The following is a 137466-nucleotide window of genomic DNA, read 5'->3' on the forward strand; positions in this document are numbered from 1 at the left end:
GATTTATCCTCGGGAAACACCGGGCAATACAGCTAGTAAGTAAATAGTATAGACCTTATACTTGGGGTTAAGTATAAGGTCTAATGTACATGGTATATATAGTATTTTTTTTAAAAATACACTCCGCTGCGTTAATATAACACATGTACTGATGTTTATAGTTATATACCTACAGCAGTCCTACTCTCGATCAATAACTTCACCCCTTGCGGCCGACAACATCTCCACTAATATACCCCTACGCTATCTGTACGGTTAAAGACACCCTCAGCAAGTATAGTTCACGACAATACAACAGTCCCTGCGCCCTCGATCAATAACTTCACCCCTCGCAGCCGACAACATCTCCACTAATATACCCCCACGCCGCTCTATCTGTACGGTTAAAGACACCCTCAGCAAGTATAGTTCACGACAATACAACAGTCCCTGCACCCTCGATCAATAACTTCACCCCTCGCGGCCGACAACATCTCCAATCACCCCCTCCACCCCCCCCCCCCCCTATTATCCGTATAAACTGCTACAATGAGAGCATTGTGGTGATGCGGGGAATAGTCGACGTTCAATAAATACGGTCACCACGCCATCGGGGGGGTACATTACTTTTTACTTGTACAAGCTGCCACATTTTGCTTCATTCTAGTTTTCATTATTATAACATAATTTTTACTACTTTTTACTACTCATTTCTACTAACATGAATGAGACTAGGCAATTATGAAATTAATTATTTTGAATGTATACAGGTATGCTAAGATTTTTAAAAATATGAATTTTGACTATTTATGATGATCGATGGCTGATATGATGCTGTTTCGAAAATGTTAATATAAAAGGGCACATTTTTCATACAATTTTACTAATTGGATATAAATTAATTATCAATCAAATTAATTTTCACATGGCAAACTATACTGTGGCATTTTGAGTAACATATCTTATTTCTACCATAATAACGGGGCTGCTATTATTTTATTAGTCTTAAGTTTTATTTTACAATAAATTAAATTTTCGAAATCCCAGTAGTCCAGTAATACTATCTATAATCCCATTGCTTCTCGAAGAGTTATCTTCTATTGTACTAAATAGATTTTATAATATATTGTAAACATAGGCGCGCGCAAGGGGCAAGCCAGTCTAGTACAGACCCCATATAATTGGAAGACTATAAAAATACAATAGTATAATAATTGCATGAAAACGTATATTATAAAACTTACTATTTAACAATGCACTTACGATAGCGTTAAAATTTTACATAATTCCTAGGTAATATTTATAACGATAACAATATTTGTTCCTAATAAACTTTAATAAACTATGGCTCAGAATCTCAAATGAAGGATAGAAATTGAAGCGTCAGATTGCTGTCATCAGTGTCGCCGTATTGGTTTTAATAGTTACGTTTAATATTGTGTCCTGAGTGGGGGTTTGTAGAGTCCGCGCAAAACGTACTGGTGGTTGGTGACTCCCCCCCCTGATGCCACTATGCAATCGAAAGATTATAGTTTAGGTGATGTTCACACAAAAAACCTGATTACTTTAGTTATAGGTATAGCGTGCCAAATAAATGTGTGGTACCAGGTGTTGAACGCCTCGTGGTAGGCGGAGTCACCAACCCCCAATACGCGGACTCTAGTATTGATCCGTCGTTCGGGGTAATATAATAAATTCGGTGGCGGTGAATAGCAGCCAAACCCTAAATCAAGTACGAGCTGCGCCCGGGTTTATTAGAGCCTAGAGGGACGTATGAATTACGGCCCAGGCTATGAGAGGGACGTATAAATTGCGGCCACATAATAATTACCACTTTATATCTCTCAAAAATATGTTTTTTTGCCGATGAGTTGACCGTAATTTTGTTTAATTTTTTAATTTTAGAATATTAGTTTGGAAAAACCTTAATACTTACCTAATGGCTTAACAAAATTAAACTACCCTATTTCTTTTTGTATTAGCTTTTTCATATATTTTCTAATAAAAACTTAATTTTCACACATTTTCTTTGTTTTGAATCCTTTATTTCCAAATTTTATGTAAGTCTCAGATTGAACTCCAAGTAACACATAAACAAAGTTATAGATGTTAGGATGGCTATTGTAGAACGAAATATTTTGTTGTAAACTGACCCAACTGTTAGTGGAACAGATGTAGCTAGTAGTAAACTGTGCCTAAATGCTAGGGGTAGGTACATGGAAACATGGGGTCCGGTGAATTATATTTTTCTGGTCGTAACTCACCTACAGCTAAAATGTTATTGGGTCAGAATTAAACGGTCTCTGACATCGTAAACATCTTATCGGACCGCAACTCACCCACAGCCAATAAATTAATGTGCATGTGTATTACTGGAATGTACTATAGGTGTAAATCGGTGCACAATACCTATTGGATGCTGCCGCTGCTGGTTTTACGTGAGGTACTGGTTTATGGGGTGGGACTGTGGGAGGGGGAATCAACTGTGGTGATGACAATTCTAACAATAAACTAATAATGGGAATCATTTTATACAGTTAATTCAATTTGTATTTAGTTAGGTATAATCCAGTCAATAGGACTCCGAAAAAAGCGTTGCCTTGCAAAAAATACTAAAGTTTTAAAACTTGGCGATAAGTTTCATTTTGGGGCCCTGGTTGACCATAAAAAATGCTCCATCCCTCTGAAGTCCACAACCGTCCACCATCTTGGATTTTAGGTGACATATTTCACTTTTTTATGGTTTTTTTACAATATCTCTAAAATTATTAACTTTACAATAAAAATAACTTATATAAAAAATTGAAGATTGTAAAATTTGTAACAAGAAAATTCTATACATGTATATTATACGAGTAATAGATTAGCGACAAAGTCCATCCGCCCTTCATAGAATGTGGCGCCGCGCGCTATAATGACGTATATATACGTATTTGCACGTAGTTTGCAAACAGAACGAACGTAGAATAGGTATATAATATATGTTTAGTTTCGTGTTATTATACTGTAAATAGTATTGCTGAAATATTTTATTATTAATAACTTACCTCATTTTGTAATTTTTATAACATTGAATATTGAGAATATAACCTTTTATACTTTTTATTTTTTTTCAATCCGTGGTAACATAGGCCATTGTGTAGTGATCATGTGGCGCCGTGTTGCTGTACCCTCCGTAAAACCAGGCCATTGTTGCCAAGGATACCTGGGGGGCGCAAGTAAACTCCGTCACGAGAAACTTTTTTAGTGTAAACTCCGCCAGTAAAATAAAACCGGTATAATTGGGTTCATGTAAACTCCGCCAGTGACAAAAATCAAGTAAAATTGAGTTCATGTAAACTCCGCCAGTGATAAAAATCAAGTAACAGTTTTTACTATACAATTAATATAATATACAGTCATACAGATTAAACAAAAAATCATAATTTTATAATAATAATTATTCTTATTAAATAAGTTAGGCCAAAAAATATAAAAATAAAAAATAAAAATAATAATTGTACAATTAACAAATTATACAAATTGCAATGGCCAGTATTATGTTAAAAAATAATGATAGACAATTGTAATAAGTAATAACTAATAATCAAAAAATATGTAGGTACCTATATTATAATATTATGACATTTTATGTTATAATACTTATAATTTGAACTGTGAACTAAAATTGTGAGATACAATTTGTAGATATTCAAATCATTAAGACTAATATAAATTCATTATGATAACGATTTAGTATTTATAGCTTTCTCTAACACATTAATTATTTTTCCGTTTTTGAGTTTACTTAGGAGATAATTATCATTTTATTTTTACATAAATAAGGCCTTTCCATATACCCATTCCAGGTAAGAAAAAAAAACGGGCGGAGTTTACAATCGCCCATACATGGGTATAGCGTCCCTGGTTCATTGTTAATGTTAGCACCTGCTCATCGGAATAACGGGTGACTGTAAGTTGCGTCCCAATGTACCTTATTGATGTAAATTGCGTCCCGAGTATTTTTTGGGTATATGTAAATTGCGTCCCGGGTATTTTTTGTGTATGTGTAAATTGTAAATTGTGTAAAATGTTGGTATGGTTAAAAATATTGGTAATTAATTATTTACATTATTATTATTTATTAATATTAATTATTATATTTATTTATTATTATTTAAAATTGTATATTTGTATCGATACTAAGCTGTTGAATTTTTCTGTGCCAACTTTGTCCTTTATCAATTATTAACTTATTCAGTATAACTTATTTAAGTCTATATAGAAGTATGTAAAAATTTGAATGACAATTGCCTCACAATTCAATTTGAGTAATTTTTTTAGTTTCTAATTCTTCCATTTTTTTTTTAAATATATTCTTCTTTTTCAATTGTTACTATATTTTTTGAGCCCTGACTTCGTAACGCTATATAAGTATCAATTTGTATATTTTTTAAAATATCTATAAAATTAAAAATATTAGGATGAGAAGAATTAAACAAACTATTTAATTTTCTATGGAAAGATTCGCAATTGTTAGTCGTGCGTAATGTCGATGATAAATATTCTAACCATATTTCTGGTGGATAGTCAGCGTCATTTTTTATATATGAATCTAATATATAGTCTGTGAATTCTAATACTCGAGCATCTTGTGATTGTATTGCCATAATGTCTTCAGTAAAACAGTTTTCAACATCTTGTGGATTTAAGAAAGGAAGTCCAAAAAAGAGTTTTAAAAAATTACTTATTTCTGTATTTTTTATAATCGGTACTAAGCTCCAACTGTTGAATCTTTCTGTGCCAACTTTGTCCTAGGTAGAATCTACACCCCTTTACTTGAATAGAAGGCCAGACAACATTTGCAGCAGTATGTATAGCCGGGTGTGAAGTACCTTTTCAAAATCGACATACATTTGAACTGGGTTGAATTGCATGTCATTTTTTCTACATTCTTCAACTAAATACTGAAATGCATCGGTATGACAATTAGTTGACTTTGATGGCAGTAAAAAATAAACAAGTGGGATATAATTATTATTTAACACACCATGAATCGTGAAGAGTTGATAAAATAATTTCGGGGAACTTTTGAAAGTACCGTCTACAAATATCGTGTTCAAACTACACAAGGCTTGTAAATTAGGAACTGTCGAGAAACCTAATATATTTGTTTCATTATTATTCACTAACAAAAAGTGTTCACCTTTAATTGTCTTAAATTCCATATTTTTGAAAGTCTCATGAATTTGTGTTAATGTAGTTGGTAATTTGGGTAGCTTTGAATATCGAGCATTATGTATATTTCTTTTTATTAATAAAACATCTCCAGAAGTTATGTTTTCAATATCATCATTTTTCAGTTCAGAATGTAAAATTTTTGATCGTCTAATAAACATTTCATCAACTGATTTCCGTTTTAAATTGTTACTAATTTTTTGTCTAGTTAAAATATTTTCTGGTAATGGCTTATGTTTATGTTCATTAAAAATCTCAATTTCAGTATTAATAAGACTATTTACTTTTGCAAATCACCTACACGTTTTGACGGTGCAACACCAACGTTCAACATAATTTATTAAAAACTTGTGAAAACGAAACTTTTGACCAGCAATCACTTTTAATGGTTTATTTTTTTCACTTAGCATTGTATTAAAATTGATCACATTCATTTTCAAAAATCTCCACGTGCACTCGTATAGAACGGTTATCGGTGAACTAATATGTGTTCATCGTATGAAATGTTACTACAGTAAAATTTTGCAGATAGAGAACAGGATATACTCTTGATAATACCATCATAAATACCATCGATAAAAACATTATAAATTTTCCGTCGGATGCAATTAACGTATACATGACAGATGACAGAAACACAGGCCGCAACTTACGTATGTACCAGAGAAATACCGGGCCGCAACTTACGTATATTGTTATCGGAACCTTTTTTTTGGGACGCAACTTACATTTACCGGGAATAACACACGAGACTAAACATATATAGGTACTTATATGCAGGGTGATCCATTTAACGAAATACACTTATTATACGAAAAGTAGATAGTTTAACGATAAAGTGTCTTACGTAAATTGGATCACTCTGTATATATGCATATATTCTACGTTTTTTGGTCCATTTGCCACTACGTACATTCATATAGGAAAAGGAAGGTATGTTCGTGATATATATAGATAATTTCGTGAAATTTCTTTCGTCATTTGTTACAAACATAATCCGATTAGCCGAAAAGTCTAAATAGGGTAAAATGGTACATTAGGTACATAGGTATGTTCGTTGCAAATGATGAAAGAAATATCACGAAATTACAATTATACATCACGAACATTCTATGATGAGCGGATGGACTTTGTCGTTTATTTATTACTCTTACGCTAAAAATGTATAGCATATTTCTTGTCAAAAATTTTACGATCTTTATACTTTAAAGAATTTATTTTTATCGTAAAGTTAATAACTGTAGAGATATTGTTAAAAAAACCGTAAAAAACTTTAAAATTTCTCCTAAAATCCAAGATGGCGAACGGTTGTGGACTTCGGAGGGATGGCGCATTTTTTTTGGTCAATCAGGAACCCAAGACAAAACTTTAGTATTTTTTGCAAGTCAAAACCCCCCATTTACTGGATTATTATGATATTAAGAAAATAATTAAAATATTTTCAATGTATGAGAGACTAAAATTATGCGACTGTTGTACAACGTAGGTACTTATATTTACTAATTTAAATATTTAAATATTAAATATTTTTTAAAATCGTTTAGTTAAAAAAAAACCATGTTATATTGGAGGGACTTTTATATAAGGTATTTTATTCATGTGATCAGTAGACAGTAGTACACTTGTAGCAACTTTATTTAGTCACGTCAGAAATTCCGTTTACACGCATGTTAATTACTATACATGACATCAACCTATTCATAGTTATTACTATATTATAATGTGTAATGTGCAATTAAAATTCACTGTTGTTTTAATAATTTAATATTTGTTTGTTTTCAGTGCATTTATAAACATAACTTGGGCATACAAGACAAAATGATAAACAGTGACACTCAAAATTCAAACAAGACTCGGGTTATTAAAGTCATGACAGACTATAATAACAAATATTTTGTCGATATATGGAAGGAAACCATTCTATAAGGACAATTACGTTAAGTTAATTGACAGCCATTGGTTAAAATGCATCGTTCTACGTTCTACGTTTGAAGAATTATATACTTATGCCATTATGGTGTTCGGATCAAGTTAGTATATCCGACACTCTATATTTTAAAAATGTTCACAATTAAAATGATAAACATCACAAAAAAATAATTATAAAGTTGGAATCACGATTCTGTTTACATTGTTTGGTTTTATGTGGACTTTAAAATATATATTTGCCTACTTTCAGGGTTTTAAAAAACAATAAATTAGTGCTTCTTTAAAATTATATTGTCCGAGTTGATTAAGAAAATATTGGTAAGGTCTTTGGTATAGATTATAATATATTGTCGATAAAGTAAGCGAAAAGTCAAAAACCTTTAGTTAATTTAGTCCTGCAAACATCGTATTCGTCAGTCACTGAAAGGTTCCAGAGACGCAATTTAATACGAAAGTCTGTTTTATGCTTTCGGACCTCTGCAGTTGATACTTGATGTACAACTGGTATTGGTTTCATGTACCTTTTGATAAATATTCCGAATTGTCTGTCATGTCATAGGTTTATTTTATAAATTTACATATTTTAGTTTCTGGCATATGAATTTTGTATGACACGGTTCTTTATAGTAGGAACCTTTAAGATTTTGAGCGGAGCGATGAATATATTGATTTGATATAATATGATGATATACAAAAAATATTAATTCAACTAACTGGCTACCATCATATTAATATAAATATAATATAAAATAGCCTAGGCTTACAAACCACCTCCGTTTAGAATCGTTATTTGTACACAATGGTATTATATCATTGAATTCAAATTTAACACCATCCATTACAGTGACCCACTTGTAACCTACTGTACAGCATAGTGACATCCATTTACCTGCTTTTTTCTTTTTTCTCCCCCATGATATCAAACTTCGACAACACCGCCATCAAATCAACAATTTATAACAACAATTTACATATTAACAATTTCCAATACTCTCAGGAAGCCAGAGACTACTTTCCTTAGATATCGCTAGTATGTATGTTGTAGTAGGTACAAGTAATAGTATTAACTGTAGCTTTTTGGAAGTTATTGAATAATTTATTGTTACCGACTTATCTACTCCCGTATTAGATGCAACCATTCGCTTAACAGCTTGAAGTAATTTTTATATTTTATAAGCCTAGTACAGGGATACTATCGTATCCCACCGCTACTACCAATAATGTTTTGGATTTATTCACAACACTAAATAAAGTACGAACATTATAATTTACTATTGAGTAGGTAAAGAAATATAATTTATTAGCTACTTATGGTTAGTTAATGTACCTATATGTTGAATACTTGAGAAGAATGAGAACTAATCTTAGTTTTTGAATATTCTAAAATAATTAATTGAGCACTAACATTTGAAGGGGTAGTGGGAATTAGTGTTTTTCATGTCTAAGCTAAATTAAAACCAGCGGGAAGAAAACCCGGGTTTGGTTGGAGCACTAATTTATGTTTTAGTACCCTGAACGCATTCATAATTGAGCTGCACTAAAACTTGGAAGTATTACGGAAATTAGTACTTTCCATGCTCCCGTTAACATTAAGTATTCCGCAAATTAATAAATTATAATTTAACAATATTATATTGTTTTTTAGGGCGTAACAACGTATTCGAAAGAAAAAAATGAAATCGTTTACACCAACGAAACAAGAAATGATTATAACCTGTGTTATTAACATCAACAGTTCCTGTGGATCTTATTTAATATTTTAATATGGTAATGAATTCACTTATTGTTATTTGATTTTAAGTAGATGAATATGATTAAAACAATTGTAAGTTATTTCAAAGTGTAGGTACCTAATGTTGGCACTTTTGCCTATTTGGGCTCAAACTATTATGAAATATCAATCATATAATTATAAATTAAACGTTTTTCTTCACAACACAAGTAAAAGGGGAAAAGCTCAAACTTTTTTGGACACAGAACACAAAACCCATCATATTTAAGCCTTTTTCACTTTCTAATTTTTAAGAAAAACCATAGATTCTTAAACAATTGTTTATTTTTATCAATGAAGTGCATCTATCCAATCGTAGTTTTTACTATAGGTACGCAAACAATAATGATTACCAATAATTGTATTAAATATTTTAAATAATATTAATGACTAGGAAAGACTATTCCATTTTATTTGTTAAACATACACTTAAACAAAAAAATCGAATACTCAGTAGTCAGTGATTTATATTAGACGTTAAAAATAAATTTACTATCAAATTTGATGATCTCGAACTTTTTAAACTCAAAATCGTCAATACCTCATACTTTTTCCCTGACCCCTTACTCTTAAGTATACATTTCAGTGCTCCGTTATGTTTCAACAAGTAAAAGAGTAATTTTGATCGTGTTTTTATGTTTAAATGTTCGTTCGTAATGTCGACATTAAAACGCATGCAAAAGAATTTCGTATTCCACTTAATACTTTGTCAACTTATCTTAAAAATAAAGAAAACATTTTAAGAAAGTTGTCTACATCCTGTAAAAAGGACAAAACAAGGGCTAGGGAATCGAAAAATCCTGATGTTGATGAATGTGTGTTTAAATAAACAAGTGAAAAAAAAATTCCACTGAGCGGAAAAGCTCAAAAAAGCAAAAACAATTTTAAAGCAAGCAGTGGATAGCTCGATGGTTTCAAACAAAGAAATGGCATTTGTCTTAAAACCATAATTGGTGAAAGTGGTGATGGTTGGAAAATAAAACTGCAACAAATGATAAGAGAAAAAAACTCCAAAGACATTTTTACAGACGAAACAGGTTTATTTTAAATATGTCGATGTTTATTAATTGATTGCATTCAAGCGAAATATAGTCGATTGGGTCGTTATAGTCATAATCCATATGGTATATGGTTTTATGTGTTTTTTTTTATGAGAATAAGTAGGGCAGGAACGAGACATTTATTGAGGAACATGAAATTGTACTAGTTCCAGAAGCTCAGGACTAGATATAGTTCAGTTTACAAATTTAATCATGAAGTGAATATCATTGCGTTGTTGTCTGTTGTCCAGACATTCAAAGCGGAGGCTGTTTTGAATCATATTTCTTGGTATAGATAAGAAAGGAGAGAGGTCACCAGTATTACGTTGTCGTTTGTAGCTAATATATCGTAAAAATTTCCTCTGAACACGCTCGAGTGATTCAGTCAAACCTATTTGCGTCGGATTCCATAAAATTTAACAATATTCAAGTATTGATCCAACATTTGAGACATGTAGTGTTTTTAGTGTATAGGGGTGTAGTGCATACCATTAATTGTATTTCTATACTGTTAAATAAAAATATCGATGGCAGATTTTGATCATTTTGAAGTACCCAATAGGAAGGTTGGCCAGGAAACAGAAATGTAAAAGACGAACAATAGATTTGGAATTATTGTTAGATTGGCGATTGTGCTATAAACATGATCATGGGCCCCATATACCGCGGTGGCAATGCTTGGAATATTTGAACACAAGAAAATTATATTTTTAGACTAAAATTTGATTATTTATACATGTTTATATAAATTTAATAGACGTTATAAATGTTATAATAATTATTGACGATTTTTTTCGACAAAATGTCCTAATGATTACCTTTTTATCCCCGATGAAACTTTAAAAGATTTGATGCAATGTTAATAACATAGTTATGACTGTCGTGGTCCACAGCAGGTGCAAGTGCTTAGTAGCAGCTAGGGACTAAAATGAAGGCAATATCTGTGAGCCAATAATGTGACGCAAGCCAGAAAATGTTACAAAAATCGAATGATTTTAACGCCATATAATATGTACATGACCGATAAAAAAAACTATTGAAATCAATTGATATAAAATTTAAAATAAGAAAAATAATAATTAGGTAATATTTGGTAATTTGTAGATAATTCATTAATAGTTTATAAATAATAATCTAAAAATCATAATATTTAAAAAATAATACTACTAGGGTGAACTCACTGGGTTTAACTTTTATATGTGGCACAGCATTTGATACGTATCCCCCCCCCCCCCCAACACCACCAGACTGTTCGATGTCAGTCCATTATAATATAATAATATCTTAGATATTAGATATTATCTTAGTCCCTGGTAGAAGCACTGCTGTGTACCGCCCATGATCGCTCTTTCCAACTGCGAAAATGGGGCACAAACACCATGACTTTTGCTATATATATTTTTTTCTATTTTTAAAGCGAAGCTTCTTAACGCTTGTTCTACGTAGTGAAATGGGAAAAAAGGTTACCAAAAAAAGACCCGCGTGACGCTCTCTCTTAACACGGGACCGACCGCATCGCGTTCAGCGACTCATGCGCGCCGCGCCGGGGTCCGAGTCTGCACGCCGGCCGGCGCTCTGTTTCTGACTCAGCTGTCACCCGACCTGGTGTCTCTTAATGGAAACAAACAAATACCGTTACAAGATATCAGTTTCCATTAATTCCTGCGATGGCTATAACCATACACAAGTCACAAAGTGCATCATTTGATGAAATAGTTTACGAATATGACAAAAATCATTACCTACAATTAGTGTACGTCGCTTTATCTCGTGTCACTAGTATTGGTCCTAGGCGTTTTACCTTTTTATTTTTAAAAAAATTAATCAAAATTTCCTATTATTAAAATTTAAAATTATAAATTAATTTAATCAATAAAACGAAAAGAATCCGAGTAAATAAGCTTATAAATCAAGTAACTAATAACTAATAACCTGTTAATAATATAATGAATAATAAGCCATGACCATTAAAATATATTAAACGTTTCCAAAATATAAACTTTTAATCCTAATAAGTAATATTACTCTTAAAATTATAATTTACCGTAAAATCGACATGATATTTTATTCTTTACAAAAAAAAAAAAAAAATTAAAACGCATGAAATAAATTACCTGTACACTTTAGATTATTATAGTTATGATAATATATTTATCGAATAGTATATAAGGATTCTAGAGATAAACAATGCGTTCCATTTATACATATAATATTAGATTTTTATTATAATTTATAATATATTTTAGAGATTAGATTTTGAATGATGACGTTAGTCTGAAAATATATATTTATAATCGTAATTCCAGATTTCAGAGTTTCAAAAGCGTAAATTAAAAGGCCAACTCGTTAATGTTGGTTTCGTATGAGGTGCTAAACATAGTACTCTATAAGGATTATAATAAGTGGTAGTGAGTTAATAAATTGAGTGAAGTAAATGTGCGATTTAATTCATATCTATAATGGAATATAAAAGACTGGAAAATACGTGTATAATGGAAAAAAAGATGGAACTTAAAACCATTATAATTTAGACTAGACTAAAATAATTATTATACCTAGTTATAAAATAAAAGAATAATATTATTTTTTACGTTATGTTGAGACATTAGGAGTACCTACCTACATATATGACGATAGTGGCACTATTTTTAAAATAATGGATTATATTAAATTACATTAAAATATTATATTCACATACCTACTATATTAATGATACTTATATTATGAAAAATGTAGCTATTGGTTCCATAGTATTTACCTCTAAAATTGATTTATGAATATTTTTAAAAAGCATATAAAGAAATTATAAAAAAACGAATTTGCATCTTTGTGATTAGTAATTATATAAAAAAAGATTCACTGTTACCTGGTACAGGGTTATATTATGTAATGCTTTGACCAGATATAGTATCGATTCGGCACAGCTTTTTTCGTCCTAGAGATCCGGAGCCCGGTTTTTTTGATTAATTTTGAATGTTAAAAATAAAAATCATAGACAATACCATGACATTTGTGTTAAATAAAAAGTTAAGAATCTCAAACCTTTGAAAAAACGAAAGTGGGCCACGGTTTGCGGCCGTCGGAAATGAGAAAAAATCCAACCACGTTGTAGAACAAAATATTTTGAAAATTCAACTGTCGCTAAAAAAAAACAATTTTATCGAAATAATCACATGCCGATCGAACAGAATATCAGTATAATCAATTTTGCAGGGAAATTATTGTTTCGTCAAAGCATAAACCATTCCTCGTCCACTTATTATAATAACGTACTTAATAAATTACAGTACGAAATCGGTTTATCATAGGTATTTTTAATATTATGTAATAGACTGATAGAATATGAATATAATATACTGTAATAATGTAATATATAATATAGTTAACACTTCGCAAAACACGTTTTTAAATCTATCATAATAATTAATAATTTTATAATTACATTATCTTATCGTTTAAACAATTTATTCATTTTTCAAACAAAACAAATTTGAAACTAGGTATATAGATGATAATAATATTATAATATAGTTATCATAATATATATTATATAATCAGGTGAATATATTATTAATACCTTATAGAAGCTAATTATGCAGGTATTGTTTTGAACTGTATTGTTTTATTCTTGACAGAAGGATTTAAAAAAAAAAAAAACATTTTAACATTTTGAGATATAACGTGATGTTTTCTGGCTAACATCCTGGTTTCGTATTGGTTCGTTTGTGTATTATGTTTTTCTCTTTCTTCTTCATTTGATTTGCATTCTGTCATCAGACGTTTTACTGGAAGGATAACTCCGCATGAGGTGAATCCCGTTGGTGATTGGTTTTTCATGAGGTTTCCATGTGTGAGGTGAGTGTGTCCTATTCTCAGTCTCTTTATTATTATTTCTGTTTTTCTTGAATTTTTAGACAAAATCAAAATTCTAGGCGTTAAAATTAAATTAAATTAAAATCTCAAACGACAAGAATCATAAAAATACTAGCACACAAAACTTGTTGTTCTAAAAACAAACTACTAATAAAATTACATAAAGCACTTATCCCGTCAAAATTTGAATACGTCGCAGAAATATGCCTCCAAAAATGGAGTTTTAAAAACATTAGACCCAATAAATTCAGCCCAGTTGAAAGTATCTACATTATAGCTATTGAACCCCCCTCTGAATCCAAAGAATACAAATAGCATTACACTTTTCCGCAAGAATAACTAGAAACAACATCGAAAAACTAATACCTGACCACATCAAACAGATTATCACCAAATGCAAATGAGATTTTTTCAAATATGAAAGAAACACAATTATACAACCCCCTCATGGTCTATTAAATTCAACATAAACACAGAATTTGCAGCAAACAAAAAAAAGAAACTGCTCCAGAAATTTTCAAAACGTCTCCTTACGTCTCCTTACGTACGTTTCCCCAGCCCCCCACATATCAATTTTCGTGAATTTTCTTTTGCCTATATTTAGTACGTTATTTGTTTGGATTTGTTTGACCTGAATCAGAATATTTGTTTGACATCAGGTACCCCGGAAAATTCAATTTTCCCGTGGGGGCCGAGGAAACGTTTCCCCAACCCCCCTCATAATTAAATAATGGACTTTCTAGGATTTTTTTTTTGCCAAAATTTAGTATGTTATTTGTTTGAATTTGTTTGGATCTAATCAGAATTTGTTTGACATCAGGTACCCCGGAAAACTCAATTTTCCCGTGGGGGGCCGAGGAAACGTATCCCCGGCCACTCTCATAAGTAAATAATGGACTTTCCAGGATTTTTCTTTTGCCAATATTTAGTATGTTATTTGTTTGAATTTGTTTGGACTGAATCAGAATTTGTTCAACATTGGGTACCCCCAAAAATTAAATTTCCCTGTGGGGCTTATAATTTGTTTAAATTGTATGTTAAATAAATTCAAATTCAATTCAATTTGACCTTTCAGGGCAGGAGTCACTCAGAATTGGATTTACATCTAATACTTAGTACATAATTAGTTTGTCAGCATGATATATTTTTTTTTTATTACTCAATACATATTATTTTTTTTAAACATGAATTTTCAACAAATTTAGAATATGGATTTTTTTACCAAATAAATTTCTTATATTAAGATTTAATTCAAATTGTTTTTATTAAATAGAGATTATTTATCAAAATTGATTTTTTTTTATCAAATAAGGATCAAATGAATAACTGGAAAAAAATATCTGTTACACACTCCTATGTTATGGTATTTTTAATTATAGTTCCCTAGTATATTTAACAAAATTATATTTATTAGTATTTTTATACCACTTATAGGTTACATGGATAGGTTATAAGGATAAAATTGAATGGAATTTCTAAAAAAAACTTTAATTAAAAATATCTTTTATTAAAAAAATCAAATTGTATAAAAAAAATTATCAAAAGTGATTTTTTTTTATCAAATAAGGATCAAATGAATATTTGATAAAAAATCTAATGAATAAAAAAATTTTCTAAATGGAATAAAAAACTTTAAAATAAGGAATTTATTTGGTAAAAAAATGTATATTTAATAAAAAAAACTAAAATTTTTTTATAAAAAATGTAAATTGAAAAAAAATCTTACTAAAAATTCTGTTTAATAAATATCAACAAAAAAATCTGTTATAAAATCTTTTTAGTTTGATAAAAAATCAATATTTACATAATAAATATATTTAATAAAAAAAATGCATATATTATGTAATAAAATAATCTAAATAGAATAAAGAATCTTAATGTAAGGAATTATATCCTTTTAACCCATCCATGTAACCTAAAAGTAGTTAAAAATACTAATAAACACAATTTTGTTAAATATACTAGGTAACTATAACTAAAAATACCATAACATAGAATCTTTATTTAATAAAAAACAATTTGAATAGAATCTTAAAATAAGAAATTTTTTTGGTAAAAAATCCATAGTTTTAAAAAAAACTTTAATAAAAAATGATTTATTAAAAAAATCAAATTTTATAAAAAAAATTATCAAAATTGATTTTTTTTTATCAAATAAGGATGAAATGAATATTTGATAAAAAAAATCTATTGAATAAAAAAAATTATCAAACTGGAATAAAAAACTTTAAAATAAGGAATTTATTTTGAAAAAAATCTTACTAAAAATTCTGTTTAATAAATATCAATTTATATCAACAAAAAAATTTGTAATAAAATCTTTTTAGTTTGATAAAAAATCAATATTTACATAATAAATATATTTAATAAAAAAAATGCATATATTATGTAATAAAATAATCTAAATAGAATAAAGAATCTTAATGTAAGGAATTATATCCTTTTAACCCATCCATGTAACCTAAAAGTAGTTAAATACTAATAAACACAATTTTGTTAAATATACTAGGTAACTATAACTAAAAATACCATAACATAGAATCTTTATTTAATAAAAAACAATTTGAATAGAATCTTAAAATAAGAAATTTTTTTGGTAAAAAGTCCATAATTTTAAAAAAAACTTTAATAAAAAATAATTTATTAAAAAAATCAAATTTTATAAAAAAAATTATCAAAATGGAATAAAAAACTTTAAAATAAGGAATTTATTTTGAAAAAAATCTTACTAAAAATTCTGTTTAATAAATATCAATTTATATCAACAAAAAAATCTGTTAAAAATTTTTTTAGTTTGTTAAAAAATCAATATTTACATAATAAATATATTTAATAAAAAAAATGCATATATTATGTAATAAAAGAATCTAAATATATACTAGGTAACTATAACTAGAAATACCATAACATAGAATCTTTATTTAATAAAAAACAATTTGAATAGAATCTTAAAATAAGAAAATTTTTTGTTAAAAAATCCATAATTTTAAAAAAATTTTTTTATCAAACTGAAAAATTTTATAACAGATTTTTTTATTGATTTTTATCGAACAGAATTTTTCGTAAGATTTTTATTCAATTTACATTTTTAAAAAAAAAGATTATTTATCAAAATTGATTTTTTTTTATCAAATAAGGATGAAATGAATATTTGATAAAAAAAATCAATTGAATAAAAAAAATTATCAAAATGGAATAAAAAACTTTAAAATAAGGAATGTATTTTGAAAAAAATCTTACTAAAATTTCTGTTTAATAAATATCAACAAAAAAATCTGTTAAAAATTTTTTTAGTTTGATAAAAAATCAATATTTACATAATAAATATATTTTATAAAAAAATGCATATATTATGTAATAAAAGAATCTAAATAGAATAAAGAATCTTAATGTACATGGATAGGTTATAAGGATAAAATCACATACATAAAGATTTTTATTCCTTTTAGATTCTTTTTATTACATAAAAATGCAATTTTATGTAATAAAATATTGATTTTTTACCAAACTGAAAAATTTTATAACAGATTTTTTTATTGATTTTTATCGAACAGAATTTTTCGTAAGATTTTTATTCAATTTACATTTTTGAAAAAAAAAGATTATTTATCAAAATTGATTTTTTTTTTATCAAATAAGGATGAAATGAATATTTGATAAAAAAAATCAATTGAATAAAAAAAATTATCAAAATGGAATAAAAAACTTTAAAATAAGAAATTCATTTGGTAAAAAATGTATATTTAATAAAAAAAACTAAAAATTTTTTTTAAAAAATGTAATTTGAAAAAAATCTTACTAAAAATTCTGTTTAATAAATATCAACAAAAAAATCTGTTATAAAATTTTTTTAGTTTGATAAAAAGTCAATATTTACATAATAAATATATTTAATAAAAAAAATGCATATATTATGTAATAAAAAGAATCTAAATAGAATAAAGAATCTTAATGTACGAGGATAGGTTATAAGGATAAAATTCCATACATTAAGATTTTTATTCCTTTTAGATTCTTTTTATTACATAAAAATGCAATTTTATGTAATAAAATATTGATTTTTTATCAAACTGAAAAATTTTATAACAGATTTTTTATTGATTTTTATCGAACAGAATTTTTCGTAAGATTTTTATTCAATTTACATTTTTTAAAAAAAAGATTATTTATCAAAATTGATTTTTTTTTATCAAATAAGGATGAAATGAATATTTGATAAAAAAAATCAATTGAATAAAAAAAATTATCAAAATGGAATAAAAAACTTTAAAATAAGGAATGCATTTTGAAAAAAATCTTACTAAAATTTCTGTTTAATAAATATCAACAAAAAAATCTGTTAAAAATTTTTTTAGTTTGATAAAAAATCAATGTTTATATAATAAATATATTTAATAAAAAAAATGCATATATTATGTAATAAAAAGAATCTAAATAGAATAAAGAATCTTAATGTACATGGATAGGTTAAAAGGATAAAATCCCATACATTAAGATTTTTATTCCTTTTAGATTCTTTTTATTACATAAAAATGCAATTTTATGTAATAAAATATTGATTTTTTATCAAACTGAAAAATTTTATAACAGATTTTTTTATTGATTTTTATCGAACAGAATTTTTCGTAAGATTTTTATTCAATTTACATTTTTGAAAAAAAAAGATTATTTATCAAAATTGATTTTTTTTTATCAAATAAGGATGAAATGAATATTTGATAAAAAAAATCAATTGAATAAAAAAAATTATCAAAATGGAATAAAAAACTTTAAAATAAGGAATGCATTTTGAAAAAAATCTTACTAAAATTTCTGTTTAATAAATATCAACAAAAAAATTTGTTAAAAATTTTTTTAGTTTGATAAAAAATCAATGTTTATATAATAAATATATTTAATAAAAAAAATGCATATATTATGTAATAAAAAGAATCTAAATAGAATAAAGAATCTTAATGTACATGGATAGGTTATAAGGATAAAATCCCATACATTAAAATTTTTATTCCTTTTAGATTCTTTTTATTACATAAAAATGCAATTTTATGTAATAAAATATTGATTTTTTATCAAACTGAAAAATTTTATAACAGATTTTTTTATTGATTTTTATCGAACAGAATTTTTCGTAAGATTTTTATTCAATTTACATTTTTAAAAAAAAAGATTATTTATCAAAATTGATTTTTTTTTATCAAATAAGGATGAAATGAATATTTGATAAAAAAAATCAATTGAATAAAAAAAATTATCAAAATGGAATAAAAAACTTTAAAATAAGGAATGTATTTTGAAAAAAATCTTACTAAAATTTCTGTTTAATAAATATCAACAAAAAAATCTGTTAAAAATTTTTTTAGTTTGATAAAAAATCAATGTTTATATAATAAATATATTTAATAAAAAAAATGCATATATTATGTAATAAAAAGAATCTAAATAGAATAAAGAATCTTAATGTACATGGATAGGTTATAAGGATAAAATCCCATACATAAAGATTTTTATTCCTTTTAGATTCTTTTTATTACATAAAAATGCAATTTTATGTAATAAAATATTGATTTTTTACCAAACTGAAAAATTTTATAACAGATTTTTTTATTGATTTTTATCGAACAGAATTTTTCGTAAGATTTTTATTCAATTTACATTTTTGAAAAAAAAAGATTATTTATCAAAATTGATTTTTTTTTATCAAATAAGGATGAAATGAATATTTGATAAAAAAAATCTATTGAATAAAAAAAATTATCAAAATGGAATAAAAAACTTTAAAATAAGAAATTCATTTGGTAAAAAATGTATATTTAATAAAAAAAACTAAAAATTTTTTTTAAAAAATGTAATTTGAAAAAAATCTTACTAAAAATTCTGTTTAATAAATATCAACAAAAAAATCTGTTATAAAATTTTTTTAGTTTGATAAAAAGTCAATATTTACATAATAAATATATTTAATAAAAAAAATGCATATATTATGTAATAAAAAGAATCTAAATAGAATAAAGAATCTTAATGTACGAGGATAGGTTATAAGGATAAAATTCCATACATTAAGATTTTTATTCCTTTTAGATTCTTTTTCTTTATCAAACTGAAAAATTTTATAACAGATTTTTTTATTGATTTTTATCGAACAGAATTTTTCGTAAGATTTTTATTCAATTTACATTTTTTAAAAAAAAGATTATTTATCAAAATTGATTTTTTATTATCAAATAAGGATGAAATGAATATTTGATAAAAAAAATCAATTGAATAAAAAAAATTATCAAAATGGAATAAAAAACTTTAAAATAAGGAATGCATTTTGAAAAAAATCTTACTAAAATTTCTGTTTAATAAATATCAACAAAAAAATCTGTTAAAAATTTTTTTAGTTTGATAAAAAATCAATGTTTATATAATAAATATATTTAATAAAAAAAATGCATATATTATGTAATAAAAAGAATCTAAATAGAATAAAGAATCTTAATGTACATGGATAGGTTATAAGGATAAAATCCCATACATTAAAATTTTTATTCCTTTTAGATTCTTTTTATTACATAAAAATGCAATTTTATGTAATAAAATATTGATTTTTTATCAAACTGAAAAATTTTATAACAGATTTTTTTATTGATTTTTATCGAACAGAATTTTTCGTAAGATTTTTATTCAATTTACATTTTTAAAAAAAAAGATTATTTATCAAAATTGATTTTTTTTTATCAAATAAGGATGAAATGAATATTTGATAAAAAAAATCAATTGAATAAAAAAAATTATCAAAATGGAATAAAAAACTTTAAAATAAGGAATGTATTTTGAAAAAAATCTTACTAAAATTTCTGTTTAATAAATATCAACAAAAAAATCTGTTAAAAATTTTTTTAGTTTGATAAAAAATCAATGTTTATATAATAAATATATTTAATAAAAAAAATGCATATATTATGTAATAAAAAGAATCTAAATAGAATAAAGAATCTTAATGTACATGGATAGGTTATAAGGATAAAATCCCATACATTAAAATTTTTATTCCTTTTAGATTCTTTTTATTACATAAAAATGCAATTTTATGTAATAAAATATTGATTTTTTATCAAACTGAAAAATTTTATAACAGATTTTTTTATTGATTTTTATCGAACAGAATTTTTCGTAAGATTTTTATTCAATTTACATTTTTGAAAAAAAAAGATTATTTATCAAAATTGATTTTTTTTTATCAAATAAGGATGAAATGAATATTTGATAAAAAAAATCTATTGAATAAAAAAAATTATCAAAATGGAATAAAAAACTTTAAAATAAGAAATTCATTTGGTAAAAAATGTATATTTAATAAAAAAAACTAAAAATTTTTTTTAAAAAATGTAATTTGAAAAAAATCTTACTAAAAATTCTGTTTAATAAATATCAACAAAAAAATCTGTTATAAAATTTTTTTAGTTTGATAAAAAGTCAATATTTACATAATAAATATATTTAATAAAAAAAATGCATATATTATGTAATAAAAAGAATCTAAATAGAATAAAGAATCTTAATGTATGAGGATAGGTTATAAGGATAAAATTCCATACATTAAGATTTTTATTCCTTTTAGATTCTTTTTCTTTATCAAACTGAAAAATTTTATAACAGATTTTTTTATTGATTTTTATCGAACAGAATTTTTCGTAAGATTTTTATTCAATTTACATTTTTTAAAAAAAAGATTATTTATCAAAATTGATTTTTTATTATCAAATAAGGATGAAATGAATATTTGATAAAAAAAATCAATTGAATAAAAAAAATTATCAAAATGGAATAAAAAACTTTAAAATAAGGAATGCATTTTGAAAAAAATCTTACTAAAATTTCTGTTTAATAAATATCAACAAAAAAATCTGTTAAAAATTTTTTTAGTTTGATAAAAAATCAATGTTTATATAATAAATATATTTAATAAAAAAAATGCATATATTATGTAATAAAAAGAATCTAAATAGAATAAAGAATCTTAATGTACATGGATAGGTTATAAGGATAAAATCCCATACATTAAGATTTTTATTCCTTTTAGATTCTTTTTATTACATAAAAATGCAATTTTATGTAATAAAATATTGATTTTTTATCAAACTGAAAAATTTTATAACAGATTTTTTTATTGATTTTTATCGAACAGAATTTTTCGTAAGATTTTTATTCAATTTACATTTTTGAAAAAAAAAGATTATTTATCAAATGAATATTTCATAAAAAAATCTATTGAATAAAAAAAATTATCAAAATGGAATAAAAAACTTTAAAATAAGGAATTTATTTGGTAAAAAATGTATATTTAATAAAAAATGTAATTTGAAAAAAATCTTACTAAAAATTCTGTTTAATAAATATCAACAAAAAAATCTGTTATAAAATCTTTTTAGTTTGATAAAAAATCAATATTTTACATAATAAATATATTTTTAAAAAAAATGCATATATTATGTAATAAAAAGAATCTAAATATTCTATAATTCTAAAGAATCTTAATGTAAGGAATTATATCCTTTTAACCCATCCATGTAACCTAAAAGTAGTTTAAAATACCAATAAACACAATTTTGTTAAATATACTAGGTAACTATAACTAAAAATACCATAACATAGAATCTTTATTTAATAAAAAACAATTTGAATAGAATCTTAAAATAAGAAATTTTTTTGCAAAAAATCCATAATTTTAAAAAAAACTTTAATAAAAAATGTTTTATTAAAAAAATCATATTTTATAAAAAAAATTAAATATAAAGACGATTGTTAACAAATATTCTAAATTTGTTAAAAATTCAGGTTTAATAAAAATAATATGTATTGAATAATAAAAAAAAATGTACCATGCTGACAAACTAATTACGTACTAAGTACTAGATGTAAATCCAATTCTGAGTGACGCCTGCCCTAAAAGGTCAAATTGAATTAAATTTGAATTTATTTAACATACAATTTAAACAAATTATAAGTCCCACAGAGAAATTGAATTTTCGGGGGTACCCGATGTTAAACAAATTCTGATTAGGGTCAAACAAATTTAAACAAATAACATACTAAATATTGACAAATGAAAATCCTGAAAATTCCATTATTTAATTATGAGGAGGGCTGGGGAAACGTTTTCTCGGCCCCCCCACGGGAAAATTGAGTTTTCCGGGGTACCTGATGTCAAACAAATTCTGATTCGGGTCAAACAAATTTAAACAAACAACATACTAAATATTAGCAAAAGAAAAATCCTGTAAAGTCCATTATTTAATTATTAGGGGGGTTGGGGAAACGTTTCCTCAGCCCCCCACGGGAAAATTGAATTTTCCGGGGTACCTGATGTCAAATAAATTCTGATTCGGGTCAAACGAATCCAAACTAATAACGTACTAAATATTGGCAAAAGAAAATTCACGAAAATTGATATGTGGGGGGCTGGGGAAACGTACGTAACAAGGAGTAGGAATAGCAAATATAATTGACAAAGAAATAATAACATATAAACTGCAAAAGAAATAATCTATGTCTACTGCCGAAGCCATCGCCATAATATCAGCTCCTACATATTGAAAATTAGCCACACAAAAACTACGATATATTCACCGACTTTCTAGCACCATTAACAGCATCCAAAATATATTCCAAACCAACGACATTGCCACCAACATTATAAATCAAATCGGAAATTTAAAAAATAAAAACAAGAATGTCCAATTTATTTGGACACCAGGACATTGCAAAATATATGGAAACGATTTAGCCGACCAACACGCAAGAAATTCAACAGTATCCGAAGCCCCCAAACAAAAATACAGCACAATATCAGACACAAAAAAACCACATTAAAATAATCACACAGGTAATCACTGGTTAAACCAAAAAAATATCTGCATAATTAACTCCTATAAGATAATAATAAAATGTTCACCTGATTATAATAACTATATTAATATTATTATCATCTATATACCTTATTTCAAATTTGTTTTGTTTGAAAAATGAATAAATTATTTAAACGATAAAATAATGTAATTATAAAATTATTAACTATTATGATAGATTTAAAATCGTGTTTTGCGAAGTGTTAACTACATTATATATTACATTATTACTGTATATTATATTCATATTCTATCAGTTTATTTCGTAATATTAATAATACCTATGATAAACCGATTTCGTTCTGTAATATTTTTGAGTACGTTATTATAATAAGTGGACGAGGAATGGTAGGTATATGCTTTGACGAAACAATAATTTCCCTGCAAAATTGGTTATATTAGTATTCGAAGTGTTCGAACGGTTTGTGATTATTTCGATAAAATTGATTTTTTATTGACAGTTGAATTTTCAAAATATTTTGTTCTACAACGTGGTTGGATTTTTTCTCATTTCCGACGGCCGCAAACCGGCCGTGGCCCACTTTCGTTTTTTCAACGGTTTGAGATTCTTAACTTTTTATTTAACACAAATGTCATGGTATTGTCTATGAAAACCGGGCTCCGGATCCCTAGGACGAAAATAGCTGTGCCGAATTGATACTATATCTGGTCAAAGCATTACACATAACCCTGTACCAGGTAACAGTACATCTTTTTTTATATAATTATTAATCACAAAGATGCAAATTCGTTTTTTAATAATTTCTTTAGAACAAAAAAAAAATTAATCTAGGCTTTTATTATGCTTTTAAAAATATTCATAAATCAATTTCAGAGGTAAATACCATGGAACCAATTAGTATAAAATGTACAACTACATTATAATCAACAACAAATCGAATAATAATATTATAAATTAATATGGTATGTGAATATAATATTTAAATGTAATTTAATATAATCTATTATTTTAAAAATAGTGTTACTATCGTCATATATGTGTAGGTAGGTACTCGTAAAGTCTCAAAATCATCGATTACGCAAAAAATAGTATTATTCTTTTATTTTATAATTATAATAAACATTTTGGTCCAGTCTAAAATATAATGGTTTTAAATTCCATCTTTTTTTCCATTATACACGTATTTTCCAGTCTTTTATATTCCATTATATATATGAATTAAATCGCATATTTACTACACTTAATTAATTTACTCATTACCACTTATTAAAATCCTTATATATTACTATGTTTAGCACCTCAAACGAAACCAACATTGACGAGTTTGCCTTTTAATATACATTTTTGTAACTCTGAAATCTGGAAATACGATTATAAATATATATTTTCAGACTAACGTCATCATTCAAAATCTAATCTCTAAAATATATTATAAATTATAATAAAAATCTAATTTTATATGGTTTAATGGAACGCATTATTTATCTTTAGAATACTTATCTACTATTCGATAAATATATTATCATAACTATAATAATCTAAAGCGTACTGGTAATTTATTTTGTAGGTTTTCATTTTTTTTTTTCTTTGTAAAGAATAAAATATCATGTCGATTTTACGGTAAATTATAATTTTAAGCGTAGTTTTACTTATTAGGATTAAAAGTTGATATTTTGGATACGTTTAATATATTTTCATGGTCATGACTTATTATTCATTATATTATTAATATGTCGTTAGTTATTAATTACTAGATTTATAATTTTATAATTATTTTATAATTTATAATTTTAATAGTAGGTAATTTTGATTAATTTACTTAAAAACCGGGTGTGGTTCTCAGGACCCCCGACAAAAACGAATCTTCAAAGACGTATGTTACTGATTTTGTTTTTATAGACGCTCTTTAATTGTAAATAACCTTAAATAAAAAATCTTACGGTGAATTACAAAAAAGTTTTATTTACGACACACGTCTTTGAACACTATCATCGATTTTCGAAGAGTATTATATTATATTAAAGAAAATCAATAACAAAAATTAAAAAAATTAAAATGTTTATGAAACTGTTTTTATTAACATTTGTTATTATTGAAAATAGTGTCTTGTATTTTCATAAATGCAAATATCGGTCTATGATAGCTGTAGTAGGAAACGTATACTATAGACGTAATTTCATCAAGAAATCTAGTGAATACAGCATCAATGGTTGTTCCTAATCTTGTTGTAGAATTTTCTGGATCATTGATCATTCGTAACTGAAATTTATGAAAAAGAAATTGTACAAGTTCCTGTGAACTTTTATGTCTGAAATCGCAATTAAAATCTCTCCTAAAATAATTGGCACGTTGTGATAATTCTCACCTAGTTCAATGATACCTGATTTCTGTATAACATAAAAGAGATCTATGAATAAACTTAATAATGTTATCAATTTTGTTTTTTTCGGACGTATTCTGAGGTGAAATGTACCTAAATTTAAATTAAATATATATGTTATCCATTATGAAGTATCATTTCTGAAGAACACACATAACCAATTTTTGAAATGTCAGAAGAAAAATGTTGCAATTGCTTTCTGCTGTAATGTTAAGATATATTGAGATATATTGAGATGTATAGATATATCTTGTGCTTATCATTGTCATTATGGTGAATAGCAACTCCTCCAGAAGGACAAGTATTTCTTTGAAATTGAAAAATACAATTGAAATTTGTGATATCAATACTTTTTTTTGATTTGACATTGCGCCTTCCATGATGGAATATAAATCCTTCAGGGTTATTATCGGATGTTTTGATGTATGGTCCATCAATACTAGTGACACGAGATAAAGCGACGTACACTAATTGTAGGTAATGTTTTTTGTCATATTCGAAAACTATTTCATCAAATGATGCACCTTGTGACTTGATTATAGCCATCGCAGGAATTAATGGAAACTGATATCTTGTAACGGTATTTGTTTGTTTCCTTTAAGAGACACCAGGTCGGGTGACAGCTGAGTCAGAAACAGAGGCGTGCAAACTCGGACCCCGGCGCGCATGAGTCGCTGAACGCGATGCGGCCGGTCCCGTGTTAAGAGAGAGCGTCACGCGGGTCTGTTTTTGGTAACCTTTATTCCCATTTCACTACGTAGAACAAGCGTAAAGAAGCTTCGCTTCAAAAATAGAAAAATATATATATAACAAAAATCATGGTGTTTGTGCCCCATTTTCGCAGTTGGAAAGAGCGATCATGGGCGGTACACAGCAGTGCTTCTACCACGGACTAAGATATAATGGACTGGCATCGAACAGTCTGGGGGTATTGGGGGGGGGGGGGGGATACGTATCAAATGCTGTGCCCCTTCCATCACTCCACGTATAAAAGTAAAACCCAGTGAGTCCAACCTATAGTAGTATTATTTTGGAAATATTATGATTTTTGGATTATTATTAATGAATTATTAATAATACCTATAATATATTACCTAATATTGCCTAATTATCATGTTTCTTGTTTTAAATTTTATAACAATTAATTTCAATAGTTATTATATCGGTCATGTACATATATGGCTTAAAATCAGTCGATTTTTGTAACATTTACTCGCTTGCGTCACATTATCGACTCACCGATATTACATTCGATGGCAGTCATACTAAGCACTTGCACCTGCTATGGACCACGACGGTCATTAATACGTCATTACTCATTAACATTGCATCAAATATTTTAAAGTTTTTATCGGGGATAAAAAGGTAATCATTAGAACATTATGTCAAAAAAAAAATCGTCAATAATTTATAACGTCTATTTTATTTATATATAAACTTGTATAAATAATCAAATTTTAAGCTAAAAAAAAAATTTGTCATGTTCAAATATTCCAAACATTGCTACCGCGGTATATGGGGTCCGTGATAATGCATATAGCACAATTGCCAATCTAACTCTGATTACAATAACCTACTGTCCGTCTTTTTCATTTCCTGAAAAATATTGGGTTAGTTTTTAAAATTTTAGAAGTAGTGAAAACTATTGTTGCTTTTCTGTTAATCGTCTTCAAATTTAATGTGTACCTATCTGTAACTAAAATTGGTTTTGCACTTCGATATTATAACTTAATCATTAATTTAAAATTTAATTTTTTTCTTGTATTAAACTATATTGCATTCGGCTTAGTCCGAGCTTTATGTGTTATATACATGGTATGGTTGAATGAATTGTATTATTATAATAATTTATAATGTTAGATATGCATATTGATTTTTTCTAATTCAAATAACTTGAAGCTGTAAATTTTTTTTCAATATTTTTAAATTACGTTCAACCATTCTACCATTTATATGCTGTACGTTAAATAACTTTTAATGTTATAATACGTACAGTTACTTATTTATATGACTTATTAGACTTATTTAAGAGTTTTTTTTAACTAAAAAAATTGAATATTTTTATTCATTATAGTATCTAAGAATTTTTGACATTATCTGTTTGAAATAATTTTTAATACATTTTTTTAAAAATATTTAATAATGTATAACTAAGAAGTTTAATTCAATATTGTTCGTAAATTGGTTATAAAATATATTTGATTGCAATTATGCTGTTGTAATATTATGTATAACTTAATATGTATTTAGTTTAAATTAATAATTATCAATGTTTGTATAATGTAGGTACCAGATACCTATTGTTTGTATAAATACCTTAACTTATTTTATACTGTAAAACCTTTGAAGTTTGTGGTATTAAAAACAAATAAATATTAAATATGTTTTGTAGATTATTTTACTGTTGTGAATGTATATTCATAGCAATCAAAATCTGTTCAAACACACATTTTTTAGAGTTTGATTGCATGTACATTAAGTCAGCTGCCAAAAGTCATATTTAAAACCTGCAGAAATGACACTTCCTCAAGGAAAAGTTTTTCTTGCTGCCCGATGTAGGGAATTAATTTTCTATATTTTCTAACGTATAAATAATACATTGTTCCTACTTTGATATGATTATAAAAGACTTAGACCTGCGACTAATTCCATAAAAAACTTTTTATTTACTTTTCATATATTACATCTTTATATAAACTAGCCAACCATTACAATAGGTACGAGGTTGCCACTACATGTGATTAACTAAATTGATTATGTAATTATATGCATTTATGTATAAGATAAAAATGATCTTTATTTTCTATATTAATTCAACTATTTTTAATTAAATGTATGTACACTTAACGCAACCTACCTAACGCAATTCATTAATTGGAAAAATGTGTTATCAGGAAAAAAATTGTTGTTACAATTATGTTACAAAATTGAAAATATTCCATATTGAGTGGTATTTATGATATGCCCAGAAATCCTGCCTATATTTGGCCTACTCTCGTTTTTTCAGAAACATCATCATTACCTAATACCTACATTAAATAAATTATGTAAAACTTCTTCCACAGCAACAGTGAAACAAATCTGAAAGTCCGAAAGTCTTCTCAGGCCGACCATAGCCCGTCACTCTAGACATCTGGTACCCACGTGTTCCTCTTCCCAAGCCGTCCTAAGCCCGCCGCTTTGGAGATATCCACTTTCTAATTCTGTTGGTCACCTCTCTAGACCTTTCCGCTTCTTCTTTAAGTGTTAAGAGATCTTCATAGCTATCTTATGAAGATCTTAAATGTCTCTTCCCCGTTTGGAGGCCCCTGTCAGCCTGGATGGCTGGAGATGCCCGCGTAAAATGTGTCCTAGAAGTGCATTTAGCCTCTCCATATGTTGGATGGGCTGTAGAGCAAAGTGTGCTCCGCCGTGTCGGAGCTGATAAGACAATGCCAGTGGCGGATCCAGGGGGGGGGGGCAAAGGTGGCATTCCCCCAATCACCGTAGTTCTCCTTTGTCTTACACTGTGTTTAGCCAATTTTGGAACTCTTGTACTTTTGCCCCCATTCTCCTCTCCCCCCAAAAATAAGCCCTGGATCCGCCACTGAAAAATGCATACAGTGAGGACTGGTAGTCCTGCCCATCCGATGAAGGTAGTTTTGGAAGCACCCACGTGGGTTGGTCAACCTGAGTCATGTGGCATGCGATTGGCACCTTCGGGTGGTTGTATCAGACACAGCGGTGATGGTAAGTGCAATAGTGATACCTACCTATAAAAAGTAGCATGATACATGACAAAATAGTTAGATTTGTGTTTTTTTTTTTTTATTGTGTCTGTATACAAGATAAGTAGTCGAAATAATGCTTTGATTTTAAACTTCAGTATCTTGTTCTATGTGAAAGTGAATCTAATTGGTATATACGGAAGGTCAAAATTTAAAATTCCAAATAGTTTTCAAAAGAAAAAACCAAAAAAAAATTAAGAAAAACTGAAGTTTTTACTCAAAATTTGTTTTCGACTAAATCTATTTTGGTTTTTGGTGTAACTCTTATAAAAATTATCGCAGATAATGAATGTTTATATTATCATATTCTATAAACCATACAATTTTTAAAATATTTTAACTCATGTTGAACTATTTATAAGCTTTTAAATTCGAATATTATTAGTATTTTTTTTTAATTAATGTCGATTAATACATTTTTGCTTGGTCAAAAAACTTAAAAAAGTAATACAAGGTTCCTCGTAAGTTATTGTTAGCGGAAATTAAAAAAAAAGTTAAGCGTAAATTCGCAATAATTTTTATGTGTTCGAATTTTGAAAAATTCGTAATAATCACGAACATTTACAAATTATTTTTAGTTAGAAATTCATAAAAAAATTTCTTTTTTTATCTAAGATATGAAAATGTCATACAAAATGTCATACAATGTTATTATTTTTTTTTTTTAAATGTCTACCTTTATCAAAAAATAAATGTCTACCGGAAAATTAAATTAAATTTTAATGAGGGTTTGAAGTTAATATTTTTACAATATTGAATATTCACTCGATTTCTCATGGTGCGTTGTTCTTATTTTGTTAAAGAGACAATCCGTATTATACGAGTATATGACTATGGATTAAGAAATCGGCACGCACTTATAACAGTAAAATGCAGGGCGTGTGACTTTCTTATATGTCGCCAGAGAAAAGGAAGGATAAAAAATAGTCCTTGCCGCCGAAGAATAATCTAGTTCCCAGGCTCACGATAACCTTTTGAGAAAACCGCCTACCACTCTCTGGTCAGCATATACACATTGTCCCTTTAACCAGTGGATGAGCACACCAGCAATCTCAGTACCTGACAACCTCCCAATACCGAATCCTACGAGTGACAATTGGACTCCTTATGACGAGAAATAATCGGTGTGTGTTAATTATTTCGATTTGTATATTTTGAAGTATTACTTTGTCACCTCAAATGGCCGTATTTATGCAAAAACATATATATAGAGAATTCTACAGAATATGTTGTTATATTATGGTTCTAACTTCTGTTTCATATTTGATATTATTTACATGAAGATTGAACTAATTGATAAAATACAACGGGGAGTGTGTAAAGCCCCTCATGGCTCTACATGGTAATATTTAAATATAAAATTAAAATACTGCAATTATTAACACCCGCACAAGTGTCTCAGCATCACATTTTTTTTATTTTTGGTCTGTGGAGGGCACGCATCGTGATGTCAATGGCCTACAATACTAATAATTATATACTTCATTAATTCATTATTATAAATAATTAATGAATAAACTTCGGTGTTTAACTGCAGACGTGCCACATGCGAAATTTTCCATGATCAAAATTGAATATTCAAATTATTATTAAACACATTATCAAAGCTTTACAAAATTCAGCTAGTTATCTATAAACCTTTGACAGTTGGACGGTCATAAAAAAAGGAAACATCGTCATTCGTCGTAATGTGTATTGTGCTTGTCTTGGGAGTTTGAAATCTGAAAATGACTTAGAATTAATAATTAAAATCATGCATAACAGTGCTATCTAACGACGAAATTTAACGTTAAATACTTCAATAGGACGCGACTGTAGATGGCGTGCTGATATCGAATTATTTACCTATTTAAATAAATAAAATAGTTTACCCATTTAGTATTTACGTTCTTTAAACATATCAATTTTATTTTCTAATAATTAATAAAGTAAAATTGTATGTCAAAAAAACCTTGTGCAACCGATTTTAATTCATTTTTACGATTGAAAACTGAAATTGTATAAAATAAAACGCGTTCTCAATAAAATTATAAAAACACGGCAATGACCCCACCAAAAATCCTAGAAACCTCAAATTATAAAATCGTTTTTTGTTGGGCCTTACCTTAAGACTAGTGCTTAAAAGTGATCCCTTGTCTAGACACCTACTGTACAGTAGAACGGTACCCACTTTACCCACATTTTTTTCGATAAATTATATTGCAAATCACAATTTGAGATAGTTAGGTAATACCTATATACCTACCTTATCAAAATGTTCAATAAAATACATCAAATTAAGAGCTCCGTTTCGCCAGCACTGCCACTTTCGAATTTTAATACCAAAAGTTGACAGTATTATGTACTTTTTTAAGTACAATTTTGTACAAGCAAAATACAATTTTGTACACCCCACCCCCAAACACGAGAAAACCCGTTATTGCCATGTGCGTGCTGGAGAAACGTTTCCCCAGCACTACCTTTGCTAAAGGTTGAACAGATTAAATTTTCAATGGTACAGTATTATGTACAATTTTGTACAAGCAAAATAAAATTTTCTACATCCCTCAAACACGAGAAAAACTGTTATTGCATTTCGTGTAATTGTGAATCGTGTCTAATATGCTAAATGTAAGTTGTACCAAGGTCATCACATTTTGTTCTGTTAATCTGTTCCTATACCTAAAAAAAGTGACACAAGGTTAATTATAACCAAATAATATCAATAAAACAAGCTCACATCTGATGATGGTTAAAATTAATTTCCCACGCACCGTACCTTTCCATAGTACACGGTGACCGTAAAATAGAAAAAACCCAAGAGCTGGTTCGTGCATGTTTGTTGTGTTATTAATTAAGACTAGATGTTTATAGATGGTCATTTACGAAATTAAAATGATTGGGTACATATTGTTTTAATAGTCAAATTATATGATTCAAACGGCGGACACTGTTTATGTCTTTATGTATACTTGCTTCTTTTGCTAGTATTTATTATCATAGCCCAAAAATTACCCTGCCCGTTTCGCCCAGGTACAAGTTTTGCCCAAATTTTGTTTCTATATGATTCCCGTTTCGCCCAGAGTAGTTTAGACCAATTTAAAATTAAGTTGGAAATGATTATAATATTTTAATATTTGAGTAACATTTAGCGTAATCCAGAAAACACCACGAGGAGTCGATACTCTTTGTTTTCCAATTTTTTTTTAACATTTAACAAATTTTAAATTAAGTTCACAATATTTATTAAAAAATCATAATCGTTTAAATATATTTATTAATACCTACCCTTCAATGCGTTATTTTATATTCAGTGTATGTTGTTCTAGATTTATCTTAACTTTTCTGTTGCTCGGAATAAAAATTCTGATTTGCAGTAGTATATTATCAGGTAGGCAATCTACCTGCGGTAGATCGCGGACCGCGTGCTGTTTGTACATAAGTGTATGATTTAACTCTAAAGTATCAAAGTTATACCAAGTTTGTCGTTTTTACTTAATTCCACCTACGGTGGATTAATATAATCAATTAATATAAAATCCTAACCTAAACCTTTACCTAGCTAAAATAAATTAAAACAAAACTTTTCTAATATATTTTATGCGTTTTGAGCAACATTTGACATTTTAGATTATTTTTAGTTTTTTTTTGCTATACAATTCGGTTAAAAATGTGATGAAAAGTCAAAATCCTTGAAAATGTAATACAAGGTTCTTCATGTGTTGTTCATATACAAATTAATATAATTTATGAAACATACATAGTCACAATATTATTTTTATAAGCAGTTTAAGTTCGAAATTTGCAAATTATTATGTAGTTAAAAACCCGTACAATTTTAGATTCTAAGCGGAGAGGGAAGCTAGTGGTTTTACAATGGAGCCTATATACAAAATTTCTACCGGATGGAGTGTTTCGATCTCAACATATTATTTCAACGTATATATTTAGTGCCTTATCATTTAGCAAATTGGATCAAGATGATGGCACTTAAGAGAGGTAGTTTTTCGATTTTCTCAATAGTTATTTAATGCCACGGGAAAAACTACTGACAAATTACGAAAATCCGCTTAAAATGGGATTTTAATTTCTAACGATTTGTTTTCACCGTTGCGTAAAAAATTCTAATATTCTAATATTAAATCTACTATAAGGCTATAATAAATAATAAAAATTAAAAAAATCTAGACTGATAAACCGTCTCCGCTCAGAATCGTTTTTCTTATACAATGATATTATATCATTGAATCCAAGATAAATTTTACATTGTGACCTAACCTAACCTACTGTTCGACAGAGTGACATCCATTTACCCGCATTTTTAATATTGCTGGAAACATGCTGGAACTAAACATTTCTGTATTTAAATTTAAATATAATTATTATTATACCTATCTATTCCCAATAAAGGATTGTTTTCATTTATTTTTTATTATTAGAGGTATTTATTGAAAATAAATTTAGTTTTCTTTATATGAAAAAAAAAAAATTAAAAAAAAAATGACATTGTGAAATTAATGTTTTGGCTGTCTATATTATTATATTTTGTTGCTATGCAATATTCACATGTTATTTATCATATTATTATTCAAACAGTTTATCTCCGATTAATTGTCATTTGTATTTCTCTTATTCTTGTGTAAAGTTTACTAATTATAACTTAGTTATGGATCGTGAACAAAAAACTCCGACTTCAGATTCTTACTCCGAGGTTGATGAAGAAACACGATACGCATACAAGTTAACGACGGACCAATTGGAGTTTCTTGGAGTTGTAGCTAATTCACAGTCTGCGGCTATGTACAACAATTTAAATGTAGTACCGAGACAAAGGAATACGGACTGTGTTCGGACTGTTGCAGTAACGCCAGAAATGCAACTTATTTCGCAGCTGAAAATTCCAAAGCGCCATAGATCGAAGCTTGCTGCCACACTTAAATTATCTGAAGCGCTTTCTAAAGCTCTGTGTGCAGCGGCTGTCAGAAAATCATTGAACTTGGTCATACCCATGCGTATTCATCGACGTTTCCTCGATTTAATCGAAAAAAGGCCATTGGGAAACGTTGTGATGGCGAATGGAAGTTTCCGGCATTCGATAACTGCTGCAGATGTTGCACTGGACTTAGAACACATTTCCGCGGACTGTGTTCAGGCAGTTATTGAAACGACGGAAATTCAGCCAGTTCTGCAGCTGGAAATTCCACCTGAAGTTTCGCCTGCAGTGGTTTGTCGTCCACGACGAAGGTCAATTCTATCGGCTTTAAGGAGAAAAATCCTTAAAGTCGGTAAAATTTTTTGTTGCTGGTGCGGCACAGTACCGCCTGAGGATATGGAATAGCTATGAGACGACGAGATATAAGTCATATTTTTTTATTTTTTTTATTATTTTTTCATATTATTCACTGGAGGAAAATGTTCATTATCATAACCATTATTTTTACCCTGTGTTCCCCTATGTATATCTTGTGTATTATCCTTTTTTTGTTACAAATTGTGTTATTTATCAGGGTTGTGACGTGTTATAGTTATTATTTAAAAGATATTATGTTAAATATTTTGTCATCAATTTCATTCATCTTATTTTCATGCACGTTGTATATTGTATAGTTAGGTATTATAACTATAAATTATGTTCTCATAAAACTTTATTCATTATCATAACCATTATTTTCATCCTGTGTTCCCCTATGTATATCCTGTGTATTATCCTTTTTTTGTTACAAATTGTGTTTTTATCAGGGTTATGACGAATTATTGTTATTATTTAAATGATATTATGTTAAATATTTTGTCATCAGCTTCATTCATCTTATGTCATGCATATTGTATATTGTTATAATAAAATTGTATACCTAAATTGTTATTGTTATTGTATATTGTATAGTTAGGTATTATAACTATAAATTATGTTCTCATAAAACTTTGTAAGCATATTGTGTCGAGTTGAGTGTAATAATGCCGTTATGCGACATAGTACAATACTATGTATTTATAATTTTACGTTAACTGATTATCTTTTTATATGTGTTTAAATTATTATAATATTATAACTGTTTTGCCGCTGAGAAATATTTCATTTTTATTTTGGACGATTTACAATATTTGAATAATTTTATACCTACCTGTTCGTCCAAGACCGTCCGACGATTTATTGTGTAACATTACCTACCTACAATCATATTCATTTAAAACTTGTTGTTTCAAATGTTCAAAAAATATAATTTATGTGCCTATAGACATATTCGAATATTTGTTTGGTTATGCAATACATAAATTAATAACAAAGAAGCGTACAAATGTCAAATGCTATACAATCGAATGTAATCGTAGACAGAAAATATGTGTACAGAAGAAAATTATTGGGAATAGAAAAACCTTCAAATATTGTGAATACATAGAAATAAAATAACCGACCGAAAAATTGAATCAAAATCGTCGTATGAGGTTAAAACATATCTTAATATTTTACTTTCTACCTATTAAAATATGACACAAAAGTTTCATTCGAAATAATAGTACGAACCATGATAATATATCATCCATTTCTTATTTTGCTTATATGTAAGTCATTGAAAGCGAAACAAGGCTAACGTGATGGATCTTATCATACCCAATTTATCAATGTATAATATAACGGAAATCGTGTCATACTTCTCAAACACAAAAAAAGGGAGCACTGACAAAAAAAAATAAGGTAGGTAGGTAATATTATTTGCAGTATATAATAGTATTAAATTGGTTTGCACGATCTACGCAAATCACATTATAGCTGCTGATAGAATTTTAATTTAAAACATTATTATTGTCAATTCATTAAAACACATAATAAATATGATAAAGCATATTAATATAATATCTAATATTATTGTGAGTTATTTTTTTTCTCGTGTTTGAGGGGTGTACAAAATTTTATTTTGCTTGTACAAAATTGTACATAAAAAAGTACATAATACTGTCAACTTTTGGTATGTGGCAGTGCTGACGAAACGTAGCTCAAATTAAGAAGAATTTAAAATAAATCATTAAAGATGTCTAAAACCATTAAAAAAAAATGCTAAATACTTACTTTACTGACGATTATTTAAGCGACGAGTAATCAGGACTTAATGATATTGGTTAAGTTAGGCTGACTCACCGTTTTCGCTCAGAATCGTTTTTCTTATACAATGATTTTATATCATTGAATTAAAATTTAACACCATCCATTACAGTGACTCACTTGTAACTTACTGTACAGCAGAGCGACATCCATTTACCCACCTTTTTAACTTCATGTTTGATTTTAGGAGAACTTACGTTAGTAGGTTCTAAAGTTGACAACACAAGGTTGGACCAATTGAACACAAGTTTGGTATGTTATATGTGTGAGTCTGAGAGAGTTATCAAATACAGTGCACTGATAGTTGATATCGTCTTCTTGAATCTTGACCAAATATGATTTTGTTAAAAATGTTGATGAATCGAAATTAGATCGAATAGATTTTCTTAGTTATTACAATTTATGTACTATATTGAATAATATAGGTATAACGAATAATCTAAGATTAATAGTTTATGATTAAAGGCTTAGCCTATATTTATTTAGATATGGTAAAATAACTTCAAAGCGACTTATATATTTTTCCTATGAATTTAATATTACTCTAATGATTACACGGCGAGCTAAATAGGCAATTTAGCAACACAATATTATTGAGGTTAATGTTTTCGGTTTCTTTAATTTAGCTCATTGTTGAAATATCTCAAATATTTATACTAAAACACGATATTGTTGATATTATACCAACTTTAAATTATAGGCATAAAAAGAACAGTGTATTTAGAATTTGTAACGACTGCAGACTTTTAAGTTTTAATTATTTTTTTATTAATACTACCCCAACCTGACCTATGGTAGGGAAGTTTGTGACAAGCATGTATATAGGTAGATTATATAGAAATTCAGTGTTGGACTTACTCCTTGATAGTCCTTATATTATATGTAAGTACTAAACCTAGTATTTAAAAATATATGATTCAAACACAGTATAGAGTAGATGCATATTTGATCAAATTGGTGGTTCTATAATAATAATAATAATATTTATTGTCACCAAATTATAACAATTACAAACAATTTATGAGTAAAAAAACAAAACAAAAAATTACATTAAAATACATTGGTTCTCTTTTCAAAAGCTGAGCTTGTGCTGAAAAGAGGGAGTTGTGATACAGATTTAGATATTATTGATTATGATCGTTATTGACAATTAATAAAGCAAAAAATAGAACAAAATAAATTCTATAAAACATAATCACGATAAACTCATTGACGTAATTTTAGTTGGCAAGGTGGTGAAGGGGGAGCCTTCTCCACTACAGTCTGATTTTGAAATCAGCACAATGGGCCAATGTTTGGTGAAAAAAAATATTTTTTATAATTTTAAGGAAATATAATAGAAATATAATTTCTATAAATAGAATATAAATATAAATTGTTGTCAAGATAATTAATTTACAAGATGATTTTTCAGCAAGCTCATGCCATTTATATATTTAAACCATGCATATTATATTAAAATTCTGATTTTTGGAATTATTATGTGTGGTTAAAGATTTCTGAATACTTAAATTGTTTATATTATTTTTAAGTAGTATCCTTTCGGTTGAAAACAACTTTGGTTTTTCAAATAAATGTTTCGCAGATGTTTTTTCTGAAAATTGTAACGCAATTATTGTAATTGATATTTGAACGAAAACTTTTTTCGTTATTCTACTTTAAATTATATAAATGAAAATCTGAGGATAATAGTCTTATTTCGATATTTTTAAATTGATAAATTAACAACCGACGTCAATGGTGATTGCCGGTGCGTGATGATACTATATAGCATGTACGTAATACTTGCTCGATAGTTGTTAGAAATCTAATTCTGCACCTATATAGTAACTAATATTTACTATTTATTTTATATTAATCGATAATTTAAATGAATATCCTATCATCAATACACTTAGAGTTATAGTAAATCTTGTTGCAGAATCTTGTTTTACATTTTCAATTCTATAAGCAATAAAAGTTGAACTGTCAATTGTCATGGTTTGGTTAAAATTTAAACTTCAAATGCTTACGTATAAAAAATCGTGCCTATGGATCTTAAATATATTTAACCTGCTATAATAAAACTTACGAGGAACCTTTTTGTGAGTACTAAATTTTTAAGCTATTTACACAGTGAAACATTCTTTATCAACAGATTTAGAGTATAAACTAAACAATTTAAAATCTCATAAAAATTAATGTGACCTTCTATAAATTTTTTGGCCATTGCTGAAAAACTTATAAGGAATCTTGCATTAAATTTTAAAAACTTAAATATAAAAAGAACATTTTTATGAATTTCTAACTATAGGCACAAAATAATTATGCAATTTTGCTATTTTGGCGAATTTTGGATTAAAAGGCTTATAAAGAAATGTCGTGACTATGTTATTTCTTTATGTTTTAATTGATATATGAAATCTTACAAGTAACCTTGTGTTAAATTTTCAAACTTTTTAACCACGCAATAACAACTTTATCAAGATTTATTGAAAAAAAACAAAAATTATTGGGAGTTTTCAGTTTTGATTTCTCAGAGATTAATGTAGACGTAAATTTACAATAATACAATTATATATACTATGTAAATACATAGCCTAAAAAATATTAACGAAAAAATTGACTTAGTAGAAATACTGCATTATAAAGGTAAGACAATTTTAGCTTATGAAACTAAAATAAAATTACGGTAGATACCATATTGTTACAAGTACCGAGAATCTATATATGCCTATCTACTATCTGCTAAATATTTAAATGTATTTATTGGGACAATTTAAATCAATTATAAACATAAATAGGTATATAATAATAATAATGTACATAATATTATAATTTCAGTGTAAATAAATCCAAGTAGATGTTGATCAGGACATCAGGTCAAAAGAATTAACACATCGTGATATTTTTTTAAATACTCGTATTTTAACGATCAATTTATTTTAGAATAATATCGATTATACATTTAAAAAGAAATAAATTATTAAATATAAATTATACGCTTATACTTTTGTGTTCAGTATTTTCTTTCTCAGCAAATCGTACGCATAAAATGTCGGTATAGATTGTTGAAAAAAGAATATACCAAAAGGGCACAAAAAATTATATGAGAAATGAGAATTACTGTACGTATTTCATAATAAATAACTTAATAATAATGTTGATTGAACAATACACACAGATACAATTCTTGTTTGTTTTCGGGTTGTTTATTTTTTCAATTGTCGAGTCTCCATTTACTTTTCATTGATTACTGTGCAACTAGGCTGATCGTCCGCTAAAAAATAAATATATACTCACATTATTCATGATATTTAATATTCATCTCTAAGTTTGACTTTTATATTACCTATTTCAATTTTTAGAATAAATCGTATTGAAATTAAAAATTCAAAACGTAGGTACTGATTTAAATAGTTATCTGTACCTAATATTTAGGTAACTTGTGGGTAGGTAGTTAATAAACTAATCTTGGTGTATTTTGTATGATTATATTTTTTTTTGAAATTTTATCTTAAGATAGTATTAACTTACCAGTTTGCTCTTTGACTTGGCAAACACTTTTGGCTGACTATATCATAGCTGGTATCATGTCCACAGTTGAGGATATTAGTAAATCCATTGCGGCAGAGGGTCACCGAAGAACAGTCTGGCGTAAGTCGGTAAATACTCTTGTGACTACAACGCACTCCGGTATTTACCATGCCTGTGGAATAAATATAAATATAAATTTTATTGCGTTTGTTTAATGGCGTGTACAATAATATGCTTATGAATGCGTACTTGGTGGTATTTTTCTTAAGTTGTAATTGTAAATGGCTATCGGGTCGGCCACTGGGGCAAGAGTGGTGGATGTCGACGATGTCGGAACGACTTCAGTGGCTGGCGAAGACTCAGCCGAAGACAGCGGAACATATGGAGTGGTGGACGATACTTCGGGGGCGTATGTGGTGTTGACTTCGGTTTCAGTGGCCGTTTCAATTGGTTCAGGATTGCTTGGCAAACCCTTGCAGTCCACACGGTATGGATAGTCACAGATTTTCAAATCCTAAACATTATTTTAATAAATAAATAAATAAATAAATAAATAAATAAATAAATAAATAATTGGTTTCGTCAATTGCGTACATCGTTGTAGTTTGTTCCACCGGGGCAGACGAAATCTACTGGAGATCCAGCTACACAAACATAGAAAGCTCCGCAATTTTCATTACTACGGTATGTTCCATAACCGTCTGGACATTTCGTATTATTGCCATTTTCTGTTCCCACTAAAAAAATAAAAGGTACATTTGAATATTTATATGAGTCATTTCGTATAAGACCCTTATTTATTATTAAAAATAAAAAATTGTTTTAATATTTTCTACCTGTAATAGGTTTAGAACCACAATCTACATTTGCCGGATAGTCACAGTATCGTTTTTCTGGGTTAAATGCCAATCCCGCGGGACACGTCTGTTCGACTGCAGTTTCATCCCAACAGTTTATGAACTTGTTGCAAGAACTTTCACTCGGGAATTGTCCTCTTGGTTCCTTACATTGAGCTTTTAACGCGTCTGTCGACGGTGGTCCTGTCGGTGACGGAGCATCAGTATCGGGAGAATATGTGGATCCTCCACTAGTAGTGACTTCTGGCTCTTCCCCAGGTGTTTCAGAACTAGGTTTTTCTGGATAGGCTGGTTGATCAGTGGAAGCTTCAGATGAAGTTTCCGGTTGTACAGTAGTTGGTACTTCTCCTGGTTGACCAGGATATAAAGGTACTCCTGGCTGCTCAGGTTGTTGTGTTTCGGGATATGTTGGGATCACTTCTGGTAGATCTGTCGACGCTTCGGGTTTGGAAGTAATATACTCCGGAGCTTGAGTGATTTCTGGAATTTCAGGCTCAGAGACTCCGGGTGGTGGAGTTCCCGGTTCTGGTGCTGGCGTAGATGGTGGGTATTCTGGTGCTGGTGTAGATGGGGGATATTCTGGTGCTGGTGTAGATGGGGGGTATTCTGGTGCTGGTGTTGATGGTGGGTATTCTGGAGCTGGTGGGGATGGATATTCTGGTGCTGGTGGGGACGGGTATTCTGGTTGAGGAGTTACTACTCCTGGTGTTTCTGGCTGTGATGGGCTTCCTTCTGATGGTGCAGATGTAGATAATTCCTGCTCCTCAGAAACTGGACTCGGTGCAGGTTGTGGTGGATACAATGGTTGTTGTGGGTATGGTGAAGGTTGAGGATACGGAGATGGTTGAGGATATGGTGATGGTTGAGGGTATGCTGGTGGTGGATATGATGGTGGTGGGTAAGACGGTGATGGGTAAGATGGTGGTGGATAAGATGGGGGTGGATATGAAGGTGGTGGATAAGACGGTTGTGGGTAAGAGGGAGGTGGGTAAGATGGTTGCGGGTATTGCTGTGGAGGGTATGATGGGTATGGGTATGATGGTGGAGGGTAATATCCATTAGCTGGGACTTGGATCCATACACTAGATGGTGGCTGTCCGGAAGGTTGTGATCCTGCAGGTGGTGATACTTGCTGACCATTTACAACTGCAATTTGCCATTGTTGAATTTGTTGACGCATATATTCATCAAACTCGTTTCTATATTTGTCTTCAACTGGTTTCGAAGATTCTGAAAAAATTAAAAAGTTAAGAAATAAATATATGTGTATAGTGAACAGTGAACAATACTATATATTATATGTATTATAAATTATTCAGAAATAAAAATATTAATCTGTACCAGAAAGCATAAACACGTTATCTCATTTGGATTAAGAAACTAAATGGATATAACTGTATGCATATATATTATATATATTAAGTCATTAAGCCTATTTTTGTTTACGCCAATTTGCCGTTCTATACAACCGGTCTATTACAAACGCTAGGCCGTACGTTAGGAACAGGTTTTCATTCGGCAAAATAACCTCACTATAATTTATATTTTATTCTACTTCCAATATACTTTACATAACAAATCTTAGAAAAATGACATCAGACTAACATAATATAGTACCTATACAAGTTTTTGCAGTCCCGTGCAAGTTGTTTTTCGGTTAACGAACTCGTTTAGGAAAACATTGAATGCGATTAACCGTAATAAATCTGTTTCCGTTTCTGAGTATCACGTTGTCACATACATTTGGAGACGCTACTAATCATTTAAATTTACGAAGCCGAAATTATTATATTTTTAATCAAGATATAATCAGAAACAACATTTTTCGTTGACCAAAATCTTAATACTTGTAATAATAATAATAGTAATAATATCCTAAGTCCCAATAAATAATTTTCTCAAATTAAAACGATAATATTATACGCGTTTGAATGGTTACTACTTATTACATTTTTTGGACTAGTCAGAGATTTCGAGAAGTTTGATAGATCATTGAGTTGTGTAGGTACATGTGTAGTATAAATATTGATGTTCATGATTGTTTGCTAACGGTTCATTATACACATGGTTTTCGTTCCTACGCATTTATTATTATTATTATTTTATCACGATTATTCGATTATTGTTATTGAATATCTTGTATTTTTCTTTGGTCCGAGTGTTGTTTCCGAGCAGGTATATAATATAAATTATATATATGCGTATTTGTGAAAATCCTGTTGACATTTTGCCACATTCTTATAACGGCCTAGGGACGTTGAACCTTGACCACTTGAAATCTCACACGTAAGTGGTTTTCGATAATTCTTTATGTTTTTTTATTTATTTATTTTTTATCATCGTCTCGGATATAAATTGAAATGTGGTTGTAATGCAAGCTAAAAATTCATATAAATAAATAAAAGTAATAGCCGAAAAAACCAAATCACCGTATAGTGTAGTAGGAACTGGTTTTAAAAAGGAACTATATTATGTTTATACCATAAGCATATTATATTGTACATACACTGCGGAGACGATCGGTTATTTTGACTAAACCTCTCCGACATTAATGGTCGCCCGCCTCGTGCAGGCTCGCGGAGTTTGCACGGAACCGCTATATACAAGCACACTTATACCAGAAGATCGAAACTAATTCGTCAGTTAACACAATAAGTGGTATGCCTTTGAGCGTATGCTCTCGGGCCATATATACCACGGATGGACCATATTAGGCAGAGTAGGTATACACCGGAGTGTATATAAATAATCGAATGTGACGACTCGTTTAATAGAGGCACTTGTAACGTCAACTTACTGTTCAGTTCGTTGTGCCGACGCGGTATCGTTAAAAATACACTCAGAAGTGTATATTATTTACTATTATTAATATATGTACAATTTATTGTTTTTATAAAATACTAAACAATATCATTTTACTTCATTTTATACTATTACCTGCTATAGTGGTACTTAATTTGGTATGTAAAAAAATCGGAATGACGTTTGTTATTTAAGATGAAATTGAATTACATATCATGGCGTTAACGATTTACATATATCTCATATCAATTACTGTTTATTCGCGTGAGTAGGTATAATAAAAAAATATGAAACGCGAATTTATCGTTAAAAACTAAAATGTGTATGGGTGATTGTGTAAATAAATCAGCGGAGTTATTGCGAATTTATAAACATTTTTAATTACCATAACTCTTAACGCATGCGTGTACGTGTTGGGATTTATTTATCGAATGTGAAACGTCTATAATAATGATTATTTATACATCTTATATTATACTAGTTTTTCTGCACAACAACATAAATATGTTATTTAAGTTGCCTATGCAGTTGTCCTTAATGGCTTGAATATAAATATACCGTTTTATCTCCTGTGTACAAACGAGTATAGAATATAATTTTGGCAAGCGACACAAGAAAAACAGACAGCTTGTTAAAATTATAGAGCTTCGATATTATGAGTGAAAATTATATTTTTCCAGAATTTTCTCTTCGTAATTATTTATACTGAATCCTGAATGCGATAAATATACGATAAATATTTAATGTACATGTAATACGAAATTATTCATACCGCATGATAAAGACTTAAATGCTTTAAAAGTTATTCGAGTTTTACAAAATACAATAATCACTATTACACGACGAGCAAAATACAAGGAGTGATATGGGAAATCGAAAATAATGAATAGTCGTTCTAGTGTTTCATAGTGAAGTGAAAATCCCTTAGAAATGTTCAAACCGGTATCTGTGCAGTAGGTACAACAATAACGGCAAACTGAGCCGGAGGTCAACATTAATTTTTATATAATATTATGTTGACATAATACATTTAGACAAACCGCATATTCGACGAACGCGTCTTTTGTAACACGAATAAATATTTTCATTATTAATTATTATTGAAAAGCTGGGCGTATTTATACTGACCGAGTGGTAGGTAATATACTAGCGGTAATAACAATATTATATTAACAATCGTAATAATAATGTGGTAGACGGTAGTTGTAATAAATAAAGGCTACTGGGCAAACCATATTGTGTAGTAATTACAACGGTAAAAAATAAAACACATATTATATAGGCAGAGTAACCTACCTACGTATTATATCACGTGGGTCACAGTATGTTATATTGTTTTTTTTTTAATCTCAGTCGGAGCTTGTTACTTATATTATTTATTATCAGACCATCCGAAATGGATTGTATATCTGTATGTATGTATATTACGTGAATCTCGTTTCGGCGTGTAATTTATTTCAAAACCATTAGCATAATATCGTAATGTATTTTAACTGCAATCGCGATAATGCATTTAACGGCCTACGAGACTGATTTATCATGAAAACGAGATGTATCATACATTCATACTATATTATAGGTACCTATAATATTATGGACTGACAGTGCGTGTGTCATTGCGAGTGTGGAATAACTTGAATTAAGTTATTGTAACGAAATTACTTTGTAGAAGTAATTTATACGTAATTTAAGTTACTTTTTTGAAGTAAAATTCTTAAACTACTCGTTACTTCATTTTTTTTAATATATTCTAATAACCAATTGATAATATATAATATATATATTGTAATTATATCATAGAAGTACGATTTTCCGAGCTTATTATAGTACTGTTATACTAAATGGGAAAGCAACTGGACAATAGAAAATCCAGATGACCAAAAATTGGTGATTAACCCAACTATCAAACAACTGGGATTTGAGCTCATACTTGGGTAACACTAAACCGTATCAGGACTGGCCATGGTAGGAGTGGACACGCGATGTACAAATGGGGATTGCGTGACACTGAAACACGAGACTGTGGTTATGAATCGCAGACGATTAAACACATCACCACTGAATATCTGATTCGTGCATTTAAAGGCGCCATGGGAGATATCCATTTGGTGTAGGAAGAAGTTGTGGAATCCATGGATGAAGAACCTGGATTTGAAGCTGTACCATGACCCCTACATTGACCGTATACCGTGAAAAGGATTATTGAATTATTGGGGAACTTCTGCTCTGATTTATGTAAATAATGTATTTGTATTTATTTATTTTTAATTTTTATCACTGTTAACCCGTTTGCAATTTTATATAATATGTTATATATTTTTATATTTGAAGTGTTTCTGGTGCTGCTGACGGACGTTATACGAAATAATAAATATAATAGTACTGTCGTGTACAAAGGCGTGGAATGCAACATAATTTAATATTATTAAGTACGCGTGATGCGACGAGGTGCACCTGTTGCAGTGGTGGGAATTTAAATCCTTTATTCCTTCGATTCTAATCGTAAACGTACCTACGAGATTATGTACGCCGAGTGTGACGCGGATTCGCGACAAACCGACGGATGATAATAATATAGAAGTATGTAATTTTAATATTATTATAATACGATAAACCTGGCTGCACATGCGTTTAAGAGCCGCACGCGGCGACGGTGGGTGTATGTAGATCGAGACGAATTATAGTACACCACCAGCGGCGAATTTCCCGCAACAGACACGTCGGATTTGCATTTAAAAAACAAAACGAAATTCCGTGAGCCCGGCGGCTTTACCGCGATCTTATCGGCCAACGGCACACCTGCTTGCGTATTATATTATATTATTATTATTATTATTATATAGGTATTATATACTACCTATTATCATCGAAAGTATTCGAAACACACGCAGACACGGTGTTTAGCATAAAATATATGTTATATGCAGTCCCCGGACGCGGGAGCGCACAAACGACGATAATATTATAATATAAAAATAATATAATATTATTATCATTATATTATTATACGGCGGTAGGTGCCTCCTATAATATATATTATGGCGTACGATGGGTATTATGTACAGCTAGGCACTTTGTCTACTCGTATATAATATAAATTACGGTTTTATGTCTTACACACGAAACGAAATATACGTATTTTCACTAATCGAACTGGAAGGCACCATGTGTGCAGCGTGAGAGAGAGAGAGAGAGAAAGAGACCGCCTCGGAGAATCGTTAACAGATTTTTCATAAAACCTACACGCGTGTGCACAATGTAATATACCGCCAAAACTCGAATTCATTTTACGCCGCCGCACCGGAGGTCCGCCAAGTCGTTTCGGATATGTGACTATTATATATAGGTACCTACGTCTATAATTTTCATTCTCGAACTCGGCCCGCTGTCTGCCGCGTTCGTTCGGAACAGAGCTCGTACGTATAGTATAATATTATAATGTAATTCAATAACTATTCGTGTATATACTACGCATAGCTGCGACCGTGTAGGTCGCATATAATATTATGATGCCTATGCCTACGTGTCCGGAATCTTTGATATTATGCACACAGCGTCATAGTATACTAATTTGGCTACGAATTTAGATCGCGTCAATTTTCTTTCTAAACGATAAAAAAAAAATCGGATTAGTTTTACCGTTACCGAACGCCGCCGCCGCGTCCACTGTCAGAGGTATACAAGCGTACAATTAATATGATATATTATTAAATATAGGCGCAGTGGCGCGCCGATACGCGTCTTGTACCTATGATGTGTGTGTGTGTGTTTGTGTGTGTGGTATCTGTCTGAGAGGGCGAGCGACGGTAGAAAGTGTGTTATATGACAGTGTGCGAATAAACCCACACGCGACACGTGACGGTGATTTTCTACACGTAGGATTGGTAGAACATGATTCACCTGCACGTTTGTCGTCTTAAGGCTTAAGCGTATACGGTAGGTAGGTAGAGGTATGCGTGTAATACAATACAATAACACTGATCGATAGATCCGATGCGTATAATATTATATAGGTGTCACATATAAAATGTATTGTCTATCTCGGACACGTCAAACCTACTATAATAGGCAGGTAGGTAAGTATACGAATTGATTTCCGCCCGCGTTTTTCATTACATTATACGATATAATAGGTATGAGACGCGCGTGCGGTAAATCAACCGCAGATGAGGTCCAACGACGGGAGCCGATTTCTCAGGCGCATATATGTGAGTTAGATCTATATGAGATTCCTATAGGTACACCTGTTTACCTAAATCGTGACCGATGAATTTATTGATCCCGGGGCAATTGGGAGGCATAATTATTTGTTCAAGTTGATTTCCCTTTTGTTGCATATCAGTGGAGAATGAGGAAAAAAAGTATTTATGAGGCACATCATTTAAGTAAATCAAAAAAGTTTAACCCAAACCGGATTTGTCAATATAACACCGTGCATAAATAACCTTTAAATTGTATAATATTTCACTAATTATTTGCAAGTAATACCTATGTAGGGACAGTGGAAAAGTTTTATGGTTTGTATATTTTTACGCTTGCCTGTAAGACTCAAATGTTGGTCCTGAAACCAATAGTTAAAAAATACACAAATATTACGAACGTATACGTTATGTGTATAACACGGATTCTAGAGTCATCTACGTCCTTTTAGGACAGACGTTGTCTCATTGCTTTTGTTTTAATAAAAGTTTATCATATCATTCAACTATTTTATACATTTTGCGCCTTTGTCATCGTCTTTCGGTAATAATTTGGTTAGTATTATAGTCCAATAACTTATATTTGTTATACCTCGCTGGCTATTTAGTGTACTTAATTTTTATGTTATTTATAAGTCCTATTGAAATGTTACAATAAAACTCGAGGATAAATAGACTATACGAATCATTTGCATGATGAATAGGTAACATATACTCGCCGTGTGTGTATTTTCATGGAGTTTCTGCACTCGCGAACACTTCAGATTTCCATAGGTATACCTATAGGAGGTACATTTGAGATAATACTAAGATAATAATTTGATTATGATGAATTCGATTGTATATTATTATGCGTGAAACTCCGGACAATTGGGACTTGATGTTTACTGGACTATACAGGACTTAAAATTGGCACGCTCGTGCGCAGATCATTACATAACATGTTAAAACTGCAGTTTTATGCTATGTTAACTATATGTATACTCAGTCAAATCACTTTTAAAATAAAAAATCATTATGTCCACAATTACAATCTTTTTTATATATCACAAAATAAAAGTTGTATTATCTGTTGGTAATACGCACTAGAAAAAAGATAATATAAATTATTTTAAATAACAAGTTAGGAGAGTACACTCTGCGAGAATACTTAATTTTAAAATCTGTTTCTGTAGATCATTGACAATTTTTTTTTTTTAAACGATTTTTTGCAGAGTTCTCTTTTGTTATAACTAAGTCACTATTTCATAATAATATGTTATATTTTAATTAACATGTCGCATTGTATAATGTAATACTATCATTGTATCAAACCTATTGTGCTTTGGACTACTGTCGGTTTTCAAAAAAAAAAAAAAATAATAATAAAATAAAATATGCTTACAACGTGTGCAACGCGCTTTGTGAGTCGTAACCTCGTAAAACGGCATCTCTCACAAACGCGATATAATAATGTAATATAAATAATAGAGAATATTATTATCGCGGTCGATTAGATTTGCAGCACACGCGGTTAACCCGGTGGCCCCTTTGGAACCGATACAATCGCGTCGCGCGGGGACGAGACAAGATTTCTATCTTGCTCATTATTGCCGCCGCCACCGCAGCCCGTGCGAACACGACCCGGCTCAATGTTCTACACGCGCAGAACGGAATCCGGAATGAACGGATCGCGTCGCACACTATATAATAATCCTATACCTGTAGTACGGGTAAGCCGCCACCGCCGCCGCCGCCGCCGTCCAGATCGTTAGGAGATTGTCGTCGGCTATTATTGTTATTATTAGTTATTACGTTGTTGATACAACGTTCGATTGTGTTCGGCGGTCGTACGAGCCCGTTTTTTATAATTACAATTATTATTGTTATTCGCTCGGTCGACCCGGCCGCGTCTCCGGACAGCGGGTAACGATAATCGTTCACCGCGGACGGATGAGCAGGAATGCCGGCACGGACGCATTTGCCAACCCATTTCGCGTTCCCGGGAAAACATATTTTGCACACGCGGCGCGCTTATCGACGATTATTTAACGGGAAATACGCAATCGGTTTTAACTAGGTACCAAGAATTTTCGCAGTTATGTACTATATCGATGTTAAGGGGTACCTATACTTCATATTTATCAATTATATGATTATATCCAACATTCGTATTTTTTAATGAATCTTAACGATGAAAATGACAATTAATCCGTAATGATACGATAATAATAGCTATTTGAATTTTGAACGCATAATCGCCAATCGGTAATTGCCGATTATAATTAATTGCCAATTTAAATTAATTACCCATAAGTGTCAAATAACAATTAAAAAGCAACTACGATGAAGTCGTAGTAAAGATTTAGTAAATTACAAAATAAAAAATAACTAGATTCGAACAGAAAACATTAAAAAGTGTTGAATTAATAAATTATAATATTAACTAACATGTGTAATAACCGACAGACAAGTAACAACTGACAAGAGTAGATACAAACATTTAGAGCAATAATGATTTACGATTTAAAAAAGTCTAGAACGAAGATTCAAACTCTGCTTCTAAATTCTGGAAATTTTCAGAAACGGATTATGAATTATGATTAAATTTTTATTATTATTATTGATTATTTATTTTCATTTAAAAAATTTTAAGGTACACAATAATATTATATACATTGAAATTAATACAAATATTAATACTTATTAAATATGACATTTTACATAAATGATTGTCTCCGTAAGCTGAGCTTGTTGTGGAGACAAGTATGATTCTTATAAAATTTCTCGTACCTACAGTTACTACTTACTAATCTAAATATATATAATTAACAGTTTAGCCGATTATGGATAATATAAGAATAATCAATTTCAGAATAACATAACAATCCTACTGAAATACAACTTTAATAAATTTTACTATGCTAGTAATTTAATTTTTTCGTTTACCATTTTTTTATATAAACTACAGATTGTTAACAAACTAACATTAATATTTAGTTCCATTACCATCTTAATACCAGCATACTAGTAAATATATGATTATAAATTATGACTAAAATATAATATTGCTCATCAGTTGTTACATCATCCGACATATAACATATTATTAAAGGATTTGTTTAACTATACACCATTATAAATATTGTACAGTTTATATTCATACATAATATATGCGTAGCCCATATGTGTGTGATTTGATTTTATCGTTTCTATTTCGCAAAGAAAATAGAAAAATCCAAATGTTGGTTAATCTTTATATTAAAATATTTTGGCCGGGTTTTAATGAAAATATCCCACTGTGCACCGCAACTCCGCATAACCCTTCAAAACACCAAAATATTTATAAAGTTTTTAACCACCCCCTCCCCTCCCACCGTTATCTAACTCCCGTTTTCGCTGGTACTATTGTGTCCGGCCAGAATTCTGAAACCGTTTTTCGTGTCCTCCGTTGTCGTTTGTACCAAGTTAGTGTAGGTTTGCCTCACGAATTTCATGCATTGCAATGTACGTCTGCACCATCGTCGGCTTTTCGCCACCTGTTTTGTGTCGTTTCGCGGTAATATTGTATAATTTATTATATTCTGTGGTAATCATTTAGTGATTTAATAATTTAATAATTTAATAATGTAATAATGTAATAATTTAATAAATTATAAATGATACTATGCTCTGCTGCTGTAATTTATATGAATAAACGTTTTTGTTATAATATTATGTTATATATTTGGTTATTAATTAATTATGAAACAATTTAAAAATTCAGAAATTAAATTAAATATATACATTAAGTTTTTCACTGAATATTGTGTTTTTGAAAACAAAATGTATATATTATGTGTATATACCTATAATGATAATACGACAAATAAGATTTTATTCAAGCTATGTTTTTATGTTATTTATTTATTATTAAAGTTATTTTAGAACTATGTTTTAAAAATGTTAAGATATTGGTTAGTAACAATAATTTATAGGCACATTAAATTAACTTGACATTCCTAAGAATATTAACTCTGGTCTTATAGTTATCATATGTATAAAGGTAGTTATTCTACAGACAGTCCCAAGTCTGTGTAAAAATTGGGAAGAAAACTTGGGAAACTGTAGAAAATTTAAATTTTAAAATAGTCATATTAATAAAACGAAAGTTGGTAGAACATGTTCGGTAATTATTGCGAACTCGTAGGTGTGCAATTTAATAGCATATTCTGTCGGTGACATTGATTTAGCCTCGCGCTCTCAATAGTCAATACAGTTGAAATATAAACAAACTGCGGAGTGATGTAATCCGATGGACTTCATAAACGCGCCCAGTGCTTATACAGTGTTCATTATGATGGATCTGCAGAGGTCGTAACATCGTGAATGCAAACGGAAATGCGAATTTTGTGACTTCGTGTAATAGCCGCGTAAAATGTCGCAATGCGGGCTTTCGGCGATAAAACGTAACGATGATATTAATTTTCGGGTGACGCGAGACATGTCAAGTCTTTGATGACCGAGCGCCTCCAATAATAAAACATACATTTTTTTAAAATACAGTCATCAGGCGTCATTCACGCCGATTACACATTTTCACAATAATTTAACGTCCAGGCCAAGGTGGATATTATATTAAATACGTATTTATACATCCGACTGGGTCCCGGTTAACGACTATACAACTGCGTGTACGCCGCAGTGAAGTACATATTCGAATCGTTGAACCGTCTCCGCGACGAGTAAGTACTTACCAGTTACCAGCTAAGGAATCGGAAAATTGCGACCTTCGACCGTCATTTAGAACGAAACAAAAAGTCTTTGTGCCGCAGAACTCATCTGTTTATACATATACACATCGGGAATAATAATGGTCGGCTGCAGCGGTTCGATTTTATATTATCCGTTTAGACAGTATATACAGCTATGTATAGACCTATACAGCTAACAGTAGACGCGAATAATAAAGGTAATATTTTATGTGACCGCGCGGTAACGCATTTGATACGGCGTTGGAATACCGACAACGAACGACAGATTTACGAGTGGCGCGTAAAAAATGTAATGAAAAACCAATTTGATTTGACCGCTTGGTGTAATAATAATATAATATAATAATAATGAGAATAAATCGTCGCCAACAAAACAAGCCGACGGTGGCAGACATAGGGTGGTCGAAACGAAAGGGAAGGGTGGGCAGGTGGTGGTATGCGTATACATTACCAGGTCCTGTCCGTACCAACATGAAAAATGTCTTCGCGCACAATTCGACCGATTTCAAAGACGGTAAAGCGGCAATGCAGCGACATAATAATGTCAACATTTCAAAAGTGATGTGGTGAAGGTGGAGTCGGCCGCCTTTGAGTTTTTTAATGGGTGATGGGTGGGTGCGTAATAATAATTTAGTATACCAAGTACTAACTAGTATTTTAGCATTAACTAAGAAAGGTGGTTGAAAATATGACGACAAAGATTTTATCGGGGTTTGAGTGGGTGGGTGAAATATATGACGCTATATACTAATATACGCTATATAGCCTCTGAAAGTTCGTCACGCCCCAATAGTCATTTGTATATAAAATGACAACTGCTCGTGGCGTGAGCTGTGCAGGGATAAAGATTTAAGGGATTAGGTTAGGTTATCTTGGTTTCGGGTTTTTTAACAGCGAGTAACGACCCTATATTTATAATATGTTCTAATCAGGTCGGAAAATTTGAAAAATGCGTGTGTCACTGGGTGACTTTGCTCCTAAAAAACCGTGTACCTATTTACTCCAGATGTTTTTATCCAGGAGGAGCAGATCGTATTGTGATCAATGGACCCCTTTGATCGCAAAGTGCGCGGAGTTGTCAAGTGGAAAAATAATGGAAAACGATAAGGGTAATAAAAAATATAATCGACCCGGAGGAACTTTTGCAGCGTGCAGTGTGCAGAGGTATGCGAGTCTCTGCCGTCCGAGAGCCCAACAGCAGCAGCAGAAGCAACAACAACGAAACAATGATAATAATGTAATTGACGACGAAGACGGGTTATACGATTATATTATCTTATTATTATGTACACGCGGTTTCTACTTCACGTCGTACAATATAATGGTAATAATGATAATAAATATAAAGCGACCGGCGGCGGTCAGGACGAGACCATAAGTGCGCATAGTATAAAGGCAGTCGGTCTGAGAATTTATTCCGAAACACCGGTGTCTGGCGCTGATCGCAAATTTCTTCGCAAACGAGCAGCAGTGGTGGGGTGGTCCGTTGTAATATTATTGTTTGTTTTTTTTAATTTTACGCAGCATCACCGCCTCCCGGACGGACAGTCCGTTATAATATTATTATTTATTATACCATCCACGTGTGTCCGTATAATTGTTTAGCGTGTGAAATTATTATTATTGTTGTATAACACGCGTATATATACAAGATGACTGATAGATGTACGTCGTACATATAGGTAGCCGAGGTACAGCTATATAGTTACGCGATGACCAAACGAAAACCCGTGAAATTAATCGAGACGTCTCGGAAAACCATTTTTGCTACACCGATAGGCGATGTGTGTGAGTATATAATATACCTATATATAATATAAGGTGCATATTATAGGCGTGCGCAGTTCAAATTCTTGACAGGACGTCCTATTTTGATTCAAAACAATTTTAATACCAATTTATTTGATAATTTAATTGACACATTACGAAATTTTTCCAAAAACTCCTTACTCGTAAGATAAATTATAAGAAGTGAATTATTAGAATATTATGCGCATAAAGTTAAATTAAAATAAATAAAACTCGCTGCAGTTATATTTTTTCAGTCCACAATAACATTTTAAATGTTTCAATAACACTTGAAAATATTTATTTTATAACTCTATTGCTTAATAAACGTTTCAGCAATCCACCAAGTGGATCTTGGTGTAACAGCTACAGTCTACAAGACGTAATAACGTTTCTAATAAACTAAGTTTTGAAAAAGACTTCACATGAACTAGAACAGTGACGGACTTTTTCTAAGACAGATATTCGTAATTCTTTATTATAGAAAAAAAAAGTATAGGTTCCAAGTTCACAGAAGGGACAAAAACCTTAACTGCCACCATCAACCCCGTGCGCATGCCTATGCGATTGGCAAGTGCATTAATTGCGTGTTGTTCATTCATATAATTGATTATAGTACGCGATTGCATGTACACTGGTCTATATGGGGGATGGATGTAGGTATATGAAGCTAATTTGTATGGCTTATACACGCTGCACGCTTGTAGAAAACGGCCTACATAACGTCATTTTATAGTCGATACGGAACCAGTTGTATAAATAAATTATTAAATGTGTACCTAAACATACGACGATGCGTAGAGACGCTCAGACGACTGCAACATGACGTATTACCTATATAGAACGCGGTCGACTACGCGCGTGTATTATATTATTATATATCATAGTGTAATTGTGCTCGGTCGCTTATAATATTAATGGTTTTGGAAAGTTCGATACGATTAAATATGCGCCCGGCATATTATATTGTACCGCGGTGGCGCGGGATATAGCTATATAGGATTAACATTCCGGGCCGGAAGCCATAAATAAAAAACGGACCATCGCGGTCGACTTGTGCTACAGCAGGCCATGCCGTTGCCAATAATATAATATAAGACGTACTATACAAAAGAGCTGATACCACGTGTAGAAGAGATTTAAACGCCTCCGCAGCCGAACCGTCGAATGTCGTTGTCGAGGTGTCGGCTGCTGCTGCAACAGTTTCGCGACATCGGATTCGAGTCAATAGCTCCAGCACCGGCGCACAGGTATAGTGTTACAATGTTATAGTCATGTGGGCAGAGTGGTTTGCGACGGAAAGTCCATTTTGAGATTTTACATCTCCGTTGTACACGCAGTGCGTCGACGGATTTCCTGCAATATACATAATGTAGAAGGACCCGCAGCGCCGATGTCACGGAAAATGCATAGGTAATGTACGTTTTGGAGTTAGCAAAAATGCATAATGAGAACGCGACGCGACTCTGCAGCTGTCTACCAAGCGTGTATATTATATTATTGTATGCTTTAACGCCGCCGATTTCCGTAATACAATGTATCAAGTAAATCGATAAATCTTTTCGTTGGTGTATTTATTTCTACTAGTGCGTGAAACGTCGGAAAGGCGTTCAAATGGCATAAACCGCCATTAGGATGTTGGTATTCCAAATATATTATAACGACGCGAGGGATTTCGAAATATTATATATTATTATACTATGATAAAACGCAAAGTATATTATTATATACAGCCAATAAGAACAGAGATGAATGTGACGGTCGGAAAAAATAAAAAGCCTATATAATTATAATATTTTTTTATGTTTTTATTTAACATTTCGACAGTAATAAAAAAAAACACCACGGTTTTCTGTTGATAAACTTCGAAACAAAACTACATCGAGAACAAAAATGTGCGTGGGATGTAATTATAATAATACGACGGATTATTTTTTTCTTTCTAAAACCAACTTAACGGTTAATCCTGCTAGCTTAACGATTTAGGCTGTTTATGATACCCACACGCACGTTTAATGATTCGCAAACAAGTTAATCACCTAACCGAAAAAAAAAATCATATATTTAGTTGTCGTATTATTATAAAGGTACTGTTACAGTATTAGAGTTTAGGTACCTACATATTTAACGTTTCAAATATACAACTGTCAGTGCTGGGCTTAATAAATAGAATTCCGTTTGGTTTTATATATTATTTCATTTTACGCGTATAATATCACCTGGCATAGGTCAAACGGCTTATGTAAATTCGTATAATATGCAAACGAATTTACATGGATTTCAAATTAAAATTAATTGCAATCGATTCAGATATGCTGCACCATGTCAAACATTAGATTTTCGTGTAACGCGTATTCTAACATCAGAGAAATTGTATGTTATCAAATTATATAGCTTTATAGATAGGCATTCAAAATCGAATGTTCAGAATTAATAATGAAGCCGTTTCTTGTTCATAAGCTTCGGTCGGATAAATTAGTGTCTATAATATGTGTAGTAACCTCTTAACCTACCTATATATTGTGTAATATTTTGATCGCGGTGAATACAATTTGTAAGGTACCTATACCTATTAAAGGAAAGCGCCAGAGTACAAAAATTACTATATACATATTATACAAGTATGTCTTTCATAGACCAATTCAAGTATAAAACAACACATAATGTTATGTAGTTATGTATATCTACATGACTACATTTTACTAGTTATGTGTTACCGATGACGACCATTTGCTATTTAGCGTATCATTCGGGTCGTCGACTTGAAACGGACTGACTTGAGCTGATAATAGTGCGTATAGATACCTAAGTATATTTTTTAATTTTTATATTCATAAATATGGTAATATGTATATATAATTAGTAAGGTGTGAAAAATATTTTTTTTAAAAAATCACCGTATAAATAACGGAAATCAACCGTTTAAAGCGAAGATATTAAAAAACAATTTGTCTGCAGTCGCGTACTTGCATCGTCTTGTATATAGCATAATTGATATCCCCGGGACCGGACATTTCGGGTTCGTGTGTATTGGTGCCTGACAAATCAATAACCGTCAAAAAACCGTGCGATCGGAAGTCGACGGAAATCCGCCGTTAGTGCCGCGCCACCGGTGTAGGTTTGTTATACATTTATACACAAACACGTGTTTGGCCCCCAAACAAAAAATTATAATAATAATAAAAATACCGAGAATATTGCAATGAAAAAAAACAGGTGTATGCAATCTCGGCGATGATGACGTTGTATGTAGTCTGCAGTGGTCAGAGGGGTCCTTCCCCTCGAGTTGTGCAATCGACTGCCGCCGCGGCCGAAACCACGTATTATATTATGAGCGAGCGCGCCATCATATTATCATCCCGAAAACCAGTAAGACCCTTGGGTCCACACATATTAATTATTATAAAATGCGTGTATACTGCTGCACTACTGCAGTGAGAAACGCGTTAAGTCCGACAGACACGTAGGCACCGTCCACGGGTGCGCGGCGTACCGCCTATATATTATTATATACGTACATACATATTGTATTCATGTATAGGTAGACACCTATATATATTTATATTATATACTGGTGTAGTTCACTGTTGCAGTGCCCATCCGCACGTTTCCCGTGGGAATATGACAAGTGGTATTCCACCATAATAAAATATATTATTATAATATAGTATCAATATTATTATTTCGAATAAATATATTATATTCATACGATTTTCGTTTTTTATTTTTTTTGTTTTTGCTGTGTAACTCAAATATAATATGTATAGGTAACTATCGAAAAACAGATAAAAGAAAAAAACAATTTGATAATTCAAACGTGATCCGAATGGTTTCGAGATAAACATCGAAAACGCGTGTTTATACGCTTGTAGATCGGTGAGTACTGCCGGTTGTAAGCAATGTATACACGGTTTGGCAGAGACTTTAACGCCACGGTTTTGGCACTCGCATGTATCGGCACGGCTTCTCACCATCAATCACGCACACGCACACAACAATAATATTATAACACATTCTCGTCTCGTTTGTGTGAGTGTCGTGCGTAATGTGTGAAACATCATCGCGCGGCCGCCAGACGACTGCATGACCAATGATCTGGATGTGTGCGGCGTGCAGTATAAATACGATGGGAACCGAAGTAAATAATGAAAATAATAATAATGTTAAAAGTATTTTTGTATTATTATTATTATTAGTATTATTTATTTTTTCCGCGCCGCCGTAAACGTCTTATTATTCTTTTATATTCGTCTCGTTGTTAGATGTATAATAATAAAACATTTATATGTCTGCGAATCAAGTGCAAAAATTAATAACGTGTCTCCGACCGAATAGCGTTCACTGCACGTATTACGCGTATACATTTACGGCGCGTGATATATAGCTGTATAAGGCCGCACGGTGACGCGCGCTGGAAAAACTGTGCTGGGAAACCTGTATTGCGCCGTTTTAAATTATTATTGCGACTGCCACCGGCCGGATGCTGACCGTTTGTTTACGTCGAATCGCGCTATACCTATTATTATTAGCTTTATATCATTTTTTTTTCTTTTATTAATATTCTCTGCGGTACGAGTTTTTTTTTTTTTTTGCTGTCGAACGGATTTTTTCTTCGTCGAAGATGTATAAGTATAACGAGACGTCTCGATGAATTACTAAACGTTTATGGATTAGTCATCCGAGACGATGGCCGACCGGAGGTAGGTAAATACGACCAATTAAAAATTGCATCTATATGTATAAATATATTTTTTTTATGTATATATTATAGTTTTTATGTACGGTCGTTAGCACTTCAAAGTCGCGCATCTCTTCGGAATGGTACCTGCTATATATATATGTATAAAATAATTTACGGACGATATTATTATTAGATTATGGATGTGTGCCGATGACAGCATAAGGCGATTTCATAACGACCCGTTATTTAGGATTCTTTTTACGACTGTTATAAAACTGGTTGTCCGGTCATCGAATGACCTTGCTCGATCGTAATTATAATATTTAAACTTTTTTGCATTAATATAAACATGCATATATATGCATGTGCAAACGATGAGCTATCTGTCATATTTCGAAAACCGTATAATGAACAAAATAAAATAATTTCGCGGGTGCTAAAATCGAACTATAAAATTGCTGAAACGCTAAACAATCATTTCGAAGTTTTTGTAATAATTATCACATGGTTATTAAATATATCTTATTTACGAAATTTGAATAATATACATGTTCACAGATCAATAAAAAATATTGTTGTAAAAGGAAGTTGATATGTAAATTTTAAATCCTGTTTTTTATAAAATAATTTTGTATGGGTTAATAAATGCATTGTAACTGCAGGCGATACTTCTAACGATATATTTCAATTAAGCGGAACGGTAACAGCTATATTATATAATCATAACAATTGACAATATTTTTCATACAATTTATGAATCTAAACTTCACGACTCGTTACTTTTTACAAAAACGTTCGTTTTATCGATTTTTTTATCCCTATCAATAAAAGCAACTTTATTATTAAAGTCTATATGGGCCTGTCAATTGTGCTACATTTATGCTGTAATATTAAATTATAAATTCATTATAATAAAACCAAATGAATAATCAAACATTTGGAAAACGATTATGAACGAAGCGTCGAAGCTATTGGTACAGTTCATATGATAGTTCTTTCATTCTTTACAGTTTTTCGATACATATACTTAAGAAAACCACTGAGAAGTCTAAAAATTACTATTTTATAATCCTATTTACTTTATACTTAAATACAATTTTAGGTGATGTCAACAATGCCTCAAGTAGACTCTATACTTTCAATCAATAGATGGACTTAATATTTTCGGAGCACACCTTTTGTCAGAAAATGTGAAGATAAAAAATAAATCAATCAAATCCTATTATTATATAACCAATTGAAAGATCTCATTTAAATCATAAACATAATGAATATACTTCTGTATAAAAAAATTGAAATTTAGATGATATAATCAGTACATATTGATGATTAACTGATTTGGTTTTTAAAAATTATTATTTGAAATTCATTGAAATTGAAAAATATATTTTTTAACTTTAATTTTCTTAATACTGAGCTTATATGTATTTTATGTTTCTAAGATAGATAATACACGTACCGTACAATTATTATATTTTTATAAGCAATGTTAATTTTGAAATTTTTATGTTTAATAAATATATTTAATATACATTTATATTATTTAAAATGTAAATATGTAAATATGTCTATATTGTGATTTTTTATGATAATTATAAACTTATACGCAAAATAAATTATTAGTAGGTACTAGGTATTTTTATTACATTGGCTTAATTTGGTTATGAAAATAACATATACAATTTAAATTAGTTAATAGTAGTTACTTTTCAGTACTTGTTACAATATTGTATCATTTAATAGTCACTGGATATTATATACAAGCAAATGTTTTTGTTTATTATAGTGATTTGTGAGTATTTATATTTGTTTGGGGGGCTATTTATAATACATTTATTTCAACAACTGTTTTTCTAATATACTTCTTTTAAATGTATAATTAAATTAATTTGTTATTTGTACATGGTTTGAACCAGAAAATAAAAAATCAGATCCCAACATGACGTTTATCGTTAAATACAGACCATAAATATCATAAACACGCGGTTTATATCGTTTCTATTTGGAGGCAGTTTTAAAAAATATACGAACAAATTACGAAGTAAACAACACGTCGACTACTGTAAATCTTAGAGTTTATCAGTTAGTCTTTACTAATATTGTTTTAAAAACTGATGTAAATGTATATTATTAATTATTATATTGCAGAATAATAGGTCTTGGACAGTGCATATCGATCGTTTCTCGCTGTAAAGCGGAGATGAGCATTTCAAACGGGGAAAAATCTCTTTCGGTCGCATAATATCACAATGGTTGATGGATTTGCAACAAACAAGTTTGGAATTTTGTTAATATTGGCTATTGCGTCCCCCAAAAAATGTCACTGTCATATTATACCACTTAAATCGACGCCTGGGTATTTTTGAAACGTGTCTACGTAAATCGCGTCCCGATATTCCACGGGATATTTTGATTATTTCGGCAAATCAATTTAAAGATATTCAATAAACTATGACGGAAAAAGAAACATAATAATAATATGTGTATACCTATACAAGAAAAAGTATGAATCGCAAACAAAAAACATTACTCGTTTAGACTTAGCACACGGGAATATTATCATACACAAATTTTCATCGGTTACCTATCCAACTACTATTTTTCAATCATAAACGATAAACCGCAAAACCAATGGTTTTTATACAGACAGTAAGGTACACATCGTAACACGTTGACGTGTCTTATATTTTCATAATGTAGGGTTGCAAAAATTATAATAACAATAATATATAATAAAATAATTATTAGCATATTATTTTCATAATTTTAATACTAATAATATCATATTAACATATTGTATACTCACTCTTGACGGCAGCGGCCGCGGCGGCGACGGAAGGCTTGACGGGAGTCTTTTTCTTGGCGTCCACTTGCGCGGGTGCCGACGGCTTTTTTGACTTGGTTGGTGACGAGGACTTCGGCTTGGCCGCGTCGGCGACGGCTTTCGGCCGGACAGGGATGTGCTGGTCGTCGGTGAACCTGACCAGCCCCCTGTCGGGCTTCGGGGCGGCGGCCTGCAGGGTCTGCGTGGCCGCCAGGAGGACGACGAGCGTCAACAGGCACATTCGGTGGCCGGCAATCATTTCGGAGCTGCCGCGGTAAACCAGTGTATGATGCGGCTCAAGTGTGTGCGTTTACGGGACGAGCTGTCGTCCGTCTGTTCGTCCGTCTGTCTGTCGGTCGGTCCGTCTGGTGCGCGTCGTGTGTTTGGCGAAACGTTTTGCGGCCCGGACGACTCGTGTGTATGTGTGTGTGTGTGATGTGTACACCGGCCGATTCGATTCGACGTGGTCCAGTGTCACGGTCGCGGATGCGTTTTTATATTTATATCGCACGGCGGCGGCGAATCCGTCCGCCCCTCCTGCACGCGGGCCGTGACCTAAACCTTGTCGGCCGCGCGACGTTTGGCACCGTCTCTCCCGCCGCCGCCGCGCGCCGTCCCCGCGCGCGTACTAATTACGTGACGGCGCTGACCGGGGCGGCGGCATTTTGCGCGTATATTTTATAATATTATACGCAGGCAGGTATGTTTCCCTGTATGTTACAAAAACGACGCGGAGATGGCATGTTCCGATATCAAGCGTTTCCCGTGGCCGTCCCAGATGCAGCTGCAGTATTCAGTGCATATACGACTGCGCCCAAAAATATGTATATATCGTTGTGTTAAATTATTATAATATGAATTATACTATAGTTATATGGTTAGTATTTATATAGTAACAGTTTAGTATTTCAATACACCTATAGGCTATAACGAAATATATATGAAATATAATATTAAGTAGTGAATTACTTAATAAGTAAATCATTATTCATTAGGATTATAGATATTATAGGACAATACATTTCTTTTCACCTTATCTAAAACCATATGGCCTATAACGATATTTGTTGTGAGCAATCGTGTTGTGTTTTTTTGCAAGTTGCAAGTTGTAAGTAAAATAAGGTAAAAAGTGCGTAATTGTATTTTATAATACTACCACAGTATTTGTAATAATATTATACGCGATGATATAACACTATAGCTGTATACCCGCCTTCGCCAGGCTTAAATTAATCTTTCTATCGTTTTCCGTTTTGCTTCAGTTGAAATATACATATCTTAGAGTAAAGAAGAATAACTCAGAACTTTTCGTTCAAATTATTTCTTTTACAATTTAGAACACATCTGCAAACTTTAAAAAAATCTTCTGATTCACAATATACATTAGGTACAACATGTAGGTTTTCATTTGAAAAAATAAAGTTGATACCGCTACCATGTGCTACAGAATACTCCTTTATTTTTGTAAATAATCCAATTATTCAAAAATATCGTCTTCAACTATATACTACTCTTAAAAATTCCAAAATTCATAATTTTAGTATATGCATAATTTAAACATAAAAATTGGTGAGCATGCTTAAAAAATTACTCTGTATAATACAGATACAATCACGATGATTAATTGTATGATTTTACACTTCTTAATTCTGGACATCTTATTGATGTAAATACAAAAAACTAGAGACGTTAAGATTGGCATTCGTCTATATATATGCGCTTACATAAAAAAGTCCATAATTAAGAAAACAAATCATAAAAGTAATCATTGTAATAATTATTGTGTTCATATAAGTATTTTATTTGAAAATTTGTTTTTTTTAAAAATATATTTGTAAGAATATTACATGTCATATTTCTAATAATTATAATAGTAATATTATAATCTGTACATTGTAACCTATGGCAGCTATGCAATTCAAATAAACAAAAAAATATTCAATGTTCATTAGCCAAATCTGAATTCATGTGTGAGCTACCTTATAGCAACTTATACGATATTTGGATTGCAAAATAAGCTGTTAACACCCTTAAAGTTTAAGGGAATCTATTGATTTAACTTTTACTGAAAATAGTCCAGTAGTTTCTGTGGATTAGGTATCTTCAGTAGTAGGTATTTAGAGGACTAACTGCAAAGAATCATTAATTTTTATATTGATTATATAGATAGATAGATAATATTTTATTATAAATCATAATATAAATAATTTATTGTGGTATTTAATTAGCTTTTATGATAGGATATCAATGCACTTTTGATTTTGATTTTTCTTATGGTAGCCGCGTATAACAAATTATTATGAAGTTCGTTTTGGTACGAATTTGATTCATCTCTTGTCCACGGATACATCTTATAATATCTGCTGCATTCATTTTGCAGTTTTTTAATGCATGTTATAACTACATTTAAATTTAAAACTAAATATTTCAAGATTTTAACGGGATTCTATATAGTTATCATATTTTGCGACGTGCAAACAATTACAATTTATCTACTCTTGCATTTGAAATTCCATACAAAACAATAACATGGGTTAGGTTAGGTCTTCACAGAATACAACTTAATCAAACTCAGCATCATCAAATCAATTAATCATCAAATTAACATAACAAATAATTAAAATGATATATTTCTGCCATGAACAATACGTGTGACATTTTTAAGATTTTGTACATAGGTACCTCCTATAATATTTATGTCATAATTAAAATAATTACAGTTTGTTTGATGCACTTCATTATGAGTGCATTGTTTTATTTTTTTAGGACATTAATGTATTTTTGTAGGACATTTTCTTCGTTTTTCTTTTTTAGAGCATCAACTTTCCAGTCCTACAGGTTATAGTAATATGCACGCCACACTTATAATTTTGGTCGTATATTGAAGAATCTATGTCTGTATATTGCAGATATGTCTTAGCTTATTATGTCCTATGAAAAAATTTTATCGACACGACAGACGATTCATCGTTTATTATTCTTTTATTGCATGTCTGAGGTTTTAGATTTATGAGATTGCAAATTTTGATTTTGGATATGCAAATTTATTGTTATTGATCAAACGTTATTTTTTTTATATATAGTTTAAATGAATTTAATAACAATTTTTCTGTTTAAAACTACTTAAAACTTAAAATCAAGCAAACACAGACTTAGTATACATAAATACATAATATTAAATTTTATATTAAATAGTATATCTGCGAGTACAAATGTATATGCCTCTGACCTCATATCTACTACATACAGGATGATACACAAAGCATGCCCCTCTTATTCTTTAATAATGTATATTTCTTCAAATTTCGATTGAAGAAATGTTTAAGTTTATTTGAAGTTTATAATATTATATTATATTTAAATATTTTGATTTTTTTATAGAGTTAAGGAGTGTCCCGAGTGTGATAGGTGAACATGATATAAAAGACAAGTAGACAACAGTGTATAATTATAGTTCTTTTTAATGGTTTTACATAAAATCTAAAATATATCATATTATTATGTACGATAATATTATGTTCGTAATATGTTAGTCCTATATACAGCTAAACGTATCATACTCGTACACATTTTACAAATTATAAAATGTTAAAATAGTAATATTAGTTATCTACTTTAATTTTTAAATCATTATATTATATTTTAAACCTATTTCATACCGTGGACTATTATCTTAAGATCGTATAGTACATAAAGTTTAATAACTCAGAAACTACTCGTTTGAATTTCGATTAATAATACTTTTGTATAGGTATACCAACAACAATTTATAAACCTTAAATGCTACAAAATATTGAAGAATTTGACTTAAAATTTCCACAAATCAGAATTTAAATAAATTCATAATTCAATGAAAAATTGAGGGTGAGCTCGGCGAATTAACCTATTATTCAGCTAACTCTAATAGCTGCGCTGAAACTCGTCGAGCCGTTATTAGTGTCATTTGCGTCCGGGACGTCGTCGCGGCGGGGTCGTTAATATTTCTGTCGCGCGCCGGTCATTAAATCCGATAGTAATAATAATAATAATAATAATAACATATAAAATATAATACGCGCGTACGACCCGATCTGCGTGTCCGTCGTCGTCCCGCGAGTGTGTCGCCCTCCAAAACGGCGCCATATACATACATAATATAATAACTATATAGGTTGTGTAGTACACGCGTATAACGTCGATTTTCGTGTGTACCTATCGATGTATATGATGATAATAATATATTATATTGTCTTGTATCCATATAATCGCGTACGTTCGTGTGCTAAATACGTCACGTTTAGACGCCGATTCTATTATACGACTACCTATTCGGATATAATGAATAATATTATTATGAGAACCTGCTCCCCAACATACGCGACGATGATGTCGCTGAAGGGCTTACGGTCAATCACATCAAATGCCCATAAACATAAGATACAACACATTTTATAAAACAAAATATAACATTAGGTCTGTTGCGACACAACTATAATTAAATAAATATATTATAACGAAAATAAAACAAAATATTAACAACAACAAAAAACTCCAAAAACCAATTTAAAAGTAAAAATGTTTTCTAAAAAATATATATTTTACTATTTTCATGGTCATCCAAGTTTTTACTTGATGAGCGGAGTAGCGGACCATCATTTCGGCGTAAGTGCCGCTCCGGTCCCGCTCATCTAAACTTTAAATACCTATAACTCATAAACCGCTGTAAATTTTTGTTTTTTCATTACTCACAATTACGTAAAAAAAAATTTTTCACAAGCCATAATAGTTTTCGAAATAACGAGTGGTTAATGACAAAAAAAATCACCCAGTGTCGTTTCTTGTGACTTTACGCCGCTCGTCCCCGCCGCCCGCGCCCGGAGCTCGTCTACAATACGGTATTTTCCGAGTTCCCGCGGTTCAGACATATCATATTATTATTATTTATTTTGATCGAGTACGCGTTAAATCGCTTCGCCGGGGTAGGTCTATTGTATACTTCATATTATTATAATTTATATACTTACACGCGGATACCTAATACACGTATTACCTACTACAAATCGTCGTCGTCGTGTTATTATATATTACCTACAATACTCGCCTACGTGTGCGTCGCAGTCGTTTACCCCGTCCGCGTTTATCACACACACACATTTAGAGGTGTATGTTTTCTTGATCATTTTTCTCAGACGTTTTCATACGTTTTTATGAATATATTATTACACACAGGCATTGTTATTTTTAGACTCGCGTGTCTTGAGTACCCGGAGTACCTATACACCTGTGGTTTTTTTTTGCTTTTATAAATCACCGCACAGCACTATACCACTACGCTGTCGGTCCGTTTGCTGACCACATTCGCAGCTATAAAAATATATACAAGCGCATAGTTCGGACGAGCCGGGGCCACAGAGAAAAGAAAGAAAAAAATTACTCATCGTCGTATACATTAATTGTATTATATTGTATTATATTTCCGCCGTACAAAGGCTTATGAAATAATTTATTGTTTATTACGTCATTGCTGCAATTCCGGAAACTAGTTTGGTCAATATAATAATAACATAACATCTAGACAGTATCTAAATATAGCCATATAGGGTATAGATATGTATGGCCACATGGGCACCATTATAATATTGACGTTAACTTCTTTCCGTAGGATAATCCCAAGAGACAATTTTTATGTCAAATTTTATTTATTTACTGCAATTATTACTTTTCAAACGGAATTGATTGCGTATATGCAATGTATTATAATAATATGTACGTTGAAACTTTGTATATTGCGTAAAATGTGTGTCATAAAAATTACTCCATTATTCAAATTCCGTTCATTTTTAATGTATACTGTATAATATTTACTTGATAAAAAAAATCTTTATAGCATAACCGAGGTTTAGATGATATTATATTCAATGTTTAAACAATTAAATAAATATTTTTTATTACGTTAAACCATTAGGTACCTTAATTAAATATTTCAAAACTCGCTAAGACCATCGCTAGTAAAACGTTTAATTCGGTTGAGGACGAATTTTATACGGTTTGTCGTTTGTATATACCGCAACTGCAATATAGTAACTAAATATAATATATATACAAAGTAGGTATATGATAATATGCATTCATATTTAGATCATTAGATGGTTGATAGTGAATATATGAATGATGACTATGGTGAATAGAATATAATTATAAATGCAGCCGTTTCTTTGATGCACTAAATTGCAATATGCATGCAACGAAGACATTTTACTGAGAGAATAAAAATGATAATATCGCTATGATAATAGCTATGTTAAACAATTATAAAAGCCAAACCCCATTTGAATACACTACAGATTCACATCGGACATTTTCCCATGAGTTGAAAAGTCAACATTATTATTTTTTAAGATTTATTTGAAATTGAAATATTTAAATATGAAAAATTATTATATATGTGTATCGTGTACTGTTGTGTACTCCAATATAGGTACGTTTTTAAATTTATAAAACATTTGTTTGTGATAATAACAGTGATAACTAAAATTAAAAAAAATTACATTATGAATATTATTACCTAGGTACTACTATTATTGGTATCCAAGGCTGGTATTATAATTTGCAATATGAATAACTGTAGACTGACAGTTCCAAAATTTAAAATACCATTGATTTTCACAAATTCAATTATGAATTAGAATTTTCCAAAATTAAAAAACCTATCTGGCCTTTAGACAGTAGTCAGTACGGAACAATTTTGAATTAATTATAGTCATAGACGTTATAGTTTAAATACCTATATAATTATTAATTTATATATCAATATATAATATATGACATATTAATAAATAATAAGTTGTAAGTTTTATGTGATTGTATTGATTACGTATGAATAATGATGATAGGTATAATATTATTATAAATTAAAATATTCAATACCACAAAATCAAACAAACTCTAAACTATTAAAAATGTAATTGATTTAATAAAATATAATATCAGGTTTAAAATGATTTTAGTCCCTGAATTTTTAATACATATTGTTCTTATTTATTCTCTAAAATTGTACTTGTGTTACAATATAACATTTCACATTGATTATTTACAAAAAATAAATAAACAGTGTAGTTTCTTTCTATTACGTTACAATCGTAATACATTAGAATATTTTAAATAATTTTTGAATTCTATTGGTAAAAAAAATATTTTAGTAATTTTGTGGGGGCTTCCAAATGTATATTTGTTAACATGTTAACGGGGCATTTGCCCTTAATACCTTCCGTAAAATCCAGCCCTGAGTAATATGATAATGCATTAGTACCTATAACCTATAATACACGTAACACGTCATATTGGATGTAAAAACAATTTTGAGTTGGCTGTTTTTAAGCCACAAATCAGACTGTCGGAAGTTCACAAAATATTACTATCGTTGCGGTTTTTTTTGTAATAAATTACAAAAGTTCTACAGATTACAAACATTAAGTAGGTGTACACTGGCACACTGTACACAATACACATCTAATTTATTCTATAGGTATCTATAATTGCATTTTTGTTTTTAAAATTCCACCTTTTATACGTATGTCGTAATCATAAGATATGCCGCCGGGCGCCGAGTTTGGTAGGCCAAATGTTATTCCACTTGCGTGCATATGCCAAACACGGCAACAGAAGAAAATAATAATGAAAGATTTACTAACTTAAGTCCAAGAAGGCGTCACACTGCTATTTTGTGGTTTATTTACGGTAGGTATCATTTATAATCTCTACTATTCTAAATATACAATATCTTATATTAAATTGGGGGACGATGACTGCAGTTTTAACTGTATCACGAATTCATGATATTTAAATTTAAAAAAGTGTTTTAAGCTTTATGATAACGAGTTATATTTTCTTGTTTTGATTTATGACATTATTGAATGTATCTATTTACATGTTAAGGAAACAGGTTATAAAATACGCACAACATTCATAGAAAATAATAATATTACTATCTGTTCTGATGACTGATAAGCGATAACGAAAAGTGCATAATATTATATATCATTCGCCGTATAGTGTATAAAATTAATTAAGTGTTTAGGTACCTGAATGTTTAAATCATTCGAATAGGTTTGATCCTTTGAGGTTTATATAATTGCATAACACGACAGATACAATAAATACAAAATGCTCTTTGCTGGTATAAACAGTAAAAAGTTTGAGGAATTTATTTAAAAGTATTTTTAATCAAATAAACAATATTATAATATAGGTACGATATATTTTTAAATCTAATATAATATAATATGGTTATTATACTGTATAACTTATAGTCCTTATTACCTTAATATAGTTATGACCATAGTATAAGAAATAAGAAGTATGATCTACTCGAACCGTGTTTTCGTCCTAGTTCGCGCATGTGCATCCCCTTGTGTTTTTGGGCATACTGTATTGCATGAGATTAAAATTTAAATGTATACTCGTGACGTCGCCTTGTGTTTATTGTTGGTTGCCTATATAGATTATACATTGCCCCTTAAAAAAATATGCGCTGTCTTATCATTGAGAATACTTCTTGTTCCTTATACTATGGTTATGACTATACGACTGTGCAGATTATTCATAAAGGCTCCTATTGGTAGGTCGCAAATGTATCACTGAATCCGACATCAAACTAAATACGATTGCCGAAATGGAAAAATTGACAGACAGGAGACAGCAACAAACCTCACTATCACGATAATCCTAAACTTCTGTACGGCTAGCTCGGTGTTCGTCTCGAGACCTCCTCTGGAAAATCCATCGCCCCGAGTAGATTGCAATGTAACTGGTCCAGACTCCAGATATCTATACTTTAACTAGATCTCGTACGTGGGATTTCAAATTCATGTTTTTCAAAGTTTTATAAACGGAATACCTAATTATTTCATATTAATTATTAATGTGCTAAAAAAAATAATTACTGTACCATGTTTCATGTGCAGAATACAGTTATTCATATTTATCGATTAAAAAAGATAAAATGTTCATTACTCGAACATTAACAAATAAATACTTCACTTAAATTATATATCAATATAAAAACCATTATTAGAGTATAATATTGTACCTATATATTTTTTAGATTTAGGAATATTTTACCTCGATATACCTATTTGAGAATTATAATGAACACAAAATTATTATATTTATAATATTAACTGTATTTAATACATATTAATTTTCATTATTGTCGGGTCAGGAAATCCAATTACGTAATAAAAATTTAAAATGTTGAACTAATAAAGCAATAAATAATATGAAAACTATTCCAAAACTACTGTCGTCAAGATTTTTTTCATTTCATTATTTTCTCTCCATTTATTTCATTACCAGCAAAAATTGTATAATATATAATATACCTACCTAGATAGACTGCGGATAGTATATTATTTAAATGCGTGGACAGATCGGAAAACGAGTTTAGATAGCAGGTAGCGAATTTATATGTATAACGCACGAAACTATATTTTCTGGAAATATATATTATGTCTGCGTATAATAATATAACCATAAGATTCCCGATGACAAATCGAAGTCAATAATGCTTTTCAATTTAAATTCATTAAAAATACTGGTTATAGAATATGTAATATACACCGTTATAAAAACTCTATTCGCACGTTATATTATAAAAGGTACACGACAGCCACTCGAAGACCATATATATATTTCGATGCTAAATGTCTATTCGTTTTGTCGCTTGTTATATATTATTTATACAACGCGCAGTTACAGTTATTGTATACGATTTTTTTATGAACGGATTGTATATTTTTCTGATAAAAAAATGTACTGTTATTTCAATACAGGTACCTAAGGTGGTTATGAATATTGTCTGCACAGACGTATTTTAAATCTACATAATGTTTTGTTATAATAATATACGCACCGACTATAATAAATAATTTATAGCAAATAAAGTAAATAATTTTTATTTATTTTCTATTCAAATTTAATACTTCAAACTCAATACTTCGAACATTCGCAATTATTTTATTCGTGGGTTATAAATTACGGGCTTATAAAAATATTATATAATGATATACCTACGTGTTGGGCTCGTAAAAATACAACAAAATCATCGACTAATGTTGCTGCAAATCAAGCGGGCACAATATAATCACTATATATTATAATATTATATAGATGCATCGTGTTTTCATAATTTCGATTCGACTAGGTACACAATCAATGCATGTATATTAAATAGGTGTACACTATACAGTTAACTTTATTTAAATTTTGTTAGGAACCTTTCAACGTTACTGTAATTTATCTAATTCGTATACTCGTTTTTTCTGTGGTACATCTGTAATTTGTACACTTCTACGTATAATAAATAAGACGGAAAATAAGTGATTTACGGATGCGTGTGTACAATGTACAAAGAACCAAAAACAATTAAATAGGTAATATATTTTCACTTATATTTGTGTATTGTCGATTATTATTACGTAGGCATAGAACATAAGCAGCGACCCGGCCTTGACCGCGAACCCATTTGAAACAACAGGTATTTATTATGATAGTTAAATCCTTTACAATTCGGGCTTGCATATAGTTTGAGACAGCAGGTAGGTACCTATATTATACCTACATATAATATTATAGATATTATTATAGACATAATGATTCGCCGACGGCCTAAGATTTTTATTGATATCGGTACTACTAGGTACGTTTATATTACTGCATGTGACGAGTATATTTTTTGTATATAATACTAGTTTATAATCTTTGTTATAATTATATGTTAAAACTATTGGATTTACACACGTGTAGTGTTTTATTTATGTAATTACGCAGTAAAAGAAGTTTATGTAAAAAACCGGAAGTTTAATGCGACTTAAAAATATATTTTTGGTCGTGTCGATGGTAATTTGTAACTTAGTAAAAATTAAAATGTTCATATATTTTTTTTTATGTATGCCAACAGTATAACGTGTACCTATCACATTTAATTATTATTAAATTATAATTATGTACCTACGTATACCTATATATGTAGCATTGTATACCTAGCGGTTTGTATTAGCAAAGCTGGACAATAGTCAATAATATTTTTTAACTCAATAAAGCTAAGTTAACTATTTTTTATTTAAAATCAATAGACGTTTTAAATATTTACTTACATCAATTAGGTTAAGTTAATTAAAAAACAATTTTCATTAAGCATAAGAATAAGTGATAATCACTCTCAGGATAATAATTTAATTTACCCAATGAATATGAATACATAATATATAGGTATATTTTAATACCGGTAGAAATTATAGAACTTCCTCTATTCACATTTTAGACTTAGGGGGGGGGAGGGTTATCATTTAAATTTGAGTGTAAATTTAGGTACTTAATGTATTGTTTATTTCTTCGAAAAGATAATGGGCCCTACAGAACAGTTCGTGTGGGGGGCCCATGAGTTCACAATTATTATTAACATAATAGATTATTGATTATTATACTATTAATATCAGAGAGGCAATGGTTCTCAGACGAACTTTGCTCTAAGATAATAATGATAATTATAAATAATGGTCACCGGTTGTACATAATTAGAGGCTGCTAGATGATTTAAATGAATCAGTTTAGTTCTATAAGTTTCTAAAAATTAAAATCATCAATTAATAAGAAAATATTCACTGACAAAATAAATAAAATAAAAAAGCTGTATATAAATAGTAACAGACTTCAAGGGGTAAAAATTAATAAATATAAAATACGGTGTTATAAATAGGTGTATCTCGATTATAGTTGTACCTAGTTCACAGGCAAATCGGTTTCGGTGTACCGTGTACCGAACTATGTTAAATAATTCGACCGAGATGAGCAACCACTTGTCGCGAATTGGATTTAGTGCTTGATATATTTTTGAATGTGATTTTGTTGAAATTGGATTTTGTCAAACACTAAGATTTGAAACAGATAAATATACAGCAAAATTACCACTACAAGTCTACATTAATTACTAATCATTTATATACAAAAATAAAAATAATACTAATTTATAATATTACATAGACCTATTTTAACTAAACTTTAGTTAATAGGTCTATGATTATAATCTGCAACCATGGTAAACATTTATAAACAAAAAACAATTTTGAATTTCCACCGTGAACCTTAAGATCCCTGTTTGACCACCTCTATAAAGTTGTACGGACTTCCAATTATGTAAAAAAAATGTTGAGGACCACTTGACACTTATACTTAATATACAGGTATCTTCTTCTAAATAAAAATAAATGTGAAACTACTTTATTATACGTATATACTTTAAAACGGCTAATCTCAGAAACTACGAGACCGATTTGGCTGATTCTTGTTTTGTTGTGATTGAAAATTGAAATTGTAGGACAAGGTTAGTATGAAAAAAATTTTTAGGACAATACCCGGAAAAGCGGAAAATCTGAAAGGCAAAAATACAACAGTTGCTTATTGTAAGATTGCTATTGGTTATAATTGAATATAATTTTATACCTGTATATTATATTTGGTCAAAACCATATAACTTAGTAAAAATGGTATTCCTAATGCTAACTTTTCGACCGTTGTCCCGGGAACCTACACATACACATCATAAACAACAAGTTAATTAAACATTCGTAATTAAGTACGCACCTCGGTGCGCACTTAACAGGTGGATTGCCTACCTGACAATATACTGATTGCATAATCACAAGCGTCTCTCACGGGCAACGCCAGTGGGATGGCTATATAATAGGTATAATATATTCGAATGTGTCCTGACTGATCCTGAAATAATGATAGATTGAGGCTTGTAATTTGCATGGTACCTATTATATTATATTAATCTCATAAGTCTAAGATATTTTTTGGCAAAATATTATTGACGGGAATGGGGAGGTGTATAGTGATCCACAAATATTTTACACTCGAGTGAAGCTGCAGGGTAATTCAGCTAGTAAAATATAAAATATAAAAACACACAAATAAACACTTATAAGTACTCATATGACGAATATAGTATGGGGTTATTAATTATTATTGATTAAAAATTACCTAATGTAACCTGAAATATAGATGTGTAAAAATCGTATAAAAATCACGATGTTGATGCCAATTAAAATTTACCTACCCTTTGCATAGACCCTCGACCAGCGTCCACAGCCCAATACCACATTTCCCGCGGTCCATGGGTTAAGAACTACTGGCCCAAACTATAATACAAATATACCCTGCAAATTTCAAGTCGCTAGCTATTATAGTTTAGGCCAGCGTTTCCCAACATTTTTGCAATGGCGACCCATAAATTTAATCTTTATTAGGTACGCGACCCCCCCCCCCCCTTCCCAAAAAAAAAAGTATGCCGTAAATAAATAAGATTTTTATTATAATCCATTTTATCATTGAGTTTTTTATAAAAATATACGTTAATACTTTATATTGGCCATGGTAGAAAATCCTTTTTCGCACAAATAAGTAGTAGGAAAAAGTAATAATTTTTTTATTGTATTAATTGAAAGTTCTGGATATTCATTATATACTGCACACCAAAAATCTACAACTAGACTTTACGTCATTTATTCTGCAATACTAGTTATTTATACTATTTATCAATTTACGACTAAAATAACTGTAATCGTAACTGCGAGTCGCGACCCATCAAAAAAATTTCACGACCCATGGTTTGGGAAACGCTGGTTTAGGCTGTGCGTTGATTATGAATCAGTCATCTGGACTTCTTATTGTATATATATATATAGATAGATATAAAAGTATATTTTATTAGTTATTACTGTAGCTACTGGTAACAATATACAGCGGATTCCACTTAATGTGGACACGTTGGAATCAAACTCATTTGCCCATACTAATGTCTATAGTATAGAGTGATGAATCAGATAATATTGATTTATAGATGACGCAGTTGATATATTTTCAAAAATAAAAAAACAATATAATATATCCTAAAAAACTACTAATATTTTTGTATATCAATATAAATATTGCCATATAATAATTTGTAGACTTTTAACGTTTTTTTTTTAACCCATTCGGGCCGGTCAAAACCTTTGCCCCCCTCTATTGAAAACTAAAATGGCGTCACTGTAGCGGAGACTAACAAACGTACAATCATTTATATTATGTACAAAAAATTATTACAATGGTATAGGTATAAGCAAGTATAATATTATTTTAATAATGAAATACATGTGATGTCCGGTTACATCGTTGTCATAGCCGACCGAAGTAAACAATAGTACAGCAATATTTGATATTAATTTATCATTTTTAAAGATTCTAGTTTGCGTTTTCATTTCAATAGTATTCACAAAAAGATATTATTATTTTAACAAGTTTGAAGTTTCTTATTCACATTTAATTGAAATAATTGTCACACGAGGGTTCAAAAAATATGCAAATTTACCAGCAGCCAAGGAAGCGGCAAATTTATAAGCCCCTCACAAAAATATGTCCTGGTACGGTTGTGGATGGTTGGGGAAGATCTACTTACAGGTATGATCTGATAAACATTATTAAGTAATGAATAGGGTTAGTATAAATACTTATAATATTATATAAGAGTCAAATTCAAAGCGAGTTTTGGGTACCATATTTTCTCTTAGTTGTTTTTATAACTCATTCAATTTAATTTCAAACATTTAACAAAAATTAAAAACTGCTATATGAAGTATGGATTAAATAATTTAACATGGTATACGACTATCAGTGGCGTGCCCACTACGTACGACTAACTACGTATCCACGCTTCAGTCAATCGTACAAACAGCACGGACCGCAGCTCAAGAGCTGCAGGCCCACGGAGGAGAGGATGGAGGAGGGCCTCTGGCCCAGGCAGGACAGTTGTAGCGAACAGTTCAACCGAATGACCGTGCACCGGGCCAGTTTTCGCGAGTGGCCGTGCGCGGACCGAACGCTGCCCGCGGTGCAGTGTGATCACGAGCTCGTGGGCGGCTCGCAGGAACGCATGCAGAACGTGACGTCGCAGCGACATGACTTCGTGACCAAGTGTCTGCCTGAGGCCGAACGGCAGCGGGCCACCGGGCCGGCGGAGACCATAGGCACCAATTGCGGCAGCGGCGCGTGCGCAATGACGGGCAAGACCACCACGGCCGACGCGTTCGGGATCCCGTGTACGAACGGACGACGGCCACTGGCGCGGCCGTGCACCGCCACCTGGTCGCAGGGCCCAAACTTACTGATGGCCAAAGAGACGGAAACCAGTTCGAGTTACCAGCAGTGGGGCCCGCTGGCGTTGTCCCGGCCACGGTCGCTGGCCGCGTACTGCCGGTCGGGAGAGCCGGTAAACGGCCGCACCGTGTACACAGTCAGTTACCGGCCACCCGGCTCGTTCCGCGACCCGTTGCCCGGCGAACAGCCCCCGGCCAACGGGTACGGGAACAACGATAAGTCCGCGGACGAGGCTGACACTAGCCGACCGTGTTACCCCAGAGCGCACGATTACAATTTGTATAGGTTATTGTAAATAGCATTTATGATTTATGTGTATGAAAAAATAAATAAATACATTTTTCAGCATATAATCAATAATATATATCAAAATAAACAAATATAAAAATATGCAAAATTCTTACCGAAAAAAAATACCAATATTTTTACTCTAGTAATTTTTTCAAGTTTTTATTTTTTTCCGATGGCGTGCGGCGGACCCGCATATTTTATTTAGCGTTCAGAAAATATGCAAATATCATATCGATTAAAATGAAATTTTATATATTATAAATAATAAATAACAGACAGGAGGCTTTAGAGAAGAGTGATTAAGATAAAAGCAGTAATATTAGAAAAATGCGTTATTTTTCTTTAAATTTCTTCAGTTGGATTAAAACCGAGGTTGTCATATAGAGTGTTTCATAATATTTGCTTTGAATTCATATTCAATCCCAAGCCCTAATGTTTAGAATATATTATCTACCTATTATAATACGTATAATATATATAATACACTTATAAAAGTATCACTTATGCTTAACACCATATTATTTATTGTAATTATGTGGTATAACTCCACAAACACATAAAATTGTTATCAGCTACATTGAAAACCGCAAAATCGATCATTTTGAATCCGGTTTTGGTCTTATTCGATTTATAGTTACAGGTGTATAATATATATATATTATATACACACACATGAGTGTTATGTAGATTATAGACGTATAATTCGCAACACACCAAATCTTGTTCTTCTAATCTTTTTCCCATACCTATAATAGGATTCCCAAAAATACCAACAAACTGTACGAATTTAAAATTTCTAAATGTATTCGATTAAAATGTAATCATTTATAAAAAACAATATGTAATATGTTGTAGGTATGTATGATTTAATACTTTACCGATCAAAATAATGTATACTTCAATTAACGTGATTGTTATAAAATAGTTACTTTTACTAATGCTAAAAGATCCATAGGTTAGGTATTTTATTTTTGTAATCACATTGTATATTTGTATGAACAAATAAAAAATAATAGGTATTGTTATGTTATATTATGTTGTCTCAGTTAAAAATGTACCTGTTTTTGTCGCTTATATTATATTTCTTAGAAATCAATAATCAGCATTAAATTTAAATTACAATAGCATACACAATATGTATCACACATAATATACCATTTTATATATTAAAGTATACATTTTTTTGCTCAGTAAGGTATTAAATCATACATACTACATATTATTACATATTAATATATTTTATAAAGGATTACATTTTGACCTAATAAATTTAGGAATTTTAAATTTGTACAGTTTTTTGGGATTTTTGTATATTATTTACCCATACATAGTTACTGATTTCTACGTCTCTCAATATTCTTTCCATTATAAGGATCAATATTTTCATATCGGTCGACGTGTACTTTTAATTTTTAATGCATAACTACTGTCAGTTAAACTGTCTAATGTCTATACATCACGCCGGTATATTTTATGTTCATAATATTCAGTAGGTGTGGAAATAAATCGATGACTAAAAATATGTAAATGTAAAGATTAAAATGTAAGTAAATACACTTATTTTAGAATATTTAATTCACTACTTAATTCGAAAAATATGTAGCCGAATAATATTTATGAAAAGTGCACTTAAAAAAATTGGTGTTCTTAATGCTATATTAATATGCAAACAAAATATTATATACAAGTAGGTACATAGGTACCTGGTAATTCGCTAAATATGTTTATAAAATTAATTTTATTCTATATTGATATTATTTTCACATAGGTACCTATACTTACGGTTAATATTGTACTTAAATAGAAAACAACCGGTTTCAACTATATGGATTTTTATATACATATATCCGTTCAGACAAGTTTTCCGTCGATGCTAATATGATAATTTAATTTCCAACCATATATTTTTCTGCTACTGCAGATTTTCAAATGTTGTAATATTAATTTAATCGAATATTAAATAAGCTTGGTTTTTCTTTTTCTATCTACTTAAAATCAAATTAAGTTAAACAAAGTCATTTTTACTTCTTCAAAGATAATTTGATAATTTATTTAACGATAATTTCGAATTTTGACCTCAGTATAAAAAAAGTTGATTGTGTATGCCAATGAGTAAATATTTATATAATATATACAGATAGGCAATATTATACTTTTTAGTAGGTACCTTGTGATTTATCTAACTATGCACAAAAAAATAAATAATTATATGTATATAAGATCATTATGGTTTATCACGGAAGTCATTATACATGTCCAACTGATGACAATTGAATTATATTTTCTTTATTTTAACCATTGTAAATTGGTTACTAGAATAATCGTAGATAATAATATATTCTATATATCAATGTAAAAATAGTACCTATATATGTATAATGATATAGGTAGTAAGATATTATATTTAATAAATAACTTTTATTATAATTATGTGTACTACTGTTGAACTGTTCTAATACAGATGTACAGTTATTATTCTGTAGCCACTTTTTGCTACATAGAAATAATCAAAATATATATATTAAACACTTTAATACTAAAACAGATAGTTACAAATAATAGGTACATATTTTGGCTTGTTAATTTAGGAGAACCTAATATAGTGTTGGTCCGTTATAACAAAACGACATACTTACGTGCTTTTAATTAATTTGTCTCTGGACGTCAGAACCATGTGAAAGTTTGATGATTTATGATAATAGAAAACTCATTTATGTAGATAGATTAAAGAACTATTTTGGAATAGTAAACTTTGGTGAATTAAAAACCATGCAAAATTTAGCCTACTGGCTACTTATAAATTTAGGTACATCAATTTTTTTCTCCATATATTATTGTAACAGGGTCTTTAGAAATTCTATACCGAATCGTTTTTGGCATAAATCCAGAGTTCAACGGTATTTAGTCGATAATGTATACAATTAATTTTAATGTTGGTATAATATACCTTATAGGTACCTAAAAAGTGATCATCATAAACTAAGGCCTTTTATTTGAAAATGGGCTGCAGTTGGTGTCAACATCGTAAAAAAGGTGGATAAGTGGATGTCGCTCTGCTGTACAGTAGGTTACAAGTGGGTCACTGTAATAGATGGTGTTAAATTTGAATTCAATGATATAATATCATTGTATAAGAAAAACGATTCTGAGCGAAAACGGTCAGTCAGCCTATGATTTTACCAAGTATATTTGATGATATTAATATTATTGTGAATAAAGTAATTTATATTTAACCTATTTACGTAAAACAAGGCTTTACGTAAATAGGTTAAATATAAATTACTTTATCCACAATAATATCATCAAATATACTTGGTAAAATCATAGGCTGACTGACCGTTTTCGCTCAGAATTGTTTTTCTTATACAATTATATTATATCATTGAATTCAAATTTAACACCATCCATTACAGTGACCCACTTGTAACCTACTGTACAGCAGAGCGACATCCACTTATCCACCTTTTATTTTATTTAATAATACATATTGTTTTGGATAAATAAAAAAAAAAACTCAAGATAGTCGTAAACTATTATAAATTTGATTGTAACATGTATTGGTTAGGTTAGCTTATATATTGGTCAATATTTTATTAAAAACGTCACGTGTTTATTTGAACTTATATTAAAAATTTTGAAAATTAAGAAAACCACGAGTAAATTCTAGTGTGAAGAAGCCGAAATTAAACTTTATAACATTTTACTGGTTCAGGATTTAGTTGATTCAGGTCATATCCCATGTCAAAATGAAATAATTATTCAATTCAGGTGTCGGTTGGCAAACTGGGAAAATTAAATAAAACATTATATTCTCATCAAAAATATGAAATTTTATACAAATATTTTTTTAGGTTTTGAATATAATATGTAGCCTATATATAATGTAATATGTGTAATGTGTATATGTGTTTGTTTAATAGTTTAAAATTCTAAAATGTATAAAGTAAGTATCAGTTATCTAGTGCCAATAATAAGGATATGACGCTATAGGTGGTTTTATTTTTTTAATTTAAATCATTAATAATTACAAATTTGTGTTGATAACGGCACACACACACACACACACACACATATACATACATATATACATACATACATACATACATACATACATACATACACCACATATTATCGAATATATAATATATTATTAGATCAATAAATATCAAGTTTTTCATAGAAAAATAATATATTGTCTATATTATAATTTATAATGTAGATACATTTTATACTATACAAACTAGAATAACGGCATTCCATGAAATTATAAAGAAATACGACAACCGGTGATGTTTTGTATTTTATAAGTGTAATATCTTTTATTTAGAAAAAAATTGTATACGACATTCTTTAATTTAAAATTAAATGGCCGTTTTAAAATTATTCACATTAGTACCTACATTACGCGTTTTAAGCCAAATGATTTATGTTTTTGTTGTTATCGGATTAAAACTACAAATAAATTATCAAATAATCAAGTCAAATTTTTTCGCATTAGGTGCTAAAACCGGTACTATAACTCCTTACGAAATCGGCATTATGTATATATAATTAACAAATATATTTCAGCGTAGAGCATTTTTATACATCTGTCCATATACCAATAATATAGTGACTAGTACCAGTATAGTACCTACTATACCTACTGCAGTAACAATGCGTGTAACGTACATGATACATTACGCGTTGCTGTAACGAAATTACTTTTACAGGTAACGGGATAGGTACTCGAGTTACATTTTTAAATTAGTATAGACATTTTCAGTAAAATTTCCTTTAAAAAGTTTTTTTATAACGATTTATTATAAAATTATAGAGGTAATTATAAAAGATACTTATTAGCTACCAGGTAAGTACCTAGGTGCCCACTTAAAATCACTTGTTAATATATGAGTTCGTTTAAATATTCGGTATTCGTTTAGTATGTGAGTATGTGACCTACCGGACCATGAAACCTACTGGTATTCGTTTAATATTTTTAGTCAAAGTAAAAATCATAAAATTATTATTATTATTAATTAATTAATTTGTAATACAAATATTAAACGATACATGATGATTTACATAATGTCAAAATCAGTTAAACAAAATATCGGTAAAAAAATGTATGTATATTATTCGATACGGTTAACCACGAAAATTTGCTTCAAATCCTACCCTCTTTCGGAATTAATAAAGTTAGTTTATCTTGGAAAAAAAATATAAAACGCAAATTTATAAACATATATGGTTCAGTTATTCATCTTTCATACGGGCATAGGCCACACAACGTGCTTTATTATGGGCTTAATATCTTAGTCCATTAATCGGTCGTGCGATGGTCGTGCGTAATAATAACCGGATGGTAAAAAATTCGCCATCTACGTACGGGTATAGGTACGCGCAAATTGATTTATATACAATCCCGGCGGTGTTCGCGGACAGTCAAATTATGATGTAACCAAGAAATATTAATTATGATAACTACCTACCCGCATAAATTGCAATAAATTATTGAACCGTGAATATAATAAATAATGGTCAGAAAGAGACAATTTGATAAGTACCTACCCATATTTTAATAATAAATAACAATAATAAAAAAACATTTTCCGAGATTTCTTCTGTTTCTTCTTTTTAATGTACCTATTTTAAATATTATCTACGTCTCTTAATATTATATTATACGTCTCAGGTAGTCCGACAGTATATCCAGAGATTTATTTTTATTTACAAATAAACTAAAAAAAAAAACAGATTTTCAAGACCCCATATAATACCTGTATAATTTTCGCAAAATATAATTGTAAATATATCAATAATATTATATACCTAGGTACTTACAATATTATTTTTCATCAACTTTGACTGATTTATAATACTTTTATTTTTTCATATCCCACGTAAATGTTCCTCAGGCGACCAATTCAAATTTGTTTTCAAGACCCAATTAAGGTATCATCCGTAGTTGTAATTATTTATATCTAAATTATAATATTAAATATATAGATTATGGATAAATCATAGTATATATTATATAGTACATAGATGATACATAGACGTATTGCACAATATCGTAAATTATTATCTAAATAAATTAAAATAAAATATAGGGTCATTAAAATTTTTTTTTCCTCTATTAATACAACATTATTGCACAGGAATTATACAAGGTGGTTCACTGAGTATTACTGACTCCCATTTTTTCTTTAATAATTTTGACTTTTTATCTTATGAATATTGTAAAATTTATATTATACAGGGTTGTAACTTGTAAGGCTTGCTCACGCTTTTTAGGTTCTGAGCGGAGCGAATGTATTGATTTTAGTATTTTACAATGATGTGTTTTTAAATTTTTTTTTTGTATCTGTGTACACGGTAAGTATAGTGGAAATAATGCTTCAATTTCCCAATCATTTTCAATAGCACCGAGAAAAACAAAAAAAATGAAGGAAAACAGGACATTTTTACACAATATCGGTTTTCGACAAAATCTATTTTGGTTTTTGGTAACTCTAAAACAAATTACCGTAGATACATGAAATGTTCACTGGTTTTTATATTAGCATTTTATATACACGATAAAATGTTCAAAATATATTGATTTGTTTTGAACTGGTTACAGACATTATCAGTTTCCAATTTTTTTTTTTTTATGAATGTCAATTAAATTTTATTTGTTTGGTAAAAAAGCTTGACAATTTAATACAAATCTCCTAATATATTGTTCTAATGACGTTTGAAAATATTAAAAATCCAGTCACAATTTTTTTTTAGAAGTATTTAGAGGTTCAAATCATGACGAAATTCGTAAAAATCACAAAAATGTGCAAATTATTTTGAGTTAGAAATTCATAAAAAAATTTCTTTTCAAATACAAGAGGTCAATTCACTGTAATTGTTATACTAACGGAGCTAAACGTGATCTGCCGATCTTAAAAGTTGCTGTGTTACGCACTTGTGAGCCGTACGTATACGTGTATACGTCCTCTTACGTAATTTTGTAAAATCATCTTATTTTATACTAAAATATTATTAATTTTATATTAACATGGACAATGTACATACCTACGCATCAAATACATTCCAATTGGCAATTAGTGCTGAAATAGTATAATGTGTGACAAGGGCGGGAAATTGCCTTCCCGCACGAGCCACACATACTATTTTTTGTCACGCCTCTGCGTTCATTGATCGCGCCATCGCGGCAAAGGTAATTCAGGCCAGGATCTATGCAACAACCACACTATTCTACGAAAACAATATTTCATGAAAGAAACGATTTGGTTTTATTTATTTTAAGCGTCATGAATATATTATAAGATGTAACCAAAAGCTTATGTTTTGTAAGGACCGTGGTATAGATGTCAGTATAAATAATAATTATTATATCAAAATAAAATAAGAATAAAAAAATGTAACAAGGCAAAGGTAATGCATTATGCGGGGATCTTGATGCATCAACCAAATTATTATACGAAAACAATGTCATGAAAGAGAAATGTTTACGCGTCGTGCGAGGAGGTTATAATATGAATAAAAGATGTAACCAACATTTTATGTTATATGAGGACGCCGCAGTGTAGATTTTAGTGTCTGTTTGTTCAGAGAATACCCGTGATATCTGAGCTCAGTACTCTTGGGGATTTCCATTTTACCGTCCGGTACTTTTGGGGAATTCCACTTTACCGCCCGGTACTTTTGGGGATTCCCACTTTACCGCCCGTTACTTTTGGGGATTCCCATTTTACCGCCCGGTACTTTTGGGGATTCCCAATTTACCGCCCACTGGACGGAAAAACATCGCTTTCCAACGCTTCGAAACCTAAACTTTCGATGCAGGCGTGACAAAATAGTTATTGATGAATTGACTGAAAAAAATGTTAATACATTGTGTAAGTATTACAATAATTGTCTGTGGTTTTGAAATAAAGGGGCATCGGGCAGTTGGGTCCCCGCCTGATAACAGCCAATTTTATCAGCATTATTAAAATTGAGTGATAAGCACTTGTCCAAATATGGTATGAGTGGTTATGCGGCGGTTACTCTGTGGTTACCATGTGACCAACTTAATGTGGTGTTGCACAGCAAGTCGGGGGATATTTTCGATTAGCGGAGCGGAGCGACGGCGCCGAGGAGCGTAGCGACGAGTGCCGCTAGCATGGCATCACTGACGTGACTTATTTCGTATTGGTGTCACTGCTAAATCCCTGGTATAGCCCTGGTATGTAATCCCTGATGGTTGGTATTAATTTGTAATTTTTTTATTTGAGGTTAGAATTCGAACTCTTGATTAAGGTTATCAATTATAATTTCTTATCACGGGACCCAACTCTTATCACGGGGCCCAACTGTCCCCATCCCGAAATAAAGTCTATTAAATAATATTTAAATATATTATTATATTATATAATATGTTTTGTCATTTATAATAATTTTAATGTGCACGTACCTAGGTTTGAAAAATGTTTTCTGACACCCCCCCCCCCCCCTGCTACAAAAATTATGTACACGCCACTAATCAAAGGGCGATTCTCGATTTCTCATATCCAAAAATAAGTTTGTTTCACAATTTGCAACAGGACTCATACAAATCTAAATAATTGATAATAATTTGGTCCTTAAACCCTACCTACTTATACAAAAAATTCCAAACATAAGAATTTGAAAAAAAATATGATTAATAAAAGAACAAATTCTGGTGAGCATGCTTGGCGAATCACCCGGTATAATTTTAATTTCCTATTTGTAAAATTGGTTACATGATATGATTTCATATGAGACAGCCAGAGGATTAACAAACTAACGAAGTAAATAGGTACTAAATAGTAAATAATAGTAACTATATTGATAACGGAACTTACGGAAGGAGAAGTTGAATAGGTCATTCAACTTAAGTATATAGACTATGAGTAGTACTGTAGAAGGTTGAAGGTACATAGATAAATATAGATTCAAAATGACAAAATGTTAAAGTGTATAATAAGTTACGAGAAAGCTGAAAGACGCTTGATAGTACTACAGAACAATAGTGAAAATGATATTTCCTACATCGAAGCCATAAGAAAGGTGAAGTAAAAGACAGGGGGCCGTATAATTACGGAATTAAGATGTAATTGCAATCTGGGTTTCTACATGTGTCCGTAAAAGGTACTTAGAGAATAAAAATGTACGTACAAAATAATTATGTCTTATTGGACGCATGTAGAAACCCAGAAAATAATGTGAAGTTTATCCGTCCGAATAGATTATTAGATTGTGTGACGGATTCGAACAATCGAGTGGCATAATAATGTTATTTATATACCTACCACTTTACAGTTTCCTAAAATTATTATGCTGCTTGATCTGACGACGAACTCTGCAACTGTTGATTATTGATGTGACGATAAGTAATAATCGAAAACTGTAAATCCCCTGCCATTAATATTTATTATTTACCAATGTCCCACTCGCATAGGGTATTACGATTTACGGTACGTATTGGCAACTAATTAATAGGTTTTAATTATATTTACGAAACATTATCTATGTTCAGTGGAAGTATATAATATAATTTTAGATCTCAATTGGGGATTATTATTGTTATCGTGAGTTCCATATTTTGATTATTTGGTATCAACTATAATATTATTATTAAATTACATATTATTTTCGTCTCTTCATATTACATTTTGTTCAGCAATTTCATAATTCAGTTGTTGTTACTTGTTATTAAATGCGCAATTCAATTTTCATCCTATAACCGCCAGCCGGTCATGTAATTCTCTGTGATTGTATTTGTATAGATCACACTCTGTAGATCTATCGGTTCGTCTTGACAGGTTAAATAATGCAATGTAAAAGTTATGCCTAACAATATTTAATTGGGTTAAAATTTATTTTTAAAAAAAATCGATACATAAGTTATAACATTGTAAGTGCTTTCGTTAAATTTGATGTTCCTAAGGCCTGAAGAGTCAGAGATTTTACATCAATGAAACCGTAGAACACAAATATTTATTCAGTCAATTAATGAATTAAAGAAAACTATCAACTTAAAATTTGATATTAATACTTACTATTGACTGTACTTCCTCAATAAACAAAATATGACTGCTCCAGAAGAAGACACATCATATTCAAAGTTGCCTATTGAAGAACGATGTGTACACAAAGTAATTTATTATTTTTTTTTTTGTATTATATTTTTGGTGTATAATTATATAATGATTAATTGATATTCTAGAAATTGATAAGTTTGTTTGTTTTAACTACCGACTTATACATATTAATATCTTTTGTTGCTGGTATTACATAACAAATTTTACAATTATAATTATACCAATATGTAGATTGATAACTTACCGATATTTTATTTTTAAGTTGTGGAAAGCCAGGATAAGTGGTTACGAAGAAGCTGTTAAATTGTTTGGACAATTGGATGAAAAAGATCACGAATGGAATAAATTTATTGAGATCATAAAGAAATTTGTTATTGACAGCAATGCGATTGCACAGGAAAAAGGCCTTGAAGCCACATTGGTTTTTGTGAAAAACTGTGCTACTGCTGGACGGTTAGTTGAGTGTACTGAATTTTATTTTAAATATCACGTCTTATTATGTTGCACATTTATTTTACTAATAGTACGGCCGGAGATGTCATGGCTGGGTTGATAACAAAATGTTATGGTGCACCAAAATCAAAAACTAAAGATATTGCTATACTAATAACATTAATGTTTATTGAAATCGAGAAGCAAGATGTAGTAATAGAAGAATTAGTTAAAGGACTGGACCATAAATTTCCTAAAATTGTTTCAACTTGTATTAAAGCTGCAACTCAAGCTATTAAGTAAGTTCCTAAATATTAAATTACTATTACATAATATAGTCCCTTATATTTACTACTAACATTTTTTTGATTACATTTGTATTGTTACACTTTTAAAATACAAATTTATGTCAATTTTCCTTTTTTAAAGGTATTATATTCAGTGCTATAATAAATTATAATATAATTATTTTAAGATTCATTATTATTCATTATTAAAATTGTTTTGTTGTATTAACTGTAGAGAATATGGATCAAAAGTTTTGAATGTTAAACCACTGCTGAAAAAATTACAATCAATACTTGAAGACAGGGATAAAAGTGTTAGAGACGAAGCAAAATTGTTGGCAATTGAAATTTATTCTTGGATTGGGCCTACACCAGTTAAAGCAAATTTGTCAAATCTAAAACCTTTACAAGTATAAATATCAAGTTGTAAGTTTTAAACTTGGAATGATTAATTAAAATGATTAATATTTAAATCAGATTCAAGAGTTAGAGGAAGAATTTGAAAAAGTTATTGGTGATAAGCCACGGCCGACACGTTTCTTACGTTCTCAACAAATGCAAGCAGCTAAAATGAATGAATTGGCTGTTAATGAAGGTAAACTTAATAATTAGTAATTAGTAACTTGTACAATTAATGCATATAGCATTATTGTACACTTAATAATAATAGGTTTAGAGTTGGAAGAAGACACTGATGAAGTTGATGATATTGAAGAGCATATTGATCCTGTAAATATACTTAGCCAGCTAAATAAAGACTTTTATGAAAAACTTGAAGCGAAGAAATGGCAAGAACGCAAAGAAGCTATTGATATGCTAGAAGGAATATTATCCAAAGCTCTAAAAATAGAAAGTGGGGAATACGGAGATTTAGTTAGAGCCTTAAAGAAAGTAAAAAATTATATATTATTATTTATTCTAAATCCTAGCATAATATTGTTTCTTAATATTATGTTTATTTATAAAATAAAAAAAAACTTAATCATAATATATGGTTTGAATTTTTAGATAATTACAAAAGATTCAAATGTTGTAATAGTTGGAATTGCTGCCAAATGTATGACTATGTTAGCTAATGGATTAAAAAAACAATTTGAAACTTATGCTTCTGTTTGTATACCAGCATTGTTAGAGAAATTCAAGGAAAAAAAACAAAATATTGTATTGCCACTAAGAGATGCTGTCGATGCTATCTATTTAAGTGTAATTCAAGCATTTAAACATTTAATAATTGTTATCATTAGATCAATGCTAATAAAATAAACAATCACTATTTCAGATGACACTTGAATCTATTCATGAAGATATTTTAGCAGCAATAGACAATAAAAATCCATCAGTAAAAGCTGAATCAATTTCATTTTTAGCTCGCTGTTTTACAAAATGTACCCCAGCTATTTTGAACAAAAAACTGTTGAAAATTTTTACGACAACATTAATTAAAACATTGAACGAGTCAGGTAAATCATTATTAATATAATCAATTTAAAATTTGAAGTGCTTTATATTATGTGAATTTTTAAAACTATATTTATATTTATTTTAATTTTACTTTGGTTATAGACTTAGTTGGTAAGACTTTTAATGTACTTATTAAGATAACGCCAAACCCACATGTGTGGTCTTTATCTTACTTTTACAAATGTACAACATAACGTGTTCAGGCGAATGAATTTCGTGTTAATAACTTTAAAATTAGAGTGAATTGACTTATAGTCAAACTTAAAGGTAATAAAAGAATACTATTTAATGCATCTCATAGGCCTTTATTAATATTAAAATTTTCAAGTGAGTTAAGAGCATTTTTAAATTGTAATATCCTAACTTATAACTCACTTTAAAATTAAAATAATAAATATTAATAAATTCCTATAACGTGTCCTAGATAATAGTCTTACATTTAAGTATGATTAAAGTTCAGTCACTGTAATATTAATTAATAATTATTAAAGCTAATTTGCTATACTATATGTTAGTAAGAGCCCGTTTTACAATCATAGTTTAAACCTCGGTTACGCTTAACCCACTGATTTTACCGGCCGAATTCCACAGTTTAACCTTAGTTTAACTATTGTAATACGGGTGCTAAGGGTAATACAATACGAGGGTTCAGTGTCCTCTTGTATGTGGAAATTATTATGAATAATAATTAATAAAAACAATGGTTGTCTTGGAACTTAATTTTGTTTTTACTATGGTAGTTGAAATAACTATCTGATAAGTATCATATAAAAATTAAAGTAGCTTCTATAACCAAGAAGTACCAATTATAAATTTAACATTGGTTGGTATTGATTTTTATTTGTATAGATCCAATTGTTCGAGATAATTCCGCTGAAGCTCTTGGTACTGCATGGAAAGTTGTATCAGAAAAAAATATTGTTTCTTTTTTGACCAGTGTTGATGCTATAAAACTTTCCAAAGTAACTAATATATTAATACAATATGATTATATCTTATAAATATATGATCAATATGTATAAGATTTATATTATTTTTTTTTATCTTTTTGTAGATTAAAGAAGCAGCAGAAAAAGCTATTATTATTGCAAAACAATCTGTTGTTAAAGAACATTTTTCAAAACCTAATAGTATTAATGTAGAAAAAAAAGCAATTTCTAAGACTAATAAAAATATTGCTTTAAAAAAAAATCTTGCAACTATTAGTAAATCCAAAAACCCTCCTGGTATATTTTTGAAACTTATTTGTAATACCATAATATTTTAATATTATATAAAATGTATGAATCATCAGGTGTTTGTAAAGCATTATCATCAAATAGTCATCTTCTGATTGATAATGAAAAAGAAATCAGTGACAATGAGTTGGAAGAATTAGCTTTAACTTTCTTGTCCCCTGAAATTTTAAGCGGCATGAATGATACAAATTGGAAAACTCGTTTGTCTAAAGTTCAAGAATTTTCTCAAGCACGTGTTAATTTTTAGTGTTATTTTGGTTTTATTTTATTGTGTACTCAAACATTTATTTTAATTGTTGCAGATAATTGATGAAATAGAGTCATCCACAGTTAGCAGTCAAGTATTAATCAAATTGTTGATCAAGAAACCGGGTATTAAAGACAATAATGTACAAATTCAAAAGTTGAGACTCGAGTGTTTGAAAAAAGTTATTGAGAAGTTTTCTATAACCAGGTATATTGTTATTGTAGAGTGTTTGAAATCATTTAGTTTTTTTATTGTGTCGATGGTATACTTATTTAGTATTTACCATTAAATGTTTTTAGTAGTGACATTGAATATTGTATACAAGATATTTCTTCATTATTGGGTGATACTAAAAATGGTAACTTAGCTAGTGAATTATTGACTACCTTTGCTGATGCAACTAGACTGGATCTGGTATCTAATGTTGTATTAAAATATGCATTTTCTGTTCAAAAAAATCCAAAAGTTCAGATTGATGCCCTCAGTTGGCTTTCAGGTGCAATCTTAGAGTTTGGATTTGAGTAAGTTTATTATTTACTTTTTAATTTTACAACTGACTATCGAATTCTTTGAGTTATACATATATTATATTTTATACTTTATCTATTTACATTATAGCATTACACCTAAGTATGTAATAGAGTATGTAAAGAAAGGTATCAGTGCTTCTAACCCTCAAGTAAGGGTGGCTGTTATTTCTCTTTTGGGTGTTATGTATCTGTATGTGGGTCCTCAACTAAGTTTATTTTTTGAAAATGAAAAACAAACTTTATTGCAACAAATAAATGCAGAATTTGTAAAGGTATGATTAGTTTTTGTTATAATATCTATATAATATTTTATTATTACACTTTTACACTCATATTTTAATAATGTTGTTTAACAGCGCCAAGATGAAGTTCCTCCAAAACCAATACGTGGGAAAAAAAGTAAAGGATCTTCCGAATCATCAAGTGATGATGAAAAGCCTGATAATGAAGTTAATGTACGAGATTTTGTCCCTAGAGTTGACATAATACCTCAAATAACTGATACGTTGATAAATGAATTTTCAGATAGAGATTGGAAGGTAAATAGAAAGTCTTTAAATAAGTATTTGTATAATACAAAATACAATTTTGATTTTATTAAATACCTTTTTAATAGGTTCGTTCTAATGCCTTAACTAAATTGAAAAACATTATTACTGAAGCTAAATTTATAACTAATAAATTGGGTGAAGTAAGGGAAGCTTTGCAAGATAGGTATAAACTATTCATATTATATATGCTTAAAAACAGTATAAAATATTTTCATTATTATTATTAATTGTTTAATTACCAACTATTAACTAGGATAAGTGATTCAAATGCTCGCCTTGGTTCGAATGCAATCAATTTAGTGGAATTAATAACTATAGCCATGGGATCATCTTTTAAAGTATATATAAAAGGTTATTTACCTGGCATATTAAATGCTTTAGGTGATTCAAAGGTTAGAACATCATAGTATGATTAATTATATATTTAAAAATTTAGTTGGATAAATAATTAAATTAATATATCAACTTTTTCAGACATTTAAATGCCAAAGTGCTCGTCAATGTATGAATACTTTTGGAGATATATGTGGTTATCGAGAATTTTTTGGAGGCGATATACTCTTGGATGCATCAAAAAACAATTCAGTAACACTAAGATCAGAACTATGGACTTGGCTTGCAGAAAAATTGCCTATTAGTATGATTTTAAATACTGCTTAAAGTTTATATTTGTTAAATTTTTATCATTTTTATAAAGTTCCTATAAAGACAATTCCGGCTGATGAGTTAAAATGTTTACTCCCTGTTTTATATACAAGCCTTGAAGATAAAAACGCTGGTGTTCGTAGTGCCTCAGAAAAGGCTGTCCTTGGGTTTATGATGCATTTAGGTTATTCTTCTATGTACGGTGCTTGTGAAAAATTAAAAGTAAAATTTATAAATAAATTATTTATTTCAAATAAAAATAATAATTTTAATTTTTGTAGCCTATGTCAGTCAAGTTGTGTAGAGAGAAATTGGACAATGAAAGACCAAACTTACCAATTGAAAAGCCTAAAGTTGTAAAATCTTGTGTTCCTCCAGGTACTTTGGTTAAATCAAAAGGTTCAAAAACACTTGCATCTAAAGCCATTACAAAAGTAAACAAGGTACTAAACAAGATTTATACTTTGTACATCATTAATATACTAGTCAATTCTTTTGTATCATATTATAATATTACAGTACAGATTATATTAGAAAACATATTTTAATAATGGTATTGAGTAAAATTAACTTTTGATTTTGTTGTCCTGTTTCGAAAATTAGGTAAATGGCAAGTTCATTATTTGACTGGCCACATACATAAATTAAAACAAACCAAAGAGGTCTGCTCAAACCATAAGCCTTATATTTATTTTATATTTGTTTTTGTTTTTTTATAAAGGAAAACATAATTTCCCGTGCACATGTGGCAACTGGAAAAAAGAAAGAAGAAGTAGATAATAAATCATTGTTTCAACAAAATAACTTAAAGCATCAACGTGATATTGATGAACATAAATTAAAGGTATGTTTTTTTCTAAGCTTACTATAAATATTAGTTAAAAATACGGAGATTTAAGATTATTTTAACTAAACGTGAAAAGTATTCAAAGTATATGTCAATTTTCAGTTCTCTATTATTGTACTTACTTATTGTACTAAGCTGTATAGATGGTAAATAAATAATAATTATATAAATAACTAGGTATGTATTGTTAAAATATTTATATTTTTAATCTTCTTGATGCATAATGTAGACTTTAAAATGGAATTTTGTTACTCCACGAGAAGAATTTGTTGAACAACTTCGAGAACAAATGTTAACAGCTGGTATTAACAAGGTGTTAATCACAAATATGTTTCATTCAGATTTTAGATATCATCTTAAAGCAATTGAGTCTCTTTCAGAGGTATTATTTTAAATAAATAAATTGTATTTGAATTATATAAGTTGTTCGAAACTAAATTTATTTCTAATTTTCTAATTAGGACTTTAATACAGCAGATGATAATTATTTACCATTAATTAGTAATCTTGACTTAATCCTGAAATGGATAACTTTAAGGTTTTTCGATACTAATCCATCGGTACTTTTAAAAGGTCTTGAATATTTACAACACATATTTAATATACTTATAACCCAAAAATATGTTCTGCACGATACTGAAGCATCAAGTTTTGTGCCATATTTAGTAAAAAAAGTGAGTAAAAAAGTACTTAACTATAAAATATTATTCTATAATATATTTCTTTTATTTACAATATAGTTGGGTGATCCAAAAGATATAGTAAGGAACAATGTCCGAGCCATATTAAAACAAATTGCATTTGTATTCCCAAACTCAAAGATATTTCAATATATTATGGAAGGAATAAAATCAAAAAACTCAAGACAGCGTTCAGGTAAGTGTTGTTAGTTAATATGTTATTTTTTTTTATTTTTTTTCATAAAAAGATTGTTTGAATTAATATAAACTATTATAACCAAATTATGTACTTTTAACAGAAATATAAAGCTAAATCAATTCAAAATCATGTTCTGTTTTTTTTTTACCATTTTTAATATAATTATTTGTAAACAATAAACATTAATCAAAATTACTTCAACTCAGTGTTTTGCCAACATTAATGTTTTTTGAACTTCAACAAAATGTTGATCAAATATTTATGTATTGTTTTATTAAATATAAATATAAGGAAATTATAATAATTAATAATTTATTAATTATTATTTTGAAAATGTGTTATGTACATGCAGAATGTTTGGAGCATTTAACATCCATGGTAGAAGATTATGGTACTTCAGTGTTTCAACCTAGTGTTGCAGTGGCTTGTAAAGAAATTGCTAAAAGCATTGGAGATAGAGATAATTCTGTTCGTACAGCAGCACTCAATTGTTTTGTTGCTGCATTCTTTTTGCATGGAGAAGCTCTTTTCAATTTTGTTGGCCATGTAAGAAAACATTTTATTAATAATTTATATTATTGTGATAATTACATCATACAGGGTGGGCTGCGGCATACTACTGATGCAATGGTTTAAAGTTGTCTGTTATTATAGTTACAAGTAGAAAGGGGACTCTAGCAGTTAATATTTGATAGAATATGTAATTCTAATTACTAATTTTAGGCCTTAAGTATTGTTTTAATACTAATAAAACATAAAAACAATTTAAACTAATTAACTTTTGTTTATTGAATAGGAAGACACAGTTACACGATCACATGAATTACATGAGTATGTAACATACGAATCCCGAAAAAAAATCCCCAGACTACAATATTACTCACAACCACATGTAACATGGACAAATATTTTTTAAACGTTAATTAGTATCTATAATTATCATTTACCACATTATTAATATTCAATTACAAACACGTATATTATATTATGCGTAATTCAACTTAATTAATTTAACAACTTCATAAATATAGCATATAAAAATATTTCGAATCATCGATACGTCAAATAATAAAGTTAAAAAACATAGTATACAAAAATATTATACAAAATATAGGTAATAATAATAATAATTATCAAACAATAATTTATTAAATGTAGGCACGAGGCATATTACAAATAATATATTATCGCAATTTAAAACAAAATTTTATTTATAATATATAATTTTTTTAATAACATAATATAATATAATATACGTATTTGTAATTAAATATTAATAATGTGGTAAATTGTAATTATAGATAGTAATTAACGTTTAAAAAATATTTGTTCATGTTGCATGTGGTTGTGAGTAATATTGTAGTCTGGGGATTTTTTTCCTAGGGTTGGGGATTTTTTTTACAGTAACATTCACATACTCAAAACCTAACCTATAATATACGATTTGGATTGTTATGTAACACATATTATATAACATAAAGTTCAAAAGTAAATTTATAGTTTTACTTTTATTTTAACTGCACAATAAATATATCTAAAATATCATGAAACATTATTTGATTTGTTTTCAAAATTAGTAGGGATATTGATGTATTATTCCGTAGTTAGCAGATTACTCGTCGTTATTTGTGTTTTAAATAATGAACTATTAATTTTTTAACAGATTTCTGAGAAAGATATGGGTCTTTTGAAAGAACGGTTAAAAAGAGCTTCAAAGAATAGAGTCGTGCCTGTTGCCACCATTCAGCCAACTATGAAAATTGTTCTACCTCCTGTTCAACATGTAATTAACATAGAGGAAGGCATTGGTGATGGTGAAGAATATACCTCAGACTGTGAAGAAAATAATGCTATACTTAATGTTTCACAAGAATCTAATCACGAACAAAATCCTCAAGGAAATGTAAACAATTCACCTTCTAGTTCTGGGAATTCTTCTTGCACATCAGAAACTATTCCTACTACAATAGAACATTCACTCTCATCAGAAATGGAATTCAGGTGATAAAAATATTTTATTATTTCTAGCATGGTCCTATGTATTAGATATACATTTTGTAAGATTCATAATTTTCTTAGATCTTACACTCATAGACTGTGCATGGTGGTTGTTTCTACGTTTAATGTGAATAGGGGCATCATAGTGTTGTTCCACACTACTTCACATGTTCATAGACCCCGTCAGTTTGTGCATAGTTAAAAATAAAAACAGCATAAATATGTAATTATCGTATTATATCATGATTCATGTATATTTCTTACAAGTTTCAATTGAATTAAACTAATTATGAATAAACTTGTATTAAGTAATATTAATAACTAGTTCTTCAAGAAAAACAACTTGTGGAATCTTGTATTAATTTTTCAAGGTTTAAAATTGAGCCTAAAAAACTGTATCAACACTAAAAAAAAAGAACTAAATAAATTTCAAACATTTTAAATAATTTAAAGTATTTTAAATACAATCTTAATATTTTGTAATTTTAACTGAGTATAGAAAATAATAATTTAAGTAATCTACTGTTACTGGAATGTTAAAGTGGAATGTTTCAAGTTTCTATGATTAATACTTTTTTGAATTACAAAAAAATCATTTTTTACCAATCTGCTCATTATATTTTTCTATTATATTAGGCCTCGGCCTGCTAGTTTTGTTGTAAAAATAAATAAATACATTTATATATTTTTATTGTAGAATATCTAACATTGGAATCACTGGCAAAACTCAGGCCACCCGAACTCGCTTTGCTTTAGATGAAAAATTTATTCAGGAATTGGATTCAGAAGTCATTGAAACACCACAATTAGTATTAAAACCATATAACTGGACCGTAGATCACGATGAAATAAACTTTGGAAAAATATTTCAAGATAAATCTCAGTACGTATCTTCATATTTTATTACATTACATTTAGGTAAATGAGTATTTTATAATATTTAGATGTTTATTTCCTGATGGTCCGTCGTTGTCTAGACCATGTCTAAACGTGAACCCATATAGTACTGCAACCGTTATAAAATGTAAAAATCCACCACCCTCAATTGATCCTATTACGCAGTTGATAAATCAAGCGACATCAATAAATTTAGAAATATCAAAAGTTGCATTAACAAAGCTTGATAAAATGTTAACAGAACCAGAAGTAAGTATAACGTTTAATATTTAAATGTATTTACTATTGATTTTCTGTACATTTATTTGTTGCAGACAAGATCAAAGCTTTTAGAAGATAGAAAAGTGTTGTCACTTTTTTATGGAATTATTAGACAGTTTGATGTCTTATCAGATTGTATGGACACTGTCGGATATAAGAATATATTCCATTTATGTTTGAATGTAAGTTCTACAATTCTACATAACATTATCTTATCTAATAGTTATAGACCTTAGAGTGTTATAATTTAAATGATAACATGAATTTAAGTTTGTAAAAATTTGTTATTCAAAACAAACAATATTAGTTCTTAGTTAAATGTTCTAATCAAAAGTTAAGAATAGTAGGTTAGGACGATGGAAATTTGATACATTTTAACCTTTTGTATGTACATAACTTTTGTAATTATAAGAAAATCTAAAAATAATATACGTGTAAAAGCATTATTTCTGTTTAAAGTGAATATTTTCAGAAATAACCAGTTTAAAATATTTAAAGTTAGGTTTAAAATCACTGTAGTACAACACCAATTGTACATTTGCTAAGCAATGATTGGTTTGGCTAATAAATTGTTGATCAATTTCCTAACTATTAAATAATAATAAAATTATTTTTATTTAAAATCTGATAAATTTAATTTTAGCTGTGTAAATATCAAGAATTCATGTTAATATTAACTGAACAAATTGTGCACGACTTACTTTTAAAACTGTTGTATCTTCTATCTACGAAGGAACTAGAGAATAGATCAGACACTAAAATGTTTTGGCAATGTGTGAACAGTCTCATTATGAAAGTTCTTGATCTGTGTGCTCATACTACAGTCACATGGTAAGAATATTATATTACAATATTTCTTTAAATCAATCACGCTTATTATACATCCACAGCGCTATTTTAACCATACTTCATGACACTGTCAAAAATCCTCAAAACTCAACAGCTCATTTTAAAGAGTTGGTAATGAAATGTATATGGAAAATTACAAAAGATTTTGAAAGGTGGGGCGATGATCTATGTTATGAGCTAGTATTTGAACGTGTACACAAATTCTTGGAAGTAAATTATACAATTCACTATTTTATTAAAAAATGTGTTATATTTCACCATAGTTCAACTATTGAACTCTTCCGTTTATTAAAATTAGGAAATTGATTTAAAATATTGGAATAAACAACCGTGTGACATTCCAATGAGAACATGTAAAACTGTTTTATATACAATGGTAAAATTACGCAAAGATAAAGTATTGGAAAGTTTGGCCAATCTAAAATTACCTAAAGATTCAATAATGGTTGATTACATATTCAAGACTTTAAAGGTAAATTGCTCAATCGAACATCGTTAAACAGATTATTACAGTGTGACATGTGTTATTAGCAATTGAATAATAGATCAGAAAGGAACAATGGTAAACACAGAACAACGCATGATGAACTAGCTGATATATTCAAACTGATAGGACAACATGAAATGATGGATGAAGTGAGTCTTTGAAATGTATTTATGTTTTGAAACAAAAAAATCACAAGTAGAAAATAAGATAATTATTAATTGTTTAATTAAGTGTTAATAAAATCATTGTTTTTTATTGTAAATATCGATAACTATTTTTGTATACCTAATTTTCTGATTACTTGTTAGGCTGTTCAACAGTTATACAAATTCAAAATCAAGCATCCAGATATAGACATAGAACCGTACATTTCTAAGAAGACAAAATATTTTCAAGATTGTATCCACCGTCGACTATCAGCTATCAAAGATAATTTAAAAAGCTGTCCAGTCAAACACAATGGTACAGTTATTCATTTTTTGGGCATTTGATGTACAATTTAAGTTGTTGCACGAGTGTATCTGTTTTTATTATTTAGGAATCTATGACAATTTTAAGCCACTTATGCTTCAAAAACCTGAATCTGCTGTCACTAGTGAAGCCGACGGTTTCATGAAACGATTGCAAAAGTTAAAAATGAAAGCGTCATTAGCCTGTAGTACATCGGTCGAAAAACGTAATAAAAACCATCTACTGGACCAAAGTGCTTAATCCTGACCTACGTTGTTCTTCCCTTACAGTAAAATTTAATTCCATTTATAGTTATTAGTTGGTATTGTTTTCAAACAAATGGTCCAATATTGTCGAATCTTAACACAACTCCATTGACACTGAAAACCCACGGAGTATGGACGCTATTAGTTTGTTTATTTTTGTATATTATGTTTTCCACAATTTCGTATAATTATAATTGAACATTAGCTTTGTGTGTTTAGTGAACAAAAACTCGTCGCTAACGATAGTTAATTTTATTTAATTTTGATATTATATTTTTTTTAGTGAATTTTAACAAACGATTTATTTAAATTTAATGGATAACACAATATATTTAATTTTTTTACATTATAGTCATTATTATTATCAATCATTACAATATTATTTATACTACCTACTATATTTTTTATTTTTTATTTAATAAAATTGATTTTAACAATCGAAAGTTTTTGTTTTTCATTATTGATACAAAATGTAGAATAATTTATTGTTTATACTGGTGTTTCATCAGTGGTGTATTTATGTCCAAGTTACGGGCCTCAGTACAGGACCTATCATTCATTACAATAAAAACATTCAAAGTACTAAACATTTGTTTTTTATTTATATTGAAAATAATTTGATTTATAATAAAAAATGTGTAGCGGTTGTGTTTAATAGTAGGAGTCAATAGTTAGTTATGAAACAATTATTAAATACTTATATTTTTAACTCTAGCTATTAAACATGGAACTGCATTATGATTTAGTAATCTTTTGGATTTATAGCTAATACAATTTGAAGAATCAAAATGACAAGAACAAATTATTTGAACTAAAAAATTATTCCATTTCACCATAAACTCAGAATTAGACAGAGAAAATCTGGAAAAATACAAAAATGATACGTACATAAAAACTTTTTATGAAATAACAACAATGCGATTTTTTTGTTTTTTAAAAAAAAATGTAATATTTAAATCATGTTATACTTGTTGTGAAAGGAGATCGTTAACATTGTCCGATTTTGATTCTGAAAAAAAAATTTGAACTCACCAGAAAATTGTCTATAGATCCTACAAAGCACTTTGTAAGAACTAAATTTTATATTATTGTGAACTGTAATTGAAAACTTATATGAACTTTTTCGAATCATAATTACAATTAAAATTAATATTAAAAACGGAAAATGTTTCGTACCATCTACAGACATTTTTTTTGCTGAATTCAAATATTTTTTCAGAATCAAAATCAGACAACGTTAACTAACTTTAATTTTGTCAAAACAAATGTATGTTTTTGTAAAATTTGTGTAGTGAACTTATATGGTTATCGAATTATTGATATGTGTATGCGCGTACGAGAGGATACCAGCATATAATTTCACTCACACTAATAATCATTTACAACTAACTCATAGATCCCGGACGGCTATGACAAGATTAAAAATTGCCTAAATGTTGCCCCTTAAATAATGACCGTAGCGAGGCCCCTAAAGAAATTGTGATTGTTCAACTCCTTTGGGTGTAATTCGCTGCAGTAATTGCAACTCGGCCACTACGTCGGATCGCGGACAATGTATGACAGCATATCAAATATAGGTAATATACGAAAATTGGATTGTATGCTATACAATATGATCGATCTGCCCGATTAACCAATGGCAACCAATATATACAGTCAAATCCGCTTAATTGGGACACATCGAGCGGTGACCTATTTGTCCCCATTATCCAGACTGTCCCGATTAACCGAAGAATTTTACATGCAATACATTCATTCGGGACTATCATTAATGCCCCCATTAAGCAGGTGTCCCCTTTAAGTGGTGTCCTGAATAAGCGGATTCTACTGTATATCAAATACTAATTTCTACTAATTATAATATCTCCTATAACCAATAACAACCATTTATAAACTAAAATTTCTACCGTAAATCTCAACTCCCAGTTTGGACCTACCTGGTCCAATTGTGAATCTAAATTATAAATCATCCAGGAAACCACTCAAACACACTTAAAAATGTCATCAAAATCGGTCAAGCCGTTTAGAAATGCATAAAGGACATACAGACAAAAATTAATTTTTATATATAATATATATAGATTATATTAGTGTTATTAGTATGATATTAAAATCCGTTGAGTACTTTTCGATATATGCGCGTTCATACAAAATAGGGACTTACATTAGGTTACCTACATTATTGAAATTTTAGTAGGGATCCTTATTTTTTTCTAGTAATAAATATAGCCCATGTTACTCATGGATAATGTTGCATTCTAATGGTGAAAGAATTTTTGAAATCGGTCCAGTAGTGTTTGAGTTTATTTGTTACAAACATACAAAAATACAAATATTTCCTCTTTATAATATTGTACCTAGTATAGATGAGGAGAGGTGATTCAGAAGTAGTGGGGTGGCTATGCAAATGTATATTGAACTATTGAAGGAAAGAGAGGGAGACCGAAGAAAATGCGGTTAGATAGAATAGAGAATGATATGAAAATACATATGGATTGAATAAAGGAGAGGCGGGGCAGAGCACTGTGAAGGTGTAGGACGAACTATATAGTGGCCGACTCCAGTTGGCAGAGAAGGCAAAAAACAAGACAGGAGGTATGTGCCCCACTGCCCCCCTAAAAAAGGGTCTGTAGTTTGGTAATGACTTTAAATGGCCTGCGAAAATATTGGCACCAACAATAAAAAACTGAAATGACGCCCCTTGCTTGAATCCAGAGAAATCATAAAATGACAATATGCGATCCCAATGCACAGTCGGTGACACACAATTACATTAAGTAACTATGATAAATTGATAACTAGAAGGCGGTTTTATTTTTTAAATCATTAAAATATGATGTTTTTATGTTGTTTAAAACATAGGCAGTATTTTCTTTTAAAACGCGGGATATATGACGTATTATGTACTTAAAAAGGCAAAAATTAATTATTTAAATATCGTGAAAATTGTGAGTGCGACTTCCGCAAAAATCGCATCAGTTATAACAGTTATAACGCAGTTCAGTAATTTTTCACTGCATATTATGTAAATCAGTAATAGCACGTGCCGCCGTTCAAAAAAACTGCTGAACTGCTCTTTTTGATTTTTGCGGTAGACATACAATTTTCACGATATGTATACGGTACAACTCATGACATAAAAACAAGGTATGATCGTAACTTTTAACTTTTTGACGGTCAGATCCATTGGGCTTCAATAAGCACGTGTCGTAGCGTAGTGTTTAGTAGTAATAATTAAATGAAAAGACGATAATACGAGTAAGCAATTGACGTATTTGGCGGACTTGGACCAAATCTGTATTTTTGCGATCATACCATATTGCTTATATCATGATACAACTCGACATGCCGTTTACAAAGTTTCATAATTGAAAATTATACAATAATATAAAGTCGTTAATATGTAATGATACAATTATTTTGAAGTTAAAGTTGAAAGGGGGCCCACAAAGTGTATGGTGTCCTGGGGCCCAATTGATCCTTAATCCGGGCTTGGCGACAATCCATGCCGTGTATATAATTTCATAATTTTTGGTTCAGTTTTTAGGGTTGGGATATTTCTGCGACAGGTAACTCTGAGGTAAAATTTGACAGGGCAACTTGGAATTTGATAGGGAGTTGTATGGGAGTATTATAATGGCACTTGTGGAGTTTCATCCCATTCGGACTTTGTTTGCCCACGCTACGGTCGCTATGGCCCCAGTTCAGTAAATTAGACCAACCCAGAGTACTTATACTTAATAATAAATAATAAAAAAATAAATACTATATGAGAAGTATGAACAAAATATTTCTCCAGATTTCGTTCATCAGATAGGTACTATCTTCTTGATCATGTTATAAGGATATAATATTGATCCAAGTAAAAACAACAAAACAAATTGCAGAAATGTTATTAATTGAACATTCTCCTCTTACAACAACATAATATTCTGATTCCTAATACCTGATACCTCTGTAGTCAGCTTTGAAGTTACGTCATTACCAATTTCAACTGTTATAACTTATAGTAGAAGAGCGATAGTTCTCAATTATTTAGGAAGTATGATGGCATAGGAACAGCTGAGTGGTTCTTCAATTATTTCTATTGAAAATATGCAGGCAACTAAATTTGGAAGAAGTTATTGTCCATTGACAAGTTAGCTCAAATGAAGGCTCGAAAAGCTAATTTTAAGTATATATTAAACAATATCATTGATTATACAAAACAATTACATTATTATATATTGTACATTGTATTATATTATTACAATTTCATTATTTTTATAAATATATACCTAAGTAGTAGAAAACTGAATAATAATATATGTATAGTATTATAATTTTATTTCTGTGTTGATAAGAACCTCCGTTTCTTATAGACCCTAGAGCCACCAAGTTACTCTTTGGATACATAATCTGGGATCTTGTTTTATCATATTGTTGTTGAATCACATGGTTGGTACACACTTTGACCGATGATAAAACATTATAATGTGCCGGGAAAAAAAATGCATTATTACTGATTGCTGGAAAGTAGATAGGTATATAATTCATTTACAAAGAAAGTACATTTTTAAATTGTGTAAATATCTTGATATAGACATATTATAAAGTGTTTGTTTAAACTTTTAAATTCAAAATTATACCTAATTAAAAACATAAAATATTTACAATTATTTGTCATTTATTTAGTATTTATAGATTGGAAAATAATTGAATATGAAAAATGGTTCCTAAACAAAAATAAAAACAAATTCAAATAAGTCAACAACATGGTATAATTATGTTTTATTTAAAAGTAATAATAATAATAATATAATAACTTATATTGTAGTAACACATTGTTTTAAATTACATAAAATAAAATAGAAGCGGAGGTGGATAAAACATAATAATATGTTGTGTGAAGCCAAATTAATTTGTCAGAATAAAATTATTTTTGAAACATTTTTATATGGTATACATGAAACTTGAAAGTTATAAAAATTTGCATAATGTTTTTAACAAATGGTTGCTAGTCTTTTTATTGTCAATAGTCTTGATCTAAAATGAAAAACACTCAAACTTGCATAATAAACTACATGGTAAATAAAAACAAACTAACTTTAAATTAATAAAAAAAATCACAGAAGACCCGTACATAATAATAAAAAACCTGCACTAGGTACATTATTAATTGTACCGTAGATAATTATACAGCTAAAATTATTATCAATTATTATGACTTTTTTACAATTTGTATGAATATATTTGATTTTTCAGTAATTATAATAATATGTAACATAACATTACGTTTCTATTAAAATGGTATATTATACCTCTATTTTTTGAATAACATATCAATCCATTGCTATGCATTTATTAAATTATTTGAATAACTCAAATAATAGTATAAATAAGTGAATATTATTTAAAGTATTATTATTTTTTTGGTTGAATAGAGACAATAATATAGATAAAAGTATTAAAATATGAGAACTTTTATAATACTGGATTAAAATATTAAATTGATTAAAGATTTGTTGTTAAGATTATAAAGTATTAAATAATATCGCCTTACTAAAGGAGAACTAGTGACGAAGTAATCTCGATATATATTTATAAAGGTTTATAATATTATAAAATATGTTTTATTTATTGCTGATATCAATTAATAGATAATAGCTATTGAAGTGTAACAAAAAAAAAAAAAAAATGAATACATTATTGCACATTTCAAAGTTACAATTTCTCTAAATTATTTAATAATAATATGGGGGTTTTTAAATATATTTCCTAATATTTTACTAGTAAAAATAAGAACTATAATAACTTCCGACGAATCTCATTAATACACATAAGTTTATAATTTAAACACAAATATAACAACAGAAAATTGTTTTTATAAGCAATATTTCCCTTCAGAATTGTATTATTTTGACTAGTTCTGTGGTATGTGTGATTACATATATTTTTAATTATTATTTTTTAGCAAATCAATTAGATTCCAACATTTGAATAACAGTTATGGTTAATCAAATCATTCAAATTAAATCCTATTAATGATACCTGTCTGGCAGCTGTCTGACTTTCATTGAACCGTCCGCTCCACACGAGAACAGTCTTGCAGACGAGTCCACTTGTAGCTGCGTGACACCTTGACCGATGTGCTTGAAGAAACTAGAACGAGCGTGTTCGGCGGGGAATGTGTACATCAACTGATGGGTGGACAAATTCCAAATCTGAAAAACACATGGTTGAAAAAATGTGTTTGCCACGATGAGAACAAGAAGTGCAGCGATCGCATTTACTTTGATGTCTCCATCTGCTGCTCCGGTGCAATAAAATTGCTCGTGTGGGTCGATGGTCATGCATTTAAGACATGAATCGTGACCCAAGTAACGGTGTTTTATTGAACCACTTCCGCCGCGGACATCGAATATGCATATGTCACCTTTTCGTCCACCGGTGACTATCACTTGATGCTGTGGAGCAAATCCGATACACGTCGACCCTTGCTCGTGACACACAAACGCTAACAATGAAAAAAAAAAATTGCGAAACAAGTAAACATCAGTCAAGTTTGAACGTTTAGGGGGGGATAGGCTTGGGTTCTATTATATTTTTTTCAGTAATATTATCGTGTTATTACCCGTGACTAATGATTTTTTGTGTGGCAACAGTGTGTCCCACAATGCGACGTTTCTGTTTTCTGACGAATGGCCGGTCGTGGCGATGAGACTGCACGAACCGAGGAACACAAAGTCACTGGTAACTTTATTATGGCATTGGAATGTCTTGGGAAAAAAATTAAGTACAATCAGATGTGTTAATCGGTCAAAAATTCTGATTTGTAAAAAATCGGACTCATTTTGTTTACTGTCGAGTCAAACAAAAAGTCTGAAATATTCTTACTAGATATAATATTTGACAATTATTCCTTATACCTCAATATTTACAAAATATATTATTGTTCCATACAAAAATTTAAAAAAATATGATAAATTAAAATCCAGTGAAAATAAAAACACATAATGGAAATTCACTAGGTAGATACTGTGTATAGGTATAACAATCTGTTTATGTCAATCGCGTGTATTTCTATAGTTTAAATATAGGTACCTTTTATACAGATCATTTATTAGCTATTATCAATATTATTACCAAAAGTAGTATAACATTATTTTTATTTTGTATTATCCGATTATATATTTTGACTTTTTGTGTTTGAAATATTTGAGTTATCCTATAGTTGTAACTAATTTTTTAAATTTTTATATGGAACAATAACAGGTACATATTTGTAATTTTTAGGTAAATATAACAAATAATATAATGTCGCATAAGAAAATTAAATAGATAAAGGTTATTTGATTATTTTTAAACATTTTAATTTAGTGATTTGAATAGTTTGTATTTGTCTGACTCGAAAGGTGTGCTCGGACTTTTCGTCCGGAATCGATCAAATGACGCCATGGATCAAGTACACGCACGAGACATTTTGAATTGAGAACGAAACCTGTCTGACGGTATTGTATTACACTTACATAAAATGGCCTATAGTTGGACGACGTGAGACCGACGTTAAACAGAGATAAATTTCCGTCGCCGTCGGCTACCCCAAACTTGTTGCCGTGTTGCGAAAACCGCACCCTTGTGACTTTTGCAAACGTACCGGCTGCCCGAGGTTCGGCCACTGTTTGAGGATGACCCCATTCCCAAATATGCACCGAACCATCTTGCGAACCCGTCAAATCTAATCGGAATACATTTGTTTAAAATTATTTACTTTTCAACCACACGGTTTATCGAAAATGTCACACGAATAAACTGTGTAATGATTTACTAACACACAGGTAACAAAGGATGTGGACATATCCTCCGAATGTTGTCCACACGGTGTTTCATCACCTAAACAAAAAAAGTGAAAAAGTAAAAAAAAAAACCAAAAATCAAATTATAGTATTAGATAAATAGGCAGAAATATAAATGAATAAAATATATGTACATGGTAAGTATTATGGTTAATGATATTTTTTTTTACAATGTGTATGTACAACGTTGATGAGGTATTTTTTTTTTTTATTGTTTTAAGTATGACAAACAGGTATTATAATATTAGCTAACACTTCTAGGATTATTATACGTTGTTGATTGTAATATTTCAAGCATCATCAAGCGACACACAAAAAAATCTTGTCTATTCTACATAAAAAACAGAAAAAAATACAAATAAAAATCCAAACAAGAGCAACTTTATAAATACGGTTGCTCAAATCATGTTGAAGCTCTATAATGCGCACATATAAAATCATAACAATGGAGAAACACTCAGTTTTTAAATTGATTTAAAAAAAATGTATTTCATCAAATTCAACGCACCGGTCTGAGCAGGAGTCGACTGCGGTCACAGACAAACTGACAGAAACGTGGGTCGTGACAACCGGGGAAATTCAGTCCCTTCATCTGATAGCAATGTGACACACAATAATAATGACAATATTTTAAAAACAAATGATGTATTGTTAAAGCATTTATGCAATTCAAGTAATATTATAATTTTAACAGTGTTTTAGAGATAAGCCTTTTGGGGGAAAAAAAATTAAAATCAAAAACAAATAACAAACAAAAAACAAAACAGGCGTACCTCTACACAGTATTAAAATACTAATTATTATTAATATTTTATTATGTACAATGTTTAGGCAAGTATAGATTTTTATAAGAGTAAAATACAAAAGTTTTTATTATTATTATGTATGAGTAAGATCAGTGAAGTCTATGTTTGCAAATTATTTACTTGATTAGAATAAATAGCTGAAAATAAAATGTAAATGTGAGAGGTAAGTGTTCTTAAGTTTGTAAGCGCTTGTTCAAAACTTTGATAGCTCTTAAGAATTGGGAAGCTTAAAGTATACAAAGCTTTTTAATTCTGGCACCTGAAGATATTTGTTGAGAAAATTTAAAAATTATTATTTTTCAATAGATAATAGATCAAATTATTGTACACAGAAGAAAAACACGGCAGATGGTAATGTAAGCCCACGCTCGCAACAATTAATAGCCTCTTACCGACATAATATTTTTTGAGCTTTTTATTGCTCTCGTCCCTCCGTCGCTGTAACCTTGTATGCTCTTTTGTTGTACCTTATTACATAGAAAACAAAACATTCACGTACTGCACATAACGCTTTTGAATTCACAATTACTATACAATTTAATTTTACTCTTTAGCCCCAATAATCAATGAAATCTTCCATTTGGTTAAAAATAGAAAGTTGAGAGCTAAAGTACAATGATAACTTACCACTGATGCTCCTCGTCCAGTCTGGCCAGCTAATCCAGTTACACTGGGACTTGTCGGCAATGGATTAACAATAATGGTACCAGGAGATGTTTGAAGAGGACGATCAATAGACGTTTGAATTACCAGGAAACTAGATGGTTGATGTTCATGGTCTCTGTTTATTTTAATTATGAAAGCAGTTATTAATAATATTAATTACTTAGGAATCAGCTATCAATATACTTTTAGTTAATATGGATTTAGTAAAACCAGTAGTCGGCTTGCAAATTTAGACCCAAGATATAAAAATGAATCAAAAGGCTGTATAAATGTATATTTGGGGCTATTTGATTTTTACAACCTGAACCAGTTTGTTCTTGAATATAAAAAATGTAAAGGTATATTACTAACCTAGAGAGATTAACAAGGTCAAATTCACATTCATCTTCTAGCCAAGAAGGAGATTCAAGTAATAACGATATGTCCATCTCTTGTATCTCCCGAGGGGTCGCCAGTGCAAGGAGACTACTGTTGGCCTGCAATAAAAAATATTTTTTTGAAATAAATTTTAGTAGCGTTTAAATTTAAAATAAATACACACCAAATTAAGGCAAAAAGCAGATATTGAGTCTTGTTCTTTATGAATAATTCTCACAGGATCTGGCAAATGTGGATTGGGTGTTTCGCTTCCAGAACATGATTTTACTTCTTGGTTCATAGTTGGTAAAGTAGAACTTCCAGCCGCACGTGGTTGACGACTGAATATACTACGAATGAAAAGATCCTGAACAAATTCTTGGCGAACTAAAAAGTTCCATAATCGTCTTGCTGGAGCTGCTGACCCATGACGAGGGCTAAACAAAAATGTAATTAAAAATATGAATATGAATTTATACAAAGTACTTACTGAAATGGGGTATTTGTTTTATCCAAAAGTGTTCTGTATTTATTAATGGGTGGGCCTGTGGTAGCTTGTTCCACAAAACAACCAGGTATGTAATCAACAGGTGGGGGTCCTTTGGATTCTAATTCTTCCTTTAAAATCTCTTGCCATTGGCTAACTACCCTGAGAGTGCCGTGTATCAATGGGCTGCTGACTGGTAATTCTGAACACACAATTGTATAAATAAGTATTAATTTTAATTATATAAATTAACATCATTTGCATTTATGAATAACGAATATTTGAATTATCAATAATACATTTTGTTTTGTTAATAACTAATAATTTCAAATATTAATATTTTTGTATAGCTTCTGCATTTTAAATAATTGGTCATAATTAGCAATTTATTAATAGTAGTATAGATTAATAGATGTGATTTGAAATATTCAGTTTTCTTTATATGTTTTATTACCTTGGAGATCAATGGCTGCAACTGTAAGGAACGCATGCAACTGCTCTTGGACCAACTGCATTATGGCTAATCGCATCACCATCCAAGCATAACTGTAAGGATTTGAATGTTCAGTGTTTTCAGTTTTACCAGTTTTGCTTTTGTTGTCTTGAGTATTGTCAAAAATGTCACAATCTTCATCTTCATCTTCTGACAAATCAGAAACAGCGCTGTCTGCCGAATCATAATCTACATCTTGTACCTCAGTTGCCAAATTCGGCTAAAAATTTGCAAAACATACAATATAGATGACAAAATCCAAATAAGAAAAATATAATATGTTTGTTTACTTTGTTCAAAAAATAAGATATCATAGACATTTCAGGAGGCACAAAATGTTCTCTGTAAGTTGGTTTATCTTCTTTTATAGTAGGTGTACCAGGAGAACCAACAAATTGACCAAGAAGTTTCATATTTAACCGTACTTTTTGTTTAGTTAAGCTCGTAACTGCTGTCCATACACCGATATCACTGCTTGCACTATTCTCTCGTTCTAAGCTATTGGGCTATACAATTTTTATAATATGACAAATAATATAGATTTAATTTAACATATGAATTAAAATAATTATAAATTTTACTTACTCGACTTTTGGGAGCAGTAGGTGCAACTTTTAAAAGTTTTTTGACACCACCTCCAAAAAGTGTGCTCCATGTATTTTCAGAAAATTTCTGTCCTACTAATCGGTATAATATGTGACAATCACATGTGGCAAATGCATACACTAATAAACCCATATAAGTAGCAACAAAAGCTTCACATAACAAAGTGTTTAATTTTGGTGCGTCCTCATCTTTATCATGTGCTAATAATGCCCGTAGGCTTGAAACTCCAGGCCATTTTGAAGGCGGAGTGGTCACTTTGATTGGCTCATCTATACTGTAACGACGTTTTCTATTTTTTGCTGCAATGAGATGGCTGCAATAAGTTGGGTTGTCAGCACCCGATTGATAACTTTCAGCAATTGTGTCACTATCACAGAGGGATTGATAAAAGCAAGCTGACAAAGCCACTGACAGATCTCTTAGAACAAACAAATAACTAAGATCCATTCGTGTCAATAAAGGTGGGCATCGAATATCAATGACTGTTTGTAACATATCGTGTGCTTGAGCCTAAATAAAAATAAATAATCATATTTTAGAAATCAAATCACACATTAAAAAAAAAAATTATTTTCATAACTATATTGAATAATTTACCTGAAGGTATCGAACAGGATCGGCTATCACAGTTTTGTTACAAGCAACACTTGCTGACAATAATGGCAAAGTAGTAGGGAACGGCAGTGGAGATAGTAACTGTTGTTGAGTTTTTTCTTGTTGTAATTCTTGTAATAGAAGTACTAATTCCATCCGAACTGATGCCAAACCACCACCTCCGGCTCCATGCAAACTACAATAGCTTAGTAATGTTCTCAAAAGGGTTTCGTTTTCTGTGTAAAAAAATTGAATAATGTATAAAATATGTCAACATTTTTATTTGTTACTTAACAACTAATTTTAGTACCCTTGAGCCATTTTTTTCTTCTAGCTGCTCTTTGAACCTTTGCTTCAAAATCTATTTTCTCAGCAAGTAAAATATCATGCAGGGTTGGTTTGTCAACAGAATTCTTTAGTGTAGGTGTTGACGTAAACTCCCGATTATCCAAGATTGATGTTTCAAGGCCTCCCTCGTCTATATGAAATATAACATTGTAAACATTGATACATTAATAAACAAATAAGCAAATCATGATACATTGTATAATGTATACTTACATTGAACAATCATCGAATCTTTGGAACTATAATTGCATAAGTGTCTTAAGGCATCAACTTCTCTCTCAAGCCACAAGTATAGATGATATCTTAGCTCTCCACCATCTACCTCGTATCCAGTAGCCAAAGTGGATAATTCTTCCATAAGTATTTTCAAGCAAGCAACAAATTTTAGTTGCTGTGCCATTACATCAAGATTACATGCTTTTGAATCTGATTTTGATTTTTCACTTTCCACTGATTCTTGTTTGGCAATTTTCTTTGGTTCTTCCACTGTTATTTCATCGTCATCTTCTTTATCACTCCAGTCCAGTACAAGCTCGTCTTTAGGTTTCATTACTGGTGTAGACCAATCTATTTCCCCAGCACTCACGGCATTGTTAACAACTACATCTAGATTGACGGCTTCAACAGGTTTTTGCTCTACTTCATAATGCATGAAGATACCAGTATCTATGCGAATGTCACGACTTCGGGTAGGCGTGCTGACCAAACCTTGATAAAATATTGGTTAATTGTAAATTATTTTTATTTATCAAATTGACAATATATAAAAATAACAAATAATTAAAATGTCAAAAATGTCTAAGAGCATAATCGATTGATTTAAGGCGTGTGCAAATATGTACCCACTACCTACCTAACAGAGGAGAATAATTCCCACCACCTTTAAAAATATTTATATTTTTCATTTTATTCAAATATAAAATAATATGCAAAAATTAGGGTAAGTAAATGTAGTGTTACTAACAATCTGATTTTTATTTAATTTAAAAATAACAATAAATTATATTCTTATCATGAAATAATTTGTTTTTAAATAGTAAGCTATGTATTTAACACTTGATATTTCACTATTTCCAAATTTTTTTGTGTTTGGCTAAAACTTGCAATTCCATTGATTAAATCGGGTCATATTTACTATACGTATGAATTTTGGGAAAAATGTAGTGCCTACTATACTTGTGTCATCTAAGATTTTATTTAAAAAGTAAGTTGTGTCCAGATCCAAAAGGTCAAAAATAGCATACTTGCGTGGACCAGTATATCTTTTTTATAACCTTATTTCAAGTATTTTAGATTCTGAGTGGAGCGATGAATGTATTGATTTTACACTAGGTTTTAATTGTATATAATTTTTAACTTCATTATTTTTTCTGATGGAAAAGAGAATCAGATTGGTACTTTAGGAAGGTCAAAATTGATGATTCCCGGTAGTTTTCAAAAGCGTTGGATAAAACAAATATAATAATTAAGGAAAAACTAGTTTACAACAAAATTGGATTTTGGATTTTTGGTGTAACTAAAAGAAAAATAACCATAGATACATATAAGTTTCACCGAATATTTATATTTATATTAGCATTTTATATACACTGTATACAATTTTCAAATCATTTTAATTGTTTTTGAGCTATTTATAGACATAAGAAGTTTTTGTTTTTTATTTTTTTTTTAAACTATTGACGATAAAAATTTTTTGTTCGGTCAAAAAACATGAACTTTATTTTAATACAAGGTTTCTTATAAGCGGTAATTAGTGTAATTTAAAAAAAAAGTTGATCTTAGATTCACAATAATTTTTTACGAGTGTCTGAAGTTAGAACTTTGACGAAATTCGTCAAAATTGCGAACATTTGCAAATTATTTTGAGTTAGAAATATATTGTAATAACATTTTTAGAAGATTTTCTACCTTAAAAAAAAGTAAGTCAAATTAAATTTTTATGAAGCGTCTGTCTTTGGTCAGAATCATATTTCGTTAAAAATTATTTTATATCATTGAATTCAAATTTACAAATCCATTACAGTGACCCCTCTAGCCACCTACTGCACATCAGAGCGATATATATAATCCAAGTGCCCACCTTTTTTTTTATATAATATGAGTCTGATTATACTCAATTGTACATATTATGATGAATAATATACATCAACTACAAAAAAAAATATAAGTTATGACTTCAGAACCTAGTATGATGTCAAACTTATAAACAACAGATTACGATTTTAGTACACATTTAATTCGATTAAGCATATTATTAAGTACAATATGAAGACATTTTTCAGTTAAAATCAAACATAATTTTGCGAAAAAAATGTGAATTAAAAATGTAGTAGTTTACTTATGAGTTATGAGTTATGCCTACATACATCCATTTAATTGCGACAATGGTTGATTGAAGTTTGAAATTATTACCATAATAATATATAACATTTTAGTCAACCAGCTATATTATATAAGGAAGATAATGATATTATGTGGAAAAAAGTTTGAAAACTGTTGTATTTTTGTAGATATTGATCATATTCATATATAATTTACAAATATGGTAAATCATAACCCTTAAAATATACATAGGTAGTTGTCACATTAATGAGGGTCATTAGGTCAAGCGATTGATTCTATTGGCGGGAGAGAGGGGGGTCCCCAGTTATATTCGATAGAAAAATGAGACACACGGGGAGGGGGGCTTCGGTCTTCACGAACCCTTCCGCACGTTATTCTGATAAATTATTAACAACCATATTGGACATAATATTATAAGTATCAACGTATTCGTACTAAGATTTTGTTTGAAGGATAGTTACTGAAATTAACCGAAATAATAGTGCGAAGTACCTATATAATGAATAATGATTAATGAAGGTACTGACTGTTGTAGTCACAACAGTGATTACTGATTTACTGTCGCAGAGTTTGATGAATCTTCCATTTCGTTTCAACACATCAGTTTAGAAAAATTATTATGCTACGGACTATTGACGTTTTATTGATATAGGTGATAGGTACTGACGTCTCCAGGACCAATAAAATCGTACTAAAAAAAAAAACTACTACTCTAACTGAGAAATCTAAAAACCATTCAGACCGACTTTATGTCTGTTATATACTTAGTAGATACATATAGAAAGGGTTTTTAATTTCGAATTCAATAAAATATATGTAGAGGTTTATTTTAAAAATATTAATATTATTTTAGAATTATTTCCTATATTCATACGCATGTATATAAGAATAAAATAATATAGAATGTTTGTAACGATGTCGAAATATTGTTAACCATAGCAATAAGTTGTAAATTATTAAGAAACATTTTATGTTTACGAATCAGAAGTTTGCTAGTGTACAATCACAGCATACTGAAGTAATTAAGTTATTACTGTATAATAAATTGATTAAATTTAGATTCTAAGCTGAGCTATTTGAAATGTATTGGTTTAGTTCTAAAATGTTGTGTTTAGGAAAGGAGCAAAAAAATTCCCCAATCTTTAACTTTGATAAAAAAAATATCCAATATTTTTCAAAATATTCGGGAAAAATGTTTAAATGTTTTATGTTTTTTATAAATGTTGATAACATTTTTTTTCTACGTCAAAAAGCTTGAAAACGTAGTACGAAATTCTCCATAAGTATGGATAAGCAACTTTTAGTAATTTCAAAATATCGAAAATGTACGGGCAGATTTTTTGTTGACATAATCCCGAAAATTTGACATTAGACATTTGTATAGCTTACACTTAAACATAGTTCCCCATAAGTGATTTTACGGAATTTTAAAAATATTAAAAATACTTATTATAATACTCATAATGAATTATATGACTTTAAAGTATCTTTTAAAACATTCATGATAAATACCTATAATAATATCGTTTTTATATTTTGTAATAAAACTAATAACTATAGTATTATAGCTGCAACTATTGCAATTTACGTGCCAGTTTGAATATAATATTAGTCTTATGAAATACTACAATAAATAAATTATGGTATTTATCATAATATTATAATCATAAAGTAAATATCTCTAGCAATACTTTAAGTAGGGTATTACATTTGAGATATATCAACTAATAAGTAATCGTATAGTCGATTTGTGTTCAGCATTTTTTTTTTAGAACAATAGCTAATAACAGATGTCACAATGTCAAATTATTATTATCGCTATTATCGATAATTATAAATACTATTAATAAATAATATAATATGGTATTTAAAACCAACGCTATTACTGAACATAATTTTATTGATAGAATATATTTTATATATTTTTTAAATTTTTGATACAATTTTCAAATCATAAAATAAAATAAATATTAAATTACAGTTATCGTTTATACCTAAAAAAACTTTTTTATTTAGTTATAAATATATTGATAATATACCTAAGTCTTAAACATTACTTTAATTTATATTAATGATAAATTATTTTTGTTTTTGTTGCAGTAACTAATAATTAATAATGGAAAGTTTAATAATTAAAAGACGCAACAATGTTATGTATAATACGCGATAAAGGAAAGTAGGCGTAAGTTAGTTTTTAATGAAAATTCATATTCCATTACTATATTAATTCGTTGTTTGAATAAGTATATCCCTATATAATTAATATTTTTATATTTATCTCATCATTATTTCTACCATTTGTACCATTTATAACTTTAAAAATTATAAGTATAATATATAATATATTGTTGGTTAGGACATGGTCAGTACCTATTATTATTTTATAAACGATTTTGCACAAAACCACTCACGTTTGATTTTAATTTATTTTTAATTCTAATACAATATATTAATATGTTTGAAAGTGTCAGTGGCGTATACAGAAGGAGACATCTGGGTCACGCCCCACCTCCAAATGACAGGTTTAATTAAAAATGTTAACATAACTTATAAATCATTAATACATATTAACACTAGCGTTAGTTGTTTCATTATTTAATTTAAAATATAGTTTGTACGTATATCTATTTTAAATCAAACGATGAAATGATAAACATTATAGTGATAATTTTATATATTAATGATTTATAAATCATGTTCAACTTTTTTGCGTCTGAACGTATTTGTTTATACGTGAGATTTGCGAATATGTACATGGTGAGAGGGGGGGGGGGTGAAACATATCTATATATATATATTATATTATATAAAATACAAATAATAGGTAGCTAAATATAGCATCAGTAACGAGTGAATTTGCATCTAACAAAAATTATATTGATGATGGTTTAGGATAGTATACGAGATCGTATATTATTATTATATGATATTTGGTACTCAAGGGAAATCGAGACCATTATAATGCTGTGTTCATACCAAAAATGGCCCATACCGAAATTGTTACTCATGTACGCGGCCTGCTGAGTATATCATTTATTAATATATAGAAATACTACTAAAAAACCAAACTAAAATGTAAATTATTAGTTTGTTTATGGTCAGTTTTAACTTTTGAATCAATCTTACAACATACTTCACAGCTAAGAGGATGTCAGCGTACTATTTGTTTTCTCTCTCTGACCTACGCGCATCATAGACAATTTGTCTTCAATAGAACGAATCTCGTGTTGTTAGTTTTAATATTACAGACAATTGACCTATAGTTAGACTTAAAGTGAAGAACATAATCTGTGTTTGTACCTTGTATGATATTTCATTTTTATGCAGATTACAAGTAAGTAAAAAATTACAATTTAAAAACGCTCAAAGGTAAATTTCAGAAAAATTCTAATACCGTAAAAAAGTAAACGTACAAACACATATTATAATACAATTATCTTTAAGTTTGATATAAGTAGATTCGTTTTCGTATAACAGCTATCAATATAACGGAATATCGGTTCTGTTGAACGCAAATTTGCCATAATATAACATATTATGTTACGCGTGGGTCAGAGAGAGAAAACAAGTAGTGCGCTAGTACAAAAACTACGTACAACTTTTAGCGATATGAGTTTTAATCAAATACTATAGAATTGCAGTAGTTTTCCTTCCAAATGAAACAAGTCATTATTAAGAATTCAGAAATTGGCTACATCATCAACAAGGTTATACACGATAACCACAGCGATTTGTTGTAATTAATAAACTACTATATGTTTCTTCAAATCTAATTTTATGTTAATAATAAAATTGCTCATATTATTGTTATTATATAATTAATAATCAAATAAAATATGTTTGATACGACTAAATTAAATACTTCATCGGTGAACAGTGATGCGTCGTACAAATATATTAGGTATGTGATCTTATATTTATCTCTTATACATTTATCGCGAATTCCTGTCCATCAATTATATAGTTTATAGCGAATTGTTAAAATCAAAAATAATTAGGACTACATGAACATTTCATATAATTTAATATAGGATCACTTTAATTTTTAGAGATGTAATTCAATACATTTAATCTGAAAAATTATAGAAATATAAGATACTATAATATACTATAAGATGTAGCAAAATTAAAATACAGAACACTAAAACTGATGGGTTATTAAGGGTGATTAAATTTTTTTATGATGGAAAATAATCATCAAAAACCTCGATGTATTATCAATTTATTCAAATTGTTATTTAAATTTAAAAACAAATCATATACGTCAGAGCACGAGGTACGCAAGACCAGTTTCATTCAAGGACAACGTAGTATAGAAGACACGTAGAGTTGACTTCCAGAGGTAGTCACACAAACGAGGTCGAACGGTGAACAGCCACTCTCTAATATGATGTACATATATGTAATATTAATCAAATAATTTAATATATAGTTTAATTTGTGCGTTGTATACTTAAAATTTTCATTCAAAATTCTGCAGAAATTTAATTTTTTTTAACAATAATGGAAACTTTAGAAAAATATTATAAAGTTACTGCTCAGCAAGAGTATGAAAAAAATCCACAATTATCTGCCACAGATGTAGAAGAGCTTCTAAAGTGGAGTGACGAAAATATAAATTTATATGGGAAATTGATTGGTGAGTGTTTGACATCTTATTCAATTTACGTATAATATAAAAATATGCCGTTTTTTAATGTATTATAATTATTTTTAACTTATATTTTAAACAATTTTTTTTTAAGAAAAGCCGTATTAAATTATCGAAAATTCATGGAACAAATCTATAAAAAAAAATCAATCTTTAACTATTAGGTTAAGGTCAACAACGAATTTTTTAACAATAAACTATAGGTGAAAACAAAAATCATACATCGTTTACATAATAAAACGTCTTTTAATTTTGTATACAATAACGTAATTAATATTTTATAGTACTCATGAATATATTTTTTATGTAAAACGCATTTTTTCATATCATACGTTATGTCAAAATTGATATAATAACATTTTAACACGTACAATTTAGCATAATGTACTCTACTAAATATTTCAAAGGACATTTTAAACAACTATCTCTTATTTTGTAATTTTAGTAAATATTATTTATGACACGTACTTAAATTTATATGCAATTTTAATTTAACCATCGATTTATTTTTTGAGTATTATTTCAAATTTTCAAGAATATAAAATTAAAAACCTTTGCACTGTTATTGCAAACTTGTTTTTCTGTGAATATTTATCATATATTTATGGTCCAGAAAACCTAAATAAATCGGTACATCGTACATATGGAACTTAACCGGCTATACCTAAATATATTATTTAGCTTTTAATCCATTAAAACGGAAATATTAAATATTAGTATTTTTCGATTACTAAATATTTGCAATAATTACGTATATTAAAAAATTAATATCTTATTTTTTTTTATAGATATTCAGATTATAATGTTTTTGCATGCGTGTAACTACGATAAAGAATATGCAAAAAAGGTAATAAGTCAGTGCTATAATTTACGGGCTAAGAAGTGCACTCCTTTCTTTTCGGCAAGAGACCCTGCACATCCTTTCAATCAAAAACAATTGGATGTTGTGTAAGCAAGTATAAATATAATATTGTCTTACGCAAATTGTTATATTTTGGTAATTTATACGAATAATAATCAAAATTCGTTTGGTGTACAGTAATATAAACATAATTCCGGACGAAGAAAATGGCTACAGCTATATATGGTCGCAATTAAAAATCGTGGATGCATCACAATATTATCCAACTGTGGCGTCAAAACTAACTTTTATGGCCATCGAACTCGACCAAGTCGAATACGGTACTAAGTCGGGGTACAGAATGGTCCTGGATTCGAATAATTTTAGCTTAAGTCACGCATTACGTTACTCCCTATCAAATGCAAGACATTTAATGTTATACGTCCAGGTAAAATTTGATTGATTTTTTTTAAGCACACTACTAGACAATTTCTAATACTCGTGCAATTTATACTTTTAGGAAGGTACACCTTTTGTGATTGATAAAATTTACATTCTCAACGTCACATCAGGAACTGAAAGATTATTCTCAATGATGAAACCGTTCATGAGCTCTTCATTGATAAATAAAGTAAAACATACAACTTATGTCACTTAATAGACAATAGCTTTGTGTGTTTATAAAATTATTTGATTTTATTATTTTTACTACAGGTTATAATAAAATCAGTTCCGAAGACTAATGAATTTATAAAAACATTGCCACAAACAGTCGTGCCTAAGGACTATGGTGGCCTTGCACCGATTATGAGCGAAACAAATGGTACATTTTGAGTAAATATTGTAGAATTTTATTTTTGACAAATATTGTTTAATATTTACAGAAATCTTAAAACAAAAATTTTTGGATAATCGTGATTACTTTTTGGATGAAGAAAAATTAAGAAATGGTAATGTTAAAGATGAAGTAGATACAACAGTTGGAGAAAATGACAAGGATAATATAAATTCTTTTAAAAATTTAAGCATTGATTAAACTTATTTTAAATATATGGGTATATTTCTAACTTAATTATTTCATTCAAATAATTTAAATTTGTAGATACCATACAAGTTATTGTAAATTATTATTGATCAAGATGTTTTATATTTTCAATGAGCTGATTTAGCTGTTATATTATTATTTATTTTAATATATTTTTATATTGTAACAAAAAGGGTCTCAGATTTATAAATCGAGGAGGTTAAGTGTCATTTAACTATATTGTTTTTAATTTTTATTTAAATAAAAAAGTAAATAATAAGACATTTTTATTCTAAACTTTGAAGAAAAAATAAAGTATGTTATTACAAAAATTATTTTAAAAATTATTGTATGTACAATAATTAATATATATTTCAAGATAGTATGAGGCAAATAAAACCAGGTAGAAATAATACAAATATTATGACTAAGTAGGATTGGTATATTATATACACTAATGGGTGAATACTCAATGAGCTATTTATGGAATATATATATTAGAAAATATACATAAGTAGATACATACTTATTTTACACATTTTTCCAATTAATTTTTTTATCAATCTTATAAGTTTTATGATTATTATTAAATTATATTTTCAAAAAATCCCAATATATAAATATTTATATATAATAATTAGTATATTATATTATATTCTTAATAATCAGACATTCATAAAAAGTATAATTTACATACATATTGGTATATTAATTACAGCAAACATTATAGTGATCCAAAATATAGATTTTTTACTTTAAGTATTCAACGTCTTTGATAAGTAGACAAAAAAGGTTCCAAGAAAATTAGTAAGAAAATTAGTATTACCAGGCTCGTAAGAAAACTAAGACATCTATTTCTAGTGATTTCTTAATATACTCAACAATCTCAGCAAAAGACAAGTAAATACCTACTACATTATTTTTTTTTGTAAATTGGTGTGTCGTGAAATATGAGATATATTTTAAACTTTAGATATAATATTCATCAATTAATAACTGGTAGATAAAACATAGTGCTTATATTTTTAACTCATATTAAACTACTTACACACATTTTAAATAATGAAAAGATTTTGCTTACTTTAAACGGAAAATTTGATGTAATATTTTAATATTGTGGAAAATATTATAAGTTACCACTTTTTTTAACCTGATGCTAGTCGTGGCAGTGTATAATACATCAGCTGCATCATGATCTTTTCGACTGTGTTATAATTCTCAAGTATAAAAACGTTGTTTCATACATTTTTATTAATTTTATTAAAACAAATTAATATTTCAGACAATGACAAAAATATGAAAACTGTTACAAAAAGTTACTCCCTTATTCATCAAATGGGTAATATTTAAGAAAAAATAGGAATATGCGAGTCTTATTAAAATACATAGGCATATTATGAATAATATCTTAGTTTAATCAATATATAAATAATTAAATGTATTTAAAATATTGATATCTTATTTTTAAAACGTATATTGAGTATTAATGATTGAAATGTAAAAAAGTGCAGTCGCTTTGACCATGACGTGATTAATGGCAGGTTAAATATGTTTAAATGATTTAATAATATTAATTTAGTATAAAAGTACTTACTATTAGATTGTTCTGTAGAAGGATCCATTATTTTACTAGGTAATTTTGATAAAACTTCAAGAGCAAGTGCAGGACATCCTGCTTTAAAATGAGCATGTGCAGTTTTGAAATAAAGTTGTCTTTCTAATGGAGAAATGGAATCCTCTAACATTAACTGAAAAAATGGCACATATAAACATCAACTTTAAATTGGAATACAATTTTTAGTTACTTGTCGATCTGAAGTTTCCCTACATCTAGCATCAGAACCGTAGCTAAAACCAGCTAATACTACAGTATGATTCTTTTTATCTTGATAAGTGGATGCCAGATAGTGTCTTATCAATAATGGATGTGTGCGAAGATAAACGTAGAAATTGAACACATTAGGATTTGCTACAAACAATATATAAATATATTTTTAGAAATATTTATTGTACTTTAAAATTTTTAACATACCAGCTGAAGTTTCTTGTTTTTCCTCGTCATTATATTGTGGATGCATTGTACCTACGTTCATTTGGACTAATGTATTAAGACTTCCAGTAGAATCTTTAAGTATCCAAAGAGCCATAGAACGTAAGAATGGGTCTGGATTAGCCATAGATAATTTTTGATTTTCACCATTTTGATCACAACCAAGTATTTCCTACAAAAAGTAAGTAAAATTAAAAATGAACATAATTCAGTTAATTAATTGGTCTTTCAGTTAATTGGAAATATACCTCATACAAAAGCCGTTTAAGACTGGGTGGAGTAGAATCAATTTCCCCCTCATATAACCGAGCTATCACCATAGCTAATTGTAAGTCATCTAATTTATTCAAGCATACCTAAATATCAAGTTTGATTTCAATATTATTTATATTTAAATATTTGAAACATTTTAAAATATGAAATAATTACTTCAATTGCATCTCTAAGAGCTCCAGCTAAAAGGAAAAATGCAGCGGCGTGTTCAAATCGTTGTTTTCCAAGTAATGCAAAAGCATTTTTAAGCGCTGCCTTTCGCCAACGGTCTTCAGCAAAGTTGTTGGAAAAGAATTGTGTCATTCGCTCGTCTCTTTTAGATCTAAATAATCCCCAAACTAAAGACTTCTTTTTCATTGCAAGATAAAATATAGCAGCATCTAAAGGATCTTGGTTCGCCTGATATGCTGCTTTTGCAATCTGAGAAAAATTTTATTTTAATCAATAACAGTTAGTTTTAAACTTATATCTTGAAACAAAAACTTACTTTCTCAATACACGTTCTCAATAATGTCTGATTTCTAAGCCACCATCCAACACCTAATTCTTTTAATGCTGACCAACGTGGAGTACCTCGAACATAAGAAGGTGTTAATTGTAATAGTTCTTCTTCGCTTTCGGAGTGGAATGCCCATGCAATATCTGCTGAACACATTCCTCTTTTTTGAAATTGAGTACGCTGAGCTACACCCAAACATCTTAATAAATAATTGTAATGCTTCATGGCCAACAAAAATCTAAGACCACAGTCATCCAAGGAATCTAAAATGTTCATAATATAATCGTAATTAATTTTTATTCCTTTAAATTTGTCTCTCTCAAACTAACCTGAACACACTTCACCTTCATGTGGAGCTGAACTATCTTTAGCAAATTGAGTTTTATCAACAAACCTATCGGCAAAATCGGTGTTACATGTAGATACAGTATCGGCAAGAGCTAGCAAGTGCATTTGATCTAAACTTGATAAACCAGGCAAATGTGTATGAGTTAACAAACGAGACAAGAGTTGACCTTGTTTTGGCCCAAAATGAGAAAGTAGACATTGTTGTTTTTCTGTTGCGTTAGACTGACGCTCACACCTACGAGGGCTTTCTGGTTCTGATTCATCATTTAATATGTCATCCAGATTGTCTTCTGATGTTGAAATGTTTCCATTAAATAATTCATTATAATCCTTTTCATCTTCAGCTAACTTAAGAGCAGAACTGGCATTTTCTTTATCAGCGGCCAATAGTGTCCATAAAGGTAAAGGTGGAATAGAAGTGATTTCTGCATAATCCAACATCAGTTCCTCTGGTATTGCGGTAGTGGATCCTCTAGGTTCCATTGGACTTGTAGCTAATAATGATAATAATATTTATAAACAAATGAATACCATAAAAATATTTTTAATATGTATCTTACCAGCTCCAGCATAGCTCACAGATAATGTTCTTGATCTTGACCACCCTCTTTGACGAGTTAAATTATCTTCTTCTGAATATGAACACACAACAGCACCTTGTCTTACACTACACGTTGTTGAAATACATCTATAAATATTTTAAATTTCAAATGAGTAAAAAAAAAATTTATAATAATAATTTATATTATTGATTTACCTGACAAGATGTGCAAGAATTGCTTTCACCCAACGGATTTTTCCAGAATTCAACAGCTCCATTAGTTGTTTAGGGTGATATTGAGGAAGAACTGGACATGCAATACGACTAGCTTCAAATAGTCCATAATCTGGCATATAAGAATCTTGAATATTATTCGAAGAGTCACCATTTTGAATACCCAATTTCTTTTTTTTTGTCTCAGCAGTTAACATATTTAAATTAATTGAGCTGACACGAGACAAATGAGGCATTGAACTTACGTTAGCCAGTCTTCTTTGCGATGTTTCCTATGTATGATAACAATATAAAATACAATACTTTTTTTTAGAGTTATTTGTTGTTAAAATATATGAAATTACATGCGCCAATGTTCTAAGATCTTCATCTCTTAAATTTCTAGTGTCTTGAAGTTCATCAGATTCTTGATGTATTAACTTACAACACAACAAAGCATTCTTTTGTATCATATCTAAATATGGATTAGAATTGTCATATTTTAAATATTTTAAGATATTGTTGATACACAATCCTCCAATTTACTCACATGTATTTGGTTTCCATTGTGAGTATACATGCATTTCACTGTCCATGCCTACAACTAGTATACCATCACGAACCCAAGATATTTGCATTGGAAGTGGAGGCAAACCATCCGCTGTAGTAAGATCAATTTTTCTGAGTTTCATCCATCTAAAAAATTTAATTTAAGCAATCAATATCATAATATGTCTGATAAAGCATACATTACATTTTGCATACGACATTTACTTTATGGAATTGGAGTAATTCTCTGAATAAAGAATACTCATTATCTCAAAAGCTATCAACATTTTTTTAGATTCTGAGCGAAGCGATGAATGTATTGATTTTACAATGATGTGTGTGTTTTTTTTTTTTTGTGTCTGTCATCACCTTTTAGGACAGTAAAAGTGCTTGGGTTTTCTTCAACAGTAACTTTTCTGATAGGAAAGTGAATCTAGTTGGTACTTTGGGGGGTAAAAAGTAAAAATTTCCCAGTAGTTTTCTGTTTTCGAGAAAATCGATTTTGGTTTTTGGTGTAACTTTAAAACAAATGACTGTAGGGACATGACATTTTGACTGAATGTTTATAATTGCATTTCCTATACACCATAACATTTTCCAAATATTTTGACTTAATTTGAGCTGTTTACGGACATTGTCAATTTCCACTTTTTTTAGTTTTTTTTTCTATGGATGTCAATAAAATTGTACCTGTTAAGTAAAAAAGCTTGAAAATTTAATAGAAGGCTCCTAGGTTATTGTTTCAAAGGCAGATGAAAAAAATTTAAAATCCTTAGTCAGTTTTTATTTATAAGCATTCAAATTTCAAATTTTGACAAAATACGGAAAAATCACAAAAATTGGCAAATTATTTTGAGTTGAGAATTTATAAAAATTTTTCTTTTTAAATCTAAGATTTGAAAATGTAATATAAGATTACTCAAAAGTTTGTCTACCTTTATCAAAAAAAAAAAATGTCTACAAGAAACTTAAATTAAATTTTTATGAGCGTCTGGAATTTATATTTTTACAACATTTGATATTCACTCGATTTCTCATGTAACAATTTTCTTATTTTATTGTAATTAAAAAACAAATGACTGTAGATACTTGAAAATTTCACTGAATCAAAATATATATTCCATAATACAAAGCAGACTATTTTTTGGATTGCTTTGGAAACATAAAAATCCATATTTGGAAGAGTAACTATGAGGTATAAGGTTTAAAATTTAGATGAGTTGATTCTAACAAGTGCACCCCACCAAATGTTTGTCGAAACTATAATTATAACTAACTATTAATTGTATTTTTATTTTATATTGAAATACTCCAGACAATATTCTGCTTTGGAATATGATATTAAAATGAATGTTGTCAATCAAAAAAAAAACAAAATTGTTAACAATAAATTTTTTTTTCAAAAGAATTATTAGATTTTGAAATAATGAGTGTTTGAAGTTGAATAAATCGTGTAGTACTGTAGTAGTTTATATTTATAGTATAACATTTACCTTATTTCATCAACAAAATTGGGAGATGCTAGTGATGAAGCTTTTCGTAATATTGGACGGTTTACTGATTGGGACTCTTTCATTGCTTTCATATTAGCTTGAGCTAAATCACTAGATACTGGTGTAAACAACATTATCTAAATACAAAGAATAAAACAAAAATTAAATTAAATGTATGTATTATATTAAACGCTATATTATATAATCAAAAAATAATTTACCTTGCTACCAACAGCGACAGTCAATATATGAGACCCGTCTTCTTTTGACACCCAATCCAATTGAACAATATGCTTTTGCGTTAGTGGACAAGTATTACCATTTTCAATAATAGATTTTCTTAATGACTGAAGAGTACTAAAACTAGGAACAGCTAGTAAACCTGAAAAGTGAAAAGTAGATAAATTATCACACTAATATTCACGAGATATTTACACAATTAACATACCATGACTACTTTTGACTAAATTAGTATCATTATCTCCATTTCTACCATTACATCTTCCAGAGGTTCCATCCAAGTCTTCTGACGATAACGCTTTTAAAACTGTAGACTGTAACTTATGTTTTTTAGATGACAGTATTGTTTGATCATGTAAATATGTCATATCAACACTAGGATCAATATGAAGTTTGGGCAAGTGAATATTTTTCATATGTATTGTGTCTTCAAGTAACCATTCTGAACCACCAGTACTTTCACACTCATAAATAGCCACACATAAATTCACATATCTCGATTCGGGGTCTTTTTTTGACGGTCTAGTAAATGACTTTCCATATTTATACGCACAAGCAATACGACCACTATATGCTGCACTTATGTTTAATGGTTGACCTAAAAATAAATATTAATCAAGATTTGCTGTGTAATTAGTAGTAGAAAAAATACTACCTGATATTTCAATCATCGATTTGCGATCTTTTCTTATCATTTCCCATTCAACCCACTGGTAATTAACTTCATCAGCTGTTTTTGAAATTTTACATTTCCAAAACCGTAGAGTACTATCTGAACACGCAGTTACAAATACATAAGGCGCAAAACAAGCTGGGTAAATGGAAGCTGAACTTAAATGTCCTCCAGCAGGAGATGCATGAATCACATCAACACCATCAGGTAAATTTAATTCTTGTGTACAAATCTAAAATTAAACAATAACAGCTTTAAAAATTGAATAGTATACAACTTAAAGCATACTATCTTATTAAACTATTTGATGGATCAAATAATTAAAATAAAAATTGTACGTTGATATCAAAGTATTTTTTAAAATTGCATACTATATTAACTTACCTTTGTGGTTGATATTGAAACGTGAGGGGCAAAAGCTGACAATGTTGGTTGAGTTGTTTCTTCCCCGCCTAAATTTGTTGCACCTAATTTTCCTGAATTATCTATATCATCATCATCTTGTACCAATTGACTATCAGGCACATACATCATACTTTCACTTAAAGCTATTTATAACATAAAAATATAAAATATTTAATAATTATATATTGAAATTAAAAAACAAAATTAAACATACGATTATTTTCAGGTTGAGAGGCTATTATTAAACGCCACATATGTACAGTTGTACCTTGAACAGTTCGTTCAAGCACCACTAAATAAAATGGTTCTTCAAAATCATCATCAGGTTCTTCACTGTCTAAACCTGGTATAGCGTCTACTAAGCCTCTGCCAGATGCTCTTTCTCCAGTCATCAACTGTTCTTGAAATACATGTAAAAATTGAGTATTTTGCCAATCCTATAATGAAAATAATTATTAATGATTAGATTTTGGCTTATTCATATTGCAAAGGTAATATGTAATAATTGCAAATTGCAAATATTCATAATTAAATAACAATTTACATGTGTTGCATCAGATATAGCGTCCAATTGAATAATACATCCTGGTCTAGCAGTAGATTGCTGAGAAACAATTTTGATACGATCATGCAGTGAATTATGTTTCAAATCATTTTCAGAAGAAACATCAGTTGACAAACTCACCATTGAGTCCTATAACAATTCATTAAATTTATAACTATTAAAAAACGGCACTAAAACTATTTCTTACTGCAGCCATTCGACTACGGTGTTCTGAACTGGATACTTCTGCCAACAATGTTCTGGCATCTATAACAGCTTGATAAACACGTAAACATTCTCCATCTGATGCCACAAAACAAGCACTCGGAGAATTTGATAATGTCCCCAATGTAGTACTAATAAAAATCAATTAGATATTTTAGATTAAATTAATTCAACAATACATAAAAAAAAAAAATGGTTTGTGAAGAACCTTGGTAGTAAGGTTGGAATCCAAGCAACATTTGAGAATGCTGATATTTGAAGTGAATTTATACGAGCAAGTTCAGAAACACCACCAGATTTAGAAAGTGGCCCAACTGCATCAACTCTCCATAATATAAGTTCACTACAAAATCCCTGTAAAAAAAGCAGTTGTTGTATACATTTGTAAATGTTATTTTATTTTTAATTTATATTATACTTACTGAGGGCGGTTGAGCAATAGGAGGTGGATTGGGTGATAAAGGAGAAGCTGGAGTTTCTTGATCTGGTAAATTGTGATGTGAAGTGGTTAACAATAATGGCAATACAGGATGACAGGTCACGTCATTTACACGGAACCGATGACCGGAAGCTCGTGATGCATGGCCAATACTTAAGACTTGAGAAAATTTAGATTTATCAGCAAAGGTTAATTGCCATAAATTTAGGGTTCCATTAGTATGTTTGGTGACCATTGACAGAGTTGGACATGGTGGGGCAGATATTATATCGTTAAATGTTCCGGAATCTTCACCCATAGTTGAATTGGCTCGATTTGGTTTTCCATTTTCAGTCAATGATGATGGTTCAACCGATTCATTCTGATGGTGTAAATCAATGTCACCTGCTAAAGAATCACCATCTTCCTCCAATACTCTGGGAAGACTAGAATCACCATTATCTCCATTTATACCTAAGCAATAAAATTTGTTTATAGTACACAGTCAACAACTCAAATAATTAACTAACCATGAACATCACTAGGTGATCTGCTTGGTGCTGCAGCAGCAGTTTTAACTACATCTCTAAAAGCTAACTGTAAACTTGATCCAGATGTGTGGTATAAACAAACATTATGAGACATTGTGGTAGCATCTCCAAGAGGGAAAGCATTGGGTATTCTAGTAGAAAAAGAAACTTGGGCTTGCCTAAATGAACCAGGATGGTATTCGTCCAACCAATCAACTACCCAAATTAAATAACTTCCATCAATAGGATGGACAGCAAATAACAAATCAGGACTATGGTGCCAGTCACGAAGTAGACATTCAATTTTATTATCAAGAGAATCAGTTGTTATATGATTTGTATCAGTAGTAAATGAATTAACAGATGTTGTATTGCTACAGTACAAAAATAACAAAACATACACATAAAATAATTATTATTTATATTAGTAAATGTTAAATTTAATATAAATTACCTCAGTGTAGGATGAGTGGATGGACAACTGTGTTCATCACTAACACTTTCATCTTGTGATGTACTTTTACCAAGCTTATTCTGTTTACGTTTAGAATCACTATACTCAACATCGTGATGTTCTGATATTATAAATTGTTCATTTATAAGCATATCGTCTTTTTCAACTACTTTTTTGGTTAATTCCTTAATAAATATTTTACATATTAATATTAGCAGTTTGATTTGACATTTCTAGGGCTCGGAACTTCATGCAATTGCATATTTCTTAAGAGGCTACACATTAAAAATCTAATTTGACACAAATTTGCATCATAATACAAATTAAATCCAAAAATGTATGTTGCATATTAAATTTTCAATAGTTTCAATAGTCAACAAGATTCAATAGTTATTTTTTACTGTAAAGAGTAAATTTTTATATTTAAGGTTAAATTAAAAATACATTTTTTTTTAATTACCTAATTAATATAAATTAATATAGTGCAAAACTATTTTTTGCATATTACTACACATTTTGAATAATCATACATTTTATTTGAACTAACTACAATAAATGTTTATTTTATAAAAATATAATTGAATTATACTACATATTGAAGACTTTTTTAGTGCCTATGTATGCACATATCTAATTTTTGTTTAGTGCATTAAGTTCCAAGCCCTAATTATTACTTATGAATTATTGTACATTTAGTATGGCCTCTGCCTGGAGTGAAAAATGCATTTCTTTATTGTTGAGCCAATGAAGAACAAAATTTGGTTCTCTTTCAGGGTCAGTGCTTGATAAACTAGGCACTAATGGAATGTCTAAAAAAAAAAATATGAATTTAATATAATTATATTTTTATGCATACATTTTTTAAATACAAATTTTTAAATTACCAGTTTCGGCATTTATGCTTGCAGCTAAATGGAAATGAAGTCCGGGAATAATTCCAGTTCCATGAAAACCGTAGCTATGAAAATCATGGACACTGAATGTAGATGGTAATGTTGGTATTGTAGAACTTGTACTTCCAGCTATACCAGTTCCAAGATCTCCCTGATGTTTAGCATGTCTTCGTATATGAAAACAAGCTCTATCAAAATAAAAAAATAAAGTTAAATAATTTTGTGTTGTTTGACTGTTTAAGTATTCTAATTAATTACTTCATATGTTTGAGACGTTGAAGAAGTCTATGCTTATGTCTATGAGTTCGAAATCGTGGATTATGAGCAGCTAATGGATCAAAATGGCTCATATTTACCAAACCATCATCTGGTAGAACAGTTTCTGACCATAATCGACAAATATTATCCCGACATGATGTTACTAGCATATTTGATACTGATCCCCTAAAAGAGAAATTGTAATTTAATTACAATATTATCAAACAGGCAGTGTACAACAAATTACTTTGGCATGTATTTGCTAGTTTTTCTCCATGATAGTTGAGTTACAGCTCGAGGATGAGCTATGTACACAAAACCGTAATTTGGCTCACCAAAATTAGAAATAGCACTCATTGAGTAATTCTGATCAACGCTTTTTGATGGAAAAAGTACTATATTAATTATTAATAAATATTAGCAACAAGTAAAATTTAAATTTTATTTCTTTTGTAAAATAAATGTTTTTTATTATTGTAAATCTAAATTGCTCTGAACAAATATTAATAAGAATACTTGTATAAATAATTAAAACAACACAACAGGGTAAATTAAATGTCATGGTTAAAAACTTATATAATTATCTGAAGTTTCAAATTTCTGATTTCATGTTAATGCTGTGAATACCAATTTTTTTTTTTAATATTATTTAATTTCACTAGTCAATGTGCAGCATCATGACAGGATTGAAAGAAGAAATAAATGGTTATCATAATTATTACCACCAACATATCAAATACAAATTGTACACCTTGACACTGTAGCTATTTGAGTGTGGGTAGTTTATAAGTTGTAATTTGCCTTCTACTTCAAGTAACTTCTTATTATGTTAAAAATTATAGGAAAACTACAAAACATTTGGTTCTAACACAATTAAGTTTCCAGTCTTAAGGACCATTTGGAAGAAAAATTGTTTAATTACGTTCAATGAATAAACATTTGGGTTCGGTCTATGAAGTATGCATGTATACATGTGCCCATAACTATTTTTTTAATATATTGCATTTCAACAACTGTGATTAAAACTCATCATACTCACATTGTTTATTTTCAAACCAAATTTTGACTAGCCTGTCATCTTTACCAGCAGTAGCAAATAATGTTCCATCAGGTGAAAATGCAATGTGCACTACCGGAGTGGCCGTTTCTTTTTGCCAAACACATTCCCATCCACGGACTTCACAGTTATATGATGTTGTTAATGACATTGGTATTGCTTCTTCACCAATCTCAAATGTTACTCCATCACTTGTCATTCCTATACAAAAGGGCAGATTTAGTTTCTTATTAATATTTAATCTAATTATATTTACAAAATCTAAGGGTAATACATTATCTACAAAAATGTATTATAAAGTACCTGTATCTAAAAGGAATATTCATAGAATATGATAAATAATAATAGATAGGTACCTAATAGATAGGTACCTAATATAAAATAAAGATTATATTGTATTAAATATATAATTGATGTAGGTATTGAATATCAGAATAAAATCAAAGAATTACTAATTACACAAAAATTTTACTTTTTAACTTGGGTTAATAGTTTATAAATTCAAAAATAATACAGAAGTTAATTGTTTTTTAAAAGCTATTTATGCAAATTGTGATAATATTAAAGCATATGAAAGAAATTAATAAAATACATTTACTTTAATTTACAAATCTAATATGTTTCTAGTTATAAAAATTACATTAAAACTAATATTTACCAGTATTTTCTTCTAAGGGCTCATCGGGTAATTGTTGATGCCATAGTTGTAAAACAGTGCCCCCTGTAAGCAACCGAGTGCCTTCTAAATTCCATGATAAACAGCTAATACGACAAGCAGTTCGCCAGCTAGCAGTCTCTACCCATTTATAATCCAATTGCTGAAATTATAAAAGAACAATCTAATTAAACAATTAAGAAATAAATAGCGTACATTTATTTTATTGAAAATGTTAGGAGGTTACCTATATTAATAACATATATTTTTAAAACATATATATATATAAATAAATTGTCTTTAATAAGGCCAACAACTCAACCAATATACTAATATTATGAATTTTAATTAAATAGGTAGGTATTAAATTTTTTTTATATTTAAAAAAAGGTTTTATATAATTTATAGTTAGATAATACAACATTAATGTTGAATTGATTAATTGTTTTAAAAACATTTTTTTGTTAATGGGTATGTAGTATGCAATAATTCTTCAAGATCTATCATGGAAAATTAAAGTTTACTAACTATTTTTTCTCCTAAGAAATTACTTATTGTACCGATGGTACAACATCAAGATAAACAGAATTTCAAGTGGATTATCTATTTATCTATCAATAATTAATTGTAAAGAGCTCTGTTAACCTTATTTACTAATTAAGTCATAAACATAAACAACACAATTTATTTAAGGCATCATATAAAACAAATAAATTATATATATATAATACAAATGGTTGCATGGTATCAATAGAAATATATGAATATTTTAAATAAACTGTCATATAGATATGAGAAAATGTAATTTTAAGTTTTTAGATTCTTTCATAAAATAAAATATTGAACTTATGTTTTAAAGGATCCAATTTGTATTTAGTCTAATTAAATCTTGTATATTTATGTAAACCTTTGTATATAAATACACAAGTAATGATAAATAATAAGTTGCTGTCATTTTATAATTAGTTTACAGCTTTTAATATTAGTATAGAACCTAAAAATAAATAAAATCATATTTATTTATAAAAGTAATACTAGCAGATAAGGTTACCATTATTCATACCAACACATAATTATTATGTATTAGTATAGTTCGTAAAATCTTCAAAGTTGTTTGTAAACTAATGTTTAAAAAATTCAAATAATTTGTGACAGGAGAAGAATTGAGAAGAACTCTTGAAAAGAATTGATGCTTTAAGACTTAAGTTAGTTTAATATAATGTGCTTAATATATGTTTTACTGTTTGTATCTTAGTACAAAATAGGGTAAGTGGATGGAAAATAATTTTAATAAATGACAGAGGAGTTAAGGTTTAATCCCTATTTTATTCCTGTATATTCTTTAATATTATATTATATATAATATGTACTTATTGTTCATGTATAGGTAAACTACCTATTATAGTATGGTATACTACTAATTATAACAATAATATTTTTGACCAATAAATGTATTTAAATTATTTATATAAGTACGTTGCTATTATATAGGTATAAACATATTGTTCAAATAATAATTAAAATAAACTTATTGCAAAAAAATTATTATTTAGGTAGATTGGAGAGTGTTGTACCTTGGGCCTCGTGTACCATATTTTAATTTCTTCCTCAATAATAGGTAAAGAATAAATGAGTGGAAGAAATTATAGTCAGTAGTTCCACGACATTAAAACAACTAAATGACTCATGAATTATAATAAAAAATTTAATTTTGCCTATCAAAATAAGAATTTTTGGTTATTTTTTAAATTTTATTTTCAACATTAAATTTATTATAGAAGTTCTTATGGTTAGTGCCGTTTTACATTAAATATTTTAAATGGTAGTAGTCCATTCTTACAAAAAAATAGTATTAAGGTCTAAAACAATACATTTTTTTCAAATTGGTATGCATGTACCTTGGACCAAATCATTAATTTTCAAGTTTTAAAGGATTGAACTATATTTTTATCATTTAGGTACCTGAGATTAAGTGATTATATATTATCTTTATGCTGAATTGCTAAGGTAATTTATGAATTTTTAAGTGATATATTTGAAATATGTTTTTTCTATTCCAATGTACCTATATTTCAATGTAACTGCCAAGGTACATTATATGATGTAAACCGTACCTTGGACTATTTTATGGTTTTTAAAAAAAAAATTTTATCACAGATTTAGGGTTTAGAAAAAACCTGTGTATAAATTTATTTGGTATATCTACAATATTGTAAATATGCATTAACTTGTAAGTATTATCAATTAGAGTTGTTAAGGGATATTTAATAAAAATGGTCCCAAGGTACAACCATCTCCCATAATAACTTGAGAAATATTAATTTATTATTCTATTGATAACAAAAAAATTCAATTTAAATACAAACCCTAAATGAATAAGTTTATCGGTTATTAATGTATATGGGTGTGTCTAGGGCAAATATGTAACAACAACTTCTAATGATACTAAAAATGAACTTGCATGGGGTGAATTTTTGCAAACCAGCGGAGTTGGCTCAAAGACACATATTTGATTATCGTAGGCGGCTGCTATCTTGCCTGTGTCTGTTGAACAGTCCAAACAACTGATGCGGATATAGTTGTGTATCGCACCGGGGATGATTTGAACCCGTTCGAATGTGCTTGCCAGTATCACAATATTACATCCAGCCGCATAAGCCTAAACACAGACATACGATGAGTGATGTGTTGTAGGCCATTCGCTGGTTCGGGAGTGGAATACTTACGGTGAATGGTACGCCTTCCACGCTGCCGACGGCGAAACACCGGTCGCCAGCATTACAGGCACCACTCAGTATTTGATGGCAGTTCATGTCGTCTGCCGCCTAAACTATGGACATGACCGACTTAGTGGGTCAGACACTACCAACGCTTCCGCTTTCGCCCGCCCTAACGTAACATCATCGTCACACCGCGAACAATGTCGGCCAAGCGCACGGCCGTGCAAACGCGTAGAAAAAAGGGTGACAACGACGGCACCCGAACGTCAAAAATCGCAGCAAATAAAATTAATTACAATAATAGTAATAATATTACGACTAACGTACACCGACCGATACACAGTCTTATATACAAGGCCACTGATAAATATTCGATAAATTGATAAAGATTATAGTCGTGGATAGTTTTTGATAAGGTTTTTTTTATGCATAAATTATATAGACCTTAATATACTTTTAGACGGAACACGGAAGGGAACATCCATATTATCTTTTGCACAAGAGCGGAGAATGGTCGGGTAGTTGTCACTGAAAAATGATAAGAGTGGTTATACGGCGGTTAAATAATATGGTTATACGATAACTATGGTGTTGCCAACCTCTTCAAATTAAAATGAGTTTATACCATAATTTGAACCTAATGCCCTAACCAGACGTAGAGTTGTGCAACATTTTTGAACATCGGTTATCGATGGTATAGGAGTTTGAATGTTGCATTTTCAAACAAGTAACAACTCATGAACTACTACACATTACACACATAGAAAAAAGATTAAACTACACAGTACGTAGTACATACCTCTTAATAAGAGGCTCTTATAATCTTATTGCTCTTGCCGAGCGTTTTTCCTCGTCATGGACTAATAAAATAAAATATGTCATTGTTGCCGTCCCCGTCCACTGATTGGAAAATTACATAAAATTATTATCCAGTCGCCCTTAACCGCTACTACGATGCAGTAAGTGTACTTATTTTTCTTTTGACATTAGTATATCGCATATTATACTTACCAGAGTATATACCACAATATTATAGTGACGAATGACTGTATTAGTTCACTTAGGTAGGTATACTTTGAATACAACTTCTATTTTTTTTTCAATTCATAATACACTTGCACATTTTTTTTTTTGTACATTGAAATATATTGACGTGGGGAGGTTTCCGTCACATTCCCTTGTGCCACTTCCCAAGCATTTTTTTAGTAATAAAATCCTA

The 137466-nt window shown here is 29.5% G+C and overlaps 5 protein-coding genes and 1 long non-coding RNA gene across 10 annotated transcripts in view; 4 read left to right on the plus strand and 2 right to left on the minus strand.

Annotated features, from left to right (window-relative positions):
• LOC132952856 (uncharacterized) overlaps positions 1-12989 on the plus strand; it is a 15597-nt gene extending 2608 nt beyond the window's left edge. For both annotated transcript variants that reach the window (XR_009665516.1, XR_009665515.1), the window contains exons 2-3: positions 6979-7226; positions 8771-12989. This is a non-coding gene — a long non-coding RNA (uncharacterized LOC132952856). The remainder of the gene's footprint in view (positions 1-6978; positions 7227-8770) is intronic.
• Positions 12990-39771: 26782 nt separating this feature from the next.
• LOC132952311 (adhesive plaque matrix protein-like) lies at positions 39772-62778 on the minus strand. The gene is made up of 6 exons (XM_061024586.1): positions 62269-62778; positions 41239-42489; positions 40997-41139; positions 40652-40916; positions 40403-40574; positions 39772-40145 (listed from the first exon to the last, which is right to left on the minus strand). The coding sequence occupies exons 1-6, from the start codon at positions 62543-62545 to the stop codon at positions 40130-40132; spliced, it is 2124 nt and encodes a 707-aa protein (XP_060880569.1). The 5' UTR covers positions 62546-62778; the 3' UTR covers positions 39772-40129.
• Positions 62779-77236: 14458 nt separating this feature from the next.
• Positions 77237-77755, plus strand: LOC132953074 (uncharacterized). The gene has a single exon (XM_061025621.1). The coding sequence runs from the start codon at positions 77237-77239 to the stop codon at positions 77753-77755; it is 519 nt and encodes a 172-aa protein (XP_060881604.1).
• Positions 77756-87150: 9395 nt separating this feature from the next.
• LOC132952762 (protein mini spindles-like) lies at positions 87151-100370 on the plus strand. 2 transcript variants are annotated; one of them, XM_061025182.1, is made up of 36 exons: positions 87151-87206; positions 87680-87887; positions 88096-88286; positions 88358-88564; positions 88788-88962; positions 89030-89147; positions 89223-89443; positions 89561-89755; positions 89832-90012; positions 90863-90975; positions 91068-91239; positions 91308-91480; positions 91554-91705; positions 91798-92019; positions 92117-92300; positions 92385-92567; positions 92645-92742; positions 92833-92971; positions 93054-93216; positions 93277-93446; positions 93506-93667; positions 93946-94068; positions 94301-94453; positions 94533-94745; positions 94812-94947; positions 95303-95496; positions 96614-96951; positions 97646-97831; positions 97893-98094; positions 98160-98288; positions 98750-98937; positions 98997-99165; positions 99254-99427; positions 99487-99591; positions 99751-99904; positions 99981-100370. In XM_061025182.1, the coding sequence occupies exons 2-36, from the start codon at positions 87822-87824 to the stop codon at positions 100151-100153; spliced, it is 5922 nt and encodes a 1973-aa protein (XP_060881165.1). In that variant the 5' UTR covers positions 87151-87206; positions 87680-87821; the 3' UTR covers positions 100154-100370. The 2 variants fall into 2 exon arrangements, with proteins under 2 accessions (XP_060881165.1, XP_060881164.1); XM_061025181.1 differs by lacking the exon at positions 87151-87206 and having other exon boundaries at positions 87404-87887.
• A 3951-nt stretch (positions 100371-104321) lies between these two features.
• On the minus strand, positions 104322-136649 carry LOC132952761 (dmX-like protein 2). Of its 3 annotated transcripts, none has more exons than XM_061025180.1 (49): positions 136254-136649; positions 135989-136186; positions 133531-133690; positions 132855-133073; positions 132063-132210; positions 131816-132001; positions 131549-131745; positions 131355-131473; positions 130665-130849; positions 130211-130584; positions 129685-130154; positions 129471-129616; positions 129246-129393; positions 129038-129187; positions 128708-128930; positions 128473-128636; positions 128071-128320; positions 127624-128013; positions 127397-127557; positions 127176-127312; positions 125684-125829; positions 125499-125608; positions 125137-125426; positions 124940-125067; positions 124361-124873; positions 124020-124294; positions 123689-123952; positions 123508-123615; positions 123242-123431; positions 123015-123178; positions 122804-122957; positions 112564-113058; positions 112313-112480; positions 112006-112238; positions 111388-111918; positions 111093-111308; positions 110764-111022; positions 110313-110511; positions 110007-110259; positions 109817-109941; positions 109427-109580; positions 109192-109266; positions 108502-108585; positions 107970-108030; positions 107667-107875; positions 106772-106916; positions 106431-106654; positions 106189-106361; positions 104322-104666 (listed from the first exon to the last, which is right to left on the minus strand). In XM_061025180.1, exons 1-49 carry the CDS (start codon positions 136338-136340, stop codon positions 104657-104659), a joined length of 10068 nt encoding a protein of 3355 aa, XP_060881163.1. In that variant the 5' UTR covers positions 136341-136649; the 3' UTR covers positions 104322-104656. The 3 variants fall into 3 exon arrangements, with proteins under 3 accessions (XP_060881163.1, XP_060881161.1, XP_060881162.1); XM_061025178.1 differs by lacking the exon at positions 104322-104666 and adding an exon at positions 104682-104873; XM_061025179.1 differs by lacking the exon at positions 104322-104666 and adding an exon at positions 104901-105183.
• Positions 118845-121491, plus strand: LOC132952763 (alpha-tocopherol transfer protein-like). Its single transcript, XM_061025183.1, has 6 exons — positions 118845-119332; positions 120133-120292; positions 120384-120633; positions 120706-120816; positions 120900-121008; positions 121070-121491. Exons 1-6 carry the CDS (start codon positions 119197-119199, stop codon positions 121219-121221), a joined length of 918 nt encoding a protein of 305 aa, XP_060881166.1. The 5' UTR covers positions 118845-119196; the 3' UTR covers positions 121222-121491.
• Positions 136650-137466: the final 817 nt, after the last annotated feature.

This window comes from Metopolophium dirhodum, chromosome 9 (genome assembly GCF_019925205.1).
Source record: "Metopolophium dirhodum isolate CAU chromosome 9, ASM1992520v1, whole genome shotgun sequence".
Classification (NCBI taxonomy): Eukaryota; Metazoa; Arthropoda; class Insecta; order Hemiptera; family Aphididae; genus Metopolophium; species Metopolophium dirhodum.

Coding starts and splice junctions, on each gene's coding strand:
- LOC132952311 (XM_061024586.1), bottom strand. CDS start 62,545: ATGATTGCCGGCCACCGAATGTGCCTGTTGACGCTCGTCGTCCTCCTG. Junction 40,917..40,996: donor GTGGAACAAACTACAACGAT/GTACGCAATTGA, acceptor AATAATGTTTAG/GATTTGAAAATCTGTGACTA. Junction 40,575..40,651: donor CTTAAGAAAAATACCACCAA/GTACGCATTCAT, acceptor TTTATTCCACAG/GCATGGTAAATACCGGAGTG.
- LOC132953074 (XM_061025621.1), top strand. CDS start 77,237: ATGCAGAACGTGACGTCGCAGCGACATGACTTCGTGACCAAGTGTCTG.
- LOC132952762 (XM_061025182.1), top strand. CDS start 87,822: ATGACTGCTCCAGAAGAAGACACATCATATTCAAAGTTGCCTATTGAA. Junction 87,888..88,095: donor AAGAACGATGTGTACACAAA/GTAATTTATTAT, acceptor TTTATTTTTAAG/TTGTGGAAAGCCAGGATAAG. Junction 95,497..96,613: donor TTTTCAATTTTGTTGGCCAT/GTAAGAAAACAT, acceptor ATTTTTTAACAG/ATTTCTGAGAAAGATATGGG.
- LOC132952763 (XM_061025183.1), top strand. CDS start 119,197: ATGGAAACTTTAGAAAAATATTATAAAGTTACTGCTCAGCAAGAGTAT. Junction 120,634..120,705: donor ATTTAATGTTATACGTCCAG/GTAAAATTTGAT, acceptor TTATACTTTTAG/GAAGGTACACCTTTTGTGAT. Junction 121,009..121,069: donor GATTATGAGCGAAACAAATG/GTACATTTTGAG, acceptor TAATATTTACAG/AAATCTTAAAACAAAAATTT.
- LOC132952761 (XM_061025178.1), bottom strand. CDS start 136,340: ATGAACTGCCATCAAATACTGAGTGGTGCCTGTAATGCTGGCGACCGG. Junction 129,394..129,470: donor ATTCCAACCTTACTACCAAG/GTTCTTCACAAA, acceptor GATTTTTATTAG/TACTACATTGGGGACATTAT. Junction 109,581..109,816: donor GACCTTGTTAATCTCTCTAG/GTTAGTAATATA, acceptor TAAAATAAACAG/AGACCATGAACATCAACCAT.